Source organism: Erpetoichthys calabaricus, chromosome 9, assembly GCF_900747795.2.
Source record: "Erpetoichthys calabaricus chromosome 9, fErpCal1.3, whole genome shotgun sequence".
Taxonomy (NCBI): domain Eukaryota; kingdom Metazoa; phylum Chordata; class Cladistia; order Polypteriformes; family Polypteridae; genus Erpetoichthys; species Erpetoichthys calabaricus.
In genome coordinates, this window is record NC_041402.2 from 133,430,412 (window position 1) to 133,558,290 (window position 127,879).

The 127,879-nt window shown below is 38.3% G+C and overlaps 1 protein-coding gene across 3 annotated transcripts; it reads left to right on the top strand.

Moving 5' to 3' along the window:
• The first annotated feature begins 4,812 nt into the window (after nt 1–4,812).
• LOC114658121 (amiloride-sensitive sodium channel subunit alpha-like) lies at nt 4,813–90,027 on the top strand. Of its 3 annotated transcripts, none has more exons than XM_028810173.2 (15): nt 4,813–4,945; nt 27,432–27,610; nt 34,855–34,993; nt 39,846–40,140; nt 40,255–40,460; nt 47,814–47,917; nt 49,584–49,747; nt 56,152–56,247; nt 63,943–64,060; nt 65,170–65,248; nt 72,831–72,888; nt 80,230–80,285; nt 84,355–84,430; nt 88,402–88,662; nt 89,302–90,027. In XM_028810173.2, the coding sequence occupies exons 2-15, from the start codon at nt 27,436–27,438 to the stop codon at nt 89,518–89,520; spliced, it is 2,046 nt and encodes a 681-aa protein (XP_028666006.2). In that variant the 5' UTR covers nt 4,813–4,945; nt 27,432–27,435; the 3' UTR covers nt 89,521–90,027. The 3 variants fall into 3 exon arrangements, with proteins under 3 accessions (XP_028666006.2, XP_028666007.1, XP_051787960.1); XM_028810174.2 differs by having other exon boundaries at nt 88,402–88,563; XM_051932000.1 differs by having other exon boundaries at nt 27,435–27,610.
• Nucleotides 90,028–127,879: the final 37,852 nt, after the last annotated feature.

The window sequence follows — 127,879 nt, forward strand, 5'->3', positions numbered from 1 at the left end:
TGTGTCGTGGTCTATTTAAAGCCCCATTGAAGAACATACTGTATTATTAGGCCTGACAATTGTGTTGTGGTATAGCTTTACAGGAAGCAGCAAATGCTGAAAATCAGATATATTTTATATATTTTGATTTCACATCTACCAAATGCAGTTGAAGTTCTGTAAAGGGTCTTGCTATATTTGTAAATCTGTGTAACAGAAATGATTCTTCTGCTTCACGTTACCATACAGTAAATAAGGAAAGGCCTACAAAGTGTAAGCCACTGTGCAGTATGTAATGTTCTTAAAACATTCAAAACTCTCTGCAGCCAACTTAATACAAATAAACATTAGCTGATTTTAGGTCTATGGACTGACTTTTTCTGCTCTAAATACAATATCTTTTGACCAGTTTTCTTGGCTATGGTTTTTCTGGATAATAAATAAGAAGCTGGCATATGGTACATTGCTGCATGGTATACTCTGCAGCATTTTGATAAATCAATGTCAATGAATTAATAAAAATGAAATCCTGTCAGCAATGGAACACCTGGATGACATGCATTTCCTTGCAGGAAACTTTAAAAACAAACCTGTATGATTATTTACTACTGGATAATAAGACACCAAATGACCTGGCAGTAGGTCTTTGTTCCATAGTGGCCGAAACCAAGGACTCTAAACCAAACAAATAAACAGTGGGAATGTCATTTATTTTACTTTCACTTATTGCCATCAGAATTTTTGTGAATCAAATATAAATAAAACAACAGACATACAATGCTGTCATTCTCCCAGTAGCCCACAAAAAGACAGTTTAACACAAACTCATCATATGAATGAAGACACCTTTAAGCTCAAGATGCTAAATGAATACAATTCAATGCTTTAGATGAACCTAAGATGTTTATGAGTCAAAAACAGAGTAAATGATGGAAGGGTGGGATGCGGTAGATCAAGTAAGATCTTTCAGATTTTATATGACAAGTGCACTGGATAAGTAGAGTCAATGCACTGCTTGTACAGGGCATGGTCTTGGAAGCAGTGCACATATTTTTTTTAGAAGTATTCCAGTACCAAACCACGACAGAGAAGGTTAAAACACTACAAGAGAATTATTGCTTCGTGTGAAACAATGAACTCCTTTAACTGATGATCTGCCTTTTTCCTAATAAGTCAAAAATCCCATTTTAAATTAGTTTGTCTATTTGACCATATTCCTGAAAGCCCCATGATTTTTATTCCCAATATGCTAGCATAATATGTAGTTTTAGGCTTGTTTAAATAGCTTGTTAATAATATTTGTTAATTTTATAATATTTATGCTTTAGTGGTATGTGTACATAATGTTGTTGATAAACATGACTAATTTGTGTGTACAAATGCTTGTGTATACTGCACGATATCTGTCAATATGCCAACATTACAATGATAGGTAAGTCGATAGCAGGAGCAATTTGAAAGTGAAATGTTTAACATGCAATGCACCATTTAAGTGTCTTAAGTAGTAAAATAATCTTAAGTGGTAAGAAAGTTCAAAATGTATTTTATTGATAGCCTGTAGGAAATTAAAGATTTATATAGGGTATATGGGCTTGTTGTTATGCGTACTAGGCTGTACAGATTGAGCTCCTCTGCCTTTGCTGGTAATGCTCCTGATTTAATAGCTATACTGCGGTTTTATGAGAATTTTCAAAAGATTCCACTTTTATACATATGTGAAAACTTCCAGCATCAGCAGCTCTGCAAAAAGATAAGTTCACATTAAAACTTTGACTGCCATTAGCGGGCTCATTAATGAAAAGGATATAAAACACAAAAGGGCCACAGTATCATCAGGGTGCAGTACACTAAGAACATCATCTACATTTATTGGCATTATCCATCAGACATCCACAGAGGTTTCTACAGTGTTAAAGGTGACAAAGTATTGGTATAGATACTGTGATGGTCTACTAGATAACCACTCTATCCTTCTTATGATGTTGTTCCTCTGCATCTCCAAAATCTTTCCAGAATCATCCATCCATTCATTTTCTTAACCTGCTTATCAAGGGCAGGGTCCCGATGCAGCGGCCAATGAGCACAAGGCAAGAACAACACGTAAGTAGGGTGCCACCCCATCGTGGGATGAACACACACACTCTCTCACTATAGTTTTAGCAACACTAATTCACCTAACCTGCATGTCTTTGGATTGTGGGAGGAAACTGAGAGATTGCAGAGTAAACCCATACGGACACAGGGAGAATGTGCAAACCCCTCACAGGATTACTTGTTGTGTGAGACAGATATTTAAATTATCCTGCTATTATCACTGCAGGTATCATCCCACTGTCATGTCATGCAACTGAAAAACGTATCATTGATGCATTCCTTGTGTACTGTATTAAACGTAAAAGTGTCATGATGTGATGCTGCCTGGCTGTTACTTCTTAATGCATTGCCCCCCAAAGGTGGCTATGAGCATATCCAGTCTGCAAACCTAGCCATTAGCACATTCAGCCCTGCAGATTTCCTATGTATATATGCTTTAATATGCAGTATGCAAATTGTACCACTGCTTCAGGCTACAACAGCTTTTTTTCATATAATGTTACTTTTCAGATGTCTGACTAATCCACTGAAATAAATGATTTGAGGAAAAAAGTTCTAGACCATAGTTTGATAGTCACTGATCACATAAGTGGTCTGCCTGCTACTATAAGAGACACCCCTTCGGTTTCAGCTTTCAAATCCCAGCTGAAGACTCACTACTTCAGTTTAGCATATCCTGATTAAAGCTGCTGATTAACTGCAGACTGCATCTCTGTTGTTAGTCATTAGCACTAAATATGATAGTTATAATTTGTTACTAACCCTCACCTATTCTGTTTCTCTTCTCGGTACTTAAATGTGGAACTTGGTGCCACTCCCCACCTGCCAAGTTGTCTTGCCTGCCTAAGGTAAAGTCATCTCTGATGGAGGATCGCAGGAATCGTCTGGTAGAAGGTTCCTTTCATCGGATTGGCTGGCCCAGCACTGACATAGCTGTGGAATGGCCAAGAGGGGGAGGCAGCTTGACAGCCAAGGTCTCCAGGACTCTGAACAAATCCAAATCGTATTATGTGATATCATCTACTGTTGAATTCTGCTCTTTACTTGTAATATTTCTATTGCACTATTATATTGTATTGATGATTACTTGTGTTCTGTTCTGTGTATTTTATTGTATTTAACCCTTTTTTTTGACACCCACTGCACACCCAACCTACCTAGAAAGGGGTCTCTCTTTGAATTGCCTTTCCAAAGGTTTCTTCCATTTTTTTCCCCACAAAGGTTTTTTTTTTGGGGGGGGGGGGGGGTCTTGTCTTCTTAGAAAGTCAAGGTTGGGGGTCTGTCAAAGGGCGAGGCCTGTTAAAGCCCATTGCAACAATCCTTCTGTGATTTTGGGCTATACAAAAATAAATTGTATTTTACTGTATTGTATAAGTAAAAAAAAAATCTATATGCTTTCCATTATAACAAGTGGGAAATGTTTGTCATTTTGATTTTTCACTTCTCATTATCTAGTCTCACTTCTGATCAAAAAGTAAAATTCTAAAAATACAATGGTGACATTTCTTATGCTGTGGCCTCCTTTAAGCAGGCAGGTAACTTCCTGTTTCAAATTAAAGAATTATGTGCCATTTGATTGTAATATTAATCTGCAGAGAAATGAATCTGTGAGAAAAATATACTAATAATCACATGTGTATAATTTATATGCTTCTTCTGCTATACTAATTAACAGGAGAAACCTTTCAAATTAAACTCCTTAATATATGGGAGTTTAACAATTTTCCATAAAACTGCAAAAAAAATGGTTAAAATTAAGGAGGCACTGGGGTTCAGCTGCAAAATCCTGGATTCATATCCCATGCTAGCTGTGATCTGTGTAGAGTGTAGCCATTCAGTCATTGTCTGTGTTTTCTTGGATTTTAATCTGCCCCAAATGGTGCTGGTACAAATTTATAGGGCTGTCAATAAAGTAAATGTTTGGTGTGTCAGTGCAGTTGTTCACTCTTCACATAACCTATAAGAAGCTGTTTAGATAGCAGAAAAGGGTGCAGTAATTAGATTGTTCTCTATATGTCAGTTTAATACATCTTGGGCCAGGAAAGATCCAGCAGTATAATTGCAAGCCCTAGTAACATTCACTTTCAGTTATAACCACAAGGGAAAGGTTACGAGTAACTCAAAGCAAAAACCACATGGCCGTTCCTTCCCTATTGCAGTCATATTTGTCAAAGACTTTTAGTGCCAGGAGTCAATTCTACTTGTAGTTAGAATATTTAATGTGATTTTGCATTTAATTTTGTTTTGCGTTACTGTCTATGTAATAATATTTTTATTACGGTAAATTTATGGCTGCAACAGCATGGGAAATGCCTAGCATATATGTGGCTCTGCAGTAAAATTCTGAGCTTTCATTCATTCATTCATTCATTTTAACATCCAAAGATGTCAGGTTAGGTTCATTGGTAACTGCATATCTGTCATAGGTGAGGACCGGCTTCTATCCTGAAACTGATAATGTATGAACCAGTCTCCTATGACTAGCTTGTTTGAAAATAAAATAATGATTGAATGTTTTAAATTCTGACAAAGTTTTTTTTATCTACAATGCATTAAAATGAATGTTTTATGTTAATAATTAATTCAGTTTATCTCCAATTCTCTTAATTTCTTTCTCTCTCTCTCTCTCTCTCTCTCTCTCTCTCTCTCTCTCTCTCTCTCTCTCTCTCCCTCTCCCTCTCCCTCTCCCTCTCTCTCAGATCTGGTTAAGGCAAGACTGAAACCAGTTCATTACCAACTTTTCAAAGGGAAAGGCTTTTATTATACAAAGTGTCCCACCCTCTTTCAACTCCCCTTTCAATAGTGTAGTTTCTCTCTTATCACTTTTACATTTTCAGGGATCTTCAGTGTGCAAAGCTTCTAAGCATTCAAGGTAAGTTAACTATTCTTATTACTAGCCTTTTTGTATGATTTTTATGTTAACAATTACTGTTCTATTCCTGCTGGAATTTTAAAATATGAAGAAAGTTTTAAAAGCAGAGATTTTTTTATAACAAAGCTCTGATTGTTGACATTCTAGACAACCTCTTATATTTTACGGTATTTTGTTGGGATTATGGCACACTCATTTCTGTGTTCATAAATAAGATAGATTTAACCTTTCATAAGTATGATATACAGTAGGTTGGACAAACTACATGGGTTATCTCTTCAGACAAATACCATGTAAAGTACACAGAAATTAGCATTAGTGTTTATTTATTACAACACTTTTATTTCAAATGCAGTACAATGGTTATTATATAACTATCTGAACAATGAACCAAAAACAAAGAACAACTGAGAATGAATGAAATAAATGAAACATCATCTGTTGTGGTTAGTTTTTAAAACATTTAAACAAGATCTTCAATTATATACTGTGGAAATATGGCAGTATCCCAAACTGGGTTTAATAATAAAGTATTTTAAAACTTTTTCCTTGAAACACTTATTATGATTAATCTAGATTTAAGTAACTTTAAAATAATAGGTGATGTTTTTATGTACAGTAATTAACTGTTTTTCCAATATAATTGTACACCTCCAAAACAGTTTTATTTATAATTAATTTAATATTTGACACAGATGGTAGTTCTATGCTTGACAGTTTGTGGTGCATTATTCAGCCTTTGATGTGTAGTTAGCATGTTCTTTCTGTGTTAATGTGGATTTTATATGGGCATTCCAGATCCATTTAAAAGTCCAAAGACCTACTAAATAATATTATATAGGTCAATGTTGCCTGACACCCATAATAAAAGATATCTGTCAATACTTGGCTGCAGGCATTAACAGCCATAAAGTGCAGTTTGCACTATTTTAAAGGCATTTCACATTTTGAACATCGAGTGCTGCCCTGTAGCACAGTCCATGGTGCTTCCAAATGAGATCCGCAGAGAGCTGGGATCAGTCATTGTCTATGTGTAGTTTATATGCTTTTCCCGTGTCTGTCAGGGTTTTCTCCATCCTTAAGATTTACACATTAGGTTAATTAGCAATTGTAAATTGGCTAGATTACATAAGTGAGGATGGGTGAGTGAATGCAGGTTAATTTGGTGCAAAAAGCGCTGCCCTGACCTGGGTTAAAAAGTTCTGAAAATGGCTTTTTGCATGAATGACAGTTTGAATAAATTAAGGAATTAAAAGGTGTTACATGTTGCTGCAAATTTTGAACATGGTCAAAGGAAGCTGCAATGTTTCTGCCAAGTGAAAATAAATACTAATAACCTAGGTCATTGAATAAACATTAAACTGTACTTTTGCACAACATAGTTTCTCAGTAGAAGGTGCTTGACCTTCAGGTGCTAGTTGTTTTGTGCATCTGTTAAAAATATAATACTTAATAGTTAGGAAAATGATAAGAGAGCTAGAAATACAGCAACGAGCAACAAAAATGCTCTCTGCTATCTGCTCTTCTTGATAGACTTCCACTGGTCTTCTATGGCCTGTGTCCCTTTATGAAAATCTGAAAATAGTTCAGGAAATCGTCTACACAGGCAGGGCGTACTATCCCTAGTGGCTGACAGTATATCTGTCCACACTGGCACTTATAGATGATCTCCAGTCATGAACATTGTTTTCCGTTTTTAATCATTGACCCTACTGACCCTGATCCAGCTCCCAATTCCACTTTTCTACTCTTTAAATGCCTTATATGATTCCTAAGCTCTCCTCAGGCATACATATTTATGCAGAAGCTCAATAATAGGGGTCTTGTCTTGTAGATAACAACTATGGCGTCATTCCGAGTGTTTGCTTCTTCAACTAAAGACTATGATCAGCTGTAGAAAGCATGGGTTTGACAGTAAAAAGAAAAATGAATAACCAAAAAAAAACACAGTATTCGTGCCCTACTTCCACATATCTGCAGAATGACTTTATAGGTTCTTTTTTAAACGTTTCTCCTGCAGTCTACTGAAGAGGATGCGTGGGTTAGTCCCCTGGAAATGTACTTGGCACATCCACATTCTATTCAATTACTCATTTATTCTCCTTTTTATCCTGATGTAGGCTGAAAGCTAAAAGATCAGGCCATCTTAGTCATAGCTAGAGTCTCAAGTTCCTCTTGATGAATTCCCAGACATAGCCAAGCTAGTCTACCCCAGGGCTTTTCCCAGTAAGCTGTGTCTGATATCCCCTATATCCCTTAGAACTACAGAATCATCTTTTGTGCTTTTAGTCAGATTCTTTCAGTCACTAATCATAGTTCTCAGCCATAAGTAAGGACAGAGATGCAGACTGACTGCTAAGTTGAAAACTTTGTTCAACAATGTTACCATCAGACTCCTGTACAACTTTCACTTAAAGGATATCAAGGTGCGCTCAGTTTGAGAATCTTTGTGGATAATATTGTTCTTTTGGACTGATCTCTGACACAGATTTTTTAAATAAATGTAATGTGGTTTTGATGAAAAGAATTAGCATCTCCTAATCTACAAACATGGTCCCCTAATATTAAAGAGTAGCTTGCTCTCCATAAGCTGCCCTAAGAGGAGTTCAAGGATCTAGAGGTGAGGATGGGATTGTGAGATTGTCCAACTATTTAAGTATTTTATTAATATAAAAATTTTTATCCTTCTTTTTGAACTATTTAATTATTATCATCATTATTAACAAGAAGAAGAAGAAGAAGAAAGTATTTTGTACATAGTGCCTTAGGTCAAAACCAAGGTCACTGTACAAATATAAATTAATAGGTACGCAGAAAGCCACAATATTAGATGACATAATACAAACAGAGAATATAAAAATTAAACATCAGGGTCCTCGTGCATAACGCCGTGCATAGACTTCACACTAAAACATGGTGTACGGACAAAAGCAGAAATGTTTGTATGCACAAAAAAATCCAGATGCATAAATCTGTGCATTCGCCAACTTCCACGTTCTTCAGCTCCATAAATCCCGGTCAGCGTGAAAAGTAACGCATGTGCACACACCTGCTGCCACTCCCCAAACTCCTCCCAGAATTACGCCTTTGTGAATATGCAAATCAATATAAATAGCCCTTAAGCTCAGCATTCTGTGAAAAGGCAATGGCAAAAGCATGGGGGGAAATAGAAGAATTTCAGTGAATACCAAGTGGAGGCAAGGAAAAACGTACTATTTGTTGGTTTAAACAGTGATATAAACAACAAAAGGATGTTGATCGAGTGACATAGTGATCAGAGAAACTCGAAAGCTCAAGTTCACAAAGTCGCACAGTGCTCGAAATAAAAAAGAAGTTGTCAGATATCAAAGTCGCTGTGAAAAGGCGAGTCGTAGCCCACCGTCTGAGTGTCATATGAAAGCTTATTACCTCATAGGGTACAAAGAAAAGAAAAAAAATAGGGGCACAATGGGAAAAAAGCTTGAAATGTCAACTTTAATCTTGAAATTTCCACTTTAATCACGTAGTTTTATTTTGTCATTAAAGTAGAACATCATAAACTTCATTTTAAAATCGTTTAATTTACTAGTTTCTCTAATCCCATCGTAACTAAAGTAGCACATTAAATGCTTTGTTTTGTACATGTTCTTCTATGTGCTCTATGTGTGTGAATCACTACTTGCTTCATAAACGGGCTTTCTCTTCTTCTAACAGGACACAGAATCCATTACATTCATGATATTACAGTTCTACAAATAATTTAAATACTGAGATGTATACTTCATATCATTTTCATGATGATAGGAGTTAAAACATATATTAAACATGGGAACACGATGGTGCAGTGATAGTGACGAGCTGGTGCCCTGTCCAGAGATTGTTCATGCCTCACGCAAGACACTTGCTGCGCCGTGCGCAACCTTCGATGAAATAATTTATTGCAGCAGTACTGTCTCTTTCAAACATACTAACCCCCAAATACTGTCCTTCCTTTTCTTTCTCCAAATACCCAATCACCACACAATCAACTCTGTGATAGTTGTAAAGCCATCTGTAAGCTGAGAACACCGATTCTTCAAAACTTTTAAGGAACATTGAAATATCTTCATAGTACATGTTTAATTATTCTATCCATCTATCCTTCCAGTGTCGCGCCAGCCCCAGCAAGAATACAGCGCGAGGCAGGAACAATCCGTGAACGGAGTGCCAGGTCCTTGCTTGCGCTGAGACACCGTGTCCTCACATATTTAATTATTAACAATATAGATTATTTAAATGAAGTTAAAGTTTTATCTGTATAATATAATAAACATATTTTGCTGCATTTCATCTTAAAAATGATATTGTCATCATACGTAAATACGTGCTAAAGTGGCTCAGGTTGTGTAATATTATAACTGTATCGCAAGTTTACAGTGAGGTAATTGTACTTATAAGTACAAACTTTTTTTACAAGGAGCACTTGATGGACTGATTGATTGCGTTTATAGTTCTTGGCATGAAACTGTTTCTGAACCGCGAGGTCCGTACAGGAAAGGCTCTGAAGCATTTGCCGTATGAGAGCAGTTCAAATAGGCAGCATGTGCTTGATGTTGTATACCGATAATTCTCTTTCCGATCAACAGTGCTTTAGAGCTGTGATTCCACACTCAGATACAGTGATATAAATACTCTGAGTGGTACAGTGAGAGTAATATGGAAAAAGATGATCTGCTGTGGCAACCCCTAACAGGAGCAGCTGAAAGAAAAAGAAGAAGGTGCAGAGAGAGTAACAATGCTAAAGCAGTTATGGTATTTGGAATAGTTTGGCTATTCCATGGACCATTATATTGTTACAGGTTAATTACAATCAGATGCCTTAAACTAATAAACAATATGCGGTTAATTTCAGTGTATATGATAAAGCCGCGTCAGGGATGTGGATCTAAAAAAGAAAGGGAAACCATACTGGAACAAAAGTACTACTTTGACGCTGGGTGCCGCCAGTTTGCAAAACCGAGCGGAGAACTTGTGTACGCCAAGGTTTAGGCTATTGTGAAAATGTGCGTGGCTTTACGCCAAGCTTAGGTTTTATAAATCGTGATTTGAGAGTGGAAACGGGAGTATGCAACATTTTTGTGCATACTTACCATTTATACATGAGGCCCCAGAAATGTACAGACAAATAAATGTAACTGTTAGATCTTAATAAAGGAATGGTAATATTTGGTGAATAGATATGATTTAAGGCTGGACTTGAAAGAAGAAAGGTTTGTTCGGTTGTGGAGAGACAGAGAAAGAGTCTTCCACAGTTTTGGGAGCAGCCACACAAAATAACCGCACTCCCACAATATACAATTTTGTTTTGGGAACTGGTATATAAAGTTGAAGATGAGCAGCAAGATGAAATTGGGCAAGACCATCAAATACTTTAAATGTAATGTGAGGAGTTTCAATTGAACATGAATAATTACAGAATCCAATGTAATTGGAAAAGAACAGAACTGATATATGTGGATTTCCTGGTATGGGTTAGTTGCCAGGGTGCTGAGTTTTGGATATGTTGCAATTTATTGAATGATATGACAGGGAGACAAGCAAAATGAATTTACCGTATTCCACATGTGAATTGATAAGAAAATCACTTTAGGATTAATGATTCACTGATAGAGAAAGCCAAGCAAAATGACACCTTTTATTGGCTAACTAAAAAGATTACAATATGCAAGCTTTCGAGGCAACTCAGGTCCCTTCTTCAGGCAAGATGTAACCAGAAATATTCCTGCAAGTTTATGGCGATATGAAAGATTTTGTGCCTGACCTTCTCTGAGTTGCAGAACAAGGCATTTTTCAAATGTAAACACATAGATAAAACTAAAAAACAAGATTATGGCTGAAGGTCAGGCACAAAATCTTTCATATCGCCATAAACTTGCAGGAATATTTCTGGTTACATCTTGCCTGAAGAACGGGTCTGAGTTGCCTTGAAAGCTTGCATATCCATCCATCCATTTTCCAACCCGCTGAATCCGAACACAGGGTCACGGGGGTCTGCTGGAGCCAATCCCAGCCAACACAGGGCACAAGGCAGGAAACAATCCTGGGCAGGGTGCCAACCCACCTCAGAGCTTGCATATTGTAATCTTTTTAGTTAGCCAATAAAAGGTGTCATTTTGCTTGGCTTTTCTGGTTACAGAGAAAGAGAAGGGAGGAGTGTATAAGGAATTGTATCATTTACAGAACTAATTCATATAAGTAATGTTCAAATAAAATGACAAGGGAGCTTGCTGATGGCTCACTCACTTGCTAATGGACTGTATATCTACCATAACAATTTAACATCTGAGTGCCTTCTTGTTGGAAGTCATTGAACCGTACAGCCTTTGAACTTTTCCAAGCCATTTGGAGATAGATAGCAAGGCAAGATCTAAGCCATAGAGCACAGATTTTCCCATTTCTTACTTGATGATGTTGAATTAGTGCCTTTAAACTGTTTGTTTCAAAAAGTTAATTCAGCACTAAAGTCAACCCAAGTACTTTTGTTCTGTAAGGTTTAATTGTTTTTTTCTCCTCCACCTGTGTGAGATACTTGTTTGTGCATTTCTGGGGCACAATTAGTTTATATGATAAATTTACCTAATTTTCAAAGAATGTGAAAAATGCATTATTAACAAAAAGAAAATGTTTTTTCATTAGTACCACTCTTGCTATAGCTCTCTATAGGTATTGCTAAGTACCTTTAAATGACAGTCAATCAGTAGTACCTACCAACAAAGATTAAAAGCAAATAATGTCCTCTAAGTTTGGCTGAACCTGATTTTTTAATGAAGTACCTAACATAAAAGGAAACTAAACAGTAGTAGTATATTCACAAAGCTAGCACTTCCAGAGTCCCTTCAAACTGGAGTTGGGTTAATCTCTAATAAAGATGATAAAAAATTTCCATCTATTTGTATAATTCATTTGGTGACTTTGAAGGTTTTGTAAAGTCTCCCCTATGTGGCAAACAAGGCACTGCTGAATCAAATAATGTTTTTAAACTATTCTGCAGATAAAATTAAAAAACAGGAAACATATATCAAAACAATGAAGAAGAGAATAAGTAAGAAAAATCTAAGAACTAAAAAAGATTGCATCTACAGCATATGGAACAGAAATATTCTCGTTTAAACAGAACAAAATAAAACCAGCACTGGTCTGAATTATAATGTTTTAATAATGACATAAGATTAACTCTCATAACCAGGCGCCATGCTGTATTTTACTAAGAGATTAGAAAATGGATGCACTTCCTGGGATTTTAGCACTTGCTTTCTAGTTCCTATTTATTTTAAAGTGATTTAATCCTTTACAATGGTTTATTATGGAGATTTTAGGGCTTCCAACCATTGATAAAAGAAGATCAGAGCAAAGGATTGTTTTGATTGGCTCTTTATTACTTTGTTTGCATCATAAAACTGATTTAAGTGCAAGCTAAATAGTGAGATCTAAAACAGCTGGTTAATAAGTAACTCTTAGAAAAAGGAAAAGGATTTTTAAGGAAAATTTAGGTAAGAATCCAGGTAAAAATAATGTTTTTAAAATGTTTATTAACAAAAACTGAGTCTACTTTCTTTAGTAATATATATATATTGTGATATAGGTGCCTTATTGGCGCCGATCTGACACAGACTGACACCAGAGTCACGGGTAAAATAAACACAAAAAGATTTTTTTTTCAGCTGTGGGACACGTCTTCACTGTGTCCCACCGGCCCTAACACAGTCCCAAAAATAACCCAAAGTAAATTACACCCCAAATCACACTCTTCTTTTCTCTTCTCTTCTCTTCTCTTCTCTTCTCTTCTCTTCTCTTCTCTTCTCTTCTCTTCTCTTCCTCCACTCCTCCCAGGGCAGCTTCGTCCTCCTCCTCCCGACTCTGGTGCCCTGAGTATTGGCTGCAGGCTCCCTTTATAGCCCACCTGGAAGTGCTTCAGGTGGTATTTAACCTAAATTAGACTGCACTCCCGGGTGTGGCTGCGATGCCGCCCATACGGGCTCAGGAAGCCTTGCAGCTCCCCCTGGCAGTGGCCACAGAGCTCAACCAGGATGAGCTCTGGTGTTGCATGTTACTGGCCTCGATGCAACCCAGGGGGGCTGCCCTCAAGTGTTCTGGGGGACGTAGCCGTGCATTCCATGGCTGCTCCCCCGGATCTAGTGTAGAAGGGGCATCCCGGCCGGGCATGGGTCCTGGGCGTTTGCCACAGTGCCCCTCTCTCCGCTGAGCCCCATGAGGCATATATATACATACACACACACAGACTTTCACTACATGGTATTTTGTGTTCTAATTTAATGTTGTTTTGCTTTTATTTTAAATACTGTACTTAAAAATATTCTAGCGAAAAAAAGTTCTTTAGTCCTTTTACTATGACTGTATTTTAGCAGATACATTGTTTTCAGAATGGCTACATTGAGAAATAAAATATAAGTTAGTATTCTGAAAGATGACACTATAACTACATAATGAGAGATAACAATCTATTAAGTGCTCATTAAAAGAAAATAAAAGAAAGCTTAACAGCTCATGATGCTGCTCATTTAAACAATTTATAAAACAATTAAAACGTCTAATTATAGTCTTTTTAAAAATCATATATTGTTTAATTTATTTAAAAGTGGTTAAAGTGAGGTTTAGACAGTCAATCGTGTGACAGTCTTTCAATACATGGCACATGTTTTTTTTAAATGCATTTCACAAGAGATTTAATAATCTTCCATCCTTAGAATGGCAAACAAATCTTCATGACAGTGAAAAACACAGCCATCTTAAATTTTCTAAGATATTTCCCTAGTGACTGGTTGTCTTTTTAAAAATAAAAAAAGATATCACACAAAATGCATGACCTGTTATTGTATTTTTATGCAAATATTATAATTTCTGCAAAGTGCAATGTTCCAAATAATCATTTATTACTTCTACACTGTGTATAAGTTTGAGGAGGATCCTTGATAAAGATTTTATATAGGTTTATGGAGCCACACTCATTGTTCTTTTTGCTTTTTTATTTTCATTTTTTACTGATTTTAATGAGAAGCAGATAACATTCCATAAGATCAAGTCACACTTAAAAAAGCAAAGCAAAATTCAGTCCCTACCCATTGTTCTTTTTTCACTCAAGATTTGAACAATTGTTTCCAGCTGTTACATCTATTTCACTGTACTCTAAATTTTATCTTGGCATGTCACCTTAAACAAAACATAATCAAATTGATTGACAACTCCAAATTAGCCTGGTATTAATGAATGTGGAGTTGTAAATAACTGCACCCCTTCATAATCTGTCCATTCAAAGGTTGATTCCTTCCATTGGCCTGTTGCTGCCACCCACAAGTGTCTCCAGTCCTCCATGATTGGGTATTGGAAATGAGAGGCTCAGAAATCATTACCTAGGTGGTTGGTTGAATAAAAGAGAGAGCATTTAAACATACAAAAAACTAGCACCTGTATTTTCTTAGGAAAGAATCATGTCAACATTTGTTAATTACGTAACATGCCCCTTCACCTTGCAAGCCAATGAGCCTTGTCTTTATCATCTACAGTGATTATCTCTATAAGGGAAATATTAAGGGCTAAAAGTTTAATTGGTCGTCTTGTCTCCTGCAAATATACTGTACTATCTTTTCTTCTATGGTAACACATGAGTACTGCCCTGTGATTATACTGTTTCTTAACCAGCCATGGAATGGGTAAACCAGGAACAAGACATTTCTCCTTTCACTCTTCTGCTAAAATACATTATACATATCATGTTTTACATAGTTTAAAAAGTCATGCAATTTTAGATTAGGTACAATGTATAATGCATCAATTGTATTTTTTACTTAAGCATGTAATTTTAAAAAAACAGTGGTGACATGTTGCATGTTGATTAGCACGTGCAAGAATTTCACTGCACTCTCTGCACTCGATTATACTGACACTATCTTAATACATAATTCGCCTGCCTCCTCACTCACTTACTCACATCCGTTCGAAGCCGAATGCGCAGTTGCCTTCTGCGCAGCTGCCCGAAAAACCTTACGAGACCGACATCCAACCCCAACATCATGGCAGGCGGTGGATTTACGGCCGCAAAAATTCAAACAGAAAGGTGACTTTGATTAAAGCCCTAGAGGCCTGAAAGGCGATTTTGACTACAGCTCAAGGCCTAATTACGCATTCTGATTCAATTACACATTCATTCAATACACCTATATCAGGTTTGTGGTGCTTATACTTATTACGATTCCATATTGTACTGGAACATTCATCATTCAATATTATACTATAGGCCTGGAAAAATTCATCAACTAACAGTACAAGCCTGTACAGTGATGAGTAAAGCGGACTACAATCATTACAAAACAACTTCTTCGTTACTTATCATTTGTTCTTCATACATCCATCCATCCATTTCCCAACCCGCTGAATGCTGACACAAACTCGTGCCCGTTTCATCTTACGTTGTCGAAACGGGCTCTTTGTCTAGTAAACCTATAATCTGAAGCCACCAATATGGTTATTTTAATATGCCACATTGCACTGTGATGAATAACCACTTTACTGATGCTTGTTAAGTGTTATTAAGGCAAAAAGAAGTATTTGGTAGAGTCTTACAACATGAAAATATGTGACTATAGTAGATTCATTATACCGTATGAAGCACCTAATCTAAAATGTGTACCAAAAAAGGGTTAGAATAGCTGCAGTGAACTGTATAAGCATGTATTGGTCTCAAAGATAGATTTTCATATATTTTTATTATATTGTAGAAAAGTGTTCATAATTTTGCTTTGCAGTTTAATAAACTATCACTATGTTAACACATATTGTAACTTTTTTGCTGGTTTTTGATTCTTAATATATTAATAAAGATAAATCCTCATGCAATGTCAACAATCAGAAATTATATAAACATTCATTTGTTAATTAAAAGTAAAAAATGTGCAAATGTAGTACAATCATAGGTGTATTTTACTTTTGCCAATATACGTAGTTTTAGCATATAAATAAAACATTATTTATGCTATAAAATCCATTATTGTATTTTAGTGTTAACTTAAAAATATTTACTTACAGGCATATTTTTCATATGAACAGAAGTATAAAAATCCAGGAAATTCATGAATCAAATCAATCATAGGGAGATTAACTTTTTATTGCGTTTTTGCAGTAGGGTGTGGCCTCTAGATCAGCTGTCAATGTTTACTTTGCCACGTGCCTGGAATTTAATTGTACAGACTACTTGTCTTTCTTTGTTTTACTTTTGCAGACCAGGAAATGGCAAAAATAAATGAAATTATCTGTGTTGATTTCTTAACTGTTTTTTTAGTGACAGTATTTGTCATTATAAATCCAATGATGTCATTTTAGAGCATTCTAAAACAGTGAGTACAGTTATAACTGGTTATTTTAATGAGAGTTCCAGCCAAAGCCAGAACAAGTAGTTATTGATTGAACCATCTTTGGTTAATTATCAGCTTTGTGTATACAAGATATTAAGCTCTGATTAAGGCTACATAGTGCAGTGGTTAGTGATGCCACTTCTAGGGACTCAGCATCTTATAAAATGTCTTATTGGTGCCTGCATGTTTGACTAGTTATTTTTTCCTACATACCCAAAAGACACAAATTCTGGTTAACTGTCGATTCCAAGCTACCCATGTGTGAGTGTGTGTGTGTGCAGAAGTGGGTCTTGCAAAGGGCTCATGACCTGTCAAAGACTACTTCACACCTTGTGCCCAGTGCTGCCAAGTTGGACTAAAGTCCTCCAAGGACCCTGATTTGGGTTAAACAGGTTTGAGAATGATATGATAATTTCTTATTAGAAAAGAATTTTCTTGTAAAATAAACATAATGTAAGATATAAAATTTCAGAAAAGTTAACTTATGCTATATTGGCAAATAAAAAGTTGAACTTGACTGTACAAAGTCAGTTATGCATAAGGATCGATACACTTCCATTACTGGTAAGTACCATGATGATGGTGTCTGCCTTTAGTCAAACAATGGTATGAACTGATGATGATTGATGAAAGATTATTCACTAAAGATGTCAATCTACTGTCTGTTTTGCTGCATTCCGATTCAATACAAAGATAGCTTTCACAAATCTTTATTATGATTGTGTATAGTTTACTTGAGAGCAGGTGCATGTGAAGCAGCTCCAGTGTTACAGGAAACCTGAATCACCATTTTCTGATGCTGCTTCATTTTGGCTGCTTTTATACACCGTTAGCTAAAGACATACCTGCATAACTCCTCACAACAGAATCCAAAGTCAAAGAACAGAAATAATTAAGGTACTTAGAAATCTAGAGCTAAGTCTTCAATGGTTTAATCAGATCATAATTGTGGACACTTCATTCCTGTATGTGCTGTAAGTCAATCTTTATAACAGAAAAACTTACAATTAAAGAAATCAAAGCCATGTGCTGATATGGATACAAGCAATTATACATCATTGTGAAAGAAGCAGGATTCCTCACTTCATTTGACAAATGAGCTGTTGGTTATTTATTGATTTTCCATTTCTTTAAAATTTGAAAAAATAATTTTTAATTTCTGTAGGGACTTGAACTTGGTTGACCGGATCCTCAATTTTTTAACTAGAAGAACACAAAGAGTGTATGCATAGTTTTTCTTCTATGCTACGTCAATCCACTATTTCACCTCCTCTTCCATTTATTATTTACAAAAGGAAAAGAATATCCTCATATTTGCAGATGGTCCTCCCATTGTTAGTCTTTTATAAGATAAGTAACCAATTGTGTATCTATCTATCTATCTATCTATCTATCTATCTATCTATCTATCTATCTATCTATCTATCTATCTATCTATCTATCTATCTATCTATCTATCTATCTATCTATCTATCTATCTATCTATCTATCTATCTATCTATCTATCTACTGTATTCCTAATACCAAGGATATGACTGATGGCTTGCCCTTCCTCTACTTTTTCAAAAGTAATGAAAATGAAAAAAGTCCAGAGATTGGTGAAGCTCTGCAAATATTTGATGCCATTGTATTTGCTCTGAACACAGACTAAATAAGAAATATAGTGTAGAAATTGATGTTCATTCAAGAAAAAAAAACTGTAGTTAAGTTGTTGCTGTAGTAATAGGAGTATTCAAATTGAAACTTGCATGGCAGTCTAACGATGATAAACAATTCTTCTTCTTCCTCTTCATCCTTTCCCATTTCTACGTGGGGTCGAGGTTTTGTAGGTTTTGGCATGATTTTTACAGCTGAATACCTTTCCTGACACTAGCCGTCCCCATTTATCCAAGGTTGAGATAAACAATAATGTAGTTAAATACAGAACTTCATTTTAATTAAAAAAGACACAAATCAGCTCTCTTGATGTACTCCTTACTCCAGTTTATATATCTTACTATCTGAAACTTTGTAGAAAAGTAACATATTATTGAGTAAGACACAAATTTAAAAGGGAAACTAATAGAGTGGTATACTCAGCATGAGCTGCTGTGTACATATTGCCATGTTATATCATTTTCTTTCGAAACAAAAGAATGAATGGCTGTCACCACACCTAAACTCCCATAATAAAGTTCTCCTTATCAGGAACATTACCTTTATGTAAGTGAGAGAATTATTGTCGTGTGTCTCACAGCTTTAAGCAACATGGCTCATAATATAAAAGTTAATTTACCTTATATTCAAACTCTTCCATTAACCCCTTACGCCTTAAAACATTTTTTGGCATCACTGTACCTAAATTACATGCCCAATAAATGGCTACAGTATTATTATGACTATGTAAGAAATAAGCTTCAAATGACTGAAGGGAGTATAGCACTTTAATTTCTTTAAAGGACACCTTGATATTAATAAAAACCTTTGTTTCACATCAATATCAACTAAATAAAAACAAAAACTTTATTGTATCATTTTGACTTAACAATTTTAACTACCTGTGTATAATTATTTAATGATCAAAATCTTTATTTAAAAAAATTGTTTACATTAGATTAACAACAACATCAACAACATTTATTTATATAGCACAGTTTCATACAAAAAAGTAGCTCAAAGTGCTTTACATAATGAAGAAAAGAAAAATAAAAGTACAAAGTAAGAAATTAAAATAAGAGAACATTAGATAACATAGAATAAGAGTAAGGTCCGATGGCCAGGGAGGACAGAAAAAACAAAAAAAAAACTCCAGACGGCTGGAGAAAAAAATAAAATCTGCAGGGGTTCTGGGCATTCTACCTAACAAAAATGAAATAGTCCTCTTTGTATTTAAGGTTCTCACGGAAGGACTTGATGATGATGGTCATGCAGACTTCTGGCTTTTAAACCATCAATCTTGGAACATCACGGTGCTTTGAGTAGATGGTGGTGGCGCAAGCCGCCACCACAAAGAAACCGGAAAAAGAAACAGAAGAGAGAGTAGGGGTTAGTACGGATTTTAGAGCCACCATGAATAGTTATTATAATGAATTGGATATACAGAGTATCAGGATTAAATTAAAGTGAAGATTATTTGTCTAAGTCCTTCTAAGGGTTCTCTGTGTTTGGGGGCTAACAGAACTTATTTCTTTTTGTAAGACCTTCCCTTGATGACACCATAACTTTGTCAATAGCAAAGAGAACACTTGACCTTAGATATCTGTGATTTAAATTAGACAGGTTCCACCTGCATACTCCCTAAGGAAGTTCTAATCACAGGCACCTAATGACCGAATGCCTGATTCTAATTTTGTGCAGTGGAAGTAGTGATAAATGTAGTGGTGTACTTACTTTTACTACTTTGCAAGTCTGTAATTTTGTTCATTTAGATTATGAAAATGAACACAGCGTCAATTTTATGTGTCATTCGGTCAAGTATATCACTTTTATCTGTATATTTGCATGAAGATTTAGTGTTTACCTGTTAAAATATGGTGAAAATGTCAGCGATTTCCATGTTGGGTACTTTATTACATGATTGTACATAATGGCTTGGATACACTAATAATAATTCATTACATTTATATAGCGCTTTTCTCAGTACTCAAAGCGCTATCCACACAGGGAGGAACCGAGAAGCAAACCCACAATCTTCCACAGTCTCCTTACTGCAAGGCAGCAGCACTACCACTACCTGTGAGGACAACACTGTCATAGATACTTGTGTCTATTCTTTGAAATTTGTCTTTATTAAAAGAAAACAATTATAATAAATTCTAGAAGTAGGTTCTCAACAGGAAAGCAAATTATTAAAACAAAGTTAAAGGAGTAGTGTAGGTGGTTTGGCAGTGTTACATTCAAGAATACTGCCTGGAGTGTACCCTTGTGTATATAACCATTATACCAGCTCCTGGAGAGAATTGAGAGTTGTCAATGAAGATGACCCAACATAAATCATTGGCAGGCAATGTGGGGAGCAATGCATTAAAAGTAATACATGTTAAGTAGTCAGATTACTTTTAAAAGTAAACTAGTAACTTAAGCAAAAATACCTGTGTTCAGATTTGAGTTACTGTGTTACTATTTATTTTTTAATCATAATACTGTATTTGCTTGATGTGACACAGCTGATATCCAGCACTGTAAGATAAACATGGCATGGTCCAAAACAACACTTTTAACAAAAATAAGGATAAAATAAAATAAGAAGCACTAAAATCTGATGTGTAAAATGGGCTTAGGCAGAGCCTATTTATAGTGGGTGTGAAGGGTGCTTGGCACACAGGCAGCGAGCGCAGCATTTGAAAAAAGATGCTTAATTTTATTGATTTATTAATTAAAGATACAAATTTTTTATTATTTCAGACATTTTCATTAATACCACATTTTCTGCACATACAGTATGTGTTTGGCTGTATAATGTATCAAATTGGCAGCTTGATTGTTGTAAAACTTGATGTGCAGCCAAGGGAGGAGTTTAAAGGGGAACCAATGGCCCCCCAAAAATGGATGCGCATTGCTGGCCAGGGGCTTCCAGGCACTGGTCCATGAAGGATATTCTACCATTTCACAGAAAAATAGATGGATCTACTACTTAATTATATTCTTTATGTCATCAAAGTACAAATTTAAATTATATGCAGTGTGATAGTTTCCCGGACACCACCAGTCGGAGACCACATCTTTATAAAACATGCATGTTTATTAAACATTAAATAAACAATTCTCACACTCCACACAAAGCACTAAGCAATAATCACCCTTCAATATTCAGTCCTTTGCCGCCTCTACTCCTCCAGGGAGCTTTGTCCTACTCCCACTCCCGACTCTGGCTCCATGACTGAAAGGAGTCAGCCCCTTTAATCCCTGCCCGGATGTGCTCCAGGTGGCTGATGACATCCATCTTGCAGCACTTCCTGGTGTGGCGGAAGTGCTGCCCTTTGACCCAGAAACACTCCGGGCATCCCTGGCCGATCCCTCCGCCATCTTGCAGAGTGTGGTGGAAGAAACAACATCCGGGTCCCACGAGGTGTAAAGCACCCCCAGGCGGTGGCCACGGGTCCCAACAAGTCTGACAGTTCTGTTTCCTTTCCCGTGGTCCTCTCCTGCTCCATGGCGGTTGTGCCCTCGTGGCCCGGAAGCTAATCTTGCCACCTTCCAGTCCTTTCTGGCGTCCCGGCCAGGTAATAATCCTGGCCACCTGCGACAGCAGCTTGCCTGTATGTTAAAATATTCAGACATTGTAATACAATACAAGTGTCATCACAAAGACTTATTTCATAGTGTAGCGGGACACTGCTGTGCTTGCTGGCGCCAAATGCCAAAGGATTACAGATATTACTCTTTTATATAAAACCAATAGTAAATATTAATAAACCAATAGTGTTCACACGTATAACAATACCTTATACACAAAAATATATGACTTATGGCCTGTTTGGTCCTTTATCCTTTTACATTGTTCTTTCAAGTACTGTGGTTGTTAAATGTTGCTGAACAAGTTGGAATTCTTTTGGTTTTGCAGTTTTTCCATTTTCACTGAAGCTGCTTATTTGCGTGATGGAATGCCAGCTCTTACTATGGCTAACTCATCTTTCAGCAATGTAAAAAAAGTGAAACTGTCTTTCAGCATACAAAGGCACAATTTCTTTGCTTGCTAACACCAACATATTGTCTCAAGTCAGCTCTGGGATAAAGATTTAGTAACAAATGCTATTAGGTGAAATATGCTGTTTTTTAAACAAAAGAAGAAAAAGTAACACAAAAGTAATACATTTTTTGCAACATGTTACATTTTATAATGAGAAACTATAAACCATATTTAGTTACTTTTTTCTGAGTAACAAGTAACATAAGTTATTTTATAAGTTAAAGGCAATGTTTCCCAATACTGGTGGCTCGTTTAAGCCTAATACAAGTGTAGCAGTCAACAACAGCAATAGATCCGTGGCAGATTTTATAATAAACACATTGGTCGCAATTCACATTTAGGTGTCATTATCTTATTTTGCTGAAGTGAGTGGAAGTTAACACAGCACTGATCCCACCAGTTTTTTTTTAAATGTTTCACAGTGTTTGCCTGGCATATCTCTATTGGTAAAGTATTCCAGATGTTTCTTGTTCTACCTCTGTTCTAAAACCTAACTGAAATTTATGAAGGACAGAATGTTTGTTCAGGTAATCATTTAAATGCTGAAAATCTGTTTTTTTCCCCTAAAGCTATACATAAAAAGGCAGGTTAGAAATAGGAATAAAACTGTCAAAGACAGACGAGTCCAGGTTATTTATGCAGGGGATTAACAACTTCAGTCTTTAGACAATCTGGGAAGACTACTAATTACTAAGTACACTGTCAATAAGCACATCAGAGACTTCTTTGAAGAAGCCAGTTAAAAGTGGGTCAATTACACAACTGGAGGATTTTAGTTCAGACATTATTCTACAAGTTCAGGTAGACTTATTTGTGTGAGGGAATGTAATTCATTAAAAGCGCATTCTGGGGTCCAACAGGGTTAACTTTGGAGGGATGTATTTTATTACATCTAATATTGTTTATTTTGTGTTTAGGAAATGCTGCAAAAGCCTCACAGGTTTCATTAGAGGTTTTTAAGAGGCATTTCATTGAATAAGCTGGGTTTAGAATACTAACCATAGTTGAGAATAATCATGTAAATACAAAGAATTTTGTGATTCATAATTTTAGAGAAATAGATCTGTCTCTCAAGGCAGAGTGCTTTGTTATATTCAGTTATATGTGCCTTCAATATTTTATAGTGGACCTTTAGTTGAATTTTCCTCCATTTACACACAGCTCTCTGGCATTTTTTCTTCAGTTCAGACACTTCATTAGTCTTCCAAGGTATTTTAGTATTGGAAGATTTCTTAGTAATATTTCAAGGGCCACTATGACAGCTTTAGCCCTCAGATTGTTCATATTAAATGAAAAATATTAGATGAAGATTTCTAATCCACTTGGATCCACACATATGTTTGTTGATTTTCTACAAAATAAGAGACACTACTGGAATGCCTTATTTACCAAGAGAGTTATCTAGAGTCATTTTAACAAATTTCTTAAAATAAAAAACAGCTGGACAGATTTAATCACCGCATTAATCTATTAATGGTGGAAAATGTTATCATAAGTAATATTTTGCATCAGTGTGCAACATGATTCACCATTCCATCCATCCATTTTCCAATCCGCTGAATCCAAACACAGGGTCACAGGGGTCTGCTGGAGCCAATCCCAGCCAACACAGGGCATAAGGCAGGAACCAATCCCAGGCAGGGTGCCAACCCACCGCAGGACACACACAAACACACCCACACACCAAGCACACACTAGGGCTAATTTAGAATCGCCAATCCACCTAACCAGTATGTCTTTGGACTGTGGGAGGAAACCCACGCAGACACAGGGAGAACATGCAAACTCCACGCAGGGAGGACCCGGGAAGCGAACCCAGGTCCCCAGGTTTCCCAACTGCGAGGCAGCAGCGCTACCCACTGCGCCACCGCGCCGCCCTCACCATTCCTATGTTGATATTTTTTTCCTGGGTTTTTCACCTGGGGTCATTATGACTTGTATTTTTCATCCATTATTACCTGTATTCACTGTTGTAAAATTTGTAAAATAAGAATGCTCTGTATTCAAGAAATGCTTAAAAAACACTGGTTCACGTGACTGTCAAAGATAACCTTGAGGTATTCTTGCAAGCAGTTGCAGAATCACCTCTTTCCCATGGTTCACATGATCTGAACTTGTCCATTTATCTCATTTTATTAAGACGCTATTGTATGTCCATCATGGAGGAGTCATGAACAAAATAAATATGGAAAGATAATGTCATGCTGGTCTTTATGCAAATTTTAGGTCTTCTTCTGAGTAGAGCTATTTTGCCAATGAGTGTATATTTTGCTCATAATATACAAAATATATAGTATTTTATATCCAGCAGATACTTACAATTTTATTTGTATATTTTATTATTTTTATTTTATTAATTTTCATTGTAATCATTCCATACAAACAGATCAATTTATAACCCAACAAATTTGAAGACAAATCAAACCCCACCCCTGAGAAGGAGAGCTTAGCTAAAGGAAAATTGCTTTAGGCTTTTTAATAAGGCAACATTAAACAAAAGAAAGGGAGAAGTAAATATCTATGTAAATAAGAGATGGAGAAGGGAGTTAAATGCAATAATAGTTATTTCTCTTATTCTAAAATAATATTGATTAAATCCTGCCATGTTTTGAAAAAATGTTGTACAGATCCTCTAACTGAAAATTTGATTTTTTCCAATTTCAAATAATATAAAACATCGGTTTCCCACTGACTTATAAGAGGAGAATTAGGATTCTTCCAATTTAACAAAATAAGTCTGCGTGCCAAAAGTGTAGTGAATACAATCACAGTTTGCTTGTCCTTCTCCAATTCAAGTCCATCTGGAAGAACACCGAACACAGCTGTTAATGGGTTAGGAGGGATTGTGATACCAAGGCTGACTGAGAGGCACTTAAAAATTTTTGTCCAAAATGATGTTAGTTGGTGCAGGCCCAAAACATGTGACCCAGTGAGGCAGGAGCTTGGTTGCAGCGCTCGCAGGTTGGATCCTGCCCTGGAAACATTTTGGACAGTTTTAAGCGAGACAGATGGGCTCGATATATAGTTTTTAGTTGAATAATTCTATGCTTTGCGCATATAGAACTCGAGTGAATTCTCTGCTTTGCTACCTTCCACTCCTTTTCTGATATATTGATTAAGAGATCTTCTTCCCAATGTCCTCTTGGATCTTTGAAAGGTAGGGACTCTAATAAGATTTTATATATTGCGGAAATAGTGTTTGTTTCCTCGAAATTGAGCAGTATTTTTTCCAGCATTGTGGAGGGTGCAAGATGGGGGAAATCGGGCAATTTCTGTTTAACAAAATTTCTAATTTCAAGATAGTAAAAGAAATGTGTAGCTGGGAGGTTGAATTTTGAACATAATTGTTCAAAAGATGTAAATATGTTGTCTATATAAAGATCTCTGAGCATTTTAATCCCAAAACTTTTCCAGGTATTAAAAACTGGATATACTTGTGAAGGTTGAAAGAGGTGGTTCTCTTGCAGAGGTGCCACTGATAGAAGATTTTCCATCTTAAAATGCTTCCTAATTTGGTTCCATATTCTGAGTGAGTAAAGCACAATTGGGTTATTAGTATATTTGCGATAACTTTCATTTATTGGAGAGCAGAGCAGGGAATATAAAGAAGTACTACAGGATTTTACTTCTACTGCGGACCAAGCCTGTGTATGTTCATTTATTTGTGTCCAGGTTTTTATGGCTTGTATGTTTGCTGCCCAGTAATAAAACTGAAAATTAGGTAAAGCCATGCCACCTTCTGCCTGAGGTCTTTGTAGGGTCACTCTTCGGATACGTGGGTGTTTTGAGTTCCAAATGAATGAGGTTATTATTGAATCTAACTGTTTAAAAAATGATTTATTGATATATATTGGAATGTTTTGAAATAAAAAGAGAAGTTTAGGAAGGATATTCATCTTAACAATTCTTCTGGCTAGAGTGAGATGAAGGGTTGACCATCTATGCAAGTCTTGCTTAATTTTTTCCATACAGACGCCAAAATTTTGTTGATAAAGAGCTTTATGTTTACTTGTGATATTTACCCCTAGGTATTTAAACTGATCTGCTATGGTAAAAGGTAGGGTGTCTAATCTAATATTATATGCTTGTGAATTCACTGGAAAGAGTATACTTTTATTCAGATTAATTCTAAGACCAGATATCTTTTGAAATTCTGTTAGTGCTGTTAAAACAGCAGGGACAGTGTTTTCTGGGTCTGATATATATAAGACCATATCATCTGCATATAGAGAAATTTTCTGTTCTAGTCCTTCTCTGACAATCCCCTTTATCTGATAAGAATTTCGGCAGTGAACCGCCAGTGGTTCAATAGCGATTGCAAGCAACAGTGGCGACAAGGGACATCCTTGTCTGGTACCACGTTCTAGTTTAAAGTAGTCTGAGCAAATGTTATTAATACAAACTGAAGCTTCTGGATTGGTATACAGTAGTTTGATCCAAGCACAAATATTCGGGCCAAACCCAAATTTCTCCAATGCAGTGAAAAGGTAATTCCATTCGATCATGTCAAATGCCTTTTCTGCGTCTAATGATAGTAATATCTCTGGGGTGTTTGATTTTGCTGGTGAATATATAACATTAAACAAGCGTCGGAGATTTGAAGATAGGTGTCGGCCTTTAATAAATCCAGTTTGATCTTGTGATATTACCGAGGGCAGCACTTTCTCCATCCTTCTAGCTAGGATTTTTGAGAGTATCTTAACATCATTATTCAGGAGTGAAATTGGTCTATATGATGCACATTGTAACAAGTCCTTATTTTGTTTAGGAAAGACGGTGATTAATGCTTGTCGAAATGTTTGAGGTAGTATTTGGTTGTCTCTAGCTTCTGTAAATGTTGCCAATAAGAGTGGAGCTAGCTGAGTGGAGAATTTCTTATAAAACTCTACGGGGTAACCATCAGGGCCTGATGATTTCCCGCTTTGTAGTGACTTTATAGCGTCTAGTAATTCTGTTAGCGTTAGAGGTTTATCCAGTTCCTCAGCACTTAAAGCATCTATTTGTGGCATTTGTGAATTATCCAGAAATGCATTAGATTGTGTGTTGTCTTCTTTGGGCTCAGTGGAATATAAAGACTTATAGTAATCTCTAAATGTGTGCATTATTTTATTATAGTCAATGATTTCTTCTCCATTCTTGTTGGTGATTACTGGTATTGCATTGTGAACTTCTTATTTGTATATTTTAGATTAAAGTGTTTGACTAAACTAATTAAAATTATGTAATGAACTGATCTATTAATCTTTCATACTGCAAAGTAAAATAAATGTACAAAATGTTTCATACATCACTGAAATATTTACACCTGTTAAGATTTCCTTTCATAATGGCTACGACAAAAATTTCTTTTTTCTAATGAAAAATAAAAGCACCTTTTCCACCCAAACTGTAAATGAATCATTGGAAAACAATAGTATTTCATTTTTATTTACAGCAGTATGTCTACCACAGATGACAAGCAAGAAAGGAAAGAAGGACTACTTGAATTTTACACTTCATATTCAGATCTGTTTAATTTCTTCTGTAGCAACACAACCATTCATGGAGCAATCAGGCTTGTGTGTAGTGAAAACAATCGTATGAAAACCGCCTTCTGGGCAATTCTCTTTCCAGGTAATTACAAGCATGTATAAGTAGCAATATATATAGCTACTTTAAATTGCTTGCATTGGCATCAGTTTATCTATTACTAGTTATTAGCTGTTCAGGTTATATGATGCATGTACGCGTAAAGATAAGTATGACAGTGTCTGATTGTGTAAATATTAAAATATCAAAATGCAATGAAGGACTTATTGTGGTTAGTGGCTCTGTCTCATAGCTTTAGGTGCCTATGTTTGCATCGTGGCATGACTGTGACTTTCTGTGTTGATTTTACATGTTTTCTCCATGTTTATTTCCACCTCAAGATGTGTATATTTGATTAATTAACAATGCTGAGATGAATTGGTATGAATGAATATGTTTATCTCACCACATCATATTCTCAATCCTACTTTGGTTTACAGGGGTGCATTAGTGTTTCCTAGCAGCACTGGGAGAAATAAAGGAAACAGTCCAAAACAGACTCATTGGAGTCAATTTGGAAAGACCAATTAACCTAACCTGGGAGGAAAGCCCATGCAGATGCAGGGAAAATGTGCACAGACATCATACAGCTAATTGAATCCAAGATGCTAGATCTGTGAAGCAGCAGAGCTGCTTACTGCACCATCTAAACATGGGGATGTTGAACATAAATCAAGATGTGGAATATAGCTATTACATTACAAGTTTGAACCTATTAGAATATGTCTTTCTTGCTAGGACTATTAGTGTAAACCTCCAATTTATTTTTAATGATGAGAATGGAAGTGAAGGACCTAGGTGCTTACAGTACTTCTGTAGCATAATATTAGGCTCTTATGTGCTACATTTTACACTTTCAGCATTTCACAACAGCAGACAGCTTAGTTCTTTGGTTTGGGCTATTATTATTTCATAATTAAAATCTACCACATGGGGGCATAAGCAATCCAAAGAGTCGTACCTTAAGTTTATTTATTATTTAGCATCTTCAAACAGACCCGACTGCTTGCAAAAGATATAGTAAAATCACAAATTTTCTTTTAATAGCAAACCGTAAGTACGCAGGGACATTTACTGAGCCTTTATTTAAAGAAATAAGTTTATTCAGATGCATGTCAGATTTTTGGTAGATGTCAGAATTTTGGAGTTGCAAAGTATTGAAATGCCAGCAAACAGTATGAAAGAACAGCAGTGGAAAATGTAACTTTGAAGCAAGACACTCGCTATAAATCAATATTTGCATTCATAGCTTGGCAGTTATAATAAAAGTATTGAGTCAAGTCTGGAATGAGAATTGTAATGGTAGAAATATGATGAATAACAAAGAATTAGGACGTCTGCATTTAGAAAAATTTAAAAACCTATAAATTGAAAATACAACTAGTTGTGGATGGCCATAAGGACAATTGCTATGGTGTTAGCGAGTAAGTGCAATATAGTGCTAACCTCTTGCCTCCAATTTCTATAAGTACATAGCAGAAAATGTCCTGAGAATCCACTGTAAATTCAATTGTTTAAAATTGTTAGTTACCCTGTACTAGAATGACCAATCTAGATTTGTGTGAACTTGCTAAGGATGACACATTTCTTCATTATTTAGACAGGGGAGACCTGACTCTAAGAGTTTGTTCTCTCTCCCAAGAGAAAGTCTAGGATACTGGATCTTTTAATATATAAGCCTAGTTCCCATATGTTTCATACTCAAAATTCAGATCAGCTATTGATGTAAGGCAGAGGTGATAGTGCTCTGCTAGAATGAAAGTAAAAGGCAGGCCAAAAGGGTCCTGAGATTTTAAATTGACCAGGAGATTAATGTAGTCAAAAGAAAAGCAAGGGTCTAAACTGGGAAATCATAACAGTAAAGTCAAAATACTGTAGCAAACCCCTGACTTCTAGAAATCGCAGAAATTGCCACCAGATTTATGTAGCAAAGAAGCTGGTAGGCTTTTAAAATGAGGGATGGATAGAATCAGGCCAGCACCTAAGTCCTACAATATTTCCACCCTGACACCAGGAAAATGCCAATATACTGTAGATTAAACACATCCAACAAACAGTACAGGTTAAATCCCATTATAGCAAATACAGAAGTGACAAAATTTTCAGAGTAACAAATACTTTTTGTGGGCCCGGACAAACTTTTACAGAACATCATGTTAAAGGAATTTTAATGAAATGTAAATCTCAGTATAATTAATGTTTTTTCAACCAAAAATAGCCACTGAAGATAATAATGCGATACAAAAAATACTTAATGCCTCTCCTGCTGTTTCTGCACCTGCAATAGGTTGTCTCAAAGAAAGAGACAGTTTGTTGTAAAATTTTTGGTCTCGGGCAGTCTTGGCCAGGGTGTAGGTATCATACACATAGCCAAATTCTGAGTCAGTGCTCCACCAAGCATCTGTGTGGGTAGTTGTGTTGTGTGCGGATAACATACTGTTCAATTTTCATTGCGCTTCTCAAAGGTTTCTTTGTGATGAACAAAAAAAGTGAGAAAAGGCGTTAGTTGACACTGAAAGAAAAATCAACAATCCTGGAAAAAGTTGATTCTGGAATGAAGAAAAATTACTTTGCAAAAGCATTTTGGAATGGCGCCTTCATCTTCATCTAACAACTCATTTTCATTCTGTATTTTCATACCTGTATTTCTATAAAAAATACATATGTCTCATTTTCATTCTGCATTCATCTCTGTATTTCTATTTATTTTTTAATTACATTTAACATCTCAGGTATGGGTCAAGCTTGGGTCACAGAGTTGCATGAGAAACAAGAAGATGAGTCAAGGTTTTCAAGGAAAATACAGGTACTTTATTACTATATAGAGAAGGCAGGTACAGTCTCAAGACTTTACTCAGAAAAGGAGATGTTAGGAGCTGCGGCACAGACGATCATCCTGCTTTAGCTCCCATCTTCAGATTAGAAGAACAAACTATTGGCTTGGAATCACCGCTGTGAAGGACGCAGTCTGGAGAAGATAGATCAGGAGAGTGTGAGGAACAGCAGATCAAAGCCCAGTGTTAAATGTCAAACATTGAGCAACACTTACGTAATGTGGTAAGCCTGATACTGAAGAAGACAACCAGTTGCTTTTCTCTTGGTTTACTGTTTACCAGATGCATCAAAGCAGTTACAGAGCGTCTCAATCACGCACTGCAGGAAGCTGATGAAGCAATTGGGAATGATAGCACCTTCATGTGCAGGTGCGTCTCGCCCCATTTACCTCATCAACTCCCCGCAGTTGCGCAAGTGCACCTATGGAGCCTGACACGGCCAAACGGATTATTTATTAAAAACTGGCCATTCATTCAGAGCTGTGGACCCACTATATCACATGAACACTACTCCTTTATCCCACCACTGTCCCTCAAGATCTGTGAGACTTTCTGAAGTGCTTGAACAGTGCAGAGGAGCAGGAGCGTCCCTACCCCCAAAACAGTACTACATCATACAGGTTATCTTTTCTGACCACTTTGTCTCCTCTCTGCAGTAACACTCCTGCCAGGATCTTGATATTTCTTTTTGTCTCTTGATTTCACCTCCATGCATTCTATTTCTTGCTCTTCCTCTTGATTCTCCCTTTTGTTCTCTTTCCCAGGGTCCTTTAAACTATTGTGGGTTTAGGTGCATTAATTACAACTCTAAAGCGCTAATGAGCAAACTGGCTGAAATGTAAATGCACAATTAGCTAGTCTCTCTGTCAGCACCCCAGGGCTGCTTTGGTTTATAACCATGTGCACCTACACCTTCCCAGAGCCTGAGTACATTATTTTTCACTAAAAACACACACTTCCATGGACCTAAAAATGTACGTTACCACACACATGAAATCATTTTGACCACCAAGAAACAAAAAAATGGCAGCAGACTTCAAAAAACTCAGACAAAAAAAAGGTCCAACCAACCCTATTTCAGGTCTGGACCCCAGGAACAGACCTCAACCCAAGCGACCTCACCTACACAGGTTCAAAATGGGGCATATACCTTTGTCAATAAACGGACGCTTGAGGGCACTGTTGCCCCATGAAACCCAACAGACAGATGCAAACACAGGTTTAAAAACACCCAGAAGTATTATAATTTTCTTCTTTAAAGTGCCCCAAAGCACCTCCACCACTATAAACAGATAATCACTATAATAAGCACACAATACTGAACACAAATCACTCCTCCCAGCAGCTCTGTCACACTCCCTCCCAACTACAGCTCACTTGCTGGGTCTCGACCAGTCCTTTATATAGTCCTTGACCCGAAAGTGCTTCTCCTCTTCTGTTCCCGTGACTTGTCAGCACTTCCGGGTCAGATGGAGGATTGCATTTTTCTTCAGCCCAGAAGTACTTCTGTCCTTCCGTCCCCATGACTTGGGAGTATTTCCGGGCTATATTGGAAATGGAAATCCCTGTGTCTCTTGACAGCTCCTCCTGGTTGCACCCACGGCACCCAGCAGGGCTGTGTATCTGAACTCCATGTCCCATGGTGCCCTACGGGATTCCGGGGTACCACTGTACTCCAGGGAAGCTGCCATCTAGCGTCTTGGGGGAAGCAGTATCGGTAAGTTGCTGCCTTCCCCCATCCTTCTATTCCAGGGGCATCCCAGCCGGGTTGAGCTGCCGGCCGTCCATCACATCTTTAAAATACAAATATTAAAGACAGAGAGGGAAAAAACATGAACATGTATTTCATCTTTAAATGTTTAGTTTAGTTTACCCTTACTTTCCACAAGTGGACATTTGCTTTAATCCAGTCAGCAAGACCACATTTATGCATACAAGGCATGCAATAATATACAAATTAGTAACATATTTATAGTATGTAAAAATAGAATTCTAAAATAGTTACTTATTTCATCAAAACTAAAACTGGCCTGTCTTATTACCATCAGTATAAAACTATTTCTATTTCTGTTTGTTTTAGATTTTGGCAACAAGTATCACCTTAAAGAATTTTAAAATTTGGTAGCAATTATTTAAGTAGTGTGTCTGGTCCTTTACAATCTTATCCTCTTTTCTTTTTGATATTTTGATATACAGTTCTTGGAGCCCTAATTGCAATTGCCCACAGAGAGTAGACCCCAATTGGATTCTTTTCTTAAGTTAATTTTTTCTAGTCCCAAAGAGTCCCCCGAACCAGGCCAGTATGCTTTCAATACAACATGTGCAATAGTTTCCTAGAATGCTAATTGAACTGTTCATTTTCCTCAGAGTCATGACTGCTTCTTCGAAGGAACAGTTCTCTATATATGCAAACTGCAATGGATCCAAAGAGGAATTGACCTGAAGGTGAACAAGAATTAGCCGCTCCAGATATTTTGCCAAGAGTGATGTAAGGGTCACTGTACAATAATCATATCGTTTGATTAGACAGTTATTTCAAAGTTCTTCCAAAGCTTTTCACACTCTGTGCTGTTTAAAGGTGCAATTGAAAAGCTGACATAAGATTCCCGAGAGGTCTCTACAATGTTCTTTAAAGACCATCCCCCTAATTAGATCACTTCCTGGAGCTTTGTAAGACTTCACCATCCTTCCAACTTCTCTCACCTCCCCTTAAGTGAAAGTACAGTTGTGGCCAAAAGTTTTGAGAATGACACACATATTAATTATATATATATATATATATATATATATATATATATATATATATATATATATATATATATATATATCCATCCATCCATTATCCAACCCGCTGAATCCGAACACCGGGTCCGCTGGAGCCAATCCCAGCCAACACAGGGCACAAGGCAGGAACCAATCCCAGGCAGGGTGCCAACCCACCGCAAATATATATATATATATATATAATTTATATATATAAATAATATATAATAATATAATATACAAATTATATTTAAATAATAAGGAAAAGTTTAAATAAACAACAACTTAAACCAGCGTTAACAACCCTTGCTGTACCATAAGAGGGTCTTTTATATGAAAAAACAAAAATGGCATTGTGGTAATAAGTGAAAATAAACTGAAAGTAAAATACTAAATTGAGAAACCAAAAAATAATTTAATTAATTTCTTCTTGTAACATACCCCCCAAAACCAATCAAACCTGAAGAAAAACTTATTCAGAGTGCACAATTTATAACAGATAAAAGGGGATACTGAAGAAATGCAGGAAGAGAAAATTGAACAAGAATGGAAGAAACAGGCCCATGCCCTCCTTTTTCACCTCCTAATGTTACTGGACTTCACAAGCTTCAAAAAGCAGATACGTAAAGGGACCCTAATCTGTTAACCTCATTCTCAAACAATCTCAATCTATACAACACATGAATACTAACACCCACTCCCTGCCTAAATTCTTTGGATATTTTTTTTTTTGCTCCTCTTTTACCTGAAAAATAACAAATTGTAGCTAACTCTTCATGAACATTATAGTTCTTGTCCATGAGCTGGTTTATTGTTAAATTCTTTAAATTTCTGGAGAAAGTGTTCATGTTAAAGTTTCCAGTATTTTCAGCATCAATGCAGAGGGGGTTTTTGCTGAGTTGATTTCACTGACCTTCTGTTTGCGCCCATCGCTAAAACTTTTAAGAAAATATGGAAATAAAAATAATAAAAACAAAATATGATGATAAAGGCAAAAAATAAAAATGCAATTGTCTCCTGGAGCTACACTACATGTTCATCCACCATGCAGGTTAAAGTGCTGTCCAGAATTTACTCTTATTTTGAAATACACAGAATATGTTTATTGGTGTTTTTGAAGGAAGAATACAATCCTTGCATATCTTTATGAAGAGGTGACTTAGGATTAAGCGAAGTTTGCTATTTTTATTAATTGTTTTTGTTTATTGTATTTAAGTATTAGTGCAATGCAGTCCCTAAATAATGACTTCTACCGTAAAATGTTGGTCAATAGGAGTCCTTATATGAATATGTGTGTTGCAAGGAATATGCTTTACATATTTAATTGTGATCTGCATGAAAAGACACTGTTCAATGTATGAGAAATGTTATGGCACCACTTCTGTACCCACATTATATAATCATTTGGTGGCAATATTTAGTCTTTTATATTCTCTCTGTAAATTGCATTAGCACATAATATGTTGTTTCCTGCCATACCACTTTTAAACAGCATTATCAGATTACATATGTGTAGGTAACAATGTAGCCATTATATATTCTATTTCACATCTGAGTAATGGATTCAATGGAGTAATCAGGCAACCTGGTTGTGAATCCCAGAGAAAAATGAATTTAAATAAAATTCATAAAAAAATTAAAAATGTATTTAATCTGCAGGTTACTAATTTTCAGTGTTGTTTTTTTCTTTAGGAACAGTGGCCATTCTGTACTGGCAATTTGGCCTTCTGTTTGGTCAATATTTCAGCCATCCTGTTAGCATTGGCGTGAGTGTCAACTTTAATGAGTTGCAGTTTCCTTCTGTTACAGTTTGTACCCTTAACCCATACAGGTAACTTGTCTTATGATTCAGATACTTGTGTGTTTAACACAAAATTAAAATTGTATATCCAATAGCTGTTTACTGTACAATGTATTTTTAAAAATCCTACAAGGTCCATTACACAATCATTGAAATATAGAAAGATGGTTACACAGATGGAAATTTAATTTTTGCTGTACTTAGAAATCACAAACTGTGTATACATAATTAACAGTGAATATAGAATTGATTTTCTATGTGCAGGAAAGTGTGGCCTCATGTTTAAGATAATGTTGTTAATACAGACAGAGGTGTCTGGACTGGTATAAAGTAGTTTTATCTATACACATATATTTTGACCAGACCCAAATGTGTGCACTGTGTTGGATAGACAGTTCTATTTAATCATGTCCAATGCTTTATCTGCTTCCAAAGATAATAAGATCTCTGGTGTGTTTTATATACATAATAAATCCGGTTTGGTCTTCTGATATTACAGAAGGAAGCTTTGGAGAGTATCTTAGCATCATTATTCAGAAGTGAAACTTGTCTTTTTGATGCACATTGTAATAAGTTCTTATATTTCTTTGGAAAGACAGTAATTAATGCTTGGTGAAACTTTTGATGTAGAACTTGTTGTCTCTGGCATCTATAAATGTTGCTAATAACAGTCGAGCTAACTTTATATATATATATATATATATATATATATATATATATATATATATATATATATATATATATATATATATATTGTGAGATTTGCCCGGACACCACCAGTCGGAAACCACTTCTTTATCAATTTTCACATGTTTATTAAACATTAATAAAGACATTCCCAACACTACACACAATGCACAAAGCAATAATCACCCTTAAATAAACTCTGTCTCAGTCCTTGGCCGCCTCTACTCTCCTCCTGGGAGCTTTGTCCTTCTCCCACTCCCGACTCTGGCTCCCAGACTGTAGGAAGGCGGCACCTTTTATCCCTGCTTGGATGTGCTCCAGGTGTCTGATGACGTCCATCCGGCAGCACTTCCTGGTGTGGTGGAAGTGCTGCCCTTTGCCCCGGAAGCACTCCGGGCATCCCTGGCAGGTTCCTCTGCCATCTTGCCGAGTGTGGCGGAAGTAACTATTTCCAAATCCTACAAGGCTTAAGGCGCCCCCTGGCGGTGGCCACGGGTCCCAACGGGCCAGAAGCTCTTTGTTCTTCTCCCGTGGTCCTCTCCTGCTCCAGGGCGGTTGCCCCCTCGTGGCCCAGAAGCTATTCCTGCCACCTTCCGGTCCTTTTAGGCATCCTGGCCAGGTAATGACCCCGGCCATCTGCCACAATATATAGTAACTATGATGTACTGGTGAGAAGAAGGAATATGCTTTTGAGTGTGGATTTAAAAATTTCCACAAGTCTGATAAGTTATGATCTATTATAAACTGTGCAATTGTTTTTGTGGTATTAGATGTTATCACTACTGAATTATGTTTTTAACAAGAACATGTGGTCACTGAAACTCTAAATTTAGCACAAACACTACAAAGTTTTTCTTTGCGCAGAGAAACCATAGACACATAAATTACCAAGTAGTGTGGTAGAGAGTGGTACTTTAGAGACTTTTAAAACCTGATGTTGTTATTATGGAAATGTTAAGCAAATAGGTTTGTTAGCTCTGATGGGCTGAATGGCCTGTTCTAGTCAAAATTGTTCTAATGTTATTCCAACCTCACTCTTTTTTATTTTTGTCCTTGCCAGTTTACTTCCTGTCCCACTCGCTTGTAAGTTCAATAGGTTGCTGTCAGTGGATGCAGTCGCAAAAACTTGTACCAGTGTCAGAAATGCCCTCTAAATATCATGTACCCAATCACACCTGACTTCCCACTGGTGATTCACTGGTGACTCCAGATTCCCCTGCCTCCCTGAACTCATTGTTCTAAATAAAGAGCCTGGTACCCTTGAAGAATTGCAGTCTACCTCATCATCAACTGTTTGGAAGAATCTCACTGATTTCCACAAGGGAACCCTATTGCTATAACTTACTGGGATGGGTTTTAATATTCCACCAGTCTTCCAATACACTATGCCTTAAATTCTGTGTACACAAAATTGCTTCCTTGGTGCCTGCTAATCTAATATGGTATATAGTCTTCTTGTAGTTACTGTTTAAATACACAGGTACTAGCAAAGAAACCAGTGGTGCAGTGTACCATGGAAACTGACAATTGCTTGTTACAGTATAGCAGTTTATAGGCTTACCTTTGTTTTATTTTAAATGAGGAGAAGGTGTACCAGATCATCTAATCTGGCATTGATTCTTACATTGTGGGAATCAAACTAACATCTGGATGGGCAAGGTCCGCTGCCTGTCATGCACTGTCGCTGTTATAAAAGGGAAAACAGGCAATATGAGAAGTGCATTGCTTAGTCAAAAAGGAGTCATACAAGCTTAACAAAGTCCCAGGCAAAAAGTTTAAAAAGTGAGGAGTACTTCTCGGAGAGTGCAACTGCATGAGAGACAGAGAGAGAGAGAGTGAGAGAGGTAGTGTCTTAGGGATTGCACGCCGGCTGATGCATCAATAAATGGGAAATGGGGAAGTGCAACATGTGTAGAGTCGCTACGTGCTCTCTGATTGGAGGAACGTGAGTGCGTCAGCTGGGACTGAATGCCACAATACCCTTCGACATACTGTATAAAACTGAGGAATAGACACTAGAGATTGTCTTTTGGCCTTCAGACCAACATGAATAGTAAAGATGGAGTGCTAAGTGAGTGTTAAACCCCTTGAATGTCGATAGTGGACTTTAACAATTACTTTTTCTTTTCTTTAATGTAAACAGTGTTTTTGATTCCCCTTTCTTGATAACTTAAAAGGGATAAGAAGGAAGCACATTTCTTTTTGTATATAGATTTTTTGTGTAAATAGAATTTTTGAGTAAGAGTTTATAATTCTTTTCCTTTTTTTTCCTTTCCTGACATTTGATTGGAACAGGAGGAAGGGAAAGGACTGTATTTTTGTAAATATTTGCTGTTTGTTATTTTTACAATTTTATAAAGTTTGTGTCTGTGTCTCTCTACTCTCACTGTCAATATCTTTGGTTCATGAACTACAAGAATTCAAACTGTAGCATGGTGTCTGTTCCCACTACAAAGGGTTTCACAGTCACCAGCATTGATTCCTTCCCTAGATATAAACTTTCTTATGTGCTTGATTTGTTCCCGTTCTTCTCTTGGCAACTACCCCAAAATATCAATAAAAATATTACAATGTAGAGTAATTTCAGGGTTCTTTTATTTACAACTAAGGCTTAATATTCATCCATAATCTGCTTTTAAGTGTTGTAATTTACCTTGTCAGCTCTACAAGGTTTATAAAGTTAACTAATGATAGATAGATAGATAGATAGATAGATAGATAGATAGATAGATAGATAGATAGATAGATAGATAGATAGATAGATAGATAGATAGATAGATAGATAGATAGATAGATAGATAGATAGATAGATAGATAGATAGATAGATAGATAGATACTTTATTAATCCCAATGGGAAATTCACATTCTCCAGCAGCAGCATACTGATACAATAAATAATATTAAATTAAAGAATGATAATAATGCAGGTGAAAAACAGACAATAACTTTGTATAATGTTAAATGTTAACGTTTACCCCCCCCCCCCCCCCCAAGGGGGTGGAATTGAAGAGTTGCATAGTTTGGGGGAAGAAAGATCTCCTCAAACTGTCAGTGGAGCAGGACAGTGACAGCAGTCTGTCGCTGAAGCTGCTCTTCTGTCTGGAAATGATACTATTTAGTGGATGCAGTGGATTCTCCATAATTGATAGGAGCCTGCTGAGCGCCCTTCGCTCTGCCACAGATGTTAAACTGTCCAGCTCCATGCCAACAATAGAGCCTACCTTCCTCACCAGTTTGTCTAGGCGTGAGGCGTCTTTCCTCTTAATGCTGCCTCCCCAGCACACCACCGCGTAGAAGAGGGCGCTCGCCACAACTGTCTGATAGAACATCTGCAGCATCTTATTGCAGATGTTGAAGGACGCCAGCCTTCTAAGGAAGTATAGTCGTCTCTGTCCTTTCTTGCACAGCACATCGGTATTGGCAGTCCAGTCTAATTTATCATCCAGCTGCACTCCCAGATATTTATAGGTCTGCACCATCAGCTTATACTGTCTCCATATAGTCATGTGTCCTTTTCACATATGTGAGTAGTTTCTGGATGATTTTGGTGAACTACCAGGTGACAGTATGAGTGAAGAAAGCCACAGTAGAATATTCCAGTAACCTATAATTAGTACTGACTTATTTTGTAAGTTTAACTATGTCAAGAGTGCAATGAAATTGAACAGTTGTCACCAAAGTGATCATTCATTGTCCCTTGCACAGCTGCTTTTAACTAAATCATGCAAAGGGGAAAGTCATTCAGGTGGCAGTGAAGCTATGCTTTGCTCAACTTTCAGAAACAGTATAAGTTCTTTAGTGTACACCTTCAGAACAAGGTTGATTTATATTTGTCTCTCCTATGTTTGTTTTTCATCCAAAGTATTGCTTATGCCTTAAATATGTCTTTGTGATTCAAGTATATTGTTTAAGACACATGTATAGTTAATCTATAAAACAGCAACAATATAACAAACACAGCACTTGAAAACTGATGCAAACCAGCCTGTTTTCTGTAAAAGAACTTGGACTTGGTTGGTGAGTGCTGCTTTGAGTATAAGTGTGCTCTTTCAAAGCTTGTTGTCCTGTCCTGGATTGTCTCTTCCTTTTCATTAGATGCAACTGGAATAGGCTCTGTCTCCTTGAACAATATGCTGTGCTGAAAAGATGTGTTGGGATGGATGCATGCATTAAAATGTCTCTTAACTTTGCTAGGTATTCTGCAGTTCGTGAAGAACTAAAAGAACTGGATGCTGTTACAGAAGAAACATTATATAAACTTTACGGATACACTTTCTCTAAAAAAGTCCAGCAAAACAGTACATCTCATACCAGTGCAACAGAAAAATCCAGAAACTCCAATCCACTCTTCAACAAGAAATTTGTGCTTGAGGTGCTGAACAGAGAGACCTCTGTTAACTTCAACACACCTGAGAAGAAAGGAAATCATGGGGTTGCCAAGAACAACCCTCCACTGCATAATCAAAACTGGCAGATTGGTTTTAAACTAGTATGTTCAATTTACCTTTGATAGTTGATTCAATTTTTTCTGTCAATAGAATATACTGTATATACGTGTGTGTGTGTGCGTGTGCATCTCAAAAACATTTTTTTTTTTTTTTAGTGTAATGCCTCCGGACAGGACTGCTATTTTCAGGCATATTCTTCTGGAGTAGATGCAATCAGGGAATGGTATAAATATCACTACATAAATATAATGGCTCAGATGTCCATGAATGCATTAGCAGATGATGACAGCAATCCTGACAAGGCCGACATTAATAACTTTGTCTTCGCCTGCAGTTTTAACGGGGCTGTTTGCAGCAAAGGGTGAGTGTTGAAGAAAACAAATGATTAAGTAATTGAGGTTTATTAGAATAGATTCTAGGTATCATGAACGTGAGTATGGCTAAATAGAAATGTAAAAAAAGTGTAATTTTTATATTTGAAAATAATAAATTGAAACATGGTTTGAATGATTTGAAACATGTGGTTCCTATATATTACAATACTCTTTTTTTGTAAATGTTCATTCTAGTTTATTTCCCTGGCATACAAACCTTATTAAGATGTTTTAATTTAAAATGTACAAAGTTGGATTACTTATCAATAGAAATTTTTAATTTGAAGCACAAATAACTAAACATGACCACGGGAGATAAAGTGTTAAGATTTAGGAAAAATCATTTTATTCTCTAGGAAGGTATCCTAATAACACATGCTGTGATAAAGGCACAGGCTGTGACAAGCTTATTAGCTTACCAAAATATTTTTACAATGTAATAAACATAAAAAATGAGCATCCTCTTTCTTTTAAATTGCAACATGCAGGATAATTACAAAGCATTTTAACAGGAAACTGTGCTATATTCTTTGTGTCTACTCTTTTTTTCTCTCTGTTCCTTATTCTGCATCTGGGATCACTTCCGGGCAACAGTGGACCCTGCACTTCCACTTTTGTTTAGTTTAGGTAAATTTCTCTGTGTGCTTTTTTGCTATCTTCACTTTAATGCTTTATTTGTTAATTTGTACATTGTCCTTGATGTTTCTCATTTGTGTACTGGTTTTTGCCTGCTTCAGCTGTAACTTTGTTACTTTTGATGACCATCTCCTTTCTACAAATGCACTTTAAAACACACCTGACAGCATTTGTTTGTCTCATCATTCAGGTTAGGTTGGAATTCTTGTAAAGTAGCCAGTGGCTCAAATGAAGGTCAAATCCAAGAATGCAGGATTACATTTCCACTATACCAGGGGTAGGCAATGTCAATCCTGGAGGGCCGCAGTGGCTTCAGGTTTTCATTCTAACCATTTTCTTAATTAAACTAGTTTTTTTAATAATTAACTTCATTTAATTTACTTGCTATTTAAGACTCAGACTCTTTAAATTAGGGCTGAGCAACGTCGGTCCTGAAGGGCCACAGTGGCTTCAGATTTTTGTTCGAATACAATTGCTTCATGAGAAATCATTCATTGCTGATGAAGCACTTATTGTTCAAGTGACATATGTCTGCTTCATTTTACTTCTCTCGCTTGTTAAGATTTTAAACCCTTGTTTATTTCAGTCTTAAACAGCTGTATTAATTGTTTTAACTGCTCCTTATTAGCAGTAAGATACAAATTGCAAAGGATCCAGTAGTTCTCCATCTAGCCTGTCTCCATTTCCATATGTGTGTATTCATCATTCACGATCTGGTTAAATCAAGTACTTAGAAGGAAACTGAAGAGAAAGTGAAGATCTGAAACTCATTCATTTTAGGCTGCCGATCACTTGGATGATTCATGTATCATTACAAAGAAAAAAAAAAATGATTTAAGAATGAACTGACACGGTAAAGTTAAATCTATCTAAAATTAAGATCTGTTATTGGTGAAGACTGGCTTCTAATTAAGCAATTGAGTTGGAACAAAAATCTGCAGCCAATACGGCTCTCCAGAATCAGAGTTGGCAACACCTGCTCTATATCTATGTGACAATAATAAAAATCTATAGGAGATAATTAGTTCTCATCTACTTTATTTGAAATTCCGTTTTTTGGACCTAAAATCTAATTCTTCAGCTATAAATCAAATGTACCTGGTATTGAGATCCATGTGACATAATAGAAATTACTCTTCCGGGTGGGATGCAGTGTCTTCTGAAAACTAAACGCTTAATCATTTATTAATGGTCTCTTCAAATAAATATATAATGCATTCCTTTAATTAACTATTTTTTACAATCTTTACTCCGGTTTAATCAAGACAGATTACAATGACCTCCAGAACTGCCCAGTAAATACATGATGCCATCTGATGCCATAATGGTGAAACAAACAACTGATGCAGAAAGCTAACAATAAACCCTACATAACTTGACAAATAGAAGCCTGATGTCTATTTATGTAATTATCTCATTAAAATGTTAGCCAGCTCTTTAATTATTATTTGCTTTAGTTTTATTTTTGGATACACTGATTACTGGAGGGTAGCACAGTGGTGCAGTGGTAGTGCTGCTGCCTCGCAGTAAGGAGACCTGGGTTTGCTTCCTGGGTCCTCCCTGTGTGGAGTTTGCATGTTCTCCCCATGTCTGCATTGGTTTCCTCCGGGTGCTCTGGGTTCCATCCAAAGACATGCAGGTTAGGTGCATTGGCGATCCTACATTGTCCCTAGTGTGTGCTTGGTGTGTGTGTCCTGTGGTGGACTGGCACCCTGCCTGGGATTTGTTCCTGCCTTGTGCCCTGTGTTGGCTGGGATTGGCTCCAGCAGACCCTGTGACCCTGTGTTAGGATATAGTGGGTTGGAAAATGACTGACTGATAACTGGAGCTTCATGCAGTGTTTTGTTAGCAAGTGGTGATGAGCTGAGTTAGTGACTGTCACATGAATGAATAAATATTTCTCTTAAATCAGTAGATCATCTGTGTAAATACTTAGAATAAGACAACTTTGTTCTGTACCATTCATTCCACATTTTAGTAGTTTAATCTTTAGCATGATAATTTGCTTATATTTAACATGTAACACGTGTGCTTGGTCGGCCAGCCGGCAGGCATCTGCCACATCCTCTCAGTTGTGAGAAGCAGATCATAGACATGTTATATAGTATCTGCCACATAATACAAAGAGTACACAACACACTTTTTGCCCTATTTGGGGCTCATCAGGTGTACGCACTTTTGTTTCCCATTATACATATATATTCTGTTTATATAGTATATGTCCTGCATATAAATCCACATCGTTGGACAAATCTCTGCCAAAATTTGCGCGGTCCCTCATTTGACCTTAGACTATGATATGACCCAAATTTTTGACGTTATACAGTTTAGCAATATTTCAGTGTAAAACTGAAGCTATGCTAATGTTATTTGACTGCACTGCACTATGAGGTGAGTTTATGTAAATGATGGGCACAGCAGATATAATTCACAGGACATGCAAACAGCACTACAGACTAATAGCATGGAGAGACAGAGTAAAAAAGGGCTGTGTCCTGGACAGGAAGAAAGAGATGGCATCATATGTAGCATGTAAAGAGAGGTGTTAAATAGTAGAAGAAAGGTTGGTAAAGCTCAAGAAATGCTTTAAAGCTTGAAGGCAGGTGCCCAAAGCTGTGGCTATGAGTGCCATGCTAGAAGTAATAAAGAAGGTAAGGAGAAGCAGAAGAAATAATGGTGTCTTTGGATCCAACACAATCATTAACCTGTGGCATCTGTTTAAAATTAACAAATCTGCTATCCTATAAGAAACTGTTCAATTGAAAATATACATTTGCATCTACAAATTTTGAAAGGGGACCCTCCACAGTTGCCAACCTTAAATTTTGTTATTCCCTGACAACAATTATTGAACTCAGTCATTTTTTACTGACATTCTTTTTATTATTGACAATAAAGGAAAAGCTGGTGGGTTGGCACCCTGCCTGGGATTGGTTCCTGCCTTGTGCCCTGTGTTGGCTGGGATTGGCTCCAGCAGACCCCCATGACCCTGTGTTCGGATTCAGCGGGTTGGAAAATGGATGGATGGATAAAGAAAAAGCTTTACACTCACTCTACTCCACTAATGTGTCCTCCAGCTTTAGCAACACCACCATATTTCATGCCATTAGCATGAATCAATATGCATATTTTTTGTTTTCTTTATCCATCCATATCCATTGTATAAATGCTAGCTCTTTAGTTTAAGCTGCCTTTTTTCGTAATGTCTCACTTTGCTCTTATAAATGAACTTGTTATAAAATTTGTAACCAGTAAGCACATAAACTTACATCTTGGCCATGTGTGGATTTTCTTGATATTTAGTTGACAGGCACATACAAAAGAAATGACAAGCTGCTTCTGTGCATTATATGGAGATTGATTTGTAGTGTTGCTGTTTTTAACAAAATTTGATTTACAAGCAGTCAATTTTATTCATAGAATTACTAATGGACATCAACTTTACACATTTTTCATGGACTTTCAGGAACTTTATGGACAGTTGGCAGCCACACCTCCATACTGGTTCTCAGAAATTTTTTACTTATACATCCACATACAACTGAAGAAAAACACCAAATGATGCAAAAAGTACTGAAATTGTACAAATCTAATATACTGTATACTCAAATTTCACATTTTTCGTATTTATTACCCATTTTAATTGAAAAGAATACAGATTCCTGTACAATTGTGTTTGCAATGACCATCAACAATAGTCACCTCACTATGAAAAGCAAACATTGATCCAATACATGAATGTTCAACTCATGCACAATTGTATATTCCATGTTCAAGAGTAAACACCTCCAGTGGCCTAATGATTTTACTTGACTGATGCCTTCACCCAATGCAGCCTACAACATTTTTTTTTTACAATTTGTACAAAGGCAAGTAAAGCAACATGGTCACACAATATCGTAAGCAGGATTTGAAGCCACAACCTCAGGGTTTGAAGTCTAAACTCCAAAGCCTTAACTACTGCACCACACTGCCTGCCAATAACATTAGGCCCTTAAAAAATAATACAAATATTGTGTATAGAAAAGTACTTAGTTACATAGTTCTTCTGACGGTACCAGATGGACAGGATTAGAAATAAGTACATTAGAGGGTCAGCTCAAGTTGGAATGTTGGGAGACAAAGTCAGAGAGATGCTGGGTATATATTGGGAAAAGGATGCCAGGCAAGAGGAAAAGAAGAAGGCCTAAGAGAAGGTTTATGGATGTGGTGAGAGAGGACATGCAGGTGATGGGTGTAATAGAGCAAGATGCGGAGGACAGAAAGATATGGAAAAAGATGGTCTGCTGTGGCAACCCCTAACGGGAGCAGCTGAAAGAAGAAGAAGAAGAAGAAGACCATCACAGTGGCCATTTCTCTTATAAAATTTCCCAAGTGATACAGCTAGAATTTCATAAATGTTAAACATAACTAGCCTGCTCTTGCATTTTATAATTGAGAATATGGATACTAGGATCCCATTAAATAAATAAATTAAATAAATAATTAAATAATAATAAAATAATAATTTAATAATTAATAATTAAATTAAATAATTAAATAAATTAAATGCAATAAGATGCTGCAGATGTTCTATCAGACAGTTGTGGCGAGCGCCCTCTTCTACGCAGTGGTGTGCTGGGGAGGCAGCATTAAGAAGAAGGACGCCTCACGCCTGGACAAACTAGTGAGGAAGGCAGGCTCTATTGTTGGCATGGAGCTGGACAGTTTGACATCTGTGGCAGAGCGACGGGCGCTGAGCAGGCTCCTATCAATTATGGAGAATCCACTGCATCCACTAAACAGTGTCATCTCCAGACAGACAGCGACAGACTGCTGTCACTGTCCTGCTCCACTGACAGACTGAGGAGATCGTTCCTCCCCCAAACTATGCGACTCTTCAATTCCACCCGGGGGGGGGGGGGGGGGGGGGGGGGATTGGGGGGTAAACGTTAACATTTAACATTATACAAAGTTATTGTCTGTTTTTACCTGCATTGTTACCAATCTTTAATGTAATATTGTTTTTTGTATCAGTATGCTGCTGCTGGAGTATGTGAATTTCCCCTATCTATCTATCTATCTATCTATCTATCTATCTATCTATCTATCTATCTATCTATCTATCTATCTATCTATCTATCTATCTATCTATCTATCTATCTATCTATCTATCTATCTATCTATCTATCTATAAAGAAAAGCCTTAAATCTCACCAGATACTTCCATATATTGCAAAACAGCATATCTATGTTGATTTCAGAAAGTAAAAAAGCAAACCAGTGTTGTGAAATTCACCTATTTTAAAAGGAGACCTGTTGTGCATTTCATGTTGCCAACTACGCTGTTCATCTTCCTCTGTGACACTACTTCAGCCTCAGAGAGACTTTCCTCTCTGCAGCCTGCAGAAATGGAATAGGTACTTGGCCCCAGAGGCATACATTACCAGAAAGCCAACGTCAAGTGCTACTGAATTACTGAAAAAGGCATACTTGCAATCGTTTATATTCTCTGAATATGTGGAAGCTGATTTCTTTTGCAAAAATACTGCCTACTGCTTCTGGATTGATAATGCACATGTGTGCTTCAGTGAGAAGCTTGAAATCAAATGACAAAAACTAAACAGATGATATAAACATCAAATCATCCATCTGCCCATTTTCAGCGCAGCTGGAGCCAATGCTAGTAGCCATTGGGAGCAAGGCAGGAACAACCCCTGGATGAGGCGACAATCCATCGCAGGTTGAATACACTGATCTGCACACAAACAGGCTAGGTCCAGTTTAGCAGTACCGATTCACCTGTGTTTAATTGCCATATCCTCAGCAACTCATCAGGCATTTAAAAATTCTGTAATTGGTTTGTAGAGCATCAGAGTGCTCTATCACACATTCTGCCTTTTTCATTTTCCTTCTTTTTTCTTTTTTTTTTTTACCATACATGCACATAACATACCACAGAAACTGCAATGTGCAGGTGTTTTGCTCTTTCAAAAATGTAATGTTTTTATTAAAAGTATAATTCAGTGTAATCAATTTAGAACAGAATTATTTTTATATGTACAAAGAACAAAGTAATCCTTATGTGCTCTTTTTACAGCGATACTATTTGGCGTGAATCTCCTTGTAGCCTATGTAGAATAAAAACACAGAATGTAATGGGCAAAAAGTCAGAGCCATTTAAAGAAAAATAAACATATCTGCTGTGGAAAAAATAATTGCAGAAGCAAAAGTATTGTTATAAGCAGAATATAGCATGACACTGGGGACTTATTAGTGTTATCAAAACCCTAACTAGGAGGGTGGCTGTGTGTAGACAAGTGAACATCAAAAGTATTCTTACCTCACGAAAAATAGTTTGAATATTTCATAAGCACAGAAGGCATGTAAAAGCTTTGCCATTTCAAAGTAGAAGTATTTGATATGTTTTAAGGCTTTTTCATTCACCTATGCACCCTGGTACCCTTTAGCCCATTTGTCAGCTGAAAGAACATACAAGGTATTTTAAAACTTTATAAAAAAACTCTTCACTTTACAGCACAATTAATAAATACAATGACTGTGAAGTAATAACTTTCACTTGAGTAATACCCTACATATTCTTTTTTCTTAGTGCAGTTAAATTATTATAACACATTATAAAGGTTGATTATTACTATAATTAAGCACATTTTAAGTAATATTTACTTCAGTATTTTACAACACGTTCATTTGTTTGGTTTCAGAAACTACACAACTTTTCATCATCCAATGTATGGAAACTGCTACACATTCAACAGCTGGGAAGATGGACATGAGTGGAGTGTTTCTACACCTGGAGTGGAGAGTGGTTTGTCTGAATTTTTTCTATGTGTTGGTACTTCATATTGCTACCTTCATTCTGGCAGTGTAGGTATTCTACAAGTGAATTACATGTTTATAGTAAAATACAAAATTCTCAGGAATAATATGAGCCTTTATAAATTTCAAGTCACAAATGATGGAAAGGCACAGTTCCAATGAGCAAGATGACATGATCCCTTACAAGCTCTTGCCTCATTACCTTTCTAAGAGCCATTTGCTAGTTATTTAAGTTATTTGAATGTTTTACTAAATATTAGTACATAATCTATAGGAGGTTCCTATAACCCCTATAAGTTGAATTGAATTGGTATATTTTAACTATTTCTAGCCTCTCTGACTAAACATTATTCTCAGTTAGTGATCAGCCTTGCCATGTGTAAGGCGTAGAGGGCACATGGTTTTAAACCGTGCCTTGCGTGCGTGTTTTGTGTGCCAAGTAACATGAAAGACAAAGCACTTAATTGTATGTGCTGAACCGTACGTTTAAAGCGTACAGAAGAAGAAGTAAAAAATCTTTAAGTATAGAAACAACTAAAGTTTTACAAGAAAAGCTTTTAGAGAAGATACATTTTTTCTATTTTTTTGCCTTTTATTCTACGTGTGTAACAACTTTTTTCTTTATTCTTGTGTGGATTTGCTTTGAATTTTCACTAAATATTTTAAAACAAACTTTTGGGCTGAGAAATTTCTTTCGGCACACGTGTGTTACCTGTGCTAGAACTCTCCTTACATTCCTGCGGCTACAACCTTTTTAAAGATTTCTTTTAATTGTAAGCATCTGGAGTCAAGATATATTGATGCAGATGTCTGGCAATAATAGTATAACCTTAGAAAATGCAATATGCAATTCTCTAAAAACACCAGCAAAAATTTGGGTTAATGGATAATTTCAGCTCTTCATTTGAATACCTTATAGTAAGGTACTCATCAATCTTAAACTTTCCATTCAAAAAGCAACAAGCCAACCTCTCTCACTAAAGGCCGCAACAAAGCTAAGCTGTCTATGCCCATGAAGTGCAAACGTGTGTTCAGATTAAAATCTCTCAATAAGAGATAGCGTATATTGTTAGGTGTTACAGACTTCAGAAGATCCTCTGAAACAAACAACCTGGGAAATACCAGATTTACAAATATCATATTGCAGAGTGAGAACCATAAGATGCAAAGATTTGCTTACCTCTATGACCGCTGTGATGGATAGCAGGCATGGGCTGGCATCCCAAATGGCATAATGCATGATTTATTACCTGACTGGGAGAACACTGTACTGACTGGCGAAAAAGAAAGGCAACCTGTTCCCTACCTTTGCTAGGAGTTTGGCAGAAAGTGGCAGAGGTTTCCTGTTTGTTCAAGAGAAAACCAAAGGCTATGTTTGTTTCCAAAATTCAATTAGTGTCTCTCCACTCTTGTACTCCTGTTTGTTTTTGTCTGGTATGCAAACCTGCAACAATGATGATGTCTCCACCAAATTATCCGCAGGTTACCCATTTACTACAGAGGAATGCTATAGACTTTCTGAAACTTAGTTGGTACTCCAACATCATGCAATGGCAGATACCCCTGTTTCATTTACTTCTCTCATAGATACAGCATATTGTAATATTCTTTCACAGCATAATACACAATTACATTAATGTTCTATTCATTTTCAGGGCTTTCATTACTACTACGGACAGAACAAAATGACTTCATCCCCCTATTATCTACTGTGGCTGGTGCAAGAGTGATGGTGCACTCTCAGAATCATCCTGTATTCATGGAAGACGGGGGCTTTGATATTAAACCTGGTGTTGAAACTTCAATAGGTTTAAGGCAGGTTAGTGGTCATCAGTAGTCCCATTAAAAATACAAGAACACAGAGTATGTCTTTACTCAATTGTGATCAGTCTATATAAAATATATTTAATTACATGTTTGCATTTACTTCAAATTTACATTTATTTAGTGAACATTTGGCTTCAAAGTGAATTATGGTTTTCTAGTGCTTTACGAGTGAAACAAGCACATCAAAAAAAGCATCAAGGCTTTGGTACTGTGTTAAAATTGTTGCATGCAGTGGAAACTATCACGGGTTAAACTAAGAGCCTCAGGTATATATGTAAAAATATATATTTGTGGTTAAAATGACAGGAAGATACATTTTAAGTACTATAGCATTTTAAAGGTCAGAGTGAAATAAAAATAAAGCTATAATGGTAAGCCTTTGAACCTTGAGCCCATGGTTCTAAATGTGTTGCAGAAGCTGCTAGATCACAGAGAAACAGAACTAGAAAGTAGCATTTAACTGATTAGCTTCACTTCGGAAGTAGCACCCTGGCAAGTTCTATGCAGTGGTCAGATATGCAAATACATCCCAATAATTAGTCAAAGGAAAAAGGGTGGTTTTTTTTAATAAATAAGTCTTTATCTGGTCTGTTCCACATCAGTACCAAATATTAATTCAGTGTACAATTTACCACAAGTGCCCTTTGTCTGGTAAGAAAATACAGTGATCACATTTTAATTTGATATTTTAAGGCAAAATGTGTCAAGAATCAATACAACAACTGTAACAAAATTTTCATTGAAAGTTAAATGTATGAGGACACATAACATTATTGGAAAAAGTAAACTCTGCTAAAACAGGCAAAGTGAAAGTGAAAAATTCTATTTTAAAAACCCCAACTCAACCCTTGTGAGAAAATTAATTTGGGGTTTGACAGCAACCACATGTAACAGATTTATGACAGCTTTATAAAATGAATTGCCCACTGTGTTTAAACTAACGCTGCAAAGAAATTAAATGTTCAGATTAGATGTGTCAAATAGGCTTGAACAAAGTATTGGATCCTTTGTATTTGCACTAGGCAGACCTTGGCACTATAAAATTACAGTTATGTGGTGAGTTTCTTGTCACAACAACGGCCATTGTCAAGTACAGCACATGTGTGGGAACATTTTATTTCTATCATTTATGGACTTATAAAAGGCTGACTATGGGAACAGAATTTGGAGCTTGTTTGTGAATGACCCCTGTCATGGATGGCCGTGGCCCTTGCCTGGTCGGGAAGCCTCTACCTTGGAAAGGACTGGGGGAGCAAGCGTGGACAGAGCACTACCTCCCCCAGAACGCTAGATGGCAGCCCCCCTGGGTGGCAGCCGTGCCTCGGACACCCGCAGGGCTTCATGGGAAATGGAATTGGACACAGCCAGGGGGCGCTGCAGCTGTTTCTTCCACACCTGGAAGTGCTGCAGGAAGTGGGGCAACAAGCACTTGAATCACTTCCGGGTGCCTTATATAAGGGGCCAGCGGACAGTACTCGGTGAGCCAGAGTCGGGAGGAGGGAGACAAAACTTGCCAAGGTAGAGTGGAGGAGTAAAAGAGAAAGAGAAGAAGAATTGTGTGGTACTGTGCTTGTGGGACTGTGTTGTGCCTGTGGGGAACGGGGAAGGAGTTGCCCACAGGTGAAGAAAAGAAATAAAATTTGTGCGTTTTATAAGTGTGCCTCCTTTGTCTGTCTGTGTTGGGTTGGGTGGCTGGCACACCCCCTAGTGGTTCTGTCACAAACCACAGAATTCAAAAATAATACATAGTTTCATTTAGACACATGCTGAGATACTGTAGCTCAACAACAGTTTAATGTTGGGCCAGGATGCAGAGCAGAACACTGTTTGTAATACAATTGTTTATTGTACATTTAATCATACAAAGTGTTCTTGCCATGATTTTGTTATGAACATTATTTTTTTCATTATGTTCTGTCATTTTTGATTCAGTTACTTTTGCATGCTATTATTTGATGTTTTATTTATTTTATCTTTCTGATAGTGATGTTACCATGTCACCATTTTGGGTTAAGACTTTATTGCAAGGGTGACATGGTGGTGCAGTAGTAGTGCTGCTGCCTCACCCCTAGTCCTTCCCGAATGGAGTTTGCATGTTCTACCCATGTCTGCGAGGGTTTCTTCTGTATGGTCTGGTTTCCTTCCACAGCCCAAAGACATGGTCATACTAAACTGGCCCTTGTTTGTCATTGGATATGTGTATTTGTGTGATTGCCCTGTGATGGACTGGCACTCTGTCCAGGGTTTGTCGTTACCTTATGCCCTGTACTAGCTGGGATAGGCTTTAGCATCCCCTGCAACCCTGTTTAGGACTAGTTGGGTTAGGAAATAACTGACTGACTTTTTTTTTTTTCTTATTGCAAGAAACACTAGTTCATGTACAATTATTCCATTGTTGACATTTTGCATATACCAATAGAGTGTGTTGCTACGTTGCATCAACACTTGGCTGATAGTTTGGATGGCAGTTCAAGTTTATTGATATTTTCAAAACAAACTACTCACTGTTTATTAGAAATTTAAATAGGAAATGAGTTTTAGGTAACCAGTACAGGTATTTTTGGTTTTGCCCTTTTGACCAGCATTTTTTGTTTCTTCTGGTTTGGACCTTTCACCTGTTAAGTTTGTTTGCTATTGCATTTTGGTTCATGCCATGTTCCTGCCCCCTGTGTATTTTTCAAGTCAAACTTAGCACTCATGGTATACACTTGCATCTGTGTTCTAAAATTAAGTGTTTTTTTATAAATGTTAAAAATTCATTCTCAGTTTTTGTGATTTTGCAATGGGGTTATAGAATATTGGGGTCCAAAGCTGAAAGAAAAGAAAAACTTAAAACTTGCTAAATTGTATTTTAATAAACGCCTTAGACTTTTGAAAGGGCCAAGCCACCTGTCTTGCACACGAATGATAAAAAAAAATGAAAAAGGCAGAGTGTACAAAAAAGGAAATTGAAACACAACAAGCCAGTTATCAATTATTTTCATGCACAATGAGTTGCTGTTGCTCAGGATATGGTAATAAAAGAACTGAGTACAGTGTTTTAAGTGAGTAAATTCACTGGCACTGATGCCAATTAATCCATGAATAACCGGAGAGAACATGCAGACTTCACATAGAATCTGGAGCTGTGAAGCAGTACACCTGTACTTTCTAAACTTCAGCCTAATTAAACTTAGGTGAATTAGCATTGCTAAAGTGGTCCTTGTGTGTGTGTGTTTGTCTTGCAATGGGCTGGCTCCCTGTCCAGGGATTATTCCTGTCTTGTGTCTGATGCTTGTTAGAACAGGCTCTAGCTGCCCCACAACCCTGCCCTGGATACATCCATCCATCCATTATCCAACCCACTATATCCTAACTACAGGGTCACGGGGGTCTGCTGGAGCCAATCCCGGCCAACACAGGGCACAAGGCAGGAAACAAACCCCGGGCAGGGCGCCAGCCCACCACAGGGCGCACACACACACACACACACCAAGCACACACTAGGGCCAATTTACAATTGCCAATGCACCTAACTTGCATGTCTTTGGACTGTGGGAGGAAACCGGAGTACCCGGAGGAAACCCACGCAGACACGGGGAGAACAGCCCAGGATACATAGGTTGGGAAAATGGATGGATTATTATAATTGATAATTATAAGTGGCCTGCATGTGTGTGTGTGTGTGTGTGTGTGTGTGTGTGTGTGTGTGTTTGCCTTGCAATAGACTGGTGTCCCATTTAGGGATTCTTCCTGCCTTGCCTCACATGTAGGTGGGATAAGTTCCAGCTGTGCTGTGACCCTACCCTGGATAAGTTGATTAAGAACATGGATGAATGAATGCCTATAACATTTGTTAAGTTCTTGCCTCTTGATTGCATTCTACTGGTGTTAATTCTCTCACTTAAGTAAGTTTTACGTAAGTTTGCAGGTAAGTTTCATTAAGACCAAGAATAGTATATGGTAATGTCTTGTTACATAAGAGTAAATGAGTAATAGATGCATTTTTGCAGTACCTAAACTAAAGTGGTATCCAAGCAAGTATTATCAGTCGTTGTGAAATAAAGATATAAGCACTTGCATATAGAAAAAATACCGGTCATTGCAAGTGTGCCTTTTTTGGTTATTATTGTCTGTTGTGTACAGTATAGCAACAGAAATTCACATCTGGTCATCAACACTCAATAATTTCAATACCAACGCTTGAGAAAGACTTTCCGAGATGAATCCATGCCCCTGGGGCCAAGTATCTCCTCCCAGTTCCACAGGTTGCAGCGAGGAAATTCCCTCTGGAGCTAAAACAGTGCCATAGTTGGCGAAGTAAAGATCACATACAGTCTCCTTTCAAAATTGCTAAATCTCTCTACAATTGTTTTCTTTTTGCTCTTTTTCCTTCTTAAAACTACGTGCTGTTTGTGTGTAATGTTAAGATGTGGATTAATACTCGGTAACATTCTTGGTTTGAAAAACATATGTATTTGGTAAGTTTTAAGGCCTTTTTTATAATAGGGCTGTGTAACCCTTTGCCTCCATTATAAAGCGTAAAAGAGGACTAGTAATTTTTAAAATTTATAAAATATGCTTCACTTTAGAACACCATTTCACGTGGCAAACTAATATATATCATGTTTGTGATGAAATAACTTTGACTTGAAAAATACCAAACTTTCCTTTAACTGCTATTTTTCAATAGCATATTATTTAATCTATATCCAAAAATGCAATTTTGTAAAAAAAAAATACATAACCAGTAATGAATGGAATTCGGCCATCAACAAGATGTGTTCTTCATCAATACAGTAGGTTCAAAGCATGATATAATTTAGTACTTTGCACACACACTCAGGGTTGAAGTGATTTTTCTTTTTTTTATAATTTTGCTAGTGATGTTCCTCATGACATTAATCTTTGTTATGGTGCATTTCCACATACTGTACCTGTTTTCATACAAAGATGCACAGCAATTGTCTCTGTATAATGGCTATAAAAGGGTACTCATTCAAAGGAAACTTATGACATTTCACATGATATGAGCATTGCAGAGTGTAGTCTGAGGAGATGTACAATTAGAGATTACAAGTTTAAAAAGAAGTAAAAACATCATCAGGTGGAATGTATTCCTTGTATGTATGCATATTCAAGGTGCTACAACAACCAGAAGGTCAATCTACTTGTTCAGTTTCAAAAAATTCAGACATGAGCGTCAGTAGGCTTTGCGCCCCAGGAATCAAGTTACCCAAACTATTCTCTAACATTTCAGTAATTATTTAATGTTCTGATGCTGATCTTTCTGATCATACAATAGGTCATTACGATAGCAATTGATGAGAAGAATTCATAATTCATTTCAGAATTACGGTATTTGAGGGTTCCTCTAGAGTGCCTCTTTCTCTTGCACAATTTGGCTGAAAACTAATCAGCACATCGTCATCTCATAACAGGCTTAAGTTTTGAGTTTGGTATTTTTCTGTCCAGCCGTTTTAGCTCTAGACTGTCCTCAAGAAACGGTGACACACAGACACACACACAAAAAGACAGACACACACACATTATCGAGATATCGATGTTTTCAGTATCAGGGGACCCTAAAACATCAAGATCTGTTGAAAACTGGATAACAAAATTTTTGACGAATCTAAAACTTTTACTCCTCACCCACAGATGATAGGTTATGGTGGGGGAGGGCAGGAAGCAAAAACACTGATAAAGAGTCCGTAAATATGGAATTGTGGCTTAAAAAAAAAACAGTGGGTGGAGTTTTTGTTGGCCTGCCTTCTGACTACAATGTTGTTTGCTCCTGAGACATTTTTTCCTTTTCTTGGCTTTTCTAGGCTTAATTGCAGTCCTGAGCCCGAGTTTTTGCCTAAGTACTCAATATGGCTACCATGTAAAGTGAAAAAAGCAACAGTCCTAGTGTTGAGCAATGAGAGACATCATATCTAGCTTCATAGTGCAGGAATGGAAATGTATCATCATACTGCAGGAGGCATTAAATAAATTTGATAAGTACGAACTAAACATATCCCATTCAGTCTAATTCACACTTTAACTTACTTCATAACTTACTTCAGCTAAGCAAAAATCATTAAGCACAGTAAATTGAAATATGAGTAAATTCCTTGTAGTAGGAGATTAATTAGAAAAAGTATATTAATCAATAATTGTCAAAAAAATCAAGAACTTTTCCAAATATGTGTTTTTCATTTGCAGTGTTTAATTATAAGATATTTCTTTGCCTATAACTGTTTTAACTGATCCATAAAGAAACTATATAACTTCCATGACAAGCACATTATCTTCTTCTGAAGTAATTCTGAAGCTGCTCTATGCCCTGCATACAATCAATTTAAAATGCAGATAACTTGCAGTTTACGCTTTATTTAGAATGTTCTGACAAATTTCATCTTTCTGCTCTAGGAGGTTTTCCAGAGACTTGGAGGTGAATATGGTGACTGTCTGGATGGCACAGACTTAGACATTGAAAATCTTTATGAATCCAGCTATACCCAGCAGGTCAGAGAAAAGTAGAATAAAGTAATGTAATTTGGGTTAATGTCTTGATTTTTGCCTGTTTTCATTGTACAGTATGTTTCTATACAGTATATTATTTTAGTAAATTAGACTGAAGATATAACTATCATGTTTTTGGCAGCGACAAAGCAAAATGTTTTGGTGTGACTTAGTATTAATTAACATATAATCTGCAGCAAACTGTACATATGAATAAAGCAATTTTTGCAAAAGAAGGTAAGTTGAAGGTGCTTGGCTGTTGTGTCAAAATGAAACATCACAGCATATGTAATATTTGATTTGTTTTTATAATTACTGTTGGTTAGGTAAATGGACATAACAAGTAGCAGATTAAAGCTTAGAATGTAAAGATGCCTAGGAACTATGAGTTACTTTCATTTAGTTTATTTATCACACTTGTTGTCAAAACGTCAGAGATACAATACATGTTATAGAGTCCACAGTGTTTTTCACAAAACAAAATTACAACATATATGACTCAGTACTGAACATTGTGGGGAACAGCCTGGACACAGACAGGTAGACACGATGGTTTAACCACACACACGTTTATTCATCATGATATTTACAAGGAAAGTGCACAAACCCAGTGCCTCAGCACCAATCACCCCTCAAGTCCTTGGCCACAACACAATGCCTTAATAGTCTCTGGTCCGCCTCCACTTCTCTCCGCCAAGCTTCGTCCTTCTTCCTCCCGACTCTTGCCCCTGACTGGAGGGAGGCGGCCCCTTTTATTCACCCCGGAAGGGCTCCAGCTGCATCCTGAGGGCTCGTAGCCACACCCCTGTGTGGCAGAAGCTCCAGCGGTGAAACCGGAAGTACACCGGGTGTCTCCAATTCTCTTCCCCCCAGCACTTCCCGGTTTGGCAGAAGTACTGAGGTCCAACAATCCCAAGGCATTGGGGCACCCCCTGGCGGTGACCACGGGCCCCACAGCAACCAGGGAGGCCGCCCCCTCGTGTTCTGGAGGATCCACAAGCCCTCCTCTGGTCCTCCTGGGCATCCCGGCTGGGTATGAACGCCCGCCGGGCACCACAGTGCCCCATCGCCAGCAAAGACCCGTTGGTCCAAGTGACACACCCCGTTAGTGCGGTTCAACCCCAAAGTGGGTCCTACTACTTGTCCAGGGTCCGTTCCGATAACCTGGAACTCTCTTTTTCGGCACCCTCTCCGAGGCCGTCATGCCCCTCTGTTCTGCAGCGCTCGTGCCTCCGCAGCCTCCGCTGGTCGTGAGGCTGCCCTATCACCAGCGAAATGTCGTCCTGCCTGACGGTCCGTCTGATGAGGGTCAGCTTCCCACGAAGCAGGTCCTATTGCTCGTCCCGGGCCCAGTCCTGTAACAGACAGAAACAAGGGGGCAGAGCCACTGCCTGGACTCCCTTCCTTGGCGTCCCTCCGTGCCACAATCTGGCAGCACTCCCCCTTTGACGAGGACCCCGGAACTTGCCTGTTTGGAACCCCCTCCACGGGTTGCGTGTCCCTTCAGCTGATGATACGGATGGGACTGTCTGCATTTCTCTCCTTTCCGCTGGCTTTGAGGAGTGGCCCTTCTCTGGACGTACGCACCTAGCTGCACGTCCCTTCCTGTCGAGGAACCAGCATTCACCCCTCGGTCCCTCCATTCCCTCTTGGACACCCCGACGGTTTGAGTCTGCACATGACAAACGTGCAGCCCCGTTCCCGTCTGCATCCATGCAGAGCAACGGGAGACTGCCGCGGGCTCGGGGCATCGAGTGTCCTGGGTCCTAGCGCCAATCAGCCCCTGTCCACTCTGCCCTCTCGCTGTTGCTCCCCTTACCTCGCGAGCAGCCTGCACCACCGCATCCGCTGTTGGAGACCCACCGACATGGTTCCGATCACTGATGTCACGGGCCCCATCGGTGGGATCTCCCTTTCTCTTTACGGGGTCGGTCACACTCACCTTTCCTGCCGCGTCCATCCGGCCGAAGACTCCAGCAGCGCGCCGATCTGCCCACTGTCGCAGTGTCATCACGGACGCGGCCGCCTTCACCTCCAGCTCCTTCAATCCTCCCTGGAGGACGCGCACCACCTGAAACGACTCCGCGGGCTGGAGGCATTCCTCCAACTCACACAGAGCCACTAGCAAGCACAGAGTGTCAGTCGACGGTTGCCTTACCTTTTCGTCAGGCAAATCCGCCGGCTGCTCTCTGTGAGGCCTTCCCACAGGCCCCGTCGGGTCCATCTTCGGCCCGGGATTGACATTCCTTGGGCCCACCTTCATCCAATCATCGGCGGACACGCAAGACACACCGCCCAATCCCGAGCCTGTCACTGGGAGTGACTTCCGGTCGGCGGCCATTTTGGCTCTGTTTCTATTTCTCCTGGTGCGGCGATGTGCCTTCCTGGAGCCTAGCAGCTGCTGCGGCTTGTAGAGCTGCAGCGACTCCGTTCTCGTGGCACTGCCTGCTGCCGCTTCGGCGCCGATGACAGCCTGAGGATCGGCATACCCCTGCCACTGATGCAGACCCAGGCAGTACCTGCTTGTAACACTAAAGGTAAGTTTGCCCCCACGGGGCCGATCGCCGTTGGGCAGGGCACGTACCTCCTGGGTCTCGTTTCTCTGAGGCGGCGTCCTCACCGTGCTACCATCTTGGACGTCCTCGGCGACATTGTGCCTGCTGGAGCTCGCTGCACTCCGGCAACGTCCTTGATCTTTTCCCTGCACCAGGGGAATCTGGCCGTTTAGTGGACTGGTGGCGGGCCGCGAGATGATTCACTCACGCGGGGTTGTGCATGCGCTGTTCCCACAGCGCGTGTGGACTAACCTGCTGCTCCGGACTGCCCACAAAATTATTTTTTGGGGTCCCTGCCTTGTACCAGGCAGAGAGTCCCATCTGGGATGCCATTGTGGGGAACAGCCCGGACACAAACAGGTAGACACGATGGTTTCACCACACACACGTTTATTCATCATGATATTTACAAGGAAAGTGCACAAACCCTGTGCCTCAGCACCAATCACCCCTCAAGTCCTTGGCCACAACACAATGCCTTAATAGTCTCTGGTCCGCCTCCACTCCTCTCCACCAAGCTTCGTCCTTCTTCCTCCCGACTCTTGCCCCTGACTGGAGGGAGGCGGCCCCTTTCATTCACCCCGGAAGGGCTCCAGCTGCATCCTGAGAGCTCGTAGCCACACCCATGTGTGGCAGAAGCTCCAGCGGTGAAACTGGAATTCCACCGGGTGTCTCCAATTATCTTCCCCCCAGCACTTCCCGGTGTGGCGGAAGTACTGAGGTCCAACACTCCCAAGGCATTGGGGCACCCCCTGGTGGTGACCACGGGCCGCTACAGGGATGAGCTTCCAAGCTCTGTACCCGTGGTCCCAACAGCAACCAGGGAGGCTGCCCCCTTGTGTTCCACAAGCCCTCCTCCGGTCCTCCTGGGCATCCCGGCCGGGCATGAACGCCCGCCAGGCACCACAACATATTGAAATGTATGTTATCCAGCAGTCTTACTGTCAGGCAAGTTTCAAAGATAATATATGATAGCTCAGTGCTCATACTCAGCTAACCATTGAGTCCAAAAGCATCAAGCTGTGCTGGTGAGGAAGACATTCACAATATTCACATCAGGGAGAAATTAGTTACTGGGTTATAAAACAGACTCAAAAGTGATATGAATCAGTAGGTCAGTGGTAGCAGGTAGAGGCACACACTGGTGCCTTTTGTTAATTCACAGGAAGACCAGTTTACATTTAGAGTCTATGCAATATATCAAATCAATCACAAATAGCAACAACACCCAAAGTGAATCGTATCTGTTCTATTTATCCATATTACTAACCGAGAATGCTAAACCGGATGATGGACGCAGGCACATCCGGCCATGGGCCGTAGCTGCAAAAAGACGTACTGCGCAGGCGCAAAAACAGTCCGCGAGAGTCGGAGAAAGGCGGAGAAAAGAGGGCGACAAAGGCGGATGAGGGGCCGCGAGTGGCGGACAAGACCACAGAAAAAAGGAGTGAGCACATACAAAAAGGAGAAATGAGGCGCAAAGTCCAACGCAGGAAAAGCACGAAACACATTGCACACGAAACTAGACCCGAAAAAAAAAAAAAAAAAAAGAGGCTCGCACACAACAGCAAGGCACCCAGAGGCACCGGACGGGACACACACCAAGAGGGGGATTCAACAAGCCCATGGAACACAAAAAAAAGAACACAAAACCACCCCACAGACCCTACAAGCGAGGGACGGGACACACACAAAGAGGGGGATTCAACAAGACACAGGAACACAAAAAGAAAGAAGACGCTCGCGCAACAACAATCCTCAACAACCCCCCCCCCCCCCCACCCACATCCATAAGAAGTCACACCCAAAGCCACATATTCTAAAGTGAACGTCAGCACCTTCACACTAGACAGCATAGGTGTCAGCATTGGTGGATCTCCTTACAATAAAGCACTATTAACCGTTCAACTGCAGAAAAGGAAACATATTGAAACAAGTCATGAATACACGGTCACGGGTACAAAACGAAAAGGAAAGGATAACAGGAACAAACACACGAACATGAAAGAAACAACAAAATAGACGGCTATGCAGCATAGGTGGATCTCATTACCATAAGGCACTATTAACCGTTCAACCGCAGAAAAGTCTCCATATTAACAGTGAGTGCAATACTTCTTATTACTTATCCATATTTCTAAAAGAAAAAATGTCTCGACTCCAACAACGCAAAGCTCAACTACAGCTTCTAACTAACGATGTACCTAAAAGTAAAAACTTTATGAACTGCGTTAGATCCTACAATAGTTCATTTGCTTTTAGTAAATATCAGGCCACCAAAAGGCGATGGCCCATACTGCTTTCCCATATGTGCACAAATACTGCATCGCATTGGAACAGTGCACCCTGAAACAAATCAACAACGCAAATATGCACAAATCTACATCCTGGATCCACATGACGCAAACTATCAATCAAAGTGCTGCATCGCAACAGGCACGGATTCAAAACGAAACACCTCCCGTCTCAGACATACGTAAAAGGCAAGGAACGCTACAACGGGCGTCTCACACAGCACAGGCAAATCGATTACAGCTCCAAAACAACACGTCCCAAATACTACATATGCAACAACGCGCCTCTCAAACGGCACAAGCAAAACATACCCCGGAAAAATTCATTCCGATTAATGAATGTCATTTGCAGTCATTGTCATTCAGTTCGCTTCCCTGAAGAAACAACTGGCAATACAAGTAATACATTTAGACGTTATTGTCAAAAGGGTCAAATTAGACTGCCTTCTTTACATTCATATACTGAATATCTACAGAAGATTCTAACTGACGATGTACCTGAAAGTGAAATCTTTATCAACTGCATTAGATCCTACAAATTGGTATCCACTATGAACATTAACGGTGGCACTGCACGTGACATCCGTCTTCAAAAAATGTTGTTTATTAATGAATGTACAATGGCATGAAGTCACTTACTCAACACCATTCATAAACTTCTACAAATGTTTATGAATAATAATATTCGATTTGGAGGAAAGGTACTTTTATTAGGAGGAGATTTTAGACAGTGATTAGCTATTCTTCCAGATGCCATGCACTCAGCTATTGTTCAGTGCACCTTAAAATACGCAGACAATTGCCATTGCTTTCAAAAGATACAGTTAGTAAAAAAGATACGATGTCCAGAACCAGATCATAACAATTGCTTATTACAACTGAGAGATGGTACACTCACCAATACAGATGGACTTCAGCCACATATTATTACAATTCCTCAAGCCTTTATCTACGACGACTTAGTTACAGAGACATTTGGAACAGCAATCTCATTAGACCAAATGCCCCTTTTAACACAACGCACTATATTATGTCCAAAAAATATTAATGTGGAAAACATAAATACCCAAGTCATTCCATTACTTCCTGGAGAGACACAACTCTTTCTAAGCTCTGACAAAGTTGACTCTGATCACGATAATGACCATCTTCATTGACCTTACAAGTTCTGACCTGGAATTACCTTTTACACTTAAACGGCGTGTACAAAGAAATTTTCCAATAAACCTTTACACTGTGCCACACACTTTATTGTTTGCTTTCTATTTGCATCATCTACACCTTCACACTATTCTATATCTCATTCATACATCACGCTCTTTGTCATTCCCAACACCAGGGGTTGGCGAGCGAAGCGAGCAGGGGGCGGAGCCCCCTAGTGGAAATAGAAAAGAAACATCTGTCTTCACCAATTTCATTACACAGTGCCATTACCTCTATCTCTTTCTCTGTTTCTCAGACATAAGTGTGTTATTTGATGTTGGTGATGTTCACACTTGACTCATGTTAGATTAAAACACATGAAAAGCCAGGCTTTTCCAAAACCATAAACAGCCATCAGTTCGGTAAAAAAGAATACCAAACATATAAAACAGAACAAAAACAAACAAAACTGAGGATGCAAAATCATCATCTTAAAGTGGTGCCATGTTAGCTTAGCAAGATACTCAGTTTACAATTGGTAACAATGGTAGGAAAGGAAATTAATATTTTTAATATTTTGTTTAAAATTTAATGCATTAAGTATGTTAAATATAATGGGAGTTAACATGTTGTTGTCCAATTTATTAAAAATGGATGTGCATTTTGTATGGCAGATTTGAATACTGTATATTTCACACTGTTGCATTTATAATTCATCAACCTAAAATTTTGTCAGAAAAATGAATTTTTATGTTCTTCTTCCACACTTAAAATTTTATGTATTCTGTGTGTAAAATTAATTTTATTTCAAGTGTATTAAATAATTAAACCATACGATGGCATGACGATAACAGTTATTAGTGCTGCTGTGCCACACATTTGTCATCTCAAAGATTCACAATTGGATAAAATAAGTCCATGAAATGAATGAATGGTTAGATGGGCAAATTAATAAATGCTTGTTGCCCAACATATTGGTAGTTCTGTTCTTGTTTGCTGTTGTTTGTCACCTGGTTATGACATATACATGCATATAGCGTGTCAGACTTTACAGTACTTGAATTAGTAGTAGTAGTTGGTAGTATTGACAAAGAGCGGCTAACATTATGAGTAAAGGACGAATGAGATTTGCAAGAGGTGTTTTCTCCTGGAGATTATAATATTGAGGCAATCTCTTATTGCAAATACTCTTTAAATGGAGGTTTAGACCTTGCTGATAACTTGTTTTCTAGCATGAATGTTTTGAGGGGCTCTGCAATATAATTTTGTAAACCTCTAAAATCTGCTTCAACAACACTGCCTGGAGCATCATCAGATGGATAAACAATACTGCACCTCTTGTATACGTTGTGAACATTTTACAGATTTGCAGAATGACAGCCGCAGTGACCAACTCAAAATTTGCAACCTCCCCTTTTTTAAAAAAGTGTGGATTGGAGTATTACTAGGGGAACTTTACTATTGACCTCTAACAGTTTTTTGTTTAGCTAACAGAAGAGACTGTTTTAGATTTTTAAGAGTTTTGCTAGGTGGAGGACTGCTTTGTGTCGGATTTTTTTTCTTCTGTGCTGCTTAAACCCTTCACCTTTAAGTTTTTTTTTAAGAAGGCAAGGAATATTCTTAATACTCTTGAACTTGACAAATATGACAAAAAAAATAAACGTTTCATGTATACAGATGATAAACATCTTGATTTCTATTTGCAGGCTTGCATTCGCTCTTGTTTTCAGTTAATTATGGTGAAACGCTGTGGGTGTGCATACTACTTTTATCCTTTACCAAAAGGAGCATCTTATTGCAACTATAACAGACATATTGCCTGGGGTAAGAATATAAAACACTTTTATAAGTTTGTACTCTTGTATTAAATAGTTGTTAATATATTACTAAAGAATGAATGAAGAAAATCATTCTGCTGACCAATTAAAAAGTGTGTACTGAAGACAGGAATATGAAAGCTATTCTTCATGTTTTAATATATCTTGTGATATATAAAAATGCATGTGTTGCATTAGCACAAAATGATAAATAGTGTATCACAACAAGGTTTTTAGATATGGGAAAACATGTTGGAGAGACTGGTATTTTCCTTTTAATTTTGCAGTTGCTGGAATAAATAACAACATGTATTTAGCCTTTTCACTCACCTGTCTTTGAAATGCAGCTGATCCTTCTTTTTCATTTCTGATGTCTTGTTCTTGCTCTCCTATCTTGACCAGTAATTTTGGTTACGTAGCATGTCATTTGAAAGACAAGTAAAATGTATATAATCCTTATTTATGAGGTGTAATTTGTGTGGGAATAATAATTCAAGATTAACTATTCGCTCAGTACAGTAAGGTAACTGGCTGAATGACACTAACCTCTTTATGTTTACTCAGATGTTTCCCTCTAACAAAACTCCTTCAAAACCAACACTAATAACCAAAGTAAAAAATGAGCATGGTATACCAAGTTAATTATAAATACAAACTACCAATTCCATAATAATGTGTGCATTTGCTATGAAGAGACTGTGGTTCATTAGTAGTAGTTTCTTGTCAGAGAGAGTGGAGTGTGAAAATAAGCTTAAAATTAGTCTGTCAAATAATGTGTATCAGATGAGTTTTAGTTCAGTCAATGAAATGTCTCACAGCGTATTATGTGATTTAAAGCAAAAAATCAAGAGATTGGTGGTGCAGCACTGTATGTATGGAGTATAATCTGCATTTTATCCTCATGACTTGCTCCTTGTTCACTGTTGATCCCTGCCTTTTTCCTGATGATTTCAGGTTAGATTCTAGTCCTCTGCCTACCTGAACTGAATATAACAGATTCTTGATAGATAAGACAGTACTATTTACTTGATACATATTTACATATAGATTTTTATTTGGGTTTTTGCATATGCAATTACTTATCAATGCATTTATTATAATTTTCTTTTCTTACAGGGCACTGCTATTACAAATTGTATAATGAATTTTCCTTGGATAATTTAGGCTGCTCAACTAAGTGTCGAAGACCATGCCAGTAAGTTAAGAGGAGATATTTTCCATGGGTTCGCATTTTGGGTCCTCCCTATGTGGTAGCACTTTGAGTAGTGAGAAAAGCGCTAAATAAATGTAATTCATTATTATTAGTAAGTAATAATAATTTATCATTATGATTTAATTTTGTCTTGTGAAAGTGAAATCTCAAATCAAGAAACCTAATTAATCTGAGAATCAATCATACATAATCTTAAAAAACAGTACCTTCTGCTATAATTTAATCTCATTGTTACATTGTTGACTATTAAATCAAAATAGCTTGCACTATCAATTACACTGTTTACCAGAATACTAGGTAGGTGAGCTCTTTCCCTAATATTATACTATTTATGAAGCCTATGTATCTGTATGTGTGTCTTCTATAATAATGTTTCTATGTGTACTCACACAGCGGAGTAAAACCATTCTTATTGGATATGGTCAGGAAGTAAGTTAGTAAAAACCAAACAAAAAGTAAATATCAAAAGACAATAGATGTAGCTTCTCTGTGCTACAGTGTATATTTCCACTTTGTATTATGCTTCCAATGGGTTTCTTGTCTTTTCTGTTTTTTTGTAATATGCATGTACCTTGTGTCAACATATTGGGAGAGAGTTCAGTACTGAGTTTTGTACAGGTCCTTGCCTTTATTGTAAAGAGGTGCAACAGACACATTGTGCTAATTTATTAAGAGATTTCTTAATTAAGGAATATTTGCAAATGTGCATCTGAAAACCTCATCAAAATGCAACATTTCAGTGACAAACGATTAACATAATATAATGTTAATGTTCAAAGTCATTTCAAGAGTGGTCTCAAATGAATACAGGTAAGGTTTAATCACAGTAACATAAAAACCATCTGCTGTGTTGGTTAAACAGAGCAACATTGCTCCCCTATAAAAATCTTCTTAGATGCTTTGAACTTTATCAGTTTAACAGTGGTTAGGGTTAATTTATTTTTAAAACTATACAATGCAAACTAACAGCACAAATGCCACCCAGCCAGTAGATAACATATCAACAACCACAGCAAACGTGTGCACGTAGACGGTAAAGTTTACAAGTTAAAATTTATTTAAAATGACACTCTTTTACATAAATAGACTGATACTCTGATTAAAATGATGTTATAAAGAATTACAGTGTTTTTGATTGAGTTTCATGAGGCCTGAGTTCTGACTTCTTTGAATTAAGTGCCAGCAACTCAAGCCAAACCAGGCTCCTGACTGACAATTGGGTTGCATCAAAACAACCTATCACCCTTTCTGTTCAAAGGCTGCTTTGTTTCCTTTATTAAATTCATGAGTAAATTAATTAATTTTGGCATTTTCATGAGGGCTACGATATACCTTTGCAAAATGATTCTTGTCCTCCCCAAAAATATGAGCTAAATTTTCTGTCCACACAAATTCTGTCTGCACAAATTGTGCAGTTCCATGTGTAAGGACAGGGAATGCTTATCAGTTACCAGAAGAAACACAAACTGGGGGTTTGCTGTATTTTGTAAACAAACCTTCTATGATGAATGAAAAATTTGGACGGCGTTTTCCCTCATCTGGACGTGGGTCACCAGGGCCCCCCTCTGGAGCCAGGCCTGGAGGTGGGGCTCGATGGCGAGCGTCTGGTGGCCGGGCCTGCACCCATGGGGCTCGGCCGGGCACAGCCCGAAGAGGCAACGTGGGTCTCCCTTCCCATGGGCTCACCACCTATGGGAGGGGCCAAGGAGGTCGGGTGCAGTGTGAGTTGGGTGGTGGCCAAAGGCGGGGACCTTGGCGGTCCGATCCTCGGCTACAGAAGCTGGCTCTTGGGATGTGGAATGTCACCTCTCTGAAGGGGAAGGAGCCTGAGCTAGTGCACGAGGTCGAGAGGTTCCGGCTAGATATAGTCGGACTCACCTCGACGCACAGCTTGGACTCTGGAACCAATCTCCTTAAGAGGGGCTGGACTCTCTACCACTCTGGAGTTGCCCCCGGTGAGAGGCGCCGAGCGGTTGTGAGTATACTTATTGCCCCCCGACTTGGAGCCTGTTCATTGGGGTTTACCCCGGTGGACGAGAGGGTAGCCTCCCTCCACCTTCGAATGGGGGGATGGGTCGTAACTGTTGTTTTCGCGTATGCGCCGAACAGCAGTTTGGAATACCCACCCTTTTTGGAGTCCCTGGAGGGGATGCTAGAGGGCATACCTTCTGGGGACTCCTTCATTCTGCTGGGAGACTTCAATGCTCACGTGGGCAATGACAGTGAGACCTGGAAGGGCGTGACTGGGAGGAATGGCCCCCCCGATCTGAACCCGAGCGGTGTTTTGTTATTGGACTTCTGTGCTCGTCATGGATTGTCCATAACGAACACCATGTTCAAGCATAGGGGTGTTCATATGTGCACTTGGCACCAGAACACCCTAGGCCTCAGTTCGATGATCGACTTTGTGGTCGTGTCGTCAGACTTGCGGCCACATGTCTTGGACACTCAGATGAAGAGAGGGGCAGAGCTGTCAACTGATCACCACCTGGTGGTGAGTTGGCTTCGATGGTGGGGGAGGATGCCAGTCAGGCCTGGTAGGCCCAAACGTGTTGTGAGGGTCTGCTGAGAATGTCTGGCAGAGCCCCCTGTCAGAAGTAGCTTCAACTCCCACCTCCGGCAGAACTTCGACCACATCTCAAGGGAGGTGGGGGACATTAAGTCCAAATGGGCCATGTTCTGTGCCTCTGTTGTTGAGGCAGCTGACCAGAGCTGTGGCTATAAGGTGGTCGGTGCCTGTCGTGGCGGCAATCCCCGAACCCGTTGGTGGACACCGGCAGTGAGGGATGCCGTCAAGCTGAAGAAGGAGTCCTACAGGACAGGCACGCCAAGCGGAATGCGGCTTTGCTGGTTGCTGAGGCAAAAACTCGGGCATGGGAGGAGTTTGGGGAGGCCATGGAGAATGACTTTCGGACGGCTTTGAGGAGATTCTGGTCCACCATCTGGCGTCTCAGGAAGGGGAAGCAGTGCAGTGTCAACACTGTATATGGTGGGGATGGTGCGCTGCTGACTTCGACTTGGGACATTGTGGATCGGTGGGGAGAGTACTTCGAAGATCTCCTCAATCCCACTAACATGCCTTCCAATGAGGAAGCAGAGCCTGGGGACTCAGAGGTGGGCTCCCCCATCTCTGGGACTGAGGTCACCGAGGTGGTCAAAAAACTCCTTGGAGCGGGAAATCATCAGGCCCTGATGGTTACCCCGTAGAATTTTATAAGAAATTCTCCACTCAGCTAGCTCCCTCTTATTGGCAACATTTACAGAAGCTAGAGACAACCAAATACTACCTCAAACATTTCGACAAGCATTAATCACCGTCTTTCCTAAACAAAATAAGGACTTGTTACAATGTGCATCATACAGACCAATTTTACTCCTGAATAATGATGTTAAGATACTCTCAAAAATCCTAGCTAGAAGGATGGAGAAGTGCTGCCCTCGGTAATATCACAGGATCAAACTGGATTTATTAAAGGCCGACACCTATCTTCAAATCTCCGACGCTTGTTTAATGTTATATATTCACCAGCAAAATCAAACACCCCAGAGATATTACTATCATTAGACGCAGAAAAAGCATTTGATATGATTGAATGGAATTACCTTTTCACTGCATTGGAGAAATTTGGGTTTGGCCCGAATATTTGTGCATGGATCAAACTACTGTATACCAATCCAGAAGCTTCAGTTTGTATTAATAACATTTGCTCAGACTACTTTAAACTAGAACGTGGTACCAGACAAGGATGTCCCTTGTCGCCACTGTTGTTTGCAATCGCTATTGAACCACTGGCAGTTCACTGCCGAAATTCTTATCAGATAAAGGGGATTGTCAGAGAAGGACTGGAACAGAAAATTTCTCTATATGCAGATGATATGGTCTTATATATATCAGACCCAGAAAACACTGTCCCTGCTGTTTTAACAGCACTAACAGAATTTCAAAAGATATCTGGTCTTAGAATTAATCTGAATAAAAGTATACTCATTCACAAGCATATAATATTAGATTAGACACCCTACCTTTTACCATAGCAGATCAGTTTAAATACCTAGGGGTAAATATCACAAGTAAACATAAAGCTCTTTATCAACAAAATTTTGGCGTCTGTATGGAAAAAATTAAGCAAGACTTGCATAGATGGTCAACCCTTCATCTCACTCTAGCCGGAAGAATTAACATTCTTCATTAACATTGTTAAGATGAATATCCTTCCTAAACTTCTCTTTTTATTTCAAAACATTCCAATATATATCAATAAATCGTTTTTCAAACAGTTAGATTCAACAATAACTTCATTCATTTGGAACTCAAAACACCCACGTATCCGAAGAGCGACCCTACAAAGACCTCAGGCAGAAGGTGGCATGGCTTTACCTAATTATTAGTTTTATTACTGGGCAGCAAACATACAAGCCATAAAAACCTGGACACAAATAAATGAACATACACAGGCTTGGTCCGCAATAGAAGTAAAATCCTGTAGTACTTCTTTATATTCCCTGCTCTGCTCTCCAATAAATGCAAGTTATCGCAAATATACTAATAACCCAATTGTGCTTTACTCACTCAGAATATGGAACCAAATTAGAAAGCATTTTAAGATGGAACATCTTTTATCAGTGGCACCTCTGCAAGAGAACCACCTCTTTCAACCTTCGCAAGTATATCCAGTTTTTAATACCTGGAAAAGTTTTGGGATTAAAATGCTCAGAGATCTTTATATAGACAACATATTTACATCTTTTGGACAATTACATTCAAAATTCAACCTCCCAACATTCAAAATTCAACCTCCCAGCTACACATTTCTCTTACTATCTTCAAATTAGAAATTTTGTTAAACAGAAATTGCCCGATTTCCCCCACCTTGCACCCTCCACAATACTGGAAAAAATACTGCTCAATTTCGAGGAATTAAACACTATTTCCGCAATATATCAAATCTTATTAGAGTCCCTACCTTTCAAAGATCCAAGAGGACATTGGGAAGAAGATCTCTTAATCAATATATCAGAAAAGGAGTGGAAGGTAGCAAAGCAGAGAATTCACTCGAGTTCTATATGCGCAAAGCATAGAATTATTCAACTAAAAATTATATATCGAGCTCATCTGTCTCGCTTAAAACTGTCCAAAATGTTTCCAGGGCAGGATCCAACCTGCGAATGCTGCAACCAAGCTCCTGCCTCACTGGGTCACATGTTCTGGGCCTGCACCAAACTAACATCATTTTGGACAAAAATTTTTAAGTGCCTTTCAGACAGCCTTGGTATCACAATCCCTCCTAACCCATTAACAGCTGTGTTCGGTGTTCTTCCAGATGGACTTGAATTGGAGAAGGACAAGCAAACGGTGATTACATTCACTACACTTTTGGCACGCAGACTTAATTTGTTAAATTGGAAGAATCTTAATTCTCCTCTTATAAGTCAGTGGGAAACCGATGTTTTATATTATTTGAAATTGGAAAAAATCAAATTCTCAGTTAGAGGATCTGTATAAAATTTTTTCAGAACCTGGCAGGATTTAATCAATATTATTTTAGAATAAGAGAAATAACTATTACCGCATTTAACTCCCTTCTCCATCTCTTATTTACATATATATTTACTTCTCCCTTTCCTTTGTTTAATGTTGCCTTATTAAAAAGCCTTAAGCAATTTTCCTTTAGCATAGCTCTCCTTCTCAGGGGTGGGGTTTGATTTGTCTTCAATTTTGTTGTGTTATAAATTGATCTGTTTGTATGGAATGGTTACAATGAAAATTAATAAAATAAAAATATAAGAAAAAACTCCTTGGTGGTAGGGTCCCAGGGGTGGATGAGATACGCCCGGAGTTCCTCAAGGCTCTGGATGTTGTAGGACTGTCTTGGTTGACATGCCTCTGTAACATCGCATGGACATCAGGGACAGTGCCTCTGGATTGGCAGACCGGGGTGGAGGTCCCCCTCTTTAAGAAAGGGGACCGGAGTGTGTGTTCCAACTACAGAGGGATCACACTGCTCAGCCTCCCTGGAAAAGTCTATTCGGGGGTCCTGGAGAGGAGGGTCCATCGGATAGTCGAGCCTCGGATTCAGGAGGAACAGTGTGGTTTTCGTCCTGGTCGCGGAACAGTGAACCAGCTCTACACCCTTAGCAGGGTCCTGGGGGTGCATGGGAGTTTGCCCAACCAGTCTACATGTGTTTTGTGGACTTGGAAAAGGCATTCGACCGTGTCCCTCGGGAAATCCTGTGGGGGGTACTCTGAGAGTATGGGGTACTGGACCCCCTGATAAGGGCTGTTCGGTCCCTGTACGATCGGTGCCAGAGCTTGGTCCGCATTGCCGGCAGTAAGTCGAACCCGTTTCCAGTGAGAGTTGGACTCTGCCAGGGCTGCCCTTTGTCACCGATTCTGTTCATAACTTTTATGGACAGAATTTCTAGGCGCAGCCAGGGCGTTGAGGTGGTCCGGTTTGGTGGACTCAGGATTGGGTCACTGCTTTTTGCAGATGACGTTGTCCTGTTTTCTTCATCAGGCCGTGATCTTCAGCTCTCTCTGGATCGGTTCGCAGCCGAGTGTGAAGCGGCTGGGATGGGAATCAGCACCTCCAAATCTAAGACCATGGTCCTCAGCCAGAAAAGGGTGGAGTGCCCTCTCAGTGTTGGTAGCAAGATCCTCCCCCAAGTGGAGGAGTTCAAGTATCTCGGGATCTTGTTCACGAGTGAGGGAAGAATGGAGCGTGAGATCGACAGGCGGATCGGTGTGGCGTCCGCAGTGATGCGGGCTCTGCATCGGTCTGTCGTGGTGAAAAAGGAGCTGAGCCGTAAGGCAAAGCTCTCAATTTACCAGTCGATCTATGTTCCTCACCTATGGTCATGAGGTATGGGTAGTGACCGAAAGAACGAGATCGCAAATATGAGTGGCTGAAATGAGTTTCCTCCACAGGGTGTCTGGGCTTTCCCTTAAAGATAGGGTGAGAAGCTCAGTCATCCGGGAGGGGCTCAGAGTAGAGCCGCTGCTCCTCCGCATCGAGAGGAGTCAGATGAGGTGGCTCGGGCATCTGTTCAGGATGCCTCCTGGACGCCTCCCTGGTGAGGTGTTCCGGGCACGTTTAACTGGGAGGAGGCCCTGGGGAAGACCCAGGACACGCTGTAGGGACTATGTCTCTCGGCTGGCCTGGGAACGCCTTGGGAGTTCCCCAGAAGAACTAGAAGAAGTGGCTGGGGAGAGGGAAGTCTGGGCATCTCTGCTCAAGCTGCTGCCCCCATGACCTGACCTCGGATAAGCGGAAGAGGATGGATGGATGGATGGATTAAATCAGAAGGGTGATTATTGAAATACTATTATTAGTACAACTATTTTTATTGAAATAAATATAGCAGTTCAAATTCTAATGGAAAAATGATACCTCCAATAACCCCTTTAATTCATCTATCACTAATAGTTTTGTGGAATTCTTTTTCTTATTTTAAGTTCATTTTCTCAGTTTTTCTTCAAGGCAATTCAAATTAAATTAAAAGCAAATACTTCTGAGCTTATGTTACATCTATATACATTCTTTATGTAACTGTTTCATTTTTTCAGAGACACTGAATATACAATGACTGCTGGATACGCCACTTGGCCAACAAAGGCATCAAAAGTAAGTTTATTTAAATTCGTCAGTAGATAGAATACCAGATTCAGTTTTGTTCGTCTTAGTACAAAATTAAAAAACCACTAGGTTTTCTGAACATTGCTTGGAAAAGGTTCATGGCAATGAGTTTTTATATCTGCAACTGCACAATTTAGAAGGGATTTTTTTGCATTAAACATAATTTAAGTATTATTAACATGCCTACAACTAACCAACTACACCACGCTGACTTTGTAGACCTAGTTGCACAATTTATTTTACTGATGACACAATTTGTATTTGTACATACAATACTATGTACATACAGTAAGTGGATATCACCTGATCATATGTCTAATAATATTCAACACAATTATTTTATATATTCACATTATGAAAAACTCAACTTATAAATTCACCAAAATCATATTCATTAACATAAGTCATATAACTACCAAAAGCAATTACACTAAACTAGGGGGCTCCGCCCCCTGCTCGCTTCGCTCGCCAACCCCTGGTGTTGGGAATGACAAAGAGCGTGATGTATGAATGAGATATAGAATAGTGTGAAGGTGTAGATGATGCAAATAGAAAGCAAACAATAAAGTGTGTGGCACAGTGTAAAGGTTTATTTGAAAATTTCTTTGTACATGCCGTTTAAGTGTAAAAGGCAATTCCAGGTCAGAACTTGTAATGTCAATGAAGATGGTTATTGTTGTGATCAGAGTCAAGTTTGTCAGAGCTTAGAAAGAGTTGTGTCTCTCCAGGAAGTAATGGAATGACTTGGGTATTTATGTTTTCCACATTAATATTTTTTGGACATAATATAGTGCGTTGTGTTAAAAGGGGCATTTTGTCTAATGAGATTGCTGTTCCAAATCTGTCTGTAACTAAGTCGTCGCAGATAAAGGCTTGAGGAATTGTAATAATATGTGGCTGAAGTCCATCTGTATTGGTGAGTGTACCATCTCCCAGTTGTAATAAGCAATTGTTATGATCTGGTTCTGGACATCGTATCTTTTTTACTAACTGTATCTTTTGAAAGCAATGCCAATTGTCTGCGTATTTTAAGGTGCACTGAACAATAGCTGAGCGCATGGCATGTGGAAGAATAGCTAAGCACTGTCTAAAATCTCCTCCTAATAAAAGTACCTTTCCTCCAAAGCGAATATTATTATTCATAAACGTTTGTAGAAGTTTATGAATGGTGTTGAATAAGTGACTGGATGCCATTGTACATTCATCAATAATTAACATTTTCGCAAGACGGATGTCACGTGCAGTGCCACCGTTAATGTTCATAGTGGATACCGATTTGTAGGATCTAATGCAGTTGATAAAGATTTCACTTTCAGGTACATCGTTAGTTAGAAGCTTCTGTAGATATTCAGGATATGAATGTAAAGGAGGCAGTCTAATTTGACCCTTTTGACAATAACGTCTAAATGTATTACTTGTATTGCCAGTTGTTTCTTCAGGGAAGTGAACTGAATGACAATGATTGCAAATGACATTCATTAATCCGAATGAATTTTCCTGGTGTATGTTTTGCTTGTGCCGTTGGAGAGGCGCGTTGTTGCATGTGTAGTATTTGGGACGTGTTGTTTTGGAGCTGTAATCGATTTGCCTGTGCTGTGTGAGAAGCCCGTTGTAGCCTTCCTTGCCGTTAACGTATGTCTGAGACGGGAGGTGTTTCGTTTTGAATCCGTGCCTGTTGCGATGCAGCACTTTGATTGATAGATTGCGTAATGTGGATCTAGGATGTAGATTTGTGCATATTTGCGTTGTTGATTTGTTTCAGGGTGCACTGTTCCAATGCGATGCAGTATTTGTGCACATATGCGAAAGCAGTATGGGCCATTGCCTTTTGGTGGCCTGATATTTACTCCAGTAGATGCAAAAGCAAATGAACTATTGTAGGATCTAATGCAGTTCATAAAGTTTTTACTTTTAGGTACATCGTTAGTTAGAAGCTTTAGTTGAGCTTTGCGTTTTTGGAGCCGAGACATTTTTTCTTCTAGAAATATGGATAAGTAATAAGGAGTATTGCACTCACTGTTAATATGGAGCCTTTTCTGCGTTTGAACGGTTAATAGTGCCTTATTGTAATGAGATCCACCTATGCTGCATAGTGTGAATTGTGTTTGGTCCCGTTATCTGAGCGGTATCGTTTTGTACCTGTGATCGTGAATTCATGACTTGTTTGTTCTTGAGCGTGAGAAATATGGATAAGTACTAAGGAGGATCGCACTCACTGTTAATATGGAGCCTTTTCTGCGGTTGAACGGTTAATAGTGCCTCATTGTAATGAGATCTACCTATGCTGCATATTGTGAACGTGTTGAGATGACATATGTTTAATACGGACGGTTCATTTAGAAATGTGGCTTTGTGTGTCATTTGTTATTTATGTTACTGTGGTCGTGGGTCTGAATCATCTTCTTTGTGTACGTTTCGTGTGCTATGTCCGTAGTCTGTCCCGTTTTGTGTCCAATGGGCTTTGTGTGGTGCTCGCGGCTTGTTTTTTTTTGTGTGCTTGTGGCTTGTTGAATCCTCCTCTTTGTGTGCGTCCCGTTTCGTGTGCAATGGGATTAAATCCTCCTCTTTGTGTCTGTCCTGTCCGTTGCTTGTGTGTGTGTGTGTGTGTGTGGGGGGGGGGAGTGTTGGTTTGCGGGCTCTTTTTTTTTGTGTGCCAGGGGCTTGTTGAATCGTCCTCTTTGTGTGTGTCCCGTCCGTTGCTTGTGTGTGTGTGGGGGGGGTGGGTTGTTTTGCTCGTGCGGCGCTGTGTGCGTCGCCTGCGTATGACTCCTTTTTTCTGTGCTCACTCCTTTTTTCTGTGGTCTCATTTCTTGGGGCGCCTGCACAGTACGTCTTTTTGCGGCTACAGCCCATGGCTGGATGTCCCTGCGTCCATCCGGTTTAGCATTCTCGGTTAGTAATATGGATGATTTTTCAAGTGAATTTCAGTTGCAGGCTTCATTTACATAGTTTTAGTGTATCAGGGGCAGTTGAGGCACACTCTCATGAATACTATGTCATATTAGTCAGATATTTCCAATGACTTGGTCAGACCAGTCGCCGACTTCCCAACAAAATTAAACAGGTTTTATTTAGTGTTATATGATAGTGACAGCTCATGTGTTTATGAGAACTGATAATCAATGAGCGCTTACCCCATAGTACAATAAGGAAGATGGGTGTTTTGGAAAGCGCAAACAGAAGAGATGATTGTTGGTCTGATTTTTTGTGTTGGATGTACCATGATAGATTGCAAAAAACTGAACTCACCAAACCTGGTAAACATTTGTGCAGGCACTAGCAATGTTCGGTAGCACGTTATTGGCTGTTACCATGTAGCTAGCTTGCAATACTTTGGAAATTTGAAACTTTGGAAATTTGAAACTGTGTTGAAAAGTCTGTATGAAGTCATGTACTGTAATTTGTCATCCAATCTAATTCCTAACCTGACACTCTCAACGCACCGAGACCCATTAAATGCAGTCATCAAGTTTGACATCCCTTCCCACTAAAAATCATGTGATATGCTGCCAGCTTAAATAATCATAGATCAATCATACTATCAGAAAAATATAATATAGAAGTGAGATATGACATCTGATAGTATCTGCGCTGAATCCGGTAACACTCTTGTATTCTTAGATTCCATTGTGAATAGTTTGTTTACTTTTGCCTCATAGTATAAACAGTAAATGTATCACAGTGGAACAGTTTAATCAGTTTAAACAGTGGAATCCTTGTATGTATGAACACAGTAATGCCAGCTTAAGCAGGGGAAAGTAACATCAGGGACATCAGTGGAAATTAAGGAGTAGAGCATTTAAAATTGAAGTTAGGAAGCACTTCTTTATGCAAAGAGTTCTGGGAATCTGGAACAAACTACTAAGACATGTAGTGGAGTCAGAAACCTTGTCAAACTTTAAGAAGAATCTGGATGAGATATTGGGACAGCTTGATGGACTGAATGGTTTTCTCTCGTTTGTTAAATTTCTTGTGTTCTTATGCAGGGGAAAAGATTATTCTTTTTATTATGTTTATAAATACCCATTTGTCATTGGGTATTACGCAATTACTTTTTTTCATTTCCTAATACCACTGGATGTTTATGAACTCTGTTTTCTATTAAATGGCTAAGTAATTTAGCCAAAAATGGCTGAGTTGAGACACTATATAATTTTAAATCTCTCTTCTAAAGTGTTTCACTTTATTTATTTATGTCTTTATTTATTTATTTATTTCATGTATTTGCAATCTGTGATAACTCAGTAGTTATAGTGCTGATATCAGACTTAAGTTGATGAGTATGGTTTTTAGTCAGTAACTAACCTTTGGCCCAAATTACCATTATACCATATACATCCGGGGTACTCAATAGGCGGATTCCGGTCCGCATCCGGACCCAAATACGGTTAAATCTGGACCGACGCCAAAACAAACATGCAAATTTAATCATAATCCAAATGAGTTCTCAATGAAGTGCGCAATTGTGATTCCGCGCGATATATCTTTGAGGTTTCTACTCGGTTTGGTTGCTTCATCTATGTCCAATCACACCAGTTGTAACAGTATCGTTCCCACTACTCCCCCCCCCCCCCCCCCCCCCCCCCGAACCCCCCCAATACTCGCTCGCTCGCTCACTCATTCACGGCAGCCAGATTTATGTACCGGTCACGTGCTCTGGGTCAGGCCGGTGAACAGGCAGTCTCATCACTCGCAGGCAGTGCAAATTTCGATAACTGAATTTTTTTTTTGCTGACTGAAAGTAAAGATGGCTGGCTCAAGACAGTACATTGATAAGAAAAGAAAAGTTGATTTTGAAAACCGCGAATTTAAGAGTGAGTGGACAGAAAAATATGCGTTCGTGCTCCCCGTGGGAAGCAGAAAACCAATGTGTTTAATCTGCAACGAGACGGTAGCAATAATCAAAAGTGGTAATGTGAAACGCCATTATGAAACCAAGCATGCACATTTTGAACAAAATTACCCTCAGAACTCAGAGGTAAGGACCATAAAAATAAACCAGCTGAAATCATCATATGAAGCTACAAGCAGTGTAATAGTTAGATCAGCCACACAACAGGAGCGGGCAACAGAAGCCTCACTTAGAGTAGCATGGGTCCTGGGAAAAAACAAGAAACCCTTCTCTGATGCTGAAGTAGTCAAAGAGTGTATGAGTGAAGTGGTGACTGCTCTGTTTGAAGGGACTCAAAAGGATGAAATAATCCAGAAAATAAACCAAATACCCTGTTCTGATTCCACTGCTGCAAGACGAGCTGAAATACTCGCTGATGATTTGCTTGAACAACTTAGTTCTGCTATAAAAAAGCCAAATTCATTTCATTGGCTGTGGATGAATCCACAGATATCACGGACAATGCACAACTCATGGTCTTTGTCAGATTTTTTGATGAAGAAAAGGGAGAATTTCATGAAGATGTTTTGGGTCTCACAAACCTCCATGGACACACAAGGGGGGATGATATCTATGAAGCAGTGACACAGATGCTTAGAGACAGAGCGATAGACCTGAAGCATGTTGTTTCCATTGCTACTGATGGCGCACCATGTATGATTGGGAAAGAGAGGGGATTAGTGTCACGCTTGAGAACTCACCACCCTGACCTCATGGCATACCACTGCATAATTCACCAGACGGTTTTGTGTGCCAGCCTTGGAGAAAGGTACTCAGAAGTAATGACAACAGTCATGAAACTAGTCAATTATGTGAGAGCATCCTCTGCTTTGCAACATCGTTTATTGCGCTCATTTCTAATAGAGGTGAATGCAACATTTGATGATTTGCTCCTTCACAACAATGTCCGGTGGCTTAGTAAAGGCAAGGTACTGGAGCGTTTTTGGGCACTGCGGAAAGAGCTGGAGACATTTCTGTTGGATCAGAAGAGTGCAAAAGCCAAACCGTTTGTGGATTTCATGAAGAATGACGAGAAAATGGAAATTGTTGCTTTTCTAACGGACATTACTTCCCATCTTAATGACCTTAATATGAAGCTCCAAGGCAAAAACAGCACAGTGTGTGACCTCATGTTAGCTGTCCGTGCTTTCCAGAGGAAGCTGGAGGTGTTCAAATGTGACTTACAGCAGGACCTGCTTCACTTCCCAAGACTTTTGGATCAGACTGCAGGAAAACATCACCATCACAATTATGCTGAATTCCTGGACAAGCTGATTAAAAATTTCCAAACTCGCTTTGAAGATTTCCCTTTGGGAAAACAAGTCTTGCTGTGCATCGAAAATCCATTTCTTGTCAAAAAATATTGCAGAATTCTCAAATGAAGCCACAAAAGTCTTCCAATGGGCCAGTGCTGCTTCTCTGCAAACAGAGTTAATTGAGCTACAAGAAAACCTAGCACTGCAGGAATCTCACTGTGACCTTGTCACCTTCTGGACAAAGATGGTTACTGCGGCAGGTGTTCCTCTCCTGCAGAAGATGGCCCTTCAAATTCTTACAATGTTTCCCTCAACGTACTGCTGTGAATCTGCCTTTTCCACTATGAACATGGTGAAAAACACATACCGCAACACCCTCACCAATGAACATTTACATCAGTGCCTCCGCCTTGCCCTCACACCTTTTATGCCCAAGTTCAAACAACTGGGGGCACAAAGAAGGTGTCACCTTTCACACTAAAAGGCCTACCATGTCATTTTTTTGTGTATAGTTCTAAAGTTTGGGGATTGCCTTTTTTTGGAGTTCTCTATTTGGAATTTGACCGTCACTTTTCCGGACCTCAGACTGAATGGAAATTTAGTAAGTGGACCTTTCAAATTTATATTTGAGTAGCCCTGATATACATTAATGGGTAGGGTTATGCTTGCACAGGATGTCTGTAATGGGTAATCCATGGCAAGCATAAAAATCTACCACTCAAATTTAGCTCAGACAGGCCATTCTTTTTAGTTATTGGCATTTGTCTCAGACATACGGTACATGAGCAAAGATGTCCCTCAGAACCACAGAGGCCATGGGTAGTACATTCCCAAGTAGCACACCATCTCAAAATAGATTTTAGGGGAATACAAGCAAGCAAGAAAGTTCTGCTTTTTAATGCTTTAACTTGGTCAACACACTTCCAACCCCACTGCAATTTCTACTTTGAGAAGATACCTGGGTGGAGGACTACTCTTAATCAAGAATGTCATTTTCTAGAGACAGTTATGTGTGAGTAGTTAACATTTAACCTGTACTTTTCCACTCAACACAAGCTCAGCTTCTTCCTACGAACAAATTAGTATTGTGCATCTTAACAACTTTAAACATTAGTTTTTAATCAGTTTTTATTATAAATTGTTTCATGACTCTGATCTTTGTTTTGACTATGTTTGTTGCAGAACTGGATATTTAATGTTTTGAACAAACAAAATGGCTACAACATCACATCTGACAGGTAAAAAATAGTTGTGGAAAATTAAGGTGACATTTTAAAATATTAATGGTCCAACTAGTAAATGTTATAAAAACAATAGTAGTTCTGTTTGTGTAAAGCAGTTCATTTAATTTTAAACATATTAAATGCAACTATAAATTTAAACATTTGGCTATTTTGTAACATACCATGGATGCTAGCTATTTGAAATTCATGAATCTACTGTATGTATTTATTATTCATTTGTTAATCACTACCTTTAACACCTTTGTGATAATATGTATGTGCACTGTCTAATTTGTCAGAATCATGCATCCAGTGTATTGTGTGGTTTATTTTATTTGTTAAGAGTGTAAACTTTACTCTTTGCAAACAACTTTTTTTTTAAATTTGCATTTAACAAGGGGGCATTTAATGAAAATTATATAGATTTGGTTGAAAAGCAGTTTATTCTAAAGAGACACAATTATTTTTGTATCATTGCACTGGAAAAATGTGAGTCAAAAAAGTCCTGAAAAAATATCTTCAGTACAGAGTAAAGAGCTAACACTCTGTAACTGATACTTAAAGTTCCTGAGTGGGCCTTAACATGGCAATAAGTTCAAGGGAATGTGTTAACTCCATTTGTTAATTATTGAGTCAAGAGGAAACACCAAGATGTGACATTCTATTGCACTGAAATTTAACCAGAATTAATAGTAACAGTATGTACATAGTATGTGAAGGTAAAGAAATATTTTTGAATGGAGTAATGCATAAATGTATTAAAAGTAAAATCTCAAAAGGTTTAGCACTAAAAGTCAACACAGTGTTAAACCATCAATTATTTGGAAGTGGTTCAGACATCTCTTATTTCTCTTATTAAGTCATGGTAAAATTTCAGTTAGTAATATTGTTGGAAACCAAGGAAAGTCATGTAATTGCTGTAAAATACTGTATCAGGTGAGGCGCCAACATGCAAGCTAGTGACCCTGAGAATCTTTTCTTCTGATTGGATTGCGACTTTGGGTCTGCCAGATCTTCCTACCAGAGTTTCTTCCAGTTTCCAATTGCCTCTGGATTGTGTAGAACACTGTACTCACTGTCACTTTAATTTTTCATTCAATATCTCTAAATGAAAGGTCTACAATTCCAAGGGCCAGTTTATACTTCACACTTAGATCATGGCTGCCATGCATTTCCAGTGTTCTTTTGATGAGTCCTCTGAACACGTCCTACTGCACGACTTGCAGTACCAGCAAAAATATGGCTGCCATGTGTCCTCAGTTTTTGGTATGTGACGTCAGCATTGTTGTTTACTATCAACATGTGACACGGTTTCATGTTTGGTTCAATGTGGTGAAGCAAATCATCAAACGTAAATGCTGACATGAAAATGTCTTCATGTTGCTTTTCTTCATCCACTTCTCGCATAGGCAATACAGTGTTGCATATTCCCCATAGTAATGGGGAGATACATTTAATGGTACCACATACTGTCTCAACATTTTGTTTCACTGTTAACATCTTTTTTTTTTTGCACCTTCACAACAGCATCAGAATGCAAATAATTTTTATTTTTAACATCTTTCTTCCCTCACTTCACAACAAAGTGAAACCAGAGGTTGTTTTCTCCCTGTGATGATTTCTTGCACTGACACCTCATGGAATCCTCCAAATTTAATTTAAGTACGTGTGCAAGTATAGACAATACACTGCTTGCATAGCAGCAGCATCCACAAGCTCATTTGTCGCGTAGCGTTAAGTATATCCCCGGCCTAAGGGTAATAATGCTCTGTCTCATTTAATTTGTTAATTGCTGTTTTCATGCCATCATCACTGGAATGTTGTCCAAGTAGTACTTTAGTGGGTGTAGTAACACAGTCTGTTCCAAATCTGCTTTAAGACAGTGTCAATAAGCGGACGCTTGAGGGTGCTGTTGCCCCGTGAAACCCAACAGACAGATGCAGACACTGGTTTAAAAGCACCTAGAAGTATTTTTATTTTCTTCTTCAAAGTGCCCAAAAGCACCTCCACCACCATAAACAAGTAAATCACTATAATAAATACACACAATAATTATTCCTCTCCTCCCAGAAGCTCTGTCACACTCCCTACCAACTCCGGCTTACTTGCTGGGTGTCCCATAGTCCTTTATATAGTCCTTGATCCGGAAGGGCTTCTCCTCTTTTGTTCACGTGACTTTGTCAGCACTTCTGGGTCAGATGGAGAATTACATTTTTCTTCAGCCTGGAAGTACTTCTGTTCCTCCATCCCTGAGTACTTCCAGGCTATACAGAAAACAAAAATCCCCTCGTCTCCCTGCAGCGTTACACAGTGGTCCCCAGGGTACCCAGCAAGGTTGTGAAGCCAAACTCCATCTTCTATGATGCCCTGAGGGATTCCGGGGCACCTCTAGGCTGCAGGGAAGACGCCATCTAGCGTCCTGGATGTGTCGGCCGGGATGAGCTACCGACTGTCCATCACAACAGACAAGGAGTTTTTAAGTAGTCAACAGAAGTTGAGATGCCTGTGCAAACTGTTTGCTTCAACTTCCAAGGCTTAATTTACTTTAATTGCTGCAGAACATTTATAGGCTGTGACCTATTAGTTGTTCCCTGAAGAAGACCCATTTGTAATATACTGAAATTTCCTTTTTCAGTGTTTGCTAACCTAAACTTTAAATTTAAGCCTCTGGCAGTTTATTGCTTACCTTATCACCAGTTTAGGTGATTTAGTGCATTTCAACTGATTAAATTTGAATAAAAACTGAAAAAACCGAGGTGTTTTAAAATTTTTCAAGAGACAGTGTACTACTACCAGTTTCAAGTACGTTTTCCTCTTTTTACTAGATGGGAGTGACACTACCTTGGTTCCTTCAGAGACATATGCTGTAATGGCTCTGCAGGACAATCATATGAGTGCTTGTACTTCTGTTAGATAATAAAAAACATGTATCCACCTTCAAGATTATTGTAAGGGTTTTAAGTATTCCTTACCTGACAAGCAAGACCAGTAGTGTTCAAGCAATATCCTGAGTGTCAAGCGGTAGGTCAGATCACCAGCCCAATACTAGGGTCACACATGATGTTATTTGTGCTCCAAAGCTGCAATGACAGGTTTGGTAGATGTTACTATGTTACATGATGCATATGGAAGTATACTTTAAAAGAAAATTGCTGGAGATTCAGCACCTGTCTCTTCAGCTGAGAAGTCATCTTTAGACAGTTGAATGCCCCTGTCAGAGCTCAGCATTCCTTGTGCATTTTTAACAGTGCCCTGTCTCTCTTCCTGACATTATTCCTATACTGCACACACAACTGCCAAACTTTCATTTTCCATTGCCAAATGACTGAATCTGGCACTACATATCGATGATGATGATAATAAACAATCACCTGGATTTGACCATATTTTTGTTAAATAAGGATGGCCCCATGTCCTGATCATTGGCATTAAATTGGAATTGGAAGGTGAAACTCACATTTTACACATTTCTTGGATTCTGATCAGAAAATGACCACAAGAATTTAAAGTTAGCTGTCCTGCTCCACTGACAGACTGAGGAGATCATTCCTCCCCCAAACTATGCGACTCTTCAATTCCACTCGTGGGGGGTAAACGTTAACATTATTCAAAGTCTGTTTTTTACCTGCATTTTTATTACTCTTTAATTTAATATTGTTTTTTGTATCAGTATGCTGCTGCTGGAGTATGTGAATTTCCCCTTGGGATTAATAAAGTATCTATCTATCTATCTATCTATCTATCTATCTATCTATCTATCTATCTATCTATCTATCTATCTATCTATCTATCTATCTATCTATCTATCTAAACTCATCCTGCAGACTTCAGTCAAGCACTTCCCCTTCTATTCATCAGCTTTCTTCAAAATACAGGATTTCCCTTCCTAGGTCCTTTTCTGTCCAAGATAGAGTTCTGTTAAAAGGTGTAGTTTCCATTCCTTCAGCACAATGTCAGCGCTCCCTGCATATATGTCACTGTTGCAGACATATTTTAAGAACTATTATTTAGGAGTTTATAATTGTTTGCTAAAAAAATTGTTGCAGTTGTGCTTAACGAACACTAATTGTTTTGATGTTTTTAGGAATGATATTGCCAAAGTCAATATTTACTTTGAAGATTTGAATTACAGAACCTTTGGAGAATCACCAGCTTTCACTGTGAGTTAAGTTAATACTTAATAAGTTCACATTAGTTTTTAATATGGTTGAATTACAGTACTTTGTTTTGACATTATTAATACATGTGTTTTTGCCGTCTCTTTTTATTTATTTTTAATATACACTATACAACTTAATTCTGTTTATTTTAAAATGTGAAAGTAAATATAGATAAGAAATACATTCTACTTGTCAGTTACAGTAAACACAGAAAAAATATTCAATTTAATGATTTAATACTGTATTTTATTAAAAGACTTGAATGCTATATTAAAGCTGTAATACTCAAGTAGAGATTACCATATATCCATAAAATGCAGGAGTCCGCTGATATTAATTAACACTATCCATTAGACTGTGTGACAGATTAGAAGTCTCCATGACCCCTTGAACCCTTGGATCAGACGTCAGACACCAGATAAAAGTCCAATTATTATTTATTATATAATAATAATGTGCACCAAGCACCCTCCACTACACAATACTCAATAATAAATCAATAATCAAATAACAATACACAATCCTCCACTCCCAGACGCGTTGCCCTCCTTCCACCCAGCTCAGCTCGTCATCTGGGATTTCCCATAGTCCTTTTATAGTCCTGATCCGGAAGTGTTTCGCCCTCTCTGTCCACGTGACTAGGAACACTTCCGGGTCATATAAAAACTCTTCTTTACCCCGGAGGCACGTCGTTTCTTCCTGTCATGTGATCATGACGCACCTCCGGGTTATAGGGCACATAAGAGTCTGACAACCTCCCTACAGTGACTCCTGGAAGCCCCCATGGTATCCAGCAGGGCTGTGCATATAAACTACAGAGTCCATGATGCCCTGCTGGAATTCGGGGCACGTTCATGCTGTCGGGAGAGCTCCTCCTGGCGGCCTGGGGGTGAGGGCCGGAGTAGAAAGCCGGCAATCCACCACAATACCCCCCCCCCTTAGCGAAGCCAACTGGGGCGAAGCGACCAGCCCCGCGAGGGACGTCCTCCTCCAGGAGAACGCGTCAGCCGGGCCTCGGCTATGTTGTCTAGGTCCCCCAGAGAACCTTGGGGGAACGGTGTAGCGGTTATTTCTCCATTCCCCTGTCCTCCGGGGACAACTTTGCCAAACGTGGCCCGGTTGCCGACAGTTGTAGCACCACCGTCGTCCTCCTGGTTGTCTCTCTTCCCGAGACCTGAAACATCTCGGGAATTCTGTCAGTTCCACCCTCTCCTCCGCTAAGGAGGGTTTTTCGGCCGCTTTGCTGCTCTCTGCCCGTTTCTTTACTTTGTCAGGAGACCCGCTTTTTATTTCGGGGATCTCCTGCTTACTCTGGGGCTTCTTCCGCCCCTTCTGTCCGTATCCCACACTCTCGTGTAGGGCTCGCAGTGGTTTGGCACCCGCTACTTATCAAATGCGGGCCCATTTCATACTGCGTCCCTATTTCATTATATACGGTACCGGTATTTCCTACTTGTACTGCCAAATCATATAACACGGGACGCTCTTGACCAAACCGCCGCAGGTACTCGTCTACCTTTCTTAACGGCGCTTCAGCCGCAGCTCCCAGCTCTCCAACGATCTTCTTTATTGTTGCCACAATCTGTAAGAAACTGTGCACGGGCTGAAGCAACTTTTCCAGCTCGCGCACATCAAAAAAGTTATTTAATTCAGTCGGAGGCAGGCATAAGCCATCACTAGCCAAACCTCACGGCTGGGAGCCAATGAGCACGCCCTCTCTTGGCACGTGCTCAATTGGGTTGCGCACAGGCTTCTGGGAATTGGAGTTCTTAATGTTTGAGGACCGGGTTGCCTTCTTCGGCGGACTGCGGTCTGTCTTTTTTAATTTGTCGGCAGACCAGCCAGCCATTACTCGGTCCTCCTTACCTTCTTGCGGGGTGAGCAGTGCTTCGATCGCCTCCCCCATTCCCTTCTGGAAGTCCAAGTCCGTCTCTTCCGGGTTGAAGACGTAAACAGCTGGACACTGACCTTCTCCTTCGGGATGGGTCACGTGTCCGTCGCCAGCACCCGACATGCGGAAGTCTTTCTCGCTCGACTGCTCCACTGATGTGAGTGCACTACTGCCTTCTGCATTCTCTCCTGCCTCCTGCAGAACCTCCGGATGGACCCCTGGGAGGTATGCGCATGGGACAAAATGCGTTATTTTAAATAAGTTTTCAAATTCGCTCCTGGCACATACCTCATTTCCATCGTCCTCTTCCGGATGCTTCTCCCGAAGCACGTAGCCACTCCGTGGCTCATCATGAGAGCAGGCAATGTTGAGCCTTAGACCTCCGCTGTTGCTGGCGCTCTGCTTTGTCTTCTTCTTTCCCATGACGACCTTGGTGAAGGTAGGTTCAGGCAATGTTACTGCGTGTCTGGACGTTGTCTTCACAGGGTTCTGTCCACAATAAAATTTATTTAAATTCAGGTCCTCTGCCAAATCCGAAGGCCAGAGAATCCTGCCGAGACTACGCCAATTGTGACAGATTAGAAGTCTCCGTGACCCCTTGAACCCTTGGATCAGACGTCAGACACCACATAAAAGTCCAATTATTATTTATTATATAATAATAATGTGCACCAAGCACCCTCCACTACACAATACTCAATAATAAATCAATAATCAAATAACAATACACAATCCTCCACTCCCAGACGCGTTGCCCTCCTTCCACCCAGCTCAGCTCGTCATCTGGGATTTCCCATAGTCCTTTTATAGTCGTGATCCGGAAGTGTTTCGCCCTCTCTGTCCACGTGACTAGGAACACTTCCGGGTCATATAAAAACTCTTCTTTACCCCGGAGGCACGTCGTTTCTTCCTGTCATGTGATCATGACACACCTCCGGGTTATAGGGCACATAAGAGTCTGACAACCTCCCTACAGCGACTCCTGGAGGCCCCCATGGTATCCAGCAGGGCTGTGCATATAAACTACAGAGTCCATGATGCCCTGCTGGAATTCGGGGCACGTTCATGCTGTCGGGAGAGCTCCTCCTGGCGGCCTGGGGGTGAGGGCCGGAGTAGAAAGCCGGCAATCCACCACAACTGTTATATCCTTCATCCTTTCAGTCGTAATGCTCTGAATCAAGCTGGCTGTGCCTTCTGTATAAACAAAGTAAACTGCATACTTGTTACAGTAATGATGTGCCACTTTACTCTTTCTTCATTGGCTACAAGTCATTTTTCCTCCATGTGAGAATGCAACTGCACTGCAAGGTCTAATTTTGTAAAGCACCACATGGTGTATTGTTCAGATCATTCCTTTCTCAACTCTCATCTCTCTCTGTGTTTCATTCTTGCTCTCATTATCTCTTGTTAATTTCTTTCCACTTGTTGACCATTACCCTTAACTCTTCTTTGACACAAAGCTAATAATAGTCCTGACCTGAAGTGGCTTTAAACCTTATCCCGGAGTCAGTTCTGAGCCAGGATGTGGAATTATTTTGGTTTCTTCTGTTCCTAAAGCTTTGTGTATAGCATTTTAAAAGACTCAGGTTTCTTAAACTGCCTTCACTCTTCCTATTTCCCTAAATATATAACAATGTCTCCCACATATGAGACAACAACTGACCTATGACCCAGAGACCTGACAGTCAACCGTCTGATATTATTTGTTGAATGCACACCCACCTACTCAGTTTACCATCACAGGGGAGTGAGATTTTCCTAGCTACACTTATGGATGCACCAGGTTATCGCAGGGCACACTCGCATATACACCAATACATGTTCATTTGCAGATACTGAATTGTCAAAAATGATGTATGTATTGTACATTCATTTCAAATACATGCAGCGAGTTTTCTGATGGGTATATAGTAGTTGATAAAACTAAAGTGTCAATATTGAATTTCGTAAACTACAAAGTATTGAAATGGGCATCTTCTCCCCATAACCATAATTAATGGTTAATGATAAATGAGTTGGAAAATGGATGTATGAATGAAATGTTAATACTTTTTCTGTTTTATTTTTTGTTTCCAATTAGGCAGTGATGCTGCTATCTAATCTTGGAAGTCAGTGGAGTTTATGGTTTGGATCATCAGTGATGTCAGTAGTAGAGCTTGCTGAGTTGGTGTTTGATTTAGTAGCCATTACTCTTATATTTTCTGCACAAAAATATTTTCAATGGAAAAATACAGAGAGTAAGGTAAACACAGATGGACACCAAGAGCCTAATGCTCATAATGCGGTTTCCAATGAAAATCACCAAGAGTTTGATTCTTTGGGAGTAAACTTTGCATTTGAGGTAATCCTTGATATTTTTAATGAACATTGTTTGTCTCTGTAAAAGTAATAACTAAATGATTAGAATAGTTAGTATACATGTCAAGAATTGTCTAAGGGTTTTATGATATCATAGAAAAATCAGCCTATGGAGGATTATCCATGACAAAATTAAATGTAAACCAACATTTAAAATACACTGAAATGAAAGGTATATTTGTGTTAAGCCTATAATTTTCACATACTTTTTTCATGTGATAATTAAAATGAAAGAAATGTAATTCATTGTTTTTTAAATGTCAAGCAAGGGAGTGTAATGCAATTCTTTCCATGACCATGCATGAATAATTCTAAAACCAAATTAAATCAAATGACTAGTCGGCACCAAGGAATAAGGGAAGGGGTGTCAACAGCAGAACTGGTTGTAGCACCTTGTTGAATTCATGGCATACAGGCAAATAGCCAGTACTAGAGAGGTGAACCTAATAAAGTGGTCACTAGGCATTGTTTATATTTTGTTTATATTACTTGGGGAAAATGCTTCAACAAGAGGTCTGTAACTGAAATTCAGTACTATTGTTTGTCTGTTAATTTGCTGATTTTACATTATAACTAAGATAAACAATATAATTTAAGCATTTTTTCTACATTTTATTTACAGGCTGAAGATGCAACCCACAGCATACAATCAATACCTTCAGATTCACCGAATGTTGAGATGACCACAAGCTTTCAGTTTGATGTTGTGGCAGACATCAGCCCACCACCAGCATATGATTCATTAAATTTAGAATGCTCCTCATTGTCACAAACAATAAAAGGCTGTAATGCAGAATGCCAGTGTTCAAGAAGACTATGTGAAATAAATGAAAAAGATTAAGTATGATGGGCTTTAGTATTTCAAGAGAACAATCATAAGAAAGCAAAACAGAATGTAATGAATGTTTTCTGATAGTTTTAATTTTATTCCATAATTTTCTTAATGTGATGAAATTATATTATTTTGTACCCTCCCAATTATGTCTACTAAAGCAAGCACAATATTGAATCTTAGTTTTATTGTTTCATTGGCATTTTCCACTCATAAAGAAAATGATTTCCTCAAAATTATTTCTACATTATTCCTAGATATCTGAGTGATGAAATACTGTCTTTGGAATATTAATTGTATTTTGCATCAAAGTTGTCAACACCATTTTTTAGTCTATGCCTTTATCATTTATTTCATAATTTTGACTCCATATCTTCAGTCATATTAAAATCAAGATTATTAACTTACTACTTGATAATAAATTTCACCATTATTTTTCATTACATTTCACTAATTTCTTTATTTTGATTAATTCATGTTCACTGATAAATTCTAATTAAATATTAATGAATTATTTATGAATTATTTTTGTTTGTATTCATTATTCTCATTTTTACACAAGTCAAACAACAATATGGCATGCTTTTTCAGCCTGTTTCCCCTGCCATTGGATGAAATTAAAAAATAATGCCCTAAGTGTTAATAAATGTATATATAGTTATATATAATGACACCTGAGTCGCTGTCTTGCACCCCAAAAATGAGGGTGAATTTAAGTACTTTAGAAAAAACAGCTTTATTCTTCTTCGAAACAGGAACAGCAAGGTTATTTATTGTAGTGGGATCTACCATTTTACTATATACAGACACACCAAACAGGCAGGGTCAAGGCCAGATCAGTGGCCAAGTTATAATGTTCCCTGAATGACCCATCAGGCAACTGGTCTTTTTGTACATGGCAGTGGTCAGCTTGTAGTAGTTTCTGTGGCTCTGCAAACCTCGGCAACAGATAAGCAACTTTCAATAGATGCAGCAGTCGCGCTTCTGAGTGTTGTCCCATTGGGGAGGGCCTCAAATGACACAGCAGAGTTCAGAAGTCTCACATCCTACTGTCTTAGCTTTGTCCACACTGGTGTGGGCAGGCATGAGAGAGCATCAGCATTGATGTGTGCAGCCCTATGACGGTGGTGAACATCAAAAGCAAATGCCTGTAAACTAATAAACCACCGAGTGAGCCAAGAATTTGTATCCTTCTGTCTGTAGAGCCACTGGATCGAGGTGTGGCTAATGATTAGGGTAAAACGCTGTCCCCAAAAGTAGTACCGGAGGGCTTCCACAACCCACTTAATCGCTAAACATTATTTCTCAATGATTGAGTAATTGCGCTCCTTGGGAAGCAGCTTCCTACTGAGAAACGTGATTGCTTGTTCTTTACACTCAAAACATTGTGAAAGCACTACTCCCAAACCGAAAGCACTTGCATCGATCTGCAGAATAAATTCCCTTGAAAAGTCTGGATTTCACAGAACTGGGAATGAAAATAAAGTGGCTTTTACAACTGAGAAGTCTCTGTCTCAGGTATCGGTCAAGACAACATTACGGTTTTTCCTTTCCTTTGTCAAGTCAGTGAGGGTGGAATGAACCACCTGTAGTATCCCGTGAGCCAGACGAAGGCACGAACTTGCCTCTGCATTTCAGGACGTGGATGCGCAAGCACCTCCCCCACCTTGTCCAGTCAAGGTTTGAGCAAACCCTAGCCCATGGAATATCTCAAATAATGGGTTTCCGATATACAATCTTTTCTTAGGGTTAGCTGTCAACCCCGCTAGCTTCAAACTGTCAAGCACCGCATGCAGGTGGACGAGATGAGATCCCCAGTCGTTACTGAAAATGACCACATTGTCTAGACACCAGTGACTGCAGTGAGGTTCATGGCTGGTGAGGCACGGACTCCTTCAGAGTCAGATTTACAAATATATCAACCCAAAAGAGAAGCTTATTCACTATTCAGTTGGCAGCAAACACATTGACTACTGGTTATGTTTCATATCTCATCAGCATTCTTTACACATACATAGGTAGGCACATATTTGGCTAAGAAAGAATGCTACATTTATAGTGACAAGAGACATTTGCTCTGCACCCTCCATGTGTTCTAAATTTGCAGTTGCAATTCCACAATTCATACTCATTCAATACAAATGAATGTATGGAGTAGTGTGAAAAAAAATGGATTTCAATTTTGACCTTAATTTAAATATTTAGTTGTTTTTAAAAGGTTTTAATTCTGATGCTTTAATCAATTTCAATACGGACTGTTCAACAAAAGGAAAACAAGAAAAACAAAAGAATATTTTATTTAAGGTCAAAATTTAGTTTTTAAATAGTGGATTGGTTTTTTCTTAGTCTGGTCCAATTTTTATAAAATTAAAAGCTGTTTATGGTCTTATCTTTATTTGTAAATGAAGTCCATGTGCCTATTCTTCTCCACAAAAAACTTAATCTTCCATTTTGGCAGTCAGTCGGAACAAAAAATAGAAATAAATGAACCGATGTAGTGCACTTGACTTTCTGATATCGCTAAGTTATTGGTGCCCAGAGAATCTGCATAGAAGAACAGCAGCAACAAGCACCTGTTGGGCTCACATTTGCCTCCTTTGGTGTGACACATTACTGTCTGCATCACCTTGTGCCTTTTCGCTCTGGTTTTATGTCTGATCAACAAGACTAAATATGTCACACACATTAATTAAAGATAATAGCCAGACTGTGGAAAGTCAGGGTGTATAATAAATGTGTCTGCAAACATTATATTGGCGACATACAGAGAGACAACAACAGGCACTCGCTAATTACATGCATTAACCCAATGTGTGATGGGATAGCGCAGTCCGAGGTGAGGCGTGTTTGTCCCCTGTATTTGAGCGGGAAATGCGCCAATTCTGTGATTTTTAATATAAAAATGATCAAAATAATTGGAATCATACAGAAAACGAATTTATTACACAGACCAGTGCACAAATTTATTTTATGTTATCATTATTAGTTGTTTTACTTTTCATGCCTCCCCTGACCACACATTCTGCTAGATATGTCCCAGCATATACGAAATGAGGACATAGAATCTGGTCCATCATTTGCTGAAAAGTTGATGGTGCTCCATGGAGACTGAAGGGGAGCCTGGTAAATTTGAATAGTTCATCTGGGGTTGCAAAAGTAGTTTTCTAGCAACTGGACTCCTCCAAGGGTACTTGCCAGTAGCCCTTCATGAGATCAAGTGTGAAAATATATGAGGCCTGTCTGATCTTCTTCAGCAAGTCATTTACACGGGGCATTGAGTATGCATCAAACTTGGAAATCTTATTCAAACATCTAAAATCAATACAAAAGTGAACCAAACCTTCGGGTTTTGAGACAAGCTCGATAGGGCTCCACCATTCACTTTTGTTTTCATGAATAACTCCTAGTTGGAGCATCTCGGCCACCTCCTCATGAATTATCCATTTTGTTTTTTCCGGAAGACAATACGGATCACATGTACTGTGATACCGAGCTCCGTTATTATCCTGTATTCCACAATTTCTGTCCGGCCAAGTGTTGCCAAAAGACATCTGAGTTCCTCTCGATCAGTGATAGCAGCTTAGCTTTCTGAGTGTCAGTTAATTCCTCGCCAACACTTGCCTTGTGTGGTTCATTCCACTCTTTCAACAGGTTAATATTCAAAACCTGTATGGGCTTCCGCCGCCCTGGAATACTAACTTTATAATTTGCTGGGGATAATATGCTCTTCTATGACTACTGGGCTCAGCCATTCAGCCTGAAATTTATCCAGATCTGACGGGATCAACACCAGTACACGATCCTTCTTCTTAAACTTATGAGGTTTACTCATCTTTTCATAATCAAATTTTTGGACCTCCTGCTAGTGCTGCAGATGTTCTACCACAATAGAGGACAACCTGGAGATGTGTTCCTGCAGTGAAACAACTCAGTCATCAAACCTCCAACCGCAAGGTGCCTTGCAAGACCTTGTTCGCTCTTCTCGAAAAATGTCTCACACCCTGCGCTGTTGGCAGCCAAATAATAGTTCGAATGGACTCAACTCGTTGGAAGCCTGGGGGGACTCACAGACAGCAAACAGGAGAAAGGGATCCACTGTATCACAGGAGGTCAGGTTGTCATGGGCCACCCGCCGAATCATCTGTTTTAGGGTTTTATTAAATCGTTCAGTCAGATCATTTGTCTGCGGATGATAAACCATGGAGTGTAACTGCTTAATTGCAAAACTTTCTCAGAGTTGCTTTATGATGCAAGAGATAAAGATAAATCAAAATCTCATGAGGGATACAAATACATGTGAACATTTCTGAGAGTGCTTTTGCAATTTTCAGGGCATCTGCCCACCGCAGCACGGCCATTTCTGGGTATCTTGTGGCATAGTCAACTAACACGTAACACAAGCATACACTAAAACCCATTTTTACTGTTGGGAAGTGGGCCAACAATATCTAATCCCACTCTCTCAAAGGGGACTTCTAAAGTAGGTATTGGTACAAGGGGTGCCCTAACAGGTCTGTGAGTGGAAAATATTTGACAAGTTGCTATTGGCTGCAGAGCTTCCTGTGTTTGATCGACGTGGGCATGCTAACAAAGTACAGCGACGGCAAAAGTATGACGGCAGCTTCCACCTGAATCTATAGATTCATCAGCGTGTGAGCAACACTCCATGCTAGTGTTTAGATCTGGAAGGTGTATGTGCCCAAAAAAAGAAGTCTGACTGCATTCTTGTACCAAAGCTTACATAATGAAGTGTCAGAATGCACTTTTCATGGCATTACACATATACTTTTGTCAGCTTGCCTATGTCGATCAAACACAGGAAGCTCTGCAGTCTACTTGTGACTTTATGCTGTAGGAAGATAAGTAAGTAAATCAAGGTAAATAGGTAAATAACATTCAATCTGGCTTTTACATAAGTAACATATAAATGTTTTTCATATAAAGACCATCACAAAACATAATCACAAACAGGACCTTGCATGATACCTTGGCGAACTCTGTAAGCCCTGCTTTTTCTTTGAGGGAAACGCACGTGGCACATTGACTGGCAGGATGACGCCCGACCTGTTGCTGCATCCAAATGGTGCCATCTTTTGCCTTTATGCCTGGTGCAGCTGCATTATTCTTATGTGTGAGTGGACATTTCTTGCAGGGAGGGATTCTGTTTTCTTTCTCCGATGTAGAACCTTCATCCTCATCTGAGTTCGCCTCTGTTATAACACGTCTTTAAGTGAAAACAGCAGTGTCAGATCAGGGGGGAGCGTGAACGTGACTGAGAGAATAAAACTAAATAAAACTTTTACAAGTACCATAAATTTATACCGGCTGTTACCGACTCAAATAAAATGTATGTTTTAATTCTATAATAGTAACAATAAGAGCAGCTCACTACTTAAAACGGGCAAGCTCGGAATCAAACTGGTGACCTCTTCATTACGAGTCAACAGTTCTAACCACTGCACCACCAAATCTGTTGTGTCAGCGTTGTACCTTAACCTGATTACTTTTCTACGGATATGGGAAAATGGAAATATAAGTAGACCTTTTTTTTACATGTTAATAAGAGTGAGGCCTTAAACTTTGACACAAAGATTCCTTACCACGAAGAGCAACGTGATGACTGCCACGTTAACTTTGTGGTTTCATTTCTCAGACAAATGGGGAAAGGATCATTATGTGCAAAGAAAAAAAAAAAGTTAATTTGGGTGGCAGAACATACAACTTTGGAGCTATCACTACACCTAATGTGGTCCAAAGCTCAACCAAAGAAACACAGGTATTTAGTGTGGTGTCTACTTCGATGAGATTGGGAAGAATTAAGCTGGTTAATCAAGAAATAAGTTTTAATAATAGAAAATCGATGTAATTCTTCTCTCTGCATCAAGTTTACTTTTAGTATTATCAATTCACAATTCATGTTAAATTTTGCAAATGTATGCATTGGTGGCCATTGTCAAGTTCACAAAGATATTTATTTATTTATTTATTTATTTATTTAATTTGTGGGTGATGTAATTTCATTGTCATTTTGTATGTTTGTTTTCTAAAGGATGCAGCCATTATTTATTCACAGTCATCACCATGTTGTGTATCTGGTCACTTTGATATTAGTTGGCTGCTACACAGGAGACATGCATTCCATGTAGCCTATGACAGCACACTGTCCATTCAATACCATCCCAGATATGTGAACACCCAACCTAAGGTACATACCTAAAACTTCTACCAACTCTCCAATTCTTGACCCCAGATTTGGCACCATCCTCTGTTAAAATTTCTGACCACAATAGTAGAAAGGCCTCTGCTGTTCAACAAAAATAAAATCTATGTAAAGCAACAGATGCAAGTAAATGAGCCCATATCATCCCAAAATCTAATACTCTTCCCAAGAATTTGGCAAAGAAAAAAGGCAAAGCCTTATAAGAGCATAACAAGAATGAAAGATAATCAAAGAACAAAATATAACAAATCAGAGTAGGAGAGTTAAATACATTATCTGCCTTATCTGCCTGGTAGAATGTTCTCTGTGAGCGTAGGTGAGTATGTCTCTTGTTCTGTTCCTCTTACTTGTGTTGTACCGCAAGGGTCTATCCTTGGACCAGTTCTTTTTAATTTATACATACTACTGCTGGGTTCTGTTTGAGGAAGCATAATATTTCATTTCATCTGTTTGCCTGGGATACACTGATTTACCATCCTTTCAAGCTGGGGACTGATCAACCACTTCAGTCACTTGTGAACTGTTTAAATTATGTTAAAACTTGGCTAGCTTTAATTTTGTTACACTGAAGGAAGATAAGACTGATATTGTTGTCTTTCAACCTCCAAATTTTCTCAACAATACTGATACAATGCTTGGTTCTCTCTAGATCCACTGTAGAAATGTTACTACAGACCTGGGTGTTTTAATGGATGAGTGCTAATTTTGAGAAGCAAGTAAAAACCGTTGTCATTACGAGTTTTTAATCAGCTGAGATCTTTGCGTCGGGTCAAACCCTTTTTATCCCAAAGCAATTTGGAGAAGGTCATTCATACTTTTATTTCCTCAAAACTTGATTACTGCAATTTCTTTTTTTATGGAATTAGCCAGAGGGACCATTCTCAACTGCAGCTGGTGCAGAATACTGCTGCTAGGTTTCTCATTGGTACTTGCAAATGTAAGCACATTGCACCAGTGTTAGCTGCCCTACACTGGCTTCCCGTCCGCTATCACACTGATTTTAAAATGTTAATATTTGTTTATAATGCTCTTAATGATATGATCCTGTCTGCATGGTTACATTTTTAGTACCCTATTGTCAGAAAGTCCTTTGTCAGGTTGAATTGCGACCTCTAATGGCAGAATATTAGAAATATTTGTAGAACTTTTCTTACATATTTCCGGGTGAAAGTTCAGGTTTCGCACGTCTTTTGTTCCTTGTTTACTTGCTGCACGTTGTGAGAATAGTTTGTCCTTTTCTCCTATCACTTGAGCCATTAATGCTGTGCGTCCTTGCGGAAAAGTAAGTTTATCATAGATAATTTGATATAAAGAGGTTCAAATGTTTGTTAAACTTACACATTCAGAATATTTAAAATGTGTACTTGTACGTAACGTTGTAACTTAGTGTGTGTATTTAATTTTGTTTACAGACCACAGCAACAGGAATTAAAGTACTTTCAGAGTTCAGATTGTGTTTGAAATTAATCCTTGCCTCAATATTGGAAAGGGGAGTTTACAAACAAAGTTGTACCACTGTGGAGTTAATAGCGGCACCTCCCGTGGCCAGACATCTGATCGTGTCTACAGTCATTTGGACTTTATCTCACCCGCATTTCTTACACCAGCCTGTCATACTGAGACCAGCTCTCATTTATACCTATATTGCCACCCGTGTCCTTAGATCTGATGGCCAGCTCTTGCTTGTCACTCTGTGCACTAGGTTAAAATTGAGGGGTGATCGATCATTTGCCAGTGTTGCTCCTAAATTATGGAACAGCTTACCTCTTAGCATAAGAATATCATCATCTCAGACTGTGTTTAAGAGTAGGCTAAAAACTCATTTTTATTCAATGGCATTTCCGTGTTAGTTCTATTATGTTTATTGTTATTATTCTTTTATACAGCACTTTAGCTCAACACCAGTGGTTTTAAAATGTGCTATGTAAATAAATTGACATTGATATTACAAGGTGGAGGGGCGGCTTCCACCTGAGGGGTTCGCTTTCCGGGTCCTCTCTGTGTGGAGTTTGTGTGGATTTCCTCCAGGTACTTTGGGTACTCCAGTTTCCTCCCACAGTCCAAAGACATGCAGGTTAGGTGCATTGGCAATCCTAAATATGTGTATATGTGTGTGTGTATCCTGCAGTGGGGCTGGCGCCCTGCCCAGGGTTTGTTTCCTGCTTTGCGCCCTGTTTTGGCTGGGATTGGCTCCAGCAGACCCCCATGACCCTGTAGTTAGGATATAGCGGGTTGTATAATGGATGTATGTATTACAGGGTGGAAGTGGTAGGTACCTACCATCTTGCGTTTCTGGTGGGGGTGGCTCTTTCTGAGTGGATCTTTCCATCTCAAGCTTCACACCATTGGATAGCTGAGACTGATGTTTTCAATGACACTCAATAAGGCTATGTTTGAAAGCTAACGCCCTGGCATGCCTCTCATGCCTACTTGGGAATTTGAATTTTTGTGTATTGTCACATATAAATTCACAAAGCAACAGTGAAAACAAACATGTTATATATCAAAATTTACAGCAAGTTCTGCTGAATAAAAGTAGCCTAAGCACGTCATGGTGCAACGAAGCATTAGCAAGATGTTCGACATAAAAGAATAAGTCAATAAGCATGCCAAACAACAGCATTTCTGGTCAGGTTGCTCTGACTCAGTGGGTCATACCATTTCAAACTTTATACTATTTTATAGCTGCGACTGAGACGTTATATATGAATGCAGCTTTCCTAGTCTTTTTTGTTAAGGCTCCTGCTTTCCTAAAGGTTTTTGCTATGCCACAATCAATCAGATTCTCCAACATCTACCTGTACCTATATGGATTATACTGCAATTTTATGAGTGTATTTGTGTTAAGCTGAGTTGCGATTCCAAATAGGTTTGCAGCGTGTCAGTGTGGGTCAATTGCAGGCATACATTTTTGGGAACTTGAAGCTTGAGCTGTTACTGGAATCCCTATGCAGCTAGCAACAAATTCTGGGTAACCACTGTTACCTTCATCAATGGGGTTGTCCCACAATAGATCACTTCCTCTTTTGTCTAACTTTAAAAACCTCTTCTCACACAGCAGACATCCATGCCTTTTAAGCAATGTGGACTAAAGTCAGTTCTGAGGTGGGTCCCTCTCTGATTAGGGGCCTTGAAGCTTAAGCTTCATTAGTTTCATAGAAGATTAACCCTTGGTGTAGGTGTGTATACGAGGGGGGACCCAAAAATAACTGGAATTTTGTTGTTGTTAGGTTGGTACTTGTACGTGGTTGGGCCGCTAGGGCGATCTAGTTTCACTCCTCACAAGTCAGTATGCCAAGTGCCATCAGTCTGGAAGGTTGTGCCTGTGTTCAGTGAATTTTTTGTAAAAGTAGGTTGCTCAACAGTGTGAGAAGGAAACGCCCTGATTTGTGGGAGTCGGGCGATTGGTTCTTTCATCATGACAACGCTCCATCTCACACTGCTCTCAGCATTCGCCAATTTTTGGCAAGAAACAGTATGACAACCCTGAACCACCCACCCTACTCACCGGATTTAGCTCCGTGTGATTTCTTTTTGTTCCCTCGGATGAAAAAAGACTTGAAAGGAAGGCGTTTTGCTGACGTCAAAGAGGTAAAACAAGAAATGACCAGAGCATTAATGGGCATTACTTCAGACGAATTTAAAAAATGTTTCGAACAATGGAACAAATGGTTAGATAAGTGTATTTCCGCCAATGGAAAGTACTTTGAAGGAGACTAATTGTAGTTTGTACAGAAAATTAAATTAAACACATTTTAAAAATATTTCCGGTTATTTTTGGGTCCCCCCTCGTATAAGGGTGCTTTGTGGGTGCTTAAGCTGGCATCATGTCCAAGGCTAGATCATGCACTGTCACCTATGACTCTACAGAAGAACAGCCATCTCGGAAAAATACTCAAGTAGATGGTTTGGTAATTAAAGTTGTTAATTGGTAATAAATCCACAGGTGGAACAGATACTGAATTTATTCTTTCTCTTTAAAGCTATGTTTTCATTTTACCTGTATCTACTGTGCTCAGTATTAATTATCACTACTTGATATTTTTGCCTTTTTTAAGTTCATAACAAAAATTCAGACTAGGAGAAGATAAGTAAAAATGAACACTTACAATGAACTGTATATTTCCCTCTTTCATGGATTGCTGTTCCAAAAAAACTGGCCAAAGTAAGTGTTTAACACAAACTTCATTGTTTATGAACATTATCAAACATATTGCATTCCATAAGTTTTGTAATTAAATGTTTAATGAAACAAATTCAGAATAAGAACTGGAAATACAAAAAAAAACACATCAATAAAGGTAAAGCCTCACAGCATCCAACCCTGCCCCAATAACACCCATCTACACACAATCAACACAACCAGTCTGAGCCAAGAGAAAAGGATAACAGAATAATCAGATACCCATGAAAAGTGAGAGAGAATTACAACTGATCACAATGACAGATGATTTAAACCAGCAGTGGGAAAAAAGCACATCACAAGGCAACACATACAGGAGCTGTACAATAGAGCTAAAACAGTTGAACGTTCAATTGATTTGCTGGATGCCTTATGACATGAGAAAAACAGCTCAAAATGGATTACATTGTATAAGGATATTGGGCAATTGTATCCTATAATAAGCTCTGGTGTCTGTTAGCAAAAAAGGAGAAGTCTTTCAGATACCAGGATACCAAGAGAGAGAAGTGTCCATTAATGAGAGGAATCAGATAACAAAGACAAGTACAGGAGAAAATAGATTGTACCATTAGAGGAATATTTACAGAAAGTGATAAAGATAGAAAGTGACATACATAAAGAAGTAGGAAAAAACAGGGTAGCAGAGCTAGACTACATACTGAGAAAAGTGCTGAAAGAACACATATGGCAGATTGGATCTATGGAGATAAACACCATGGAGAACTTTAAGGTGAGTAAAATAGAACTTAGGGTTTTAGAGTAGTTCTTAACACTTGAGAATGTTACCCTAGGGGAGAGAAGAGGAGAAGGGAGACAGGGAGGTCTCTAACTTCAGAGTGAAATCTAGGGGAAAGTTTGTTATGTTTTTTTTTTTTTGAGACATTTACAAAGTACATCATATAGAGTGGATATACATATGTGCTTGAGGAAGAGAAATATCAAAAGGAGTAGAGCATTAAAGACTGAGTAAGGTGAGGAACATAGAGAGTAAGCCAACATGACTTCAGTGCTGATAAGAGATGCAGATAAAAAGAAAAAAGGCAAGCTTGGAAAAGTGAAAGGCATTTATAAAGAATGAAATGTCATGAGTTCTGAACTATCAAACAGATTCCTGAGACAAGATGAACCTCACGTTCTGCCGTCGGGGTGGGGACATGGACAGCCATCACTAGAAAGGAAATTAGTTTATAAAATAGAAATATGAGTAGACCTTTTTCTTACATGTTAATAAGAGTGAGGACTTAAACTTTGACACAAAGGTTCCTTACCACGAAGAGCAATGTGATGACTGCCACGTTAACTTTGTGGTTTCATTTCTCAGAAAAATGGGGAAAGGATCACTATGTGCAAAGAAAAAAAAAAGTTAATTTGGGTGGCAGAACATACAACTTGGGCGCCATCACCACACCTAATGTGGTCCAAAGCTCAACCAAAGAAACACAGGTATCTAGTGTGGTTTCTACTTCGATGAGGTTGGGAAGGGTTAAATTGGTTAATCAAGAAATAAGTTTTTAATAATAGAAAATCAATTTAATTCTTCTCTCTGCATCAAGTTCACTTTTAGTATTATCAATTCACAATTCATGTTAAATTTTGCAAATGTAGGCATTGGTGGCCATTGTCAAGTTCACAAAGATATTTATTTATTTAATTAATTTTTGGGTGATGTAATTTCATTGTCATTTTGCATGCTTGTTTTCTAAAGGATGCAACCATTGGTTATTCAAGGTCATCACCATGTTGTGTATCTGGTCACTTTGATGTTACTTGGTTGCTGCACAGGTGACATGCATGCTATGTAGTCTATGGCAGCACATTGTCCATTTAATACCATCCCAGATGTGTGAACACCCAAGCTAAGGTACATACCTAAAGCTACTACCAACTCTTCAATTCTTGACCCCAGATTTGGCACCAACCTCTTTTTATATCTCTGACCACAATGGTAGAAAGACCTCTGCTGTTCAACACAAATAAAATCTATGTAAAGCAACAGATGCAAGTAAATGAGCCCATATCATCCTAACCTCTAATCCTCTTCCCAAGAATTGGCAAAGAAAAAAGGCAAAGCCTTATAAGAGCACAACAGGAATGAAAGATAAGCAAAGAACAAAAAATAACAAATCAGAGTAGGAGAGATACATACTTTACAGTCTGTGAAGGTTGTGAAAGTCAAAACAATATTTATACTGAAGCTGCAAGTTATACACACACAACACACATACATATATAAACATTACATTTGGTGAATCCACAATGAAGTTAGTGTCCATTATAGTGGGTAGATGCTGAAGGTTATGAAATTATCGTCTGTGCCAAGAGCCTTTGATGGAGATTCAAACAAATTATATACTAGAATGATAAAAAAAATGAAGCACAGAGTCAGGAGTATTTCTTAGTTACTCAGACCATGACCTTCATACACTTTGCCATCATGGAACTCACCTTAGTAACATTAAATGGATTAGTGCTTTTTCAAAACTGATATGAACATATGGTTTATTCAGAAAACTCAAGAATAAAGAAACTTGAGAATTGGAAGGGAGGGCCAGAATCTGCACAGCCTGTCCATAGCCAAAACACCCAAATAATCTCAAGGGAAAAGGCCTCTCAATTCTTTGGGTGTCTGTTGGAGCTCTATATTTCAGATACACTTCAGATACATTAAAGAATCATTCCTGAAAAATATGCAAAACTGGTACATACTTGCTCCAAAAGAATTAAGGCTGTTATTGAAGCAGAAGGGCTCTTGTCAAAGTACAGGGTGAGCCAAAATGAAGTAACACATTTCTCAAGGTCATTGTGTGTAGTAGAGGCAGCTGAGTGGGTTGAGGTGGGGGTGCCTTGGTCCAGTGCACACCATGCTTTTGTTGTTGAAGCATTCTTCAAAAACAACGAATCATTCATCACTGCGCAATGTGCCTCCCGAGCGCACTTCAGCATTCCTCCTAATGGTAACATCCCAAATCAGAAAACAATTCTTCAGTGGGTGGCTAAATTTAGGCAGACGGGTACAACATTGAACAGAAAATCTCCTTGGACTGTACAAACATCTGAAAACATCCAAGCTGTAAGGGCATGAATTTTGCAGTCTCCTTGACATTCAGCACACAAACATGCTTCGGCCTTAAGCATTTCCAACATGTCTTTGAGTAAGATTTTGCATGAGGACCTTAATTTCCACCCATACAAAATTATGGTAGTGCAGGAACTCACTGAGAGAGACTGGGAGAGCCGTATAGAGTTGTGCGCAAACATTCTGCAAACCGTTCATCGAGATGCCATTGTCATATGCAGCGACGAGGCACATTTACATTTCGATTAGAATGGTTGTGTAAATAAGCAAAACCTTCAGTATTGGGCTGAAACCAATCCTTCTGAACTTCATCAGAGAACCCTGCACAGTAAGCGTGTTACAGTTTGGTGCGGTGTTGGGAAATTTAGTGTTGTTGGCCCTTACTTTTTTGAGGTCACCGTCACGTCAGAATGTTAAATTGAAAAGCTCAAGAACTTTTATGGCCCCAACTAGAAGAAATGGATGTGGTGGATGCCTGGTTTCAACAGGATGGAGCAACAGCTCATACGGCACAGAGATCCATACAAGTTTTGCAGGAGATGTTTTCAGGGAAGCTGATCTCCCTGCATGGCAATGTCGAGTGGCCTTCACGTCCACCTGATCTCGTTCCGTGTGATTCGTTCTTAAGGGGCTATTTCAAGTCGAAGTTATACACTGTCACACACATGTGAATAGGAGGGAGCTGTATGGACCAAGTGAAGGTAATTCCATGCCAGGCCAGGGGGTGACAGGGTGCACTAAAACTTCTTCTGCTGTCTCTGCAGACCAAAAACCAGGAAAACCTTTCTGATTCAACCCTGAAGACGTTACTTCCAGTTCCAGCGCCCAGAAGAACGTCGCTTCTGGTCCTGGCACCCAGGGGCCCATCACTTCCGGGTCCACTAGGTCACTTCTGGTTTTGGCATTTAAAGCTGACATTTTTTTCGAACAACCTTCAGTCTTGTTTTGGACTCCATCAAGGACACATCTGTCTTGATTTTCAGAACCCATTGCAGCCAGGGAAATTAAAGAGGTAGCTGCCCCAAACCATTATAAGTGTGTTGAGTCTGATCTTTTCACAACACACACTGACCTCAAAACCTTGAAGCCCTCAGGGACGCTATTCACCACAAAATCGTCGTGTTTCAATTTGAAATGTCCAAACAAGTCATGCAAATGTTCAGGAATCGAAAAGTGTATCGCTAATGACAGCCATCACCTTGAAGACATCATTTTTGAAACACAGTGGAAAAAAATCTATTTTGCATACCCTTTCTTGTGTTGTAATGAAATGTATTTTATCTTGTAGCGTTTTTGTAGAATAGATGTTTGAAATATGGTACTTCTTTTTGACTCACCCTGTATTAATGAGTAGGGATTGAATACTTATGCAAACACTTTTGAGTTTTTCTTCTTCAGATAAATATCTACAGAAAAAGATTTATTTTGACTTTAGAAATGTATTGTTACAGCATAAGAGTTCACATTAAAAATAGTGAATGGATAAATATACATATAAAGTGCTGGGGGGAAGAAGACCAGGGACACTCGGTGTGCTTCCAGGTGCACAGCCGGCACTTCCGCCACACCGGGGAGTGCTGGCAGTTACTCATTGGGAGGTGGATATAAAAGGGGCCGCCTCCCTCCATACAATGGCTGGAGTCGGGAGTGGAGAAAGATGGAGTCTTGGAGGAGAGGAGTGGAGGCGGACCTGAAGAAGGCAGTGCGAAGGAAGGCCTGAACTTTGGGGAAGTACTGGTGTTGTGTGTGTCCTTTGTAAATAGAATTATGTATAATAAACGTGTGTTGGGTGAACTATCGGTGTCCGCCTGTCTGTGTCCGGGCCATGCTCCACACATTCAAAAGTTTCTCGCTACCTGCTGAGGGATGAGGATTCACAGCGATTCACATACGTTATTGTGTATGTCACTGTTTGGAGGATCTACACATATTTTCCTATAAGTAGTTTTTCCTTTAATTACTCAGTGAAATAAACTTTAAAAAGGCTGAACTGTGCTGTCGTTTATCAGCATATCTCATAATTTAGCAGATTGAGTTCCCTTCATTTCTGGTTAGAGGCCGGGGGCCTTATAATAACGCCTTGTATAGAATTTACACTAATACATGGCATAGAGACAAAACTAGAAATGTGCTTATGCACAAAAAATTCAGATGTATAAAACTGTGAGTAAGCAAAGTTCTACACACTTTCCCTTTATAAATCCAAATCAACATGAATTTTAATGCCTACAGCCCCACCCCGACTTCCCCCTGAATTTTGCCTATTTCAATATGCAAATCAACATAAATTTCCCCTTCCATTCAGTGTTCTGTTAAAAGACAATAGCAAAAGCACATATAAAAAAAGAGAATTTCAGTGAATGCAAAATGGAAGTCCTGCCCAATGAGCTGTAGGAAAGGAAAAATGTACTATTTGATGGCTTAAACAGTGGTATAAGCAACAAAAGGAAATTGGTGTGACACAGCATGGCAGAGGCACTCAAAAGTTCAAGTTCAGAAAGTCACACACTGTTCAAAATAAAAAGAATTAGTCAGATATCAAAGTTGACGTGGAAACTCAAGTCACATCCCACCATCTGATTGTCAACACTACTGGAGGAGGTAGCAGAATTCAGCAGTTTAACACAGTTTAAGCATCAAGCTGCTTCAATTATTGGCAAGACACTTGTATAACTCGCCACATCATTAATGAGATGCATTTTCACATCATGGATAGTTTTCACATTAGAGTGGTAATGCTTTTTATTTACATAAGCAAATTCATTCACTGAAGGCACCTTTATAGCAATGTACGTGCAGTCGATCACTCTGATTACATTTGGAAAACCAGATGTTGTTGTGAATTGCACTTTGCTGTTTGCCTGTTCAATCACAGTGTAAGGAAATCTTATATATCTGCATGACAAGCGAATAGTACCATCCTACTGGCAGCTGACATGGTGCGACTCAGTGATGACTGAGAAATACCTGATCGGTCAGCAAGTTCACATTGAAAAGCTTCTGTGGCTAAAAATCTTTAGTATGATCCCTAAATATCTTCTAACAATACTAAATCACCCATGGTAGTTGGATTAGTTTAGCCATTCCATGCACCATTATATTGTTACAGATTGAATACAATCAGGGGCCTCATGTATAAATGGTGCATATGCACAAAAATGTTGCATAAGAATGTTTCCACGTTCAAATCGCGATGTATAAAATCTAAACTTGGTGTAAAGCCACACACATTTCCACGGTAGCTCATACCCTGTCGTACGCAAGTTCTCTAGGTTTTACAGACTGGTGGCACCCAGTGTCAAAGCAGTGCTACTGTTCCTGTGTGGCTACCCTTTCTTTTTTAGATCCACATCCCTGACGCGGCTTTATAAATGCACTGAAATTAACTGCATATTGTGTATTAGTTTAATGCATCTGATTGTAATTAACCTGTAAGAATATAATGGTCCGCAGAATGGTCAAACTATTCCAAATACCATAGCTGCTTTAGCGTTGTTACTCTCACTGCACCTTCTTCTTCTGTCAGCTGCTCCCTTTAGGGTTGCCACATCGGATCATCTTTTTCCATATTATTCTCACTGCCCCACTCGGAGTATTTATATCACTGTATCTGAGTGTGAATCACAGATCTACAGTAGCTGATCGGAAAGAGAATTATCGGTATACAGTATCAAGCACACGCTGCCTCAGCCATGCTGTCTATTGAACTGCTCTCATCCGACAAATGCTTCAGTCTTTCCTGCACGGACCTCGCGGTTCACAAACAGTTTCATCCCAAGAACTCTAAACGCACTCTATCAGTCCATCAAGTGCTCCTTGTAGAACTATTTGTATTAATAATTACAATTACCTCACCGTAAACTTGCGATACAGTTATAATATTGCACAACCTGAGCCACTTTATAAAGCGTCTATTTACATATAATGACAATATCATTTTTAAGATGAAATCCAGCAAAATATGTTTATTATATTACACAGATAAAACTTTAACTTTAACTGCACGGTGCCGCAGTGCTAGCGAGGAGCTGGAGCTTCATTCATGGATTGTTCCTGCCTTGCGCTGTATTCTTGCTGGGACTGGCGTGACACTAGAAGAATAGATGGATACAGTAATTAAACATTACAAAGATATTTCAATGTTCCTTAAAAGTTTTGAAGAAACGGCGTTCTAAGCTTACATATGGCTTAACGTCTATTACAGAGCTGATTGTGTGGTGATTGGGTATTTGGAGAAAGAAAAGTAAGGACAGGAATTGGGGGTTAGTACATTTGAAAGAGACAGTACTTCTGTAATAAAGTATTTCATTGAAGTTCGCACACAGCTCAGCAAGCATCTTGCGTGAGATATGAACAATCACTGCGCCACCGTGTTCCCATGTTTAATAACATGCTTTAACTCCTATCATCATGAAAATTATATCACATATACTTCTCAGTATTTTAATTATTCAGAGAGCTGTAATATTATGAATGTAATGGATTCTGTGTCCTGTTGGAGGAAGAAAAAGCCCGGAAGCATGTAGTGATTCACACACATAGAAGATCAAATACAAAACGAAGCATTTAACATGCTACTTTAGTTACGATGGGATTTGAGAAACTAGTAAATTAAACAATTTAAAGATGAAGTTTATGATGTTCTACTTTAATGACAAAATAAACTATGTGATTAAAGTGGAAATTTCAAGATTAAAGTTGACATTTCATGCTTTTTTCACACTGTGTGCCTTTTTTTCTCTGTACCCTAATAAGCTTTCATATGACACTCAGACAGTGGGCTACGACTCACCTTTTCACGCCGACTTTGATATCTGACCTCTTCTTTTTTATTTTGGGCACTGTGCGACTTTGTGAACTTGAGCTTTAGAGTTTCTCTGACATGCTATATCACTCGATCAACTTCCTTTTGTTGTTTATACCACTGTTTAAACCAACAAATAGTACGTTTTTCCTTGCCTCCACTTGGTATTCGCTGAAATTCTTCTATTTTCCCTCTTGCTTTTGCCGTTGTCTTTTCACAGAAGGCTGAGCTTAAGGGCTATTTATATAGATTTGCATATTCAAAGGGGCATAATTCTGGGAGGAGTTGGAGCGGGAGAGCAGGCATGTGCATGTGTGTTAATTTTCACGCTGACCGGGATTTATGTAGCGGAAGAACTTGGAAGTTGGCGTTCGCACAGATTTATGCATCTGGATTTTTTTGTGCGTAAGCACATTTCCGCTTTTGTGCTTACGTCATGTTAAAGTGTGAATTCTACGCACGGCATTATGCATGAGGCCGGTGTATTTGCTAAAGCCTGTGTCATGAATGCAAATCTAAAAAAGAAAGGGAAATAGCACAGCAACAGCAGCACTGTTTTGACGTTGAGGGCCACCCGTTTGCAAAACTGAGCAGAAATGTGCACAAGGATGTCTAAGGCTGCTGTGAAAATCTGTGTGGCATTACACCAAGTTTAGTTTCTATAAATCTTGACATGAACATGGAAACGGGTGTCCGCAATATTTTCATGCATACACATATTTTATATACATGAGGCTCCAAGTGTGAAAATAAAAGGGTACCATTTGTGAACAATTGGGATGAGGGAAAGGCCTAGATTTTTCAAGAGAGATGGTCTTCATCCTAACTAGAGAGGGTATTTTATTGCAAAATATAGCAGCAAAACTGCCTGGCTGACTGCTCAGAAGATCATCCAGGCCACAGCCTTGTGATCTTAAATCATAGTCGATTGTTTATCCCACCTGTTTCCACCCTGTGGCTGCTGCCTGGAATCCCTGTTTTACAGTATCTTATAAATGCATTCTTGAAACAAAATTTAAGTTATTTGATAAACAAAGAATAAAATGCATAATTAGACATAGAGTAAAAAATAACACCAGTACAGAAACATCCTTACAGTTTATAATGCTGCTTACTAAACATTCACTGTCTAGGAAATAAAGCTGCTTTGGAAAACAATATAATATTTAGTCTTAAAAATTTAAAAAAATTATGTCTTCTCACAGAAATCCAGCTTAGTAAGTTTGACATTATTCCCTTAGCCAAAGCATCACCAAACAGTTATATATTCCTTCATAAATCAAGGGATACTGTTTAAGGAGGCGGCTTTGGTATAAATATGTGTTATTAACTGCAAAATTCTAGAAATGTAAGCAAATGCACATCTTTCAAGGCACTCAAATTAGATTTTATACAGTGCGCATGCAAATGTGACTGAAAATACAACAAGTGGCATTTTTAGATACAGTTTTAACAAATTGTACTGTCCCCTATCAATTACAGAGCATCCTGGTAAAACGACAATAACCGTGTAATACACCTTCAACCTTAGAACGCAGACTTCCTGACATCATTGTGGGTGAGGAAACCGCGGGCAGGAGGCTGCGCTTGTATGTTTCCTGACGAACAGGACGGAATTTTCCACGCAGCATGCATTCAATCGAAAGAGAATCGACGCGCAAAGATGTGCGTACACGAGGAAATCGGTGACAATCATCCCTTAGTGCGCCTGCGCCAAATCAGAAGGCTCACTGAATTCCACGGGGGAAGATCTTAATATCTTCACAATTTCGAGTGTTATATAGCGGAGTTTGTGTGGATTGACAAATTTCAGCCAAAACATTTGGCGTCTGATGCAACCGCCTAGTTCGCCTATATAGTAGAGTCGGTGGCAATAGGCCTACTATATTCTTTTATTTTTGATGCGTGCTCCTCCATTTATCCATTCAGTCACTTCTGTTTCACGAGTGTTTCTCGCGGTACTCAAAGTGGTAATCAACAGATGAAACGCAAAATGCACATTTGTCTTTTTCCTTAACTAAATGTGCTTCTCATGATACTGACAAATGACAGTGTACATTTGATTGTAACAGACCGTGGGACGCTTTAAAATAGTACATCGGGGCTATTTAGTACATGTGAGGCGACTTTGAGGCCGCACGGAAATGTGAAAAACGTATTTGTTAGTCTGCTTTCTGCATCAGATTGGCATGTGACATGTCATATTTATGATAGTTATGGATGGACATACGGCTGAAAAAGCCAACAGTGCCCCGCTGCTGAAGAGACTGCCAAGATATAAGCCGAGTTGATATGGTTCTACAAAAGTGGCGATCAGTATATTGTGCATATTACAATTTAACCGACCTTTATAATGAATAAAATCTGCACTTTGAGAGTAAAATTATATAACCCGTGTGTGCGTCTGTTTTATATCAATTTAACCGACCTTTATAATGAATAAAATCTGCACTTTGAGAGTAAAATTATATAACCCGTGTGTGCGTCTGTTTTATATTCAGGTTTTTCTTCCACATCTCAAAAACTTTCAGGTTAGGCTAACAGCTTAGCTTCAACATCACTTAAATGAAATTTAAATATATGTCCTAATGGTAGATCGTGTTGTAAAGTATGCTCTGAGTTTTTTCAGGGTTTTCCTGTTTCTGAATATAAAATGCCAACCAAGACATATTCAACCTGGAATACTGTTATACATTTTGAATTAAATGTGTTAAAACATTTATCGTCTTTCCTAAGGCGTGCACGTTAGGTTGCCTCGTGACTTAAAAATCGCCTTAGCGTGTGTGAATGTGTGTGTGTGCGCTCAGAGAATGGACGGCGTAAAGTAGGCTAAGTGCAGCGCAGTTTCCTGCCTTGTGGTCAGTGCTCGACAGCCCTTTAAACCATTGATTTTCTAACCCGCATATTAATTTTAGAGTCTTGCGGGGCACATCCCTGTGTTTACATGCACAAATACAGTCGCTAGTTTATAGGTCTATGTTATCAGGTGTACATACACTGTGTAGTGAAATTCCTTTTCGGATGCAAAAAAGTCGCCACTGTCCAGTGTCATGAATGTGTCGAATTAAAGGCAACCAAGGTAAATGTTGCCTTTCACTACTTAAAACACACTGGCTTCGAAGCCGAAATAACTCATCCATAAATTCTCAAACCGGAAAAATTCAGTTTAGAGTCGCAGAAGCCTATCCTGACAGCCTAATGCAAAGCAAGGCATAGCTCTGAATGACGCTTAAGTCCATCACATAGCCAAGTTACACACGCGCCCACACACACACCCACCTGGTCCAGGGCCAATGAAAACTTATCAACCAAAATGGCGCGTGTTTAGGAATGTGTTAGAATATCCAGGGTATCATTGGAAATCCCACATAGACAATAGGAGAACAAGCAAACTTAACTCAAAGACAAGGCACCCAGAACGCTATGTCGAAAATGCGGCAACGCCAGCTTCTCAGCCACTGTGCTGTCTTACGTAATATTGTCGTTATTATTATTGTTATTTTAAAAATAACATTTCATACAATAATGTCGGTATTACAAAAAATAAAAAAACACCTTTACAAAATAAGGCGTAGTGTTGGTTAGCACAGAAACTAAACCGACAACTTTATTTTTGCCGAAATGCCAAGAAGAAAAATGCCGAATTAAAGATTCATGTTCTTTGAAAAAAAGTCAATATTTTCCATACAGAGTTTGAAATGTGTGATTTCAGAGTGGACAGATCACAGGACGATTAATTCCTTAAGAAACAGCATTTTCATATAATAACAAATTTGCACTACAAAACTCACCAGTACAAGTTTAGAAAAAGACCGTACGGTTATATCCTTACCGTAATTCCTTTTTTCTCCAACGAGAAAAACAAGACATGTAAATTTAGAAATATTATTTCTGTCTGCTCTTTAAACAATAAAAACAAAAAACTTAATATAAGCCATTTTTGAAAAGCAAAAAAAGGAGGAGTTACAAAGTGATAACATGTTCAATTTCCCGGAAATGTCTTGTATCATCTTAAAAACGGTATTTTGGGCACAGTAATAGACGCATCTCCCATTGTTACGACTAACGGAAATGCTGTCGAGCCAATACTGTAAATTGCACGAAGATGAATGAAAAATCACAAATGGATGTTATCTACATGGCAATCAAATTTCAAACGGGTAAGATGAGGTGAACAAGATGTCTGATATTTTTGAGATTTGCAAAGTAATTAAATATTTACACTCGGAAGCGTTGCATTCTCAGGACATCTAAACTAATATATTTGCTGTGATAGTTCGCGAGTTTAATAATGTCAGGTTTAAAGCCGGCAACCTCATCAGGTAATACGTCCTGAATAGATCGGGCTTAGCACTTTGGATTCCAGTATATTTACTGGTTCTGCATGCACCGCTACTGATCAAGGATATCAAACTGTGAATCGTCCCTTGCGCAGAAGAAAATGCTGGAAGTAATTACGGTTTTGCGTTTTTATGTGTGATCAGATGCGTTAAATCCAACATCGCATTTTAACAGGATAAAATGATTAGTTATATTTTTTATTACTTCTGTTACCGATATATTTATACGAATAAGCTACTATGGTAAAAACATATAAATCCATAATTTCCTTGAACTTTCATCCCCACTCGCACTTTAGTGTGAACAAAATTACTACAAGGCGTAAAATTCTGTTTTATTTGTTTAAAGTAACTTTCTAGATGAGTAGTATTTGTGGATGTAATTTATAGATTTTTTTACCTGCTAATTGGACTGTCTTTGCATCCTTCAAAACTTGAACTTGTTTATTTCTTTACTGGGTTTTGGGAAATGGGAAACACGAACCACTGAACTGCATTCAAGAGTTTATTAGAATTATGTGTATAGTAATCGAAAATAAAGTGCTCATCTGTGAAAACAACCGCTATAGGTTTTTGACTAATGGCTACTTTTGTCAAATTGAACATAATATGAAAGATCTGGAGTTTCAGCACTCAGCTGTCGCAAATGTGGACGTATAAGCAATGACGCATATTTTAAAGCTTTTTAAAGATTGTTTTCGACATATTGTCATATTTTCACAAAAATGAAACTCCAGCATATTAAGAGGCTGAATTGGATTACGAGGATTATATGATATGTAAAATGACAAAATTACATGATTATTTTAAACTGTGGGAAGTTTGTGTGTCTGTGTGTTTTGTGTAAATATGTCGAAAAGACATCACAGAGAAAACAGATGTTCGGTTTGCCCAGATCAGGTGGCAGCCTGTTTATGTTAAGCATGTATTGTACAGCTATATGATCTTCATGCAACAGCAAATTTATGGACATTTATTCTAAAACTGCTTGTTGATTGGAGTTTTATTAGGTCGAACGCACAAACACACCCACAAAACACAAGGTTTATAACTCAGTGTTTGAAATTCATTTTTTATCACTTGCTAATTCTGATTTAATTTTAAAAGCATACGATGAATCATGGGACTTTGTGCCCATTTTGTATATGGCACCGAAGAACATATGAAAAATAACAAAAGTGACTAATGAGATAATCATTTCTGAATATTTTTAAAACCTTAGCTTTGTAGATATATTGATGAATCAAAATCTTAATATCAGGCATTTGAAAAAACAATTGTCGAGTACCTGTACAGTTATTTAAATGATATGACAGATTACAGTACCGTGATGTAGGCGGAGAACGGTCGCCGCACTTTCTGCTATATTTTCTTCAGAATTTTTCCAAAAATCACATCACTAAAAGAAAACTATTAACGATTATTGTACTATCTACCTTCATGTTTGTTTACTTATTACATTAACTCCATGAAAAAATAACACGAAATACATGAAAACCGAAGTTCCTAATACCGTTATCAAAGTAAAAACGAATAATGTACACATTAGGAACCCGCTTAATCCAATGAAAGTCGCCAACCTTTCTCTTTCCTTTCAACAGAAGTTTTCGATTAATGACGTTGTAAAAATGCTCTAAGGAAATCTCTTTCTGTTATAGAGATTATACCGTAAACAAGTATGCTTTAATACTGGTAAAATGCAAAATCTATGGAAATACGCAAAAGTGGGGACAGTCCTCTGATGGCGAAGTCCTTTAAATCGTTAACAGCGCTTCCTTGATTTGGAATTACACTACAACGCCCTTTCTTTTTGTTTGTTGTTTAATTTAACGTTATAAATATTGCAATATATTAATGAGAGCCAGATGTTAACAAATAGTGTAAACTATAGATTCTACCCCGCTGGAGTTTTTTTTTTCTTTATAAAGTCAAACGAGACTATAGTGCAGCATTTAGAGACACCCTCTGTACACCCCACTTCACTTCCCTGGTTGGCACTGCCTCTTATTCATAGAGTCGCCCATCGAATGATATCACAAAGGGAAGAATGTTTGGTTATGTGCTACCTAGCTTCTGTTTCAGAAAAAAATTGTTTGTAAATACAGTAATGTGGGGAACCCACCGAATCTATGTTCTAAAAGGTGAAAAGACTACAGCTTACTTGTTCGCTGCTTATAAAGTTCTGAACTTGATTAGCACATTGTTTTTGTCCTCCTGTGGGACGGAGTTGCGTCGGACACCTATATGTTCAAATCAACATCATTGTATTGTTACGCACTTTGCAGATGTGAAGAAACAAAGTCAAAGGATACCAAGGAAGAACAGGGATCATAAATTGCCATAGGATTTTTATTGAGACGATATAGTCCTCCACATCCAAATGGTCACCAACTATTCTTGCATTCTCCTTAATGCATGTCCATTTCTTACTGATTTGTAAGTTATGTAGCACAGTGGTTCTAAATTTTAGTTCTGAGTGTCCACTGTGGCATCAGGCTTTTCTCCCACCCAATTTTTGTATACGTCCAGAAATCACAAACTGATTATGCTAATAAATGTTTACTGAGTGAAACAAGAATTTCTATATTAAATTCTGACTTCCTTTCCAACTCTTTTGTGGACCTGTTTTTCTGTTTTCTTAGTATTTGCTTTCCTATTAAATTGTTATGTTAGAGCAGTTGAAGATGGTCCAAGGGTTAGGAATAATGTATAAAAGTATAAACATGTGATTGGAGAGGGGCAGAATGGTCTGGGCCTCTCTTGTTATGCCTCTGTCACTTGCTTGTTTGCTCCCTCACAGGTTACATCTCAACAGCATGTCTTACTATACAGCGACCCACTGGGAGTCACCATGACCTGTCTATCCCTGAAGGACACTGTTGTCTTATTTGCACCAAGTATATGGATATTTACCTGAGGTGCACATCCATCTCCTCATGAGTCAGTTATGCCACGGACAAAGCACAACCTGCTTTCAGAAGTTAAACTTAAGGAATTAGATTAAGTAAAAGTTCTCATAATGTTTTCACTGTAACAAGAATGCTAGTGGCTGTAGAGAACCAAAAGATCTTATAGCAGTTTTCTCAAAGCGTATATAGAAAAAAATCTGGATCATAAAGCTAACTGATGAATGAATTCATATCTATTAGTACTTGCATGGACACTCTACCGGAGTGCCAGCCTATCGCTCAAATTCAGCAGGATAATTTCTATTCATTCATATTGAATTTCCATACAGTTATACTATTGATTCTATAGTAATTATCATCACAGCTATAGTAAATATATTCAGTATAACAGATACAGTACATGAAACCTTTACATTCATTTGGGTGGAGTGGTGGCTCTGAGGCTAAGGATCTGTGCTGGTATCCTGAAAGTTGCCAGTTCGAATCCCCGTCACTGCCAAAAGAGATCCTACTCTGCTGGGCCCTTGAGCAAGACCCTTAACCTGTAATTGCTCCAGGGGCGCTGTACAATGGCTGACCCTGCGCTCTGACCCCAAGGGGTATGCGAAAACTAACAAATTTCTACTACGAGAAATCATATAAGACGAAATAAAGAACAAAAAGAACAAAAAACATTCTTACATACCATACTGTATATTTACATATTTATTTGATTTGAATTATATATACATTCAGGATTGAAGCAATATATCTCAAACTTGACTTTACAGTAAACTTGACTCCATATTTTTCAGTGCTGATATTATATATTAAAAATTAACTTCATATATATCAAGTTTGACTTTATACATTCAGAACTCCATATACTGTTTATATACCATATTTGACTATATCTATTCAAGCCTAATTTCAAATACAGTATGTCACAGTTGACTTTATATGTTGAGAACGGGAGTGTGTTCTATACAGTTGATTCTATATTTCAAAACTCAGTAAATTTCCTTGTTTGCCATGTTTCAGGAAATAGTGGAGTGGAAACAGAAGCGAGTAGTACACCAGGTAAGATGATTTTTCTTTTCTATTAAAAAAAATAAGGTTATATGTTTTAGTACATTCTTGTTTATCATGCCTCTAAATAATGGTCATGTGTTGCATTTTGGTGGGAATTTTACTGCTCTCTGTACACCTTACAATACTACACACCTACTACTACTACTACTACTACTGCTACCCCTATTACTACTATGTATTGCATTTTGCATGTACAGTATATTTATATATTTAAACATACAGTAGCTGAGTATGGGTGCCTTTTATCTGATAAACAGTGGTAAGTTTGAAAAAATATACTGGTTTAATAGCTCTTTTTAGATGTGTGCATTCATTCTTATACGTAGATTGTTTAAGATCTTTCATCCCTTTCAAAATATGAGATGTGCATGCATAAGTTTAGATACTTTCCAACTTATACAAATTGGATATAATAATTCCACGTGGACATATTTGTATTTCCATGATATGGGCACCAACATTAAAAAAATAAATAAATAAAATTACATATCCATCCATCCATCATCCAACCCGCTATATCCTAACTACAGGGTCACGGGGGTCTGCTGGAGCCAATCCCAGCAAACAAAGGGCGCAAGGCAGGAAACAAACCTTGGGCAGGGTGCCAGCCCACTGCAGGGCATGCACACACACACACCAAGCATACACTAGGGCCAATTTAGAATTGCCAATGCACCTAACCTGCATGTCTTTGGACTGTGGGGGAAAACCAGAGTACCCGGAGGAAACCCACGCAGACACGGGGAAAACATGCAAACTCCACACAGGAAGGACCCGGGAAGCGAACCCAGGTCTCCTAACTGTGAGGCATGAAATTACATATACTGTATACATATATATACACACACAAACACATATATAAAACGCAAAGTTAACTGACTGACTGACTGACTCACACATCTACAAAAAACTGTTTCCCATTTAGCTAAAAATCTGAAATTTGGCAGGACAGTATATCTAGCCCAGTAGGTATCTGCTAAGAAAGGACATTTTGATATATGTAAACCCCCAACTCCCCAATAACAGAAAAATATCTAGAAATCTCAAAAATGCTTTGATGGGTTTGATTGAAATTTGGTGACATTACAGAAAAAAAGGAAAATTAGCTGATATGATTTTTTTTTATTTGTCAATATTTATTAATATTATGCTGACTATACATACTCTTGGTTGTGCCAAGAGTATGCTTTATGACAATGAAGAACAGAGCAGAAATTATCAATAAGCCACATGACTAGCACCAGTGACCAAGCATGGACAGATGACTGAAGACATGGTGGTGTCCTGGACAGTAGTAGACAGTGGTAGTTTACTGTTGTGTGTTTATTTTAGGTTCTTCCAATAAAGGTTTCCTAAGATGCTTTTGTCATTGACAATCTAGTTGTATGTGTGTATCAAAAATATGAAAATGAGCATGACAAGAGCAATACCCAATGTACAATATACAGTGCAAGGAAATTTTATAGCTATGTCAGAAAACTGGATCATGAGACTACTCACATTACAAGTAGGAGTGTGCGATACTGGCAAAAAAATTTATCTCAGTATTTTCTGGGACAGTGACGATAACAATAATTGAGCAATATTTTGCATCTTTTAATGTGTTTGTTAAAGGATTATTGATCTAGCTTGGTCTTTTTAATAGGATATTAATTGAGGCTTACTAATCAGATTAATGGAAACAGTAAAGAGGAAAACATGTCTTATTTATTTACTTAAAACTGAACTTAAATAATACAAAAACATTAAAATCACCAGTCAAAGTATTTCTGAGATCAAACAGTGCAAGTATGAGTAAACCATTTCAAAGTGGCCTACAGGATTTACACAAAAGACCAAAACTATTATAATGTCAATGTCAGTTTATTTATATAGCACACTTGAAACAACATAGGAATGCTGTGGCCAAAGTGCTTTACAATAAAAGAAGAAAAAACATTCAATTAATATAAATAACATAAATAGAAATAAAATAAATTAACATAAATAAAATAAATAATAAATAGAAGTAAGATTACATAATCACAATGAGGAAACTATCAGTATTACTGAAGGTCACGGAATGCAAGTGAATAGAAATGAGTCTATAATCTTGTTTTGAACAGTTCAATTGTAGACGACTCCTTTATGTAATGAGGTAAAGAGTTCCACAGGCGAGGAGCAGCAGCTGCACAAGCCCTGTCCCCCTTAGTTTTACACTTGGTACGAGGGACAACAAGAGACAACTGACCAGAAGATCTAAGCATTCTAGATGGCTGGTGTAAAGCACACAATTCAGATAAATAGGCAGGAGCAAGCCCATGTAAAGGTTTAAAAACTAGCAACAAGATTTTAAAATCAATTCGAAAACTGACAGGCAGCCAGTGTAAAGAAGCTAAAATAGGAGAAACAGAGTCATACTTTCTTGCCCCATCCAGAAAGCGAGCAGCAGCATTCTGGACCAACTATAACTTGTGTATCAGGGATTTGTTAATCCCAGAATACAGCGAGAAAAGATAAAAGCATGAGTAGCTTTCTCAAGATCCCTAGAAGATAAAAAAGGCTTGATCTTACCTAAAAGACAAAGCTGGAAAAAGCAACACTTGACTACAGAATTAATCTGTTTCTCAAAAGAGAGGTTACTGTCAAAGATAACACCAAGATTGCAGACTTGAGGTTTGCAAAAGACAGAGAAAGAGCCGAGAAGTCCAAGATGAAATAAGCACCTCCATTTTATTTTGATTCAGATCAAGAAAATTATTAGCCATCCAGGATCTTAGTTCAAACTAAGACAGTTAGACAGTTGTGCAGTTCATTCATTGCAGAGTTGCAGACGGGAATATAAACCTGTGTATCATCAGCATAGCAGTGAAAAGAAATGTTAAATCTCCTAAAAATAACTCCAATAGGGTGAAGGTATATAGAGAATAAAATAGGACCCAAAATGGATCCCTGAGGAACACCACATTTAAGAGGAGCAGTAGATGAAAAAGAGGAACTTAAAGTCACTGAAAAGTATATACCAATTAGATATGACCTGAACCAGTTAACAGCAGCCCCTTTAAGCCCAACAAAATGTTCAAGCTGCAACAGCAATATCTCATGGTCAATAGTGTCAAAGGCAGAGGACAGGTCAAGGAGGACAAGGACTGCAGTGCCACCCGAGTCAGTAATAATGTCATTGAATACTTTCAGGAGTGCCGTTTCAACACTATGATAACGCCAGATAGGTAGATCTCAAATAAATTATTGGAGTTAAGTTGATCAACCAATTGATTAAAAGTACTTCTTTCTAATATTTTAGCCAGAAATGGGAATTGGGAAATCGGGCAAAAACTGGCTAAAACTCCAGGATCTAATTCTGCCTTTTTAAGATAGGGACACACCGCAGCATGTTTAAAAAATGAGGGCACAACCCCCTCACTAATCGAACCATTGACAATGGCTAGTAAAGGTGGACCCAAAACATCAAAGGCTTCCACTAAGAGGCGTGGTGGTACAATATCAAGAGGACTGAGAGTAGGTTTAAGGGTGTCAATAGTACTTTTTAACTGTGAAAGTGAAACAAGATCAAAAATAATGAAAGCATTTTAAACAGACACTTACCCTTAATGCAAACAAGGTATGAATCCAAAGGGAATAAAATGCTAATCAAAACTGAACTACAAGACATGAACTCTACAGTCTGGATAAACAAACTAACTGCTGTACTGTAAGATGAATTGTGCCAAATACAAGCAAGAACAAAAATCTAACATACATACTGTAAAATTCCAAAGCTCTGTTGAATATATATATATATATATATATATATATATATATATATATATATATATATATATATATATATATATATATATATACAGTATATAATTAAATAATATATTATTTAATAAATGTAATAAATTAAATAAGAAATTAGTGCTACATTAGAATTCTGTTATTAGAGAAAAAATTTATCTGCAAGTTACCTTCCCCACTAGATTATATACAAGTCAAGCATTTCTTGGTAATTCTAAAATATGCATTACTTTTTGTATGACTTTGTTATTTACTGAAACAGGAGTAGACACAGTCAATGTGACCCTTTACACCCAGAATATTACAAAATATTACAATGCCATAGAGGTATGAAAAAATTTGTTTTTCCTTATTTTTCTGTCTTTTTTATTCAACAAGGCAAACATGAATACATTTTAAAAATATAAAAACTTAAACAAAGAAGTTATCCAAATGCAAAGAAAATCTAAATTCATATTTCAAAAATAATAACCAAAGACCAAAAAGGTAAAAATCAAAAAGAAGAACTCTAAAAAGGGAACTGAACACCATGAGCCAATGCCACAACAATACACTGAGGCTTTTCAGCCCATCATCAGACCTAATGGTGGTAGTCCCTCAGCTGCAGCATCAGGGGGCCCTACCCTCTCTGGTTCAACAAAAAACAAGAAAAATAACCTATAGAATTAACATAAATTACAATGACATAAACTGAAAATCAAAACACATTATAAGAAAATAACGAGGAACCGAACGTAAAAAAAACAAGAATATCAAAAAATAATCAAAAATACCTCAGCAAATGATAACAAAATAAACAAAGTTAATAGCAAAATAGAGAAACTAGGAATGGAGACCTGATAAAACAAGAACAATTTTTTATACATCCCAAAATCACACAAGGATTGCCACATTGTACTTTAACAGGCCCTGTTTGACAGCCCCCCAGCCTTGACTTCCTTCAGATAAGAAACCAGGACCTCAGCCATTTAAGGCATTATATGTTAAAAGCAGGATTTTGAAATCTGCCCTAAACTTAATCAGGAGCCAGTGTAAGGATTTAAGAACTGGAAGTATGTGTTTTTATTTTCTTTTTCTTGTATTAATTCTTGCAGCATCATTTTGAACATCTGAAAGCTGTATAAAGAACAATTTGAACAGCCAGAGAACACCACATTGCAGTAGTAAATCCTACTAGAAACAAATACATGAATTAATTTCTCAGTATCCTGCATATTTATAAAACACCTTCATTTTCCGATGTTTTTATGATAGAAAAAACATGTTTTGGATGGTTTTGCACTTTAAACGACATGCAATTGTTAAAGATAACACCAGAATGACAGATCCCAGTGGAAGCATGTAAAGTGAAAACATTAAAGGTCCTAATACTGAGCCCTGAAGGAAACCATATCTAACTTCTGTGTATAATGGAGTACTGTCAACACATTTCTGTACTTACTGGAATCACTGTGATAAATAAAAACTAAACCAGGCAAGAACAGTCCCTGTAAGCCCAATGTCAATTTCCAGTCCATGTAGTAAAGTAGAATGGTCAACAGAATGAAATGCTGCGCTTTAATCTAGCAACATAATTATTGTGTAATTTCCTTCAAAGGATATCCGAATGTAATTTACAAAACATGTTAATGGTTCTTTCTGTACTATGACCGGTGTGGAAACCGGTGTGAAATGTCTCAAATAAATTGTGATGCGTAAGATGAGACTGCAGCTGATTGGTGACTACTTCTTCACGTATTTTAGAGAGAAAGGGTACATTTGAAATGGGCATGTAATTATTAAGTATATGTGGGTTGTGACAAAACGAGACTCCACACATGATAAAGGTATGTGTCACATCCCACCCGTATAATATGTTCCAGGCTGCAAAAGTATAAAGAATTGTAAGACCAGAGTAGTTTACAAGACTGAGTCCAAAACAGAACTCAGATCCAGAGAATGGGAAAGAGGCTTTATAGGGAGTCTGGGGGAAGTGACTGGAAGTACTGGAGGGATTTCCCGGGAAAGGTCAGCAGGAGACTTAGAAAAAGAGTCAGTACACCCCGCCTCCCCCATGGCGGACGTGTTAACGGTATTCTGTAAGCTCTTCAGCTGCCACCTATTCGCACCTGTGTGACAGGGTCTAGGTCTGACTTTTTAAGTAATGTTTTGATAACTGACACTTTAAGCACTGTGCCATGTAATAATGAGCTATTGATAATGCTAAGAATTGGTGCTGCCAGAACATCCTTTGCATTTTTTACTAGTTTTGTTGCCAATGTATCTAGGGAACAAGTAGTAGGTTTCATTTTACAAAATTAAGACTTCCTGTACTGTTACAAAATTAAAATTTCTAAAGCGTTGAATTTAAGGCGATACAGGGTGTGCATGCTAGTATGTGGTTTGCACTGTGATGCTGAGATTTAGGATCTTATGTTTTCAATTTTATAATTAACAAAGTTCATCAAGTCTGTACTGCTAGTGTCTGTTGGTATTTTACAATGTAGTTCTGAATTCCCACTTGTTAATTTGCCTCTGTTATAAACAGTTCACAAGTATTATTATTATTATTATTATTATTATTATTTTAGAGTAGTAGTCTCCAAAACCTCTCTCAAGATCATATTATAATTTGATGTTAGCTGATCTTTTTCCATGATTATACTTGACTTACTAATAATGCCTATAAATTTTGAAGCAGAGTTAAAATCAAGTTGTAGCTCTGTGTTTGTTTTAATCTGTGAGTGAATTGTTAAAGACAGATCCAAATCAAATGCATTTAAGTAGTGATCAGAATAAACTTCATTTAATGAAATAATATTTAAGTTTTAATTTCAACTCTAAGTTAATTAGATCTAATGTGTAGTTATTACTGCGGTGGGTTGGCACCCTGCCCGGGATTGGTTCCTGCCTTGTGCCCTGTGTTGGCTGGGATTGGCTCCAGCAGACCCCCGTGACCCTGTGTTCGGATTCAGCGGGTTGGAAAATGGATGGATGGATGTGTAGTTATTATTATGAGTTGAACCATTGACAATTGGACAAAATCCTGATGAATTTAACAAATAAGTAAAACGTTTACTAAAAGTGTCAGTTTCTACATCAATAAAATCCCCCATCAACACCCTGCAATCATAATTTATAGCCAAATCAGATAAAAAGTTGTCAAATTCAGTCATGAACAATGAATGTGGCCCTGGTGGTCTGTAGACTAGCACTACAATTGTGCTGTAATCTGTTTAAATATTTAAAATGAGTGCCTCAAAGCTATAAATTTGCCTAAATATTTAGAAGTGGTTTACATTTTGTTACAATGAATTATTCCAAGGCCACCACCTTGACCAGAATCTCTAGATTTATGAAGGAATGTGGATCCATCTGGGGATGCCTTAGCTTAGGGAACAGTGTCAGATTTACTAAGCCAGGTTTTAGTGAGAAGACATCATTCAGATTTTGTACGTAATATAATATTTACCAAAGCAGCTTTACTTCCAAGAGAACAAATGTTTAATAAGCAATGTTTAAAACTGCATAGGTGTTTTCTAGGTTTCATAGGTTTCTGAACTAGTGATAATTTTTGTCTTAATTTGAATTAAGTTACTATTACAGGTGCCCCAGTACAAGATCTGGTGTTATCCATTGGTCTAATTATACACCTTTTTTTTTTGCTTTATCAAGTCATTTAATGTTTGCATCAAGAATGTATTTTAGTTGTCAAATACTGTATATATTGTCACAGACAAGTGCAAATGTAAAAAGAGAAAAAGTAAAATTAATATTAGGTACCATGCAAAAAAGTACAAAATAAAAAAAAATCGACAATAGGTAAACGTAATATAACCTAGTAGTTAAAAATATATATATGGTCTTTAAACGTGATGTGGTTTCCTCGCAAAAACAAACAATGGCGAGCAGCAATTGGAAAAAAGTAACATTTCACAACAGAGGAGTTAAAACAACTTATATAGGATGTGGCAAAGAGTTAAGAAATGTTTTTCAAGGGTTGCAGAATCCCCCAAAGACTTTTGCAGGCACCAGAATTGCATATTAAAAATGCACAGACCACCTTCTGCAACAGTGTGTGTGTGTTTTGGTCTGTGGTATTATAGGTCCTTTGCCCACAATTTGGGGATTCAACTCTGGAGTTAGCAGGCATTTGCATAAAGAATTTCCCACTGTCTCCCATTAACCAACCACCAGCAAACACACCATTCCTTGCCATCTGACACACTCCAGAGTTGAACCAGATATAAGCATCACGTGTACTAATAGGCTGCTTAGCCATAAGGTCTTTAAAAAGATCCTGATGGTCAGTTTCATATCTCCTGGACATTTAATGCTGACAACCTTAACTAACAGGTATGGGTGGTATTCAATAGGCTGTAAGTGTGAATAGTGATGAGTGTTCTATCCACTGCACAGCATTATTATTATTATTATTATTATTATTATTATTATTAGGATGACACTTTTATCCAAGGTGACTTACAACATTTGAGATAAAATTGGTTATATTTCTTTTGTTTTTCTACTTGGAGCACAGGCAGGTGAAGTGACTTGCTTGTGGTGACAAACTGTCAGTAGTGGTATTTGAGCCTAAAATGTCAAGTTTTTGTATGCATGGTGCAATAGTAATCTGGTCCCTGCATGTACAGATCTGGACACAACATCATGTTAGTAGCTACACATTAGGACTGAAGGCAAAGTCCTGGTGAGATCCTCTTTTAGTTGTCTATTACTGAGATGGACAAAAGGGGTCCATGCCTGCCCGTTTAACAGCAGTTAGACCTGCAACTTTGTTTCTTGGACGCCGCTGCCTCAAATCCACCTTCCCACGTTAAAGGATGTGACTGATTACAGAGTTTTATTTAGTTAACTTATTATGTGCTCAAATTATCTACTGGTGTTAAAGCTACAAAGTGCCCCTTTTTACTAATCTATAGCTTTCATTATGTATCCATCCATTTTTTAAACAATATAATTTTTATTAATATTGCAACATCGATCTATTATTGTTATTAGTATTATTGTCCAAATAAGAACATTTGTGTTTTTTCTGATGTACTTGAGGTGACCTCTGTCTATCAGATATAAAAAAATAACGAGTAGGTCATTTCATTTGTTATATTTATAAACAAGATTAAGTACGTCGTTAGTCATGAAAGGTTTCAGGAAACACACTCTAATTAACGAATGATCTTAAGTATGAGATAACAAAGTACTTAGAATTACGAAGCTTTCGGGAAATGCACCCCTGTTCTGTATTGAGCAAGTTACCATAAATAGAGCAAAGTAATTTCACTGCCATTTTTTTTCAAAAAATATCTTACATAATATACCTACTGTAAAAGGCAAAGGACAAAAATGTATACCACAACTGTATTGAATAGTAAGCACAAAAGAGGATCTCTAAATGAAAAGTTAGTGTTAGCACCCTTTGGAATATACCAGCACATGTGCCATTGACAAACTAATAGATATGTTCTGAAATATTCTGCAAATTATAAAAACCAACCTCTGTTTTTCTTTAAGTCTCAGGCTTCCCATGTCTTCAATTCAAAAGGTTGGGCTACAAGGTTGGTTAGGTTTCAGACCAGGTAGTATCATTCTGTCACTTGCCTTCTCTTGAGAAGAACAATTCCAACACCTGTTATGACACTTTTTCAGTCTGAACCTTTCCTCTAGTTGGGTCACTCATAATAATGTACAGTACATTTGTCTGTATATATTAATTTGTGGGTTGCCACTGTAACACAATGAATAGTGGTGCTATCTCACAACAGTTGATCTTGATTTCAGATTATCATGCCTCCTATGTGAATTTGTGTATTTCCAGTGGACACTCAAGTTTCTTTCATCTGACTCAAGGCTTGCCATGTAGTTAACTACCTTCACTGAAATATCCAGTGTTACTGTGCTTTTGTGTGCCTAGCAATGGATTACCACCAACTGGCCTTCAACACATATTTATTCCTTTAACCTTAAAAAGAATGAGTGGATCGTGTGAATAAAGAATGTTATGCATATATATTAAACTACCACTAATAATTTTGGAGAAGGGTTCCTATATATCCAGTGAAAAGTAACTTTATTATTGAATTATTAAATAATATCAAAGGATCAGATTAGGTTTTACAAGAACTTATTACAGTGTACTTCAGTACATAGTTGTACAGAATTTTTTAAAAACAACATATTGTTAAAATTATTGCCTCTCAACAGAAAATGAACTTGATATTATCTATGCTGACTTGGAGAATATGGAGTCAAATGGACAACAACCTCATATACAAGAAGGCACTCCTAATCAAGAAATTAAAAATGAAAAATCCAAATACAGCAGCACTTCTAATAAAGCAGCTTCAGGTAAAAAAAAATCCTTTAAAATGTTGCTATATCATATGTGTTAAAGACTCAGTAGAAAATCAAATACAAATAAAATTTTAATTTCATATTTATTGGAGAAAGAAAGCTCTTACAGAAAATTATTAAACTACTAAGTCTTTTACAATGATGGGATTATTAAACTTACATCAGAGGAGACTTGCTATTTTCAGTAATGGGTTTTAGATTTTTATATCATGTGCAGCTTGACTTTTCACAATTTTAATGGGTGTTTAACCTGCTAGGACTAGTGTTCATGCTGCAGCAGGTTATGTTGCCTTGTACAAGTTAATCTTTACAACTGAAAATTTAATTAGGGATGGAAAAATGACTGGGATGTATATATACTGTGTTGAACCATTATTGTGAAAGATGTCTAGAGCATTCAACATATCAAACTATACATACTTATATAAACAAGCATAACAGGATGGTGCATATGAGGTTTACTACAGTCTTTTTAAAACAATATTGTTAAATTCTTTCCTTATAACAGAACAGACAGAAAATGATGCTTTAGATTCTAACTGGCTTACTTCAAAGAAAAATGAAAAACAACAACAACATGCAGACACACCAGAAAAATCTGTAACTCGTTATAAAGCAGTCGAAGAAAATATTGGTGACGAAACACCTTCAGGTGGAAATATTATAGGTAAGGTAAAAGAAAAATCAACAAACATTAAAATAAAATAGAACTGTATTTTTTTAATGCTAGAGTATCTTTATATATAATACGCTACTGTGGCTGTTCGCTTGTCTGTCTAGGATTTTAAATCACCTGTAGCTCGCAAACTGTTTGAACTACTGACCTGAAATTTGGTACACATATACTATGTGATGTCTAATATCTACTTTCGGGGTGATGATTGACCTCCAAGGTTATTCCTTATTTTTATTTATTGTAGAATCAACTCTCAGCAGCGGTGTGGTGCATGTGTATGGGCACCATTCTCATCACTACCACCTTCACTGTCAATTCCCCTACCTCTTCATGTCTTAAATCATTTTTGAGGCAGATTGAAGACTTAAGTGCCAGCTTAAGTGAAAAATTAAAGAAAACATATTAAGGCATTGCAACACAAACATTCACTTAATCAGTTTTAACGCGAAAACATGCCGATGAAAGAAGAGAACAGGTGGGCCGTTAGGGTGGTGAAAAGAAGAGCTGCTCAGGAAGCAGCAAGCACATCAACCTCTGAGAAAATGAATGCTAAACGTACAGAGAAGTAGGATGAAAACCATGAATGCTCAAGTCAAGTGTATTCACTGCACGTTATTGTGCAGTGTGGCGTTACTGGTTATTTATAAAGTAGATTTGACACTAAGTTAATGAAGCAGTATGGCTTTACCACAGAAACGTTTTTGTTCAATCTGAAGAGAAAGATAAAAGCCACAACAGTAAAGCAGCAGGAGTTTGAAAACTTGCAGGTGAGGGTTGTGGTTATGAGTTTCCCATCTTCATTATTAAGCAACTTTTTTGAATTTTTTTAGTCTGGTTTTTGTATATTACATAGTACTTCAAGAGAGACTGTTCTCTTGAAAGTAGTTAATGGTCTCCTTTTATCTGCAGATACTTGCGCACTTGACATTCTCCTGCTCTTTGATTTTAAACACTCATTAAT

What these genes read in the sequence shown, in the direction of transcription:
- LOC114658121 (XM_028810173.2), top strand. Translation starts at nt 27,436, where the DNA reads ATGTCTACCACAGATGACAAGCAAGAAAGGAAAGAAGGACTACTTGAA. An exon ending in CTTCAATAGGTTTAAGGCAG is followed by an intron (nt 49,748 to 56,151) that starts GTTAGTGGTCAT and finishes TTTCTGCTCTAG; the next exon opens with GAGGTTTTCCAGAGACTTGG. An exon ending in TACAACATCACATCTGACAG is followed by an intron (nt 80,286 to 84,354) that starts GTAAAAAATAGT and finishes TGATGTTTTTAG; the next exon opens with GAATGATATTGCCAAAGTCA.